At 35.9% G+C, this 144,179-nt stretch overlaps 5 protein-coding genes across 6 annotated transcripts; 2 read left to right on the forward strand and 3 right to left on the reverse strand.

The window, feature by feature from the left end:
- Positions 1 to 16,502: 16,502 nt before the first annotated feature.
- Positions 16,503 to 25,513, reverse strand: LOC140137785 (uncharacterized). The gene is made up of 3 exons (XM_072159552.1): positions 25,363 to 25,513; positions 23,801 to 23,965; positions 16,503 to 20,970 (listed from the first exon to the last, which is right to left on the reverse strand). Exons 1-3 carry the CDS (start codon positions 25,423 to 25,425, stop codon positions 20,956 to 20,958), a joined length of 243 nt encoding a protein of 80 aa, XP_072015653.1. The 5' UTR covers positions 25,426 to 25,513; the 3' UTR covers positions 16,503 to 20,955.
- Positions 25,514 to 25,795: 282 nt separating this feature from the next.
- On the forward strand, positions 25,796 to 85,574 carry LOC140138435 (PIH1 domain-containing protein 1-like). The gene is made up of 7 exons (XM_072160330.1): positions 25,796 to 25,946; positions 27,676 to 27,822; positions 30,153 to 30,267; positions 32,324 to 32,467; positions 35,504 to 35,793; positions 84,085 to 84,228; positions 84,823 to 85,574. Exons 1-7 carry the CDS (start codon positions 25,821 to 25,823, stop codon positions 84,856 to 84,858), a joined length of 1,002 nt encoding a protein of 333 aa, XP_072016431.1. The 5' UTR covers positions 25,796 to 25,820; the 3' UTR covers positions 84,859 to 85,574.
- On the reverse strand, positions 65,019 to 79,132 carry LOC140138252 (uncharacterized). The gene is made up of 5 exons (XM_072160166.1): positions 78,641 to 79,132; positions 72,887 to 73,855; positions 71,462 to 71,657; positions 70,394 to 70,576; positions 65,019 to 65,296 (listed from the first exon to the last, which is right to left on the reverse strand). The coding sequence occupies exons 1-5, from the start codon at positions 79,130 to 79,132 to the stop codon at positions 65,061 to 65,063; spliced, it is 2,076 nt and encodes a 691-aa protein (XP_072016267.1). The 3' UTR covers positions 65,019 to 65,060.
- Positions 85,575 to 100,234: 14,660 nt separating the features above from the next.
- Positions 100,235 to 116,804, reverse strand: LOC140137786 (protein AMN1 homolog). Of its 2 annotated transcripts, XM_072159553.1 has the most exons (6): positions 116,731 to 116,804; positions 112,027 to 112,159; positions 110,594 to 110,738; positions 105,037 to 105,254; positions 103,328 to 103,496; positions 100,235 to 101,796 (listed from the first exon to the last, which is right to left on the reverse strand). In XM_072159553.1, the coding sequence occupies exons 1-6, from the start codon at positions 116,778 to 116,780 to the stop codon at positions 101,720 to 101,722; spliced, it is 792 nt and encodes a 263-aa protein (XP_072015654.1). In that variant the 5' UTR covers positions 116,781 to 116,804; the 3' UTR covers positions 100,235 to 101,719. The 2 variants fall into 2 exon arrangements, with proteins under 2 accessions (XP_072015654.1, XP_072015655.1); XM_072159554.1 differs by lacking the exons at positions 112,027 to 112,159; positions 116,731 to 116,804 and adding an exon at positions 111,572 to 111,648.
- A 19,608-nt stretch (positions 116,805 to 136,412) lies between these two features.
- On the forward strand, positions 136,413 to 138,617 carry LOC140138436 (methyl farnesoate epoxidase-like). The gene is made up of 2 exons (XM_072160331.1): positions 136,413 to 137,150; positions 137,746 to 138,617. Exons 1-2 carry the CDS (start codon positions 136,589 to 136,591, stop codon positions 137,928 to 137,930), a joined length of 747 nt encoding a protein of 248 aa, XP_072016432.1. The 5' UTR covers positions 136,413 to 136,588; the 3' UTR covers positions 137,931 to 138,617.
- The last annotated feature ends 5,562 nt before the right edge of the window (positions 138,618 to 144,179 follow it).

Below are 144,179 nucleotides of genomic sequence, written 5' to 3' on the forward strand. Positions count from 1 at the left end.
AAAATACAAAGAAATTGAGAAAGGTTGAATATATTTTGTTATGCCTATATCTACTGATGATAGCATTTTAAACCTAATGAAATAATACAAAAAGAAGGAAATCATAAGACTTAGCATGAGACGAGTCAGAAAGATCATTTGGTATATTTTTTATATTTCATGTTTGTTTGTCTGTCTGTCTGTTTTTTTTTGTTTTTTTGTTTTGGTTTTTTTATCTACCCAAGATACCATTTACGGTGCAATTTGCAAATCACCCGTTGCGACATCCATCATCTTCTGTGAACACGCGCGAGCCCACTTACGACCTGCATCATTTACGATCTGCATCATTTTCTCGCAACTCGCTCGCAAACGGGTATCTTCTGAAGATAGCACTGCGGGCCTAATAAAACAACAGAAAATATTTCACAAATTTTGAAAACGTCTGTTAGGAAAGTTTGTTTTGATGTTTTTTGTTTGTCTGTTTACCTGTTTGCTTGTTAGTTTTTCCGCTATCTACTCAAGATAGTATTTATTTGTAAAATACAAAGAAATTGAGAAAGGTTGAATATATTATATCTACTGATGATAGCATTTTTAAACCTAATGAAATAATACAAAAAAAAGAAGGAAATCATAAGACTTAGCATGAGACGAGTCAGAAAGATCATTTGGTATATTTATTTATATTTCTTGTTTGTCTGTCTGTCTGTCTGTCTGTTTGTTTGTTTTTATCTACTCAAGATACCATTTACGGTGCAATTTGCAAATCACTCGTTACGACGTCCATCATCTTCTGTGAACACGCACGAGCCCACTTACGACCTGCATCATTTACGATCTGCATCATTTTCTCGCAACGCGCTCGCAAACGGCTATCTTCTGAAGATAGCATTGCGGGCCTAATAAAACAACAGAAAATTTAGAAAACGTCTGTTAGGAAAGTTTGTTTTGATGTTTTTGTTTGTCTGTTTATCTGTTTGCTTGTTAGTTTTTCCGCTATCTACTCAAGATAGTATTTATGTGTGAAATACAAAGAAATTGAGAAAGGTTAATATATTTTGTTAGGCCTATATACTGATGATAGCATTTTTAAACCTAATGAAATAATACAAAAAGAAGGAAATCATAAGACTTAGCATGAGACGAGTCAGAAAGATCATTTGGTATATTTTTTATATTTCATGTTTGTTTGTCTCTCTGTCTGTTTTTTTTTTTGTCTACTCAAGATACCATTTACGGTGCAATTTGCAAATCACCCGTTGCGACATCCATCTTCTGTGAATACTCGCGTGCCCACTTACGACCTGCATCATTTACGATCTGCATCATTTTCTCGCAACGCGCTCGCAAACGGGTATCTTCTGAAGATAGCATTGCGGGCCTAATAAAACAACAGAAAATTTAGAAAACGTCTGTTAGGAAAGTTTGTTTGTCTGTCTGTCTGGCTGTTTGTTTGTTTGTTTTTATCTACTCAAGATACCATTTACGGTGCAATTTGCAAATCACTCATTGCGACGTCCATCATCTTCTGTGAACACGCGCGAGCCCACTTACGACCTGCATCATTTACGATCTGCATCATTTTCTCGCAACGCGCTCGCAATCGGCTATCTTCTGAAGATAGCATTGCGGGCCTAATAAAACAACAGAAAATATTTCAGAAATTTAGAAAACGTCTGTTAGGAAAGTTTGTTTTGATGTTTTTGTTTGTCTGTTTATCTGATTGTTTGTGTGTTTTTCCGCCATGTACTCAAGATAGTATTTATTTGTAAAATACAAAGAAATTGAGAAAGGTTGAATATATTTTGTTAGGCCTATCTACTGATGATAGCATTTTTAAACATAATGAAACAATACAAAAAAAGAAGGAAATCATAAGACTTAGCATGAGACGAGTCAGAAAGATCATTTGGTATATTTTTATATTTCATGTTCGTTTGTCTGTCTGTCTGGGTTTTTATCTACTCAAGATACCATTTACGGTGCAATTTGCAAATCACCCGTTGCGACATCCATCATCTTCTGTGAACACGCGCGAGCCCACTTACGACCTGCATCATTTACGATCTGCATCATTTTCTCGCAACGCGCTCGCAAACGGCTATCTTCTGAAGATAGCATTGTGGGCCTACTAAAACAACATAATTTAAAAAACGTCTGTTAGGAAAGTTTGTTTTGCTGTTTTTTGTTTGTCTGTTTATCTGTTTGCTTGTAAGTTTTTCCGCTATCTACTCAAGATAGTATTTATTTGTAAAATACAAAGAAATTGAGAAAGGTTGAATATATTTTGTTATGCCTATATCTACTGATGATAGCATTTTTAAACCTAATGAAATAATACAAAAAAGAAGGAAATCATAAGACTTAGCATGAGACGAGTCAGAAAGATCATTTGGTATATTTTTTATATTTCATGTTTGTTTGTCTGTCTGTCTGTTTTTTTGGTTTTTTGTTTTTTGGTTTTTTATCTACCCAAGATACCATTTACGGTGCAATTTGCAAATCACCCGTTGCGACATCCATCATCTTCTGTGAACACGCGCGAGCCCACTTACGACCTGCATCATTTACGATCTGCATCATTTTCTCGCAACTCGCTCGCAAACGGGTATCTTCTGAAGATAGCACTGCGGGCCTAATAAAACAACAGAAAATATTACACAAATTTTGAAAACGTCTGTTAGGAAAGTTTGTTTTGATGTTTTTTGTTTGTCTGTTTACCTGTTTGCTTGTTAGTTTTTCCGCTATCTACTCAAGATAGTATTTATTTGTAAAATACAAAGAAATTGAGAAAGGTTGAATATATTATATCTACTGATGATAGCATTTTTAAACCTAATGAAATAATACAAAAAAGAAGGAAATCATAAGACTTAGCATGAGACGAGTCAGAAAGATCATTTGGTATATTTATTTATATTTCTTGTTTGTCTGTCTGTCTGTCTGTCTGTTTGTTTGTTTTTATCTACTCAAGATACCATTTACGGTGCAATTTGCAAATCACTCGTTGCGACGTCCATCATCTTCTGTGAACACGCACGAGCCCACTTACGACCTGCATCATTTACGATCTGCATCATTTTCTCGCAACGCGCTCGCAAACGGCTATCTTCTGAAGATAGCATTGCGGGCCTAATAAAACAACAGAAAATTTAGAAAACGTCTGTTAGGAAAGTTTGTTTTGATGTTTTTGTTTGTCTGTTTATCTGTTTGCTTGTTAGTTTTTCCGCTATCTACTCAAGATAGTATTTATTTGTAAAATACAAAGAAATTGAGAAAGGTTAATATATTTTGTTAGGCCTATCTATACTGATGATAGCATTTTTAAACCTAATGAAATAATACAAAAAGAAGGAAATCATAAGACTTAGCATGAGACGAGTCAGAAAGATCATTTGGTATATTTTTTATATTTCATGTTTGTTTGTCTCTCTGTCTGTTTTTTTTTTTTTGTCTACTCAAGATACCATTTACGGTGCAATTTGCAAATCACCCGTTGCGACATCCATCTTCTGTGAATACTCGCGTGCCCACTTACGACCTGCATCATTTACGATCTGCATCATTTTCTCGCAACGCGCTCGCAAACGGGTATCTTCTGAAGATAGCACTGCGGGCCTAATAAAACAACAGAAAATTTAGAAAACGTCTGTTAGGAAAGTTTGTTTGTCTGTCTGTCTGTCTGTCTGTTTGTTTGTTTTTATCTACTCAAGATACCATTTACGGTGCAATTTGCAAATCACTCGTTGTGACGTCCATCATCTTCTGTGAACACGCGCGAGCCCACTTACGACCTGCATCATTTACGATCTGCATCATTTTCTCGCAACGCGCTCGCAAACGGGTATCTTCTGAAGATAGCATTGCGGGCCTAATAAAACAACAGAAAATTTTGAAAACGTCTGTTAGGAAAGTTTGTTTGTTTGTCTGTCTGTCTGTCTGTCTGTCTGTTTGTTTGTTTATATCTACTCAAGATACCATTTACGGTGCAATTTGCAAATCACTCGTTGCGACGTCCATCATCTTTTGTGAACACGCGCGAGCCCACTTACGACCTGCATCATTTACGCGTACGATCTGCATCATTTTCACGCAACGCGCTCGCAATCGGCTATCTTCTGAAGGTAGCATTGCGGGCCTAATAAAACAACAAAATATTTCAGAAATTTAGAAAACGTCTGTTAGGAAAGTTTGTTTTGATGTTTTTTGTTTGTCTGTTTATCTGATTGCTTGTTAGTTTTTCCGCTATCTACTCAAGATAGTATTTATTTGTAAAATACAAAGAAATTGAGAAAGGTTGAATATATTTTGTTAGGCCTATCTACTGATGATAGCATTTTTAAACCTAATGAAATAATACAAAAAGAAGGAAATCATTAGACTTAGCATGACGAGAGAAGGAATGACCATTTGGTATATTTTTTATATTTCATGTTCGTTTGTCTGTCTGTGTGGGGTTTTTTTATCTACTCAAGATACCATTTACGGTGCAATTTGCAAATCACCCGTTGCGACATCCATCATCTACTGTGAACACGCGCGAGCCCACTTACGACCTGCATCATTTACGATCTGCATCATTTTCTCGCAACGCGCTCGCAAACGGCTATCTTCTGAAGATAGCATTGTGGGCCTACTAAAACAACATAATTTAGAAAACGTCTGTTAGGAAAGTTTGTTTTGCTGTTTTTGTTTGTCTGTTTATCTGTTTGCTTGTAAGTTTTTCCGCTATCTACTCAAGATAGTATTTATTTGTAAAATACAAAGAATTTGAGAAAGGTTGAATATATTTTGTTATGCCTATATCTACTGATGATAGCATGAGTTTCCCTACACGACGTCTGACCGATCTGAATGGAAAGATAAAAAGAAGGAAATCATAAGACTTAGCATGAGACGAGTCAGAAAGATCATTTGGTATATTTTTTTATATTTCATGTTTGTTTGTCTGTCTGTCTGTCTGGTTTTTTTTGTTTTGTTTTTTTGTCTACTCAAGATACCATTTACGGTGCAATTTGCAAATCACCCGTTGCGAAATCCATCTTCTGTGAATACGCGCGTGCCCACTTACGACCTGCATCATTTACGATCTGCATCATTTTCTCGCAACACGCTCGCAAACGGGTATCTTCTGAAGATAGCACTGCGGGCCTAATAAAACAACAGAAAGTATTTCACAAATTTTGAAAACGTCTGTTAGGAAAGTTTGTTTTGATGTTTTTTGTTTGTCTGTTTATCTGTTTGCTTGTTAGTTTTTCCGCTATCTACTCAAGATGGTATTTATTTGTAAAATACAAAGAAATTGAGAAAGGTTGAATATATTATATCTACTGATGATAGCATTTTTAAACCTAATGAAATAATACAAAAAAGAAGGAAATCATAAGACTTAGCATGAGACGAGTCAGAAAGATTATTTGGTATATTTATTTATATTTCTTGTTTGTCTGTCTGTCTGTCTGTTTGTGTTTTATCTACTCAAGATACCATTTACGGTACAATTGGCAAATCACTCGTTGCGATGTACATCATCTTCTGTGAACACGCGCGAGCCCACTTACGACCTGCATCATTTACGATCTGCATCATTTTCTCGCAACGCGCTCGCAAACGGCTATCTTCTGAAGATAGCATTGCGGGCCTAATAAAACAACAGAAAATATTTCACAAATTTAGAAAACATCTGTTAGGAAAGTTTGTTTTGATGTTTTTGTTTGTCTGTTTATCTGATTGCTTGTTAGTTTTTCCGCTATCTACTCAAGATAGTATTTATTTGTAAAATACAAAGAAATTGAGAAAGGTTGAATATATTTTGTTAGGTCTATCTACTGATGACAGCATTTTTAAACCTAATGAAACAATACAAAAAAGAAGGAAATCATAAGACTTAGCATGAGACGAGTCAGAAAGATCATTTGGTATATTTTTTTATATTTCATGTTCGTTTGCCTGTCTGTCTGGTTTTTTTTTATCTACTCAAGATACCATTTACGGTGCAATTTGCAAATCACCCGTTGCGACATCCATCATCTTCTGTGAACACGCGCGAGCCCACTTACGACCTGCATCATTTACGATCTGCATCATTTTCTCGCAACGCGCTCGCAAACGGCTATCTTCTGAAGATAGCATTGTGGGCCTAATAAAACAACAGATAATTTAGAAAACGTCTGTTAGGAAAGTTTGTTTTGATTTTTCTTGTTTGTCTGTTTATCTGTTTGCTTTGCATGCTTTGCAAATCACCCGTTGCGACATCCATCATCTTCTGTGAACACGCGCGAGCCCACTTACGAACTGCATCATTTACGATCTGCATCATTTTCTCGCAACGCGCTCGCAAACGGCTATCTTTTGAAGATAGCATTGTGGGCCTAATAAAACAACAGAAAATATTTCACAAATTTAGAAAACGTCAGTTAGGAAAGTTTGTTTTGATGTTTTTGTTTGTCCGTTTGCTTGTTAGTTTTTCCGCTATCTACTCAAGATAGTATTTATTTGTAAAATACAAAGAAATTAAGAAAGGTTGAATATATTTTGTTAGGCCTATCTTCTGATGATAGCATTTTTAAAACTAATGAAATAAAACAAAAAAGAAGGAAATCATAAGACTTAGCATAAGACGAGTCAGAAAGATCATTTGGTATATTTTTTTTATATTTCATGTTTGTTTGTCTGTCTGTCTGTCTGTTTTTTCGTTTGTTTGGTTTTTTGTTTGTTTTTTATCTACTCAAGATACCATTTACGGTGCAATTTGCAAATCACCCGTTGCGACAGCCACCATCTTCTGTGAACACGCGCGAGCCCACTTACGACCTGCATCATTTACGATCTGCATCATATTCTCGCAACGCGCTCGCAAACGGCTATCTTCTGAAGATAGCATTGGGGGCCAAATAAAAGAACAGGAAATATTTCACAAATTAAGAAAACGTCTGTTAGGAAAGTTTGTTTTGATGTTTCTTGTTTGTCTGTTTATCTGTTTGCTTGTTAGTTTTTTCCGCTATCTACTCAAGATAGTATTTATTTGTAAAATACAAAGAAATTGAGAAAGGTTGAATATATTTTGTTAGGCCTATCTACTGATGATAGCATTTTTTAAGCTAATGAAAAAATACAAAAATTAAGGAAATCATAAGACGTAGCATGAGACGAGTCAGAAAGATCATTTGGTATATTTTTTTTTACATTTCATGTTTGTTTGTCTGTCTCTCTGTTTTTTGTATGTACTTTTTTGTTTGTTTTTTATCTTCTCAAGATGCCATTTACGGTGCAATTTGCAAATCACCCGTTGCGACATCCATCATCTTCTGTGAACACGCGCGAGCCCATTTACGACCTGCATCATTTACGATCTGCATCATTTTCTCGCAACGCGCTCGCAAACGGCTATCTTCTGAAGATAGCAATGCGGGCCTAATAAAACAACAGAAAATATTTCACAAATTTAGAATACGTCTGTTAGGAAAGTTTGTTTTGATGTTTTTGTTTGTCCGTTTGCTTGTTAGTTTTTCCGCTATCTACTCAAGATAATATTTATTTGTAAAATACAAAGAAATTGAGAAAGGTTGAATATATTTTGTTAGGCCAAATATTGGCACTGTATAAAATGTAATGATCTAATTGCTCTCCCGTTTAATCATTTTGTAGATGAAAGAGAATATCTATTAGAATTGTATAATATGTCACTAAATAGCGATGTGAAATCGACAGATTTTATAGAGAAAAAATATGAACATCTTGTATTTAATCCATTAAAGGATATACCAAGTGATATTTACAATACCCTATGTAATAGCAATTCCGATTACTATTTAGAAGATAATATTGATGAAGTAAACAAGAAAATCAATGGTAATAATCTTTCTATGTTAAATGCAAATATAAGGAGCATGAACAAAAACTTCGACAAATTCAAAGACTTCTTACATAGTTGTAATATTCATTTTAATATTATAGGCCTTGTCGAAACGTGGTTGAAAGATAAACCTCTTGAGTATTATCAATTAGATGGTTTTAATTTGGAACTCACAAATCGACAAAACAATCGACATGAACGAGGTGGTGGTGTAGGCCTATACATTGAAGATGGTTTAAAATATACTGTAAGAACTGATCTGAGCCAGGTAAAGCACCCTATAAATACTGAAACCTTGTTTATTGAAATAGAGCGTAACAAATCAAAAATGTAATTATTGGCATTGTATATAGATCGCCAGATCAAGATATAAATGAGTTTAATCAATTTGCTGATAACATATTAGCCAATGTTACTAAACATGAAAACAAACTTCTGTATATAATGGGTGACTTTAATATTAATTTGTTGAATGAGGACATCCATACACCTACTTCTGACTTCATTAGTGTAATGACAAGTCACTCTTTGTATCCTAGCATTACTAAAAAGTCGTCATATTTCCTTAATTACATGACCGATCAAGCTGTTATTGGGATATGTGATGCACCGTTGAAAATTAATTATTAAAAGATTTGGTGACCTCAGTTGACCTTTGACCTTGTATGTGACCTTTGACCTCATGAAAATCTAATCAGTTCGAGTACCTCTGGCCACGCAACTCCCCACCAAGTTACGTCACTGTACCCCATACGGATCTCCAGATAATCTGTTCACAAGGTATTTTGCTTATTAAGCATATATTATGCAAATTAGGTACTTAATTACCATATTTTACGCTCAAAATCTAATCAGGTCGAGAACCTCTGGCCCCGCTACTCCTCACCAAGTTACATCACTGTACCCCATACGGATCTCCAGATAAGCTGTTCACAAGGGTTTTTTGCTTGATACGCATCAAATACGCATAAATTATGCAAATTAGGTACTTAATTAGCATATTTTGCGCTGAAAATCTAATCAGGTCGAGAACATCTGGCCACGCTACTCCCCACCAAGTTACGTCACTGTACCCCATACGGATCTCCAGATAATCTGTTCACAAGGTATTTTGCTTATTACGCATAAATTATGCAAATTAATCAGGTCGACACCCTTTGGTCATGCTACCCCCTATAAAGTTTCATCATTATAGCACTTACGGTTCTCAAGATAACGCGTTCACAAGCTTTTTCCGAACACACACACGCACACACCCCCGCACCCCCACACACACACACACACGGACACACACACACCATAGTGATTACTAAGTCTCTCCCTGAACATTCAGGCGAGACAAAAACTGGTTTACTTCCTCAATCATTTGATAATTTATTTACGGAATTGGAAAGTATTCACAAATATGATACGAGAAACAAAACTGATTACAGACTCGAAATACACAAAATTAAATCTGTATTAACTTTGGGACCGAAACTTTGGAACTCGTTCCCCCGTGATATTAAAGTGGCTCGAAATTTAAATTCTTTTAAAAAGCGTTTGTCGTCTTTTCTCATGGAGAAAAATCTAAGCATATAATATATCTTTGTTGTAAATTATGTATCAGTATGTGGTACATGTATATAATTGGTTTAGGATTTGTTGAAACTATTTTTCTTATCACATCCGAAATTCTGACTTATTGATCAAATGATTTATTTTTGTGAGTTATTTTCCTACATTACCTTGCTTTTGTTGCTTGAGACATCTGTTTGTGTGTGTGTAAATGTATTTGAGTGTAATTCTTAATTTCTGTAATTCTAGTATTATATTAATTAGCCTAATATTTCTTTTAAGGTGGTGTAACGCTCAATTCAGGCTTTTGCCTTTTGTTACATCTCCGCCATCTTTTTTTAAATTCTATTTTGCCGTTTTGTTAAATTTGCTTGCATGTATTTTGATATGATGGAAATAAATAAAATATGTATGTATCTACTGATGATGGCATTTTTAAACCTAATGAAATAATACAAAAATAAGGAAATCACAAGACTTAGCATGAGACGAGTCAGAAAGATATTTTGGTATATTTTTTATATTTCATGTTTGTTTGTCTGTCTGTCTGTTTTTTCGTTTGTTTGGGTTTTTTGTTTGTTTTTTATCTACTCAAGATACCATTTATGGTGCAATTTGCAAATCACCCGTTGCGACATCCATCATCTTCTGTGAACACGCGCGAGCCCACTTACGAACTGCATCATTTACGATCTGCATCATTTTCTCGCAACGCGCTCGCAAACGGCTATCTTTTGAAGATAGCATTGTGGGCCTAATAAAACAACAGAAAATATTTCACAAATTTAGAAAACGTCAGTTAGGAAAGTTTGTTTTGATGTTTTTGTTTGTCCGTTTGCTTGTTAGTTTTTCCGCTATCTACTCAAGATAGTATTTATTTGTAAAATACAAAGAAATTGAGAAAGGTTGAATATATTTTGTTAGGCCTATCTACTGATGATAGCATTTTTTAAAGCTAATGAAATAATACAAAAATTAAGGAAATCATAAGACGTAGCATGAGACGAGTCAGAAAGATCATTTGGTATATTTTTTTTTACTTTTCATGTTTGTTTGTCTGTCTCTCTGTTTTTTGTATGTACTTTTTTGTTTGTTTTTTATCTTCTCAAGATGCCATTTACGGTGCAATTTGCAAATCACCCGTTGCGACATCCATCATCTTCTGTGAACACGCGCGAGCCCATTTACGACCTGCATCATTTACGATCTGCATCATTTTCTCGCAACGCGCTCGCAAACGGCTATCTTCTGAAGATAGCAATGCGGGCCTAATAAAACAACAGAAAATATTTCACAAATTTAGAAATTGTCTGTTAGGAAAGTTTGTTTTGATGTTTTTTGTTTGTCCGTTTGCTTGTTAGTTTTTCCGCTATCTACTCAAGATAGTATTTATTTGTAAAATACAAAGAAATTGAGAAAGGTTGAATATATTTTGTTAGGCCTATCTACTGATGATGGCATTTTTAAACCTAATGAAATAATACAAAAATAAGGAAATCACAAGACTTAGCATGAGACGAGTCAGAAAGATATTTTGGTATATTTCTTATATTTCATGTTTGTTTGTCTGTCTGTCTGTCTGTTTTTTCGTTTGGTTGGTTTTTTTTTGTTGGTTTTTTATCTACTTAAGATACCATTTATGGTGCAATTTGCAAATCACCCGTTGCGACATCCACCATCTTCTGTGAACACGCGCGAGCCCACTTACGAACTGCATCATTTACGATCTGCATCATTTTCTCGCAACGCGCTCGCAAACGGCTATCTTTTGAAGATAGCATTGTGGGCCTAATAAAACAACAGAAAATATTTCACAAATTTAGAAAACGTCAGTTAGGAAAGTTTGTTTTGATGTTTTTGTTTGTCCGTTTGCTTGTTAGTTTTTCCGCTATCTACTCAAGATAGTAGGCTATTTATTTGTAAAATACAAAGAAATTGAGAAATGTTAAATATATTTTGTTAGGCCTATCTAACTGATGATAGCATTTTAAACCTAATGAAATAATACAAAAAAGAAGGAAATCATAAGACTTAGCATGAGACGAGTCAGAAAGATCATTTGGTATATATTTTTTTATATTTCATGTTTGTTTGTTTGTCTGTCTGTCTGTCTGTCTGTCTGTCTGTCTGTCTGTCTGTCTGTTTGTTTGTTTGTTTGTTTTTATCTACTCAAGATGCCATTTACGGTGCAATTTGCAAATCACCCGTTGCGACATCCATCATCTTCTGTGAACACGCGCGAGCACACTTACGACCTGCATCATTTACGATCTGCATCATTTTTTCGCAACTCGCTCGCAACGGCTATCTTCTGAAGATAGCATTGCGGGCCTAATAAAACAACAGAAAATATTTCACAAATTTAGAAAACGTCAGTTAGGAAAGTTTGTTTTGATGTTTTTTGTTTGTCCGTTTGCTTGTTAGTTTTTCCGCTATCTACTCAAGATAGTATTTATTTGTAAAATACAAAGAAATTAAGAAAGGTTGAATATATTTTGTTAGGCCTATCTACTGATGATAGCATTTTTAAACCTAATGAAATAATACAAAAAGAAGGAAATCATAAGACTTAGCATGAGACGAGTCAGAAAGATCATTTGGTATATTTTTTTTATATTTCATGTTTGTTTGTCTGTCTGTCTGTCTGTTTTTTCGTTTGTTTGGTTTTTTGTTTGTTTTTTATCTACTCAAGATACCATTTACGGTGCAATTTGCAAATCACCCGTTGCGACAGCCATCATCTTCTGTGAACACGCGCGAGCCCACTTACGACCTGCATCATTTACGATCTGCATCATATTCTCGCAACGCGCTCGCAAACGGCTATCTTCTGAAGATAGCATTGGGGGCCAAATAAAAGAACAGGAAATATTTCACAAATTAAGAAAACGTCTGTTAGGAAAGTTTGTTTTGATGTTTCTTGTTTGTCTGTTTATCTGTTTGCTTGTTAGTTTTTTCCGCTATCTACTCAAGATAGTATTTATTTGTAAAATACAAAGAAATTGAGAAAGGTTGAATATATTTTGTTAGGCCTATCTACTGATGATAGCATTTTTTAAAGCTAATGAAATAATACAAAAATTAAGGAAATCATAAGACGTAGCATGAGACGAGTCAGAAAGATCATTTGGTATATTTTTTTTTACATTTCATGTTTGTTTGTCTGTCTCTCTGTTTTTTGTATGTACTTTTTGTTTGTTTTTATCTTCTCAAGATGCCATTTACGGTGCAATTTGCAAATCACCCGTTGCGACATCCATCATCTTCTGTGAACACGCGCGAGCCCATTTACGACCTGCATCATTTACGATCTGCATCATTTTCTCGCAACGCGCTCGCAAACGGCTATCTTCTGAAGATAGCAATGCGGGCCTAATAAAACAACAGAAAATATTTCACAAATTTAGAAATTGTCTGTTAGGAAAGTTTGTTTTGATGTTTTTGTTTGTCCGTTTGCTTGTTAGTTTTTCCGCTATCTACTCAAGATAATATTTATTTGTAAAATACAAAGAAATTGAGAAAGGTTGAATATATTTTGTTAGGCCTATCTACTGATGATGGCATTTTTAAACCTAATGAAATAATACAAAAATAAGGAAATCACAAGACTTAGCATGAGACGAGTCAGAAAGATATTTTGGTATATTTTTTATATTTCATGTTTGTTTGTCTGTCTGTCTGTCTGTCTGTTTTTTCGTTTGTTTGGGTTTTTTGTTGGTTTTTTATCTACTCAAGATACCATTTATGGTGCAATTTGCAAATCACCCGTTGCGACATCCATCATCTTCTGTGAACACGCGCGAGCCCACTTACGAACTGCATCATTTACGATCTGCATCATTTTCTCGCAACGCGCTTCGCAAACGGCTATCTTTTGAAGATAGCATTGTGGGCCTAATAAAACAACAGAAAATATTTCACAAATTTAGAAAACGTCAGTTAGGAAAGTTTGTTTTGATGTTTTTGTTTGTCCGTTTGCTTGTTAGTTTTTCCGCTATCTACTCAAGATAGTATTTATTTGTAAAATACAAAGAAATTGAGAAAGGTTAAATATATTTTGTTAGGCCTATCTACTGATGATAGCATTTTTAAACCTAATGAAATAATACAAAAAAGAAGGAAATCATAAGACTTAGCATGAGACGAGTCAGAAAGATCATTTGGTATATATTTTTTTATATTTCATGTTTGTTTGTTTGTCTGTCTGTTTGTTTGTTTGTTTGTTTGTTTGTTTTTATCTACTCAAGATGCCATTTACGGTGCAATTTGCAAATCACCCGTTGCGACATCCATCATCTTCTGTGAACACGCGCGAGCACACTTACGACCTGCATCATTTACGATCTGCATCATTTTTTCGCAACTCGCTCGCAACGGCTATCTTCTGAAGATAGCATTGCGGGCCTAATAAAACAACAGAAAATATTTCACAAATTTAGAAAACGTCAGTTAGGAAAGTTTGTTTTGATGTTTTTGTTTGTCCGTTTGCTTGTTAGTTTTTCCGCTATCTACTCAAGATAGTATTTATTTGTAAAATACAAAGAAATTAAGAAAGGTTGAATATATTTTGTTAGGCCTACCTACTGATGATAGCATTTTTAAACCTAATGAAATAATACAAAAAGAAGGAAATCATAAGACTTAGCATGAGACGAGTCAGAAAGATCATTTGGTATATTTTTTTTATATTTCATGTTTGTTTGTTTGTTGTCTGTCTGTTTGTTTGTTTGTTTGTTTTTATCTACTCAAGATGCCATTTACGGTGCAATTTGCAAATCACCCGTTGCGACATCCATCATCTTCTGTGAACACGCGCGAGCCCACTTACTTACGACCTGCATCATTTACGATCTGCATCATTTTCTCGCAACTCGCTCGCAAACGGCTATGTTATTCTGAAGATAGCATTGCGGGCCTAATAAAACAACAGAAAATATTTCACAAATTTAGAAATTGTCTGTTAGGAAAGTTTGTTTTGATGTTTTTTGTTTGTCCGTTTGCTTGTTAGTTTTTCCGCTATCTACTGAAGATAGTATTTATTTGTAAAATACAAAGAAATTAAGAAAGGTTGAATATATTTTGTTAGGCCTAATTACTGATGATATCATTTTTGAACCTAATGAAATAATACAAAAAAAAGAAGGAAATCACAAGACTTAGCATGAGACGAGTCAGAAAGATCATTTGGTATATTTTTTTTTATATTTCATGTTTGTTTGTTTGTTTGTCTGTCTGTCTGTCTGTTTGTTTGTTTGTTTGTTTGTTTTTATCTACTCAAGATGCCATTTACGGTGCAATTTGCAAATCACCCGTTGCGACATCCATCATCTTCTGTGAACACGCGCGAGCCCTCTTACGACCTGCATCATATTTACGATCTGCATTATTTTCTCGCAACGCTCTCGCAAACGGCTATCTTCTGAAGATAGTATTGCGGGCCTAATAAAACAACAGAAAATATTTCACAAACGTCTGTTAGGAAAAATTGTTGTGATGTTTTTTGTTTGTCCGTTTGCTTGTTAGTTTTTCCGCTATCTACTCAAGATAGTATTTATTTGTAAAATACAAAGAAATTGAGAAAGGTTGAATATATTTTGTTTGGCCTATCTACTGATGATGGCATTTTTAAACCTAACGAAATAATACAAAAAAGAAGGAAATCATAAGACTTAGCATGAGACGAGTCAGAAAGATCATTTGGTATATATTTTTATATTTCATGTTTGTTTGTCTGTCTGGTTTTAAAAAAAAAATTTTTTATCTACTCAAGATACCATTTACGGTGCAATTTGCAAATCACCCGTTGCGACATCCATCATCATCTGTGAACACGCGCGAGCCTATACGACCTGCATCAAAACAAACTTTCCTAACAGATGTTTTCTAAATTTGTGAAATATTTTCTGTTGTTTTATTAAGCCCGCAGTGCTATCTTCAGAAGATAGCCGTTTGCGAGCGTGTTTTGTTGAAGCATTCGTTAAGGAGCATTCATTCGTGATCCTTGCATTGTATTTGTATGACAGTTTTCAATAGGGGGGGGGGGGGTGAGGCCGGCAGTGGCGTAACTAGGGGGGCGGGCAACGTGCCCCGGGCGCCACCCTTAGGGGAGCGCCAAATTGACCAATTCAGCATCGATTCTGTGCCCATCCAAGCGATGAAAGACAACATTTTCGCTCGTTTTAAGAATGGGGGGGGGGGGGTATTATGTAGATATTCTCGGGTGGGGGGGGGGGGGGAGGGGCGCCAATTTTGTTTCTTGCCCCGGGCGCGGGCGCTTCCAACCCTAGTTACGCCACTGGAGGCCGGCTGTGGATCACGAAATGCTAAGGTAAGTCTTTTGTTTGTTGTTTGTGTTTTTGAAAAGCCTACCGCTTCCAAACGCCCCACTGGATCCACCTAAAAGAGCATATTTTATACTTTATATATAAAGGTCTGGTCATTTCAAGTTGATCCAGAGGTGCGTTTGAAAACCCGTTGAAAACACCCAAAATAGACGGAGAACAGATGAAGAAAAATCATTTCATAATGAGCTCCACAAAATGGGTCCCAGTTTTACGGTAGAATATCCTAAAAATGAATTGAATTCCCTATATGCCCGAACACAATATCGTCAGCCTGCTACGCTAATTGCCTAGTCATTTTTTGTAATTTTGAGAACAAAGAACAAAATGTGGTTCAAGCATGCATTCGTTAATACGTAATCACCCTAATTATTTCGGATTATTCCCTTTCATTTGTATCAGTATCATTTTATTCTTGGGCAAAGATTGGTGAATAAATATTTTTAAATGCATGCTTGAACCATATTTTGTCCTTCCCGTTCTCAAAATTGCAAAACTTGATGACTTAGGCAATTAGCTTCGCAGGCTGTCGATATCTTGATAGATTATTGTGACTAAATTGCGGGTAAAATAAATATTTTTGGCTCTCGGATTTGACCCAATTGGCCCTATAAGGCTAATGAAAGTTGATTTCAAGTTTCCCGTTACCCGCCTGCAACACTTTTTCATTTTGGCTAAAACTCATTATTTGCATGAAAAAGTAAATTATCTGACAATTGATATGTTTTTCTTAGGGTAGAGGATGATAAAAATAAAGGATTCCTTCATCACTGTTCCTGATGATTGCAAAAATTGCAAATTTATTTTAGTCAAAACAAACTCCAATCTTTTCTCAATCTCAGTGTGCAACATGCATGTAAGGATGATCTATGCATTCCTTCATGTTTTGACATGGTCTTACATCAACATTACAGGTAATAATGACATACATTCAAATAATAAATAATGAAAGAGTCACTTCATCAGTCAATACAAAAGTGACCGGATTAACTAACTGTCATCAGCCTATAGGCATAGGGCCCTACTCATGTAGGACACACAGCTGAGAGTCTGGCCTTCTCGTCATTTCGGAGTCTCTATAATCATAATCTGTAATTTTGCCAAATCAAGACAATAAAATATTTTGAATGAGGATTGAGGTAATTTTTAAGTGAACCATGACTATAAACAATACTACGGTACCTTATACAGAAAAGTATATAGCAAGGTTCTTGAGACATATAGCCTATGTGCAACCTACATTATCTCAAAAAAAAAAATTGAACACTTTAAAGCCTAATTGGAAATGGTCCCCCTTCTGCCCCTGAACAATGTTGAAATGCAGTGTGCTCATTTTCACCATCTCCCAACATTGTATTGATTGGTGGGGAATGGTATGGGGTAAGCAGAAGATGAACACTGAGGCAATATACTACTATATAATTCTGTTTCCAGTGACTCATATAGTGCGTATGGTACGAAGAAAATGGGAATTGGAGTATGTGTTTGAAAACATTTTTTCTGAGATTGTAGCTCAATTTAGCACCATGTGAAGACTTGATTTTTTGCTGTGAGCAGCTAGGACCTACCCATTGGCTATCATCATCATCCTTATCACAAAATGTCAAACATTGCACACAAGATGACAAAACATAAACATAAAAATACATCTGGTATCAAGAACAATAATCATTATCATATTGACCTCTTTTCCAAAACACACTTGGTAGCACTTTCTTTAATTCTGTGGTCTACAACCACATATTCCCACTGAATGATTGAAACATTTAAAATGATCCAATATCTTCCTATTCAATCCCAGAACAATGTCCCAAAATGAAAAGTAAGATCTTTGACTTTGGCATTACTGCAGCAAGTGATCGTGGTAATCTAATGGGATACTGCACTGTGAAGAGCTCTGTGAAAGTTTCATGAAAGCCCCAACCGCTGCAGTAAAGGATGTGGTACATATACCTTGGAATTTTTGGTCCAGTCAAACTGATCAAGTTTCTACATGTGAGATTGAGATTAACCCTGTACAGCCATTGTTCTGTATTATTATAATGCAATACACATATTCCATATTTGCCCCCGACTGCTATCAGGGAGAGATGCAGGTGAAAATTTGTAGATTCTGACAAATCTTTTTATTGCAACTAAATTTACTTTCCTGCAAATTTTATGATGAAAGAATATATTTATTTACTATAAAATGTTAATGGGTTACCCAAATGCACGAATAATGTAACATGAGTAACATAAATATATACATGTGGTATAGGGCAGTGGCCTGAATGAGTTTTGGAAAAGCACTTTCATTTATCATCAAATCCCATATGCCATCATACAGTAAATTTGGTTGTTTTATGGAACACATAGTTTTATCTGGAATAATTATGATTTGTACATACATATATACTCTGTATAGGGATATTTACAAGAACTAAATACAAATTAATGAGATGCATTATGTAATTGCATTTACAACTAAAAGTTGTATAAAACTGGCAAGCTTCAAATCCAGTTGACAAACATGGAACTTCTACATGTACATTGTAACAGTCATATAATGTATTTCACATATCTATCACTAAGACAGGAAGCAGCTAAAAAAGAAAAAGAAAAATGCTAAACATTGTGCTTAGAAACAGGTTTAGATATATTACACTGTATGTTGTAGATGAGTATAAAATGTGTGAAATCTGTGGATTCATCCAAAAATTGTTTCCAACTATTCCACACATAGGACCCTGCACAGGACATGAGATTTTAGACAGCAGTATTATACTTGTATTACTTCTGTTATACTTCTGTACACTTATGTTTCTGTGGATACTTATGGACAGGAAGGTATTCCGGGGAAGGTATGAAATTTTCATAAAACTGGTTTCAACATGAGATAATATTTTAATTTCATATAAAAATCTGTAATATTAAAGTGTAGATTCTTCATTGTTTTTTAGCAACATTTGCAAATTTAACATAATTTTGAACAGTAATTATATTTTTTTATATTTTTGGGTCTCTAATCATCAAATTTGGCATGTTTGGGGGATATGAAAATATAACCCCCCTCCCCCAGACAATCTATATATCCTGTTTCCAGCTTTTAACCACAATGTTAAGCAAAATCTCTACAGGAGCACGCAATGGAGTACTGCTCCCTGTCTACATCAAAATAAGGGACACAGCTTTGATGCACATTGCTACTATATAAAGCTGCTGTTCTAAGTAAATTGATGTATTTATGTGTCCAAGGCACATGTTATTGTAATTAACTTTAATGTGTTCACTTCTGGTTACTGTACATGGGGTGGGTGGGGGTCTGTTGGATTTTGGTTTATGCTCATGTCAAAAAGTTGAAAGCCTGAAAATTACACTACATATGATTAAAAACTGATGAAAATATCTAAATACCCGGCAGACATCAATTTTTGGTTCTCTTTTCCAAAGTTTTTATTTCAACATATAAATGTCAGGATATAAATTGATCATCAAAACATTTTGTGTAAAGAATACTACCAATGTTTATATCCACAACAAAATGTTACTCTAAACTATATTTTACAAAACATTTTGAAAGAAAATGGTTTGTCAACATTTTGAAAATGTTATCACAAAAGCAATCCTTTTTCTTTTCACCTAGACTTTCACTGTGATTTTGATCCTTAAATGGAATTCCTTTGAGACATATAGTAATTTTGATACCTTTTCCAGGATTTAAGTCCAAGTCTTGATTTTGATTGTAATACCTTATCCACGACTCCTGTAATTCTGCACGAGACCTCAACCAAAATCCAACACACAATGACCAAGTGAAATATTAGTTTTATAGATAAAATAATTAAGTATCTAGGTAGAGTGATTTACATGGTAATAATATAAATATCTATGTAATACTGTTTAATTTTTAATATTTTGTTTCAAAATTGGATGACATCAAGAATTCATTATAAAAGCTTAACAACTGCTGAATAAGAATTTAACCTTCAAATTATATTAGTTATTACCATAATTATAAATATTATACAACATGTATTTCTTAAGATTTTTTTAAAAAGCTAAGTTATATAATGTGACTGAATTGGGTTTTCTGTAAAAAACATTAAGTGAAAAAAACCCAACAAAAAACAGGTGGTCTAACTGTTGGGAGTTAACTTATGCTATGTGATGCTTTTGTTATCTCTACTTGCCCATCAGTATTCTTAACTTTAAAATCTTGTTAAGTGACACAAATTTGATACCCTTTAGGAAATTACATTTTGAAGTTGATACTCTTTTCAAAGTTTTCGAAGTTAAATGAGGATAATGTAATTCCATTGGTCAGGGTTCTTATACTGGGCTATCCATAGACCCCCAGATGGAAACCATGACCTTAATCTTCCACACAGGGAGTGTGAATTTCAAATGGGGTTACCTGTATGGGTGACTCCATTTGAAATCTACAACTCCTTTAGACTTGTGAGATTAAGGTCATGACTTCCATAGGGTGTATGTAGTTCAACTGGAATAGCACCCCAGCCCACCTGCTTAATTTCAACTAATGAATTTCATTTCACTTCTGATAAGAGAGATTAAAAATGTGCATAATTAGAATTTCTTGCAACATAAATAATATTAATACTGATTACTGTTAGTTAATAGATTAACCCTTGTAACTAGTCGCATTTTGTCCAAGTCAATTTTTTTCCATGTTTTTTAAATTCCAATGGTAACAAAATGGTACCAAAAGGGGCTTTTCCGGTTGAAATCCATACACCCCTATGGAAGATATGACCTTAATATCCTGAATCCAATTTGAAATATACACCCCTGTGTGAGAGATTACATTCATGACTTCCTCAGGAGATGTATGGATTTCAACTGGAATAGCCCAATATTGGAACATACTCCTTCAGGTTTTAAAATAGTTTGAATTTGAAAAGTGAATTGTATATATTTCAAATTCTGAAGCATCACAATCACAACACGATACTATTTTGTGGCTATTTTATTTGACCAATTGCTGGACTATTTCTGTAACTAGTTCAACTCTTTTCCAATAATACATATACACTGCTGTAATTATGACATTAATTATACAAAATTTCTATCAATAGATGATCTAAATGCTCAGCACTGTTATCACAACGATACAAAACAATCAAATTATTATTATACACAAAGAAATTGATTCTAATAAATAGCTGACAAATATCTGAATGCATTAAGTGGTTCCCTTCTTCAGTTTAACAACTTGCATCATCCAACTTGCCACTGAAATATAAAAACAAAGAACCACACAATATCATATTAGCCTTTAATTATGGGTATGGTAGATAACTTTAAGGGATCCAAAATGAGCGTTTATTGCGTTTCGACAGTATTTTTTGTGGGACATGAGACCACCTCAGACCTATCGAATTGCATTCTGAATATGAAGCATGTCTTTCTGATATCAAATAATTTTCATTTTTTAAAATCACAATAAAATACAAATTTTAATGACAAATTATAAAAATTTAATATTTTTAAAATTTTTGATATATAACAGTCCTCAAAGTAAATTATATAAATCTAATGTTATATTCTTAAAGAGTATGTAGCAGGGAGGAAAAGCCGGCGGTCAATTGAAAATTTTGACCTTTCATATTGAAGATATGGATTTTTTTCCCAAAAGACCTAATTTTTGTTGGTGTTTTGGGGAAAAAAATCCATATCTTCAATACGAAAGGTCAAAATTTTCAATTGATCGTCGGCTTTTCATCCCACCTACATATACACTTTAAGTATAAATCATCAGATTTATAAAGTTTACTTCAAGTACTGTTAAATATCAAAAATATCAATTTTAATGATTTGCCATAAAATGTGTATTAAATTGCGAATTTCAAAAATCTAAATTATTTGATATCAGAAAGACATTCTTCGATTCAGAATGCAATTCGATATGTCTGATGTGCTCTAATGTCCCAAAATAAATACTGTCCAAACGCTCATACCCCAGCCCTTAATCCACTTGAAAATATAGTTATGTTCAGGAGAAGGGTTTTACACCCAGCGAAATGTCAGAGTGATGGATGGAGGAAGAATGGGTTGGCAGTACATGGGTTGGCAGTACATAGGTTGTGTGTAATGTTGTAGTGTCAATGTGAAATTGTGAAAGCCAGTTGTGTTAAGGGATCCAAAATGAGCGTTTATTATGTTTCGACAGTATTTTTTGTGGGACATGAGAGCACCTCAGACCTATCGATTGCATTCTGAATCTGAAGCATGTCTTTCTGATATCAAATAATTTTCATTTTTAAAAATCACAATATAATACAAATTTTATGACAAATTATAAAAGTTTGATATTTTTCAAATTTTGATATATAACAGTCCTCGAAGTAAATTATATAAATCTAATGATATATTCTTAAAGTGTATGTAGCAGGAGGAAAAGCCGACGGTCAATTGAAAATTTTGACCTTTCATATTGAAGATATGGATTTTTTCCCAAAAGACCTAATTTTTTTGGTGTTTTGGGAAAAAAATCCATATCTTCAATACTGAAAGGTCAAAATTTTCAATTGATCGTCGGCTTTTCATCCCACCTACATACACTTTAAGTATAAATCATCAGATTTATAAAGTTTACTTCAAGTACTGTTAAATATCAAAAATATCAATTTTAATGATTTGCCATAAAATGTGTATTGAATTGCGAATTTCAAAAATCAAAATTATTTGATATCAGAATGACATTCTTCGTATTCAGAATGCAATTCGATATGTCTGATGTGCTCTAATGTCCCAAAATAAATACTGTCCAAACGTTCATACCCCAGCCCTTAAGGGGTACTACACCCTCAATAAATTTGTGTCTATTTTTGCATTTTTCTCAAAAACTAATAACACAGTGATAACAAAAGTTATGTATATTATAGGGGCAAGGAATACAATCACTACACTGTAATTTCAGTGACCCAGACAAGCGGTTTGTTATTTATGATAAGAAATAAGGTACCACTAGGATGTACCTCGCTTCCTATCATATATACTGAACCGCTTGTCTTGAGTCACTGAAATTTCAGTGTAGTAATTGATTCCTTGCCCCAATAATATACATAACTTTATTACCAGTGTGTTATTATTTTTGAGAAAAATGCAAAACTAGTCACAAATTTACCACAGGGGTGTAGTACCCCCTTAAGCTACTCTGAATTTGCCACGGCTAATTTACTCCTGACTTAAATCAAAAGTTCAAAAAAAGCTGGTGGCTTTATTTTGTTTTTTTTTGGAGGGGGATATCACTATTAAGCAGAAGGGCTCTACTTCATATTTCTTCGCCATTCTCTTTGCCACTGAGCTCCGCTGTTGATGGGCAAACAAACTTGTTGTGAAGATGCAAGCCCAGAATGCAAGGGGATAAAATCTGACGTGGTGAAATAGTAGTTCAAAATGGGTTAATGTTGATTTAATAAAAGCGTTGCTTTGGAAGCAACAGGTCAACATGTATGCGGCACTGGCATGTCTGGAAATTAACTTGAATATTCAATGGTCCCTTGTGAAGGTTGTGTTAAATTTGGATGTGAGGCTGTGGCAATTAGTTGGAATAAGCATGTGTGCATGTTTAGTACTGTAGTTGAGTAAATTCTTTGGTATGCAGGACTTACACCCGACTAGTCCCCACATTTAGCTGCACATTCAAGGCTGCACATTCAAGCCTTGATTCTAAAGCTATCAAAATCGAGCAGAAATCAATCAAGCATGACACCACGTAAGGCAATGGAAGATCAGAAGTAACCACAGCTGATCAAGACGGGGTGATCACATCAAAATGTTGCACTTACACTCAATTTTAGACTGTTCAAAATAGGAACCTTTGCTGTAAAAGATACAGTTGACTCATCAAAATAGCTATCATCCAAATTTAAACACAATATTCAATGTCAATAGAATATTTAATGTGTGCTGCAAAAACTGACAAAGCTGATCTACTGCAAAATGATAGCAAATGACTCTAGCCTCCAATGCATACCTATTGTGTGCAAATTCTCAGCTAGAGGTCTCGAGCACTCTAGTACTGACATTGGGGGAAACTCCAGATCACAGGTTTACGTACCGATAATTTGTCTCCTCCCTCCTGATTCATTTGTTCAGCTTTCTTTTCTGCTTCTTCTTTTTGTTGTTGCCTTTTCTTTACACCTTCAGGATCTTTTAAACCACGACCTTCAGCCTCTTTTTGCCGCTTTTCAGCAGCTTCTGCTTGTTGCTGTCGCTTGGCTTCCTGTAAGACAATGTTCATTATGAATATTAAATAATTACAAAATTAATGGAATTGGTGTATTGTTATGATATTAAAATACATGTATAATGAGCCTATAAATTATATTCCATCACCGCACCCTGGCACACTCGGCAAGTTCGAGGCAGGCCTACCAACAAAAACATTTACATATAATAACAATTAGAGGCCCATTCAGTGATTTGCTCATCCAGACAATTGTAAAATTATCAGATTTTGGTACCTATTTCATTGTCATAGATGAGCTAACATAGCCTGCTAGTAGTAGTAGTTCACCCAAAAGCCTTGTATTTATTAAAGACAAATTAAGGCATTTTAGTTTTCATGAATCTGTAATTTCAAATTTATATACTGACAGTATATAAATTAGCTACATGTACATATGTATTTGAATGGGGCTTCAACAAAATATCAAATGACAATTTCAAAGACTTATCCTTCACTTTTAAGCAATTTATAAACAATTTTAATTTTTTTTTTTCGCTTGCGCTGGGATCACTGAATGGGACTTTAACCTTGGTTGGAGATGCAGGACTCATATATCTACGATTATACGTTTTCAATATTACATTCGCATGGACGGTAATTTTTGCGCGCTCGCAACGATTCTGGCGAGTAGATTTCTTGCAATATTTGGCTTATTTACCTTCCAATTTATATCCTTCAATGTACGGTACCTGTATATCTTTAGCATATATCCAGCACGGTCAAAAAAAGTTTTTTGAGGTTTCTGATCGTCATGATGAAACACTATTTAAGGGCACGATTTTCTCAGTTTTCCCAGCCATTTTGTCTACTTGTTGTTATCGACATGACCCGGAAGTAACTGATTAGTCTTGACCTCAGAGTGCAACATGGCTGTATCCCGTACATGACCTGACGACAGAAACCGACTGTAAATGAGGTGGGTTATGTTGTGACTTGCATTGTTTCATCACCGAACACGCTTGGAGATCAGATATGTGAGTACCAATTTCATATGAATTGACTGAATTACAAAAAAAATTGTTGACATGTTTGAGCTGCGCAAAACGTTAAGTGTGTAAATCCCATTGACACACAAAATGGCATAGCCAGTCTTTGTGTACAAACGGCATACACGAGACTGGCAAGCGAATCTAGACTCATCTCATGTGTGGTAAGTCGACATACTGATGCAATAAAAATGCACAGGCAATTTATAAATGTATCCCATCTGTCAAAGTAATTATTGCGGCTATGGCCCAATGACTGTAAGCCAATTGACAATCAAACAAGCATTGCAAGTTGAACTTGAAGCTGTCGCTTCGAAAAAGAAATTACCAAAAATGTTGCATTCATAACAAAAATCTACATATTTTTCTTCACTATGCAAATGTCATAACTGATTGAAACCTTACCTGGTCTTCTTCGTCCTCATAATCTTCACTAGAACCAAATAGACACGGCATAATAGCACCCATTTTGGCTAAAATATGGTATTTTCTTACGCCCACACCTCCGTGTTTCAGATCTTTCAAGGATTTTCACAGGTTGGTTTGTTTTTGTCGAGTTTCTAGAGCTTGTCTACCACTCCCAAAAATTCTTAAAAGTTAACAGCACTGATTCTAACATTTTTAGGCTCTCAATATATTGTTTAATTTATATTTCATGTACATTAGAACATTATTCGGCTCAAAAGAGGTAGAAAATAGAAAAATAAATACATAAATTTTAGGCAATTATTTGTTTTTTCTTTTAAAAACACATAATTGATTGAACTTTGACCGTAAAATGTAAATATTACAGTTCATTACGTCAACGTTTCATCCCTTTCGCACAAGAGGAGAATTTCGACCCGGTAGATGAGGCTATTTATATGGCGGCCTACATGAATGTGTCAACCATGTCAACAAACAGTAAATCTGATAAAAGTTTGTTGGTCCCTGACGAAGAAATTGAAGGAGGTTTACAGGATGCATTGTACAAGCAACTATTGCTACAGGTAATTTAGGTTGGGTTCTTGGTTACATACATGACATGCGGAACTCAGTTCTCAAAATGAAAAATGTTTTTCATTTCAAATTTTTAAGCTTACCAACAATCCCCAACAACAAACAAAACGTTCAAACCTGACTTGTAGCCTATTGTTATTATAATGTCATCCTTTCATATTATAATCCCTTCAAGAGGTGAGCTCTTACTAATTACAGGAAGTTTTAAAGGACTGCCGACTCTACGATTTACCGTTAATATATTGATCGTATCGATAGACGACTGACATGTACGAGCCGGGCGTCGAGTCAGGCAGGAGCGAAATTGTTTATTTACTTGACAAACTTGTTTTATCTCTGCTTGACATCGGACGGGCGTCGAGTCAGGCAGGAGCGAAATAAAATTGCCCGTAAAATTGTTTACTTATATTTATTTACTTGATTTACTTGATTTATTTACTTGACATGTTTTATAAATATATGGTTGTTGTTTGCTTATTTATTTATTTCATTATTTCATTATTTATTTATATTTATTTACTTGATTTACTTTATTTATTTACTTGACATGTTTTATAAATAAACAGTCATAAAACAGCAAATGTCTAGGATGTGGTGAGCTCTAAAAACAAGCATTTTTCTAAAACGTATCAACAACAAGACACCTAGACTCGCTGGCAGTCCTATTATATGCCGTACCTATACACTATTTAGGAGTGGCTCACACCGGGGGGCACTTCAATATGAAATGGATATAGGTGTAGGGCTGGCACTTTCGCACTAAGGGGCATTCGGTGAGAGCAAAATGTAAAAAATATGGGGTCATTGGGTGAGGGCATGATTTTTGGCATTCGGTGAGAGCAAATAGTAAAAAATATGGGGTCATTGGGTGAGAGCATGACCTTTTTTTAAAATGGAATCTTTGGGTGAGAGCCGAAACAGCGCCACAAAAACCTCGAAAATCGAATTTCTGGCTTCAAATTTCTTTGTTTTTTCAAAATAAGTAACAAAATCAGTGATAAATGAAAGTTGCTGTTCAAGACTTGTAAGGGTCTTTGGGTGACAGATAAAATGGAAAAATATGGGGTCTTCGGGTGACAGAGCAAGTGTTCGTAAAAAAATATGGGGTCTTTGGGTGACAGCGACGCTGAAAAGGGGGGTCTTAACAGCCCTACATACGCGTCTCCTCCAAAGTTGGAGTGCCCCCCCCCGGGCTCACACCATGGGAAATACACACTTAACGATTTGCGCAGGTCAGAGATTTGAAAAATTTCTTTAAAATGTTGTCAATGTAAATTGGTACCCACCTTATTGTGCTTGCTAATTTAAGACAAGGTTGAAACAAAATTAAGGATTGAATGCATTTTAGTGTCCAAAAAGGCAAAATTCAAAGTTATGCCAAACTCTACACCCTTGCGAAGGGCCCGTGCAGAATTGGATTCGGGAATAAAAATATCTGATCTTTGCAATCAAATACACAAAAGTACAACTTTCGACGTACTGTTGACAAAAGACATTATTGCCAAACAATAAAGAGTAGAACATTCATCATCAACTTGTCAAGTATTGAAGAAAATGTGTTCCCCAAACATGTGGAAAGTACGCAAAACAATTCTCATTCAAACATGTGGGAAACTAAAAGTGCATAATCCAGGCTAAGACAACTAGACTTTAAGCTTTTAATTTATTCTGATGCATATGGCATAGCATTCATGATACATACATTTTATTGTTCTCTAGGCTGCTGAAGCTGGGCATTTGGATCTACCAGGGAATGAAGGACAAGAACCAATTAGCAAGCTAGTCACACCTGAACCAGGTTTCTGTGTGAAAACCAAAGATGATCAAGGAAACAAAATATTTGTTAATATCTGCAAGACAGAACATGTAAGAATTAATTTAAGTAAATGAATAAATAAAAATATAAATCCCCATCTTTTAGAATACCCTACCATTTTTTACATTCACAGTGTATGTGTATATGGGTCATTCATAAAAGACACCATTGAAAATCTACATGGTAGGGTAGTCCGAATAATCAGACCCAGAACAAACTAGAGTCAACAGACGCTGAGTACAAGCCGCAATTTGACCCCTATAACTTGACCCCTGGGTTACGGATGGGGTCAACTGCTCTTGCATTGTGCTTAGGATGTCATAAGAAATATTCCTGGTGAATTTCAGCTTAATCGAACTTATACATGGATTTTGATTTTTTAAAATTTTTGATTGACCTTTTGACCCCCTTAATGACCTTTGACCTCAATGGAAAAAAAAACCTTACGTACACCGACAAAATGCATTGTTCCAATTTTAATATAAAAATTCTATCATGTTCAGTTGTTGAGATAAAAATTCTTGAAGTTATTTAGCTAAAAACAGGAAGTGACCCCTTAATGACCTTTGACCCCCAAAATAAAAATACCATGCATACATCAAGTAGCACTGATTCATGTATGATGGTTATATTACTCTGGTCTGTTTACATTTTGAGATAAAAATCTTTTGAACATTTTGGTTTTTGACCGGAAGTAACCCCTTAATGACCTTTGACCCCAAAACTGTAGGCATCCTAAAGACCCTGGCTAGTAGAGATGCATGTGTGCTAATGGCGACTCTCTGCTATGTAATTTGTAAAGACAGTGATTTTTTGAATATTTTTTAGACTTTGACCGGAAATGACCCCTTAATGACCTTTGACCCCTTATCTGAGCACACCCTATAGACACCGACTTAAGTCGAGTCACATGATATAACCATGTCCTCATCGCATGAAATTTGTGGAAGGAGTAGCATTTTTTGTGAAATCAACATTTTGGCCATAAGGTCAAGGTCAAAGGTCACAGTCAGGTCAAAGTCAAATGTAAGGTTTGGCCTAGTCCAGTGGTCATTTGGCTCAAGTATGGTTGAAATCTGTCGAAGCATAAAAGAGCTAGGGTGAAACGTGGCAAGTCACGCAAAATGTCACGAGGTTGCCAGAGGAAAGAAAGAAAGAAGAATTGGGAAGAGACAGAACAAGCCGACGTTCGTCGTCGGCTTGTAAATATTAATTTCTGACATGATCGTGTACTGGGTCTGAACTGTTTCCATATGAAATCTTGATGGCAAATTGGACAATAGAAGCACATGGTTCTACGTGACAGCTTTTTAATCCCTATTCATGTTACGTGAATCACACTATTGTGGACCATCCTTCTGATACCTGAGTGTTTGGACAAGCGGAACGGTCTTTTATCTACCTCTCTGTTTGTAAACAAACCAGGAGGTCGAAATCGCCCTCCTCGCCGAATCTGAAAGTCAGCGTAATAGTCACGGCACTGATGGAAGGGTATTCCAAAAGAAATCCATAAATGAATACCCAGTCCCAAATAATTACTTGTCATGGGAGAAAGAAAGAATGAACTGGAAAAGAAAAGAGAGCAAGAAGGAATGATGCAATGCTTTTACCCAAGTGAAATGTGAATGAATTTAATGGTTAAATTATTTATGGTTTGACAATATTGAAGGGATACAGTATGAAAATTAATTGGAAAGAAAACCCTCAATGCGCAGATTTAGGATTTCTCTACCAGAATTCCTCCCTACAATTGCATAACAAAGGAGATTGATTAACCTCCGAACTGTGTTTATTGTTATGCCATATGTGACATGATCAAGGGGAATGAGTCACATGTCGACCCTGGTCGAAAATGAGTTTTACATGTATTTCTAAAGAGAACATTTAGAGCATTCAGAAACTGAAATCCCATGTTAATAAGACTTTCCTTTGCGAAGTTGCTTCAAATTATCAATCGCTGAAAACAATAGAAAATAAAAGAAATTTCATGCTTTCTTTGCCAATATCTCAAAATCAATATTAGCGACATCCGACTCATTTCCTCTGATCGTGTCACATATGCCTATTGCATCATAGGGAGGAATTTCGGCACAAATCAATTTCCGGTAGAGAAACCCTAAGTCCGCGTAATTATAGACCCAAAGAGAGCAGACCTATGCTGTATTTGTATGTCGCTCATGAATGGTATAATAGTGTACCTCCAGATTATTTTGCAATGCCCCTGGCAAATTTCAATTTAAAGTGCATGTAATGCGTTGTGATGTTAATGCATGTTAAGTAGTAATAAGTACCAGTCCAAACCTTTGTAACACTCAAGTTCGAAGACGGAACTTTTTATCTCTATTCTTTCATTTTGTAACAATCCAATGCCATTTTGTAGATGCCTGCACCTAAAGACATCAGTGATGAAGACCTGGTCAAACTATTACAATCGGATGAACCTGACTTCAGGGTTCCGCTAAGTATTGGAGAACCACATGCAGAGGTTGATAAAGGTTAGTTACCATATCTTAATTTGGTTAACAAAGTTCTTTGTATCTGATCCAGAATGTTCACTTATTTGTGTACGTTTCAACAACACCTGTTGTCTTTATTAACACTTGATGGGTAGTGACTGCTATTGGATGGGGAGAAGCTGAGGTTATCGGCATGGAGCAAAATTGATACACTCACTGGATAAAGGAGGCTATGGAAATAAGAAAGAGGAGGGGCACCACCATGAACAGAAATGAAGGACAGTACCAACTATCTCACATATTTGATGAGTTTGTGAAACAGGGATCTAAAAAATCCCTTGGAGGAAAACCAACTGGCAACTCCAAGATCAACGCTGGAACTACTTCTAGCAACCCAAAGTAAGTAGTCCATCAAGTGTTGATAAAGACAACAGGTGTTGTTGAAATGTACACAAGTAAGTGAACATTCTGGATCATATACAAAGAACTTTGTTAACCAGGTTACTATACCGATCCTGATGAATCTGTTCAATCATATCTTAATTTGTTTCAATTAACATGCATCATGTACTTCTGTTATGGTTTGTCTTGGTTGCACCTCTATGAAATTAAAAAGCCCACCTGCCCAAAAAATGCTGTTTTAGGGTGTAAATATTATCTTTCTGAAACTAGTGATTTGAATGCACTAGTATTATAATTAATTGATTGATTGATTGATTGATTGATTGATTGATTGATTATAGAAGTAATGTAGCCAGCGGAGGAGCAGGGGAAAGAGTGCCCCCCCCCCCAACAAAAAAATGAAAAAGAAAAGTGTCCCCCTGACAAAAAAATGAAAGAGAAAATCAGAAAGGGGAAGGCAAAGAAAAGGGGCAAGGAGCCTATTTTCTACCAAAATTCATGGGCAAAATTGGTGTTTTAAAAATACCACATTTTCCCCAATAAAACCCTTTTTGGAAGCTCAAAAATGTTAGATGTACAGTCTCTCTTAGAAAAAAATGTACATTGTACCTCCTCATATGATGGCAAATAAGTTTTGTAACTTAGGTTAGTAGGAGAAAGCTGCTTTCTGTTCACTAATGAGGCAGCTGTTTGGATGTTGATGTTAGTGACAGCTGATCAAAGATAGCTGCTTTGTAAGGAAACTGAATCTATCAATAAGCTTGTATGGCATGTTGCAACTTGATCAGTACTCACCAGTATTTTGTAAGAAATGAGGTTAATGTTTGTCATCAAGATATGATCATGCCAGTATTCAGGGCATATGTGAATAAACTGTTGATTGTGTGGTGCAGTTGTGTAGCTTGCAATTGTGGGGATTTCCCAGCCAATATTGCACAATCCCATTAGTTTGCAACATTGCATAAGTCACTAAGTGTGACAGGCTAGCTAAAGTGTATTATAATTGATATGATTTATATCTCAAATTTTTGACTTGTTCAGAGTAAAATGCATTTTCAAGTTGTGGATGTTAAATTCAGGCAAGATTGACAGCAGCATAACTGCTTTTGTTATGATTATCATCATACTGCCCTCTATTCTAGCTTGTACCACAGATTCATCAGAGTGCACACTGAAATATTTTCAATCCGCTGTGCTGTGGTAAACAATAAGCAATCTTCACCTACCCCCCCATACTGGTGTTACCTTTCACTGTCTGCTGCCACCGATATGTTAATTAGCCTAGCACACATTTTGTTTCAAAGGAGAAAAAGTTTTGTACTGCCCCCACTTATGGCATGATATTTTAGACACATAAAATGAAAATTATAATATGGGTAAAAAATAAAACTGGCTATGTCTAAATAGATGTGTTTGTTGAGTTTATTTCTGAGAAAATCAGAATCCAAGCAAAAACAATTATTTCCCTACTCCTTGATACATGTTCCAGCTAAAATGATGGACCAAATCTAAATACCCATAAAGTAGACATAAGGGATGGTGCAATAATTATGTGTACCTCCCACCCCATTCTCAAAATGGTCTGCCAAAAACCTTGATTTACAATAAAATCATTTTATCACAATATCCTTGTGTTTATAGTTTGCAAATATCAATAACAATTGTGATATTTCTTACCGATTTGTCTCCATAGGTGGTAAAGGATGCACAGCATATGATATAGCCATCAATTCTGAATTCTATAACAAGATTGGAACCAGTGACCTCTTCAAAGGGTTCTTTATGTCAGTGGTAATTGAAGGGCTGGAAAATAAATACAATATCTTGTTGGATAAAAGTAAGTGTATTAGAAATTATTTAAATACTCACAGATGGTGAAGATGAAGACCATTTTCCGGGTTTAAAAGAAAAGACGCCCAAAGATTCTGGCACTTTTCGTAACTCAGTAGAAGAAGTTACCCACGTACAGGGACTGCCTTTTGAGGAGAGCGAGAGCAATTACTCTCTACCGCTCTCCTTGAATCTGATATTGGAGAGTGATTTTAACTTTCCTTAGTTGACCATTCTCTCCTTAGAGTAAATGCTCTAAACAGCTCTCCTTGAAGGCTCCAGAAGAGCTATTTAATGCTCTCCTGCTAATTCCAAAAGGCAGTCTCTGCACAGGTACCCATCAGAGGGATGACCATTTAATTTAAAGCAATAATGTGTGATTTGCATAAAAAATAGATTCCTATTTAAATGTTAGTTTTCACTGATAGCTACTGATCGCATTGCCCCCTTTGAATTTCGAGCCAAGCAAATGAGGTAAAATGAAGAAAATTGGTACTTCATTCAAGCTCCTGAAAAGCGTGTATTTAGCTCGCCGATTATTATTTAATGTGTATTATCGGGAGTTTCATGCAGCTGATGGGATTCAAACAAGACGTATAAGACGATTAGCGATATACACACAGTTTATGCATCAAGTCGATGTACAGCGCCTATAATGCGTGTATAATCTCGCCAATCGTATTATTTATCATGATTGGCGGAGCTACACTCGCAGCTGATGGGATGTACAAACAAGACGTACTACGAATAGCGATATGCATACAGTTTATACGGTACGTCACTGATTATGATGATTCAATACACAAGCAGGCGATGTATTTATTCAGCTCGGATCGGTGATCACAGAATAAAACCGGGGCGACCCGGTTTTATTATAAATGTTAAATGTTACTGTAATTAAAGCACTTCAGGCTTAGTCTTTCAAAGGGCATTTATGTACATCAATGGCCATTACAATGGTGCAAAAAGTAGAAATTCAAAAAAAAGGGGAGGGATGGTTAGATAGACTTTCGTTTGCCAGTTGGGGATTTGGTCCCAGTTGGGGAATCATTTGCTATCCAATTTTGTCTCATTAGTCAGGAATTCCCTCCCCATCTCCCCACATCCAGCATCCTGTGCACATATGAGATAGTATAAATTGATAAGTTTACAACACACTTATTCTTAAAGTCATAATGTACGATTTTATAATATGACATTTTTCAAACCGGATTTTTTGGCATATTTGAAATGTTTACACATGTGACATGTCCCAACTTCCACCTACATGGAATCAGCCAAATTTGTTGTGTTTGTAAGTCAATTGAGCAAAGTTTGACATAAAGTCATAAATTTATACCAGTTTAATTTAAACCAGTAGGGTTTCTCTCACTTTACCTTGTTATTTCAGCTCAAAATGAACAGAAACCCTTCTCTACAATGACTCGTATTATTTCAGCATTATAAGTATTTATAATTTGATTAATTTCTCTCTTTATTCCTTCCTTCTTTTCCTTCCGTCGCCAAAAAGCCTTTAGGCGGTTAGGGTTAAGGCTTTAAGCAATGTAGCATCTCTAGTCTACAGACTGATAACCTGAGAATATAGAGGAATAATTACCCAGGCTATTCACATTTGTCATGCTATAGCCAGTCAGGCCTGAATTCTAAACAGTTACTGACCTGACTACAACAATGACCAGTCCAACTCACTGAAACTAATAGTTTGCCTGAAATCCCAATTATCCACTCTGCATTGTACAATCAATGACTGATCACCTTCATTAACTTCTAACCTTGACCTTTGAAGTGGGGGCCCCTTAATTACAAACAGCATAATTCTAGTTTTCACAGGTAAGATAGGCCATAGCCCTAGTGCGTGCATGTCAGGTACTTTATGGTAACAATCCTGTAATCAGGTCACCCAAATTTGTGGGCAAGGCACATGTTACAACCTTGTGTACAGGTAGTACTTGACCCAGTTATTCTTAATCTAGTCTCATAATTATTTTTTCCATTCTACACTTGTCATCACTGTCACATCAGGGTGAAAATGGTATTGTTGATTCTGACCTTGATTGCTGACAACTGGAATGGTGCTAAAATCACCTGCTTGAATCAGGGATATAATGTGTAACATTCTAGAAAATAAAGCAAAAAAAAAAAGCGCAGTGATTTATAGTGTGCTACGCACATGCACAACACCTAGACATTGATCCACAAGCCTCAACACACTTTCCTCTTATGAATTGGTCCTATCCTGCAATTGGGGGATCTAGAACCCCAACATTTTGTGACAAACCCCCAATTTTTGGACTTTGTGTTAGCTAAGGCCAAAAAAATAAATTGTTTGCTTGTCCATAAATCACTTTCAGAAGTTGGCTCGGTCGGTTGGGAAAAGTTTTTTTTTTTTTTTTTTTAATTACATCTTTTTTTTTTCAAGTACCAAAAGTATAATACAATGTGAAGTGCTTGTTTGTATGTAAAACACTCAATGGCCACAAAACTTCCACCAAAGACAAATTCAAGGTAAACTCTACTTTATTTGGCATTGTAAATATCTGGCAGACTTAAAATACTGCATTTTTAAGTTCAACAATGTTTTATTTATGTAGACGCTGAGGATGATAAAACAACAATAATACGGGGACGACTGGTCAGGGAAAACATTTCTGTTATATTTTCAGTTTTTCAGACAAAAAGTTCATGACTTTTTGGGATAAATGGAAAAAAAAACAGGTTTATTTATGTTTTTTATTTATTTTGAAATGTATTAATAATTGTTTAAAGAGTACATCCGGGATGACTTTGCATATCTTGTGTTTTGATTTTAATATAGATAAAAGTAGTACTGTTTGAAAACATCAAAAAAGATAGAGGTTTTCATTCCAGTTTTGTTCTTGACTTTGTAAAAGTGGGAGCATACATTTTAGGAACATTTTATGAAAATATTTTGAAAAATTCAAAAATCTTCAATGATATCTAGTTTTTATCTACTAGAATTTGGAGTCGCCACCAGGTTGTCAGTCTACTGTATACCATAGTTTTCACTTAATTTTTCATACAGATTGGATCCAGCTAAAAAATAAGAAATGCCATGGCGTAATCACAGAACACAACATCCGTACTAAATCAAAACCAAGAATAAGTGAAGTAGGCGAAGGGAGCATAGAGCCAGAAAACCCATCATTGTCTTCCAGTACCACTATACCAGCATCGTCTAAGCCTCTCATAACAGAACTTGAGAGTTCTAGTGTCGTCACCAGTAAAGCACCTCAGCCGGAATATGTTATCATGAGGGAACCACTTGAAGGGCATCCAGAGTTTCTGGTAGCAGAAATAAAATTACCTAAAGTGGTAAGTATAATATGCATTTGTTTACTAAGATCAGCGCTGCAAATCCATGTAGCGTTGGTTGCCAGTAGCAGTCACTTTTCATCAAGTGTTGATGAAGGCAACAGTAGTTGCTGAAACATACACAAGTAAGTGTAAGTTTTGGATCAGATATAAAGAACCTTGTGTACCCAATTTGGGTTATTCCTTCATGTAATTTTACATGAAATTAGGGTTGGGTTAAGGTTAGTTTAGGGTTAGGATTAGGGTTATAATTAGGATTATGCTTTGGGTTAGGATTAGGGTTAGCATTAGGATTAGCTTACACAAAATAATTACATGAAGGATCGACCCAAACTTGAATGAACAATTGAACATACATTTTTACAGAGCAGCACATGCATACCCCTATGGTGGTACATTATCATGAAAAGGTACATAATGCAAAATGACACATAAATCTATGCAAAGTGCTGATTACCTCAAGATCTTTTATAGATACAAGAACTGTGTGAAGAAATATATACATTCAGATTCAGATTTGCAAGTAATCAGTAGCGTAGCCACCGGGGGTGGGGCAGACTGCCCCCACCCCACCCTGGGCACCTAAAATGGGGGCGGAAAAGTGGGACTAGAAGAAGGGGAGAAAAAGAAGGAGAGGGAGAAAGAGAAGAGATAGGTGGATGAGAGGAAGAAAGAGAAGGGAAAGGGGAAGGAGAGGGAAAAGAGAAGGGAAAGGGGAGGAAAAACGAAAGGGGAAGGGAGAGAAAATAGGGACAATACTGACATTTGCCCCCCCCCTGGACTGACAATGCTGGCTACGCACCTGCAAGTAATACAAACTCACAGTTCCCACATGCCTCTCAACTACACTACACAAAAGTTCATTCTACAAATCATATACTTGCTTGATTTTTTGTTGGTAATGAGTTATGTACATTTTACAAAGGTGGTGTTGTTCCAGCCCTCTTTATAACATAACTCAAGAACCACAGAACCTACAAAAGTATATCTGTGATATTTGAATTCTTCTTCTACACGCTCATTATGAAATGAGCAATGCAGTTGTTTTTGCCAAAGCTCACTACCATTCACAAGATGCTGTGAACTACCAAATCACACACAACAGTTTAAAATAGTTACTAACCTTAAGCATATACATTGTAGTGTAGCAGAGGCAAAAAGGGGAATTTGTTTATCCATACACAAGCGGTTGGGAAATTGTGCAAAATGAAGGTCCAATTGAAGCCATTTGATGTATCATTTTTATACTTTTTTTTCAGGATCTAGAATAGACAAAGTGTTGATTATTTATGTTCATCCAGACTAGGAACACACAGCATATTATGGGTTTGATTAAAGTGAGTGGCCACCCTCCCTCTGGTCCAAAAAGTGGGCCACTGATCCCCCAGGCCTCCCCCGCCCGGTTCCACCACCAATGCCCAACGCCACTTACCCTAAAAAGATACTGCATACATACTGCAGTACAAAATATTGCTTGGTGGCTCCCCTTCAATAGAGCAGGTTTAGGGCAGATCCAACCAAACCTCCTGAGAGTGTTAGGGTTATGTGTTAAGATAAGTGTCCATATATTTAGGGTTAGGGTTTAGGCAAGAACCGATAAGGTTAGATAAGTGGCTGAAAAGTTCATGGGTTAAGGCGAGCGCCATCGGAATATTGTCACCATGCTGCATAATTGCCTTTTTTCAAGCAGGCATCAATTATGTAATTACCCTATTATTCATTTCTGGTTATCCCGTTTAATTTCAATTTGTCTCATTATCATTTGTTCTTGTGCAAAGATTGGTGAATAAATATGTACTTGTTCTCAAAATTTCATAATAATTGTAGCAGGTGACGATATATAAAAAGTATTATTCTTCCGTATGTGTATGAACTTGGTCAACTTTTTTCAAACCTTTTTTTTTTTGGGGGGGAGGGCATATTTGTAATATTTACAAATGTCCTGACTTCATCTAATTGGAGTCAGCCAAAGTTATTAATTGTGCCTGTACTAAACAGAGCAATTTAGGAATTGGGGGTTCTTTTCATTAGTTTGGCTCAGAGGAGGCTTAAAGGCATTCCAACAATGCACTATGATTGGGAAATTTGATCAATATAACCTAATTTTAAAGGCAAAGTCCCCATTGCCACACACACAAAATGGTAATTTTAAAACTGCAATCAACGAGCTAATAGTTGAGACTTAGGACTGATATTTGATTTTCTTACAGGAAACATTCATATTGTCCCACTGCATTAATTTTATTCCTAAGTCTCGATGTTATGAATGTTAAATAATAGGATGAAAACACCAGATATTTGCACACAATTCCAATGCAAGGCATAATCAACTATACCACATGTGTACAAAAGCCTGACATACAAGGTCAGAAACCCCATTGGGTTGTGGGAATGTCTTTAAACATCCTCTGAGTTTGGCTTAACATGACCAGAAAACCTTCCTGACATGCAGTTGTTATTAACAATATTGTATAATTTTTAGCAAAGAATACAAAATTAAAATTTGACTGAAATCATTATTATGGCTTTATTCTTATTTAAATAAACGCTCAAGGTCGTGATGTCATAAAAATTACCTTGTCTGCAAGGTGAACTGTATTGTTATGTCAGTTTTCAAAAAATATTGTTGTCAAAGTTTTTACTGTTGAATGTTGATTATAACAATGGTTTTGTTCTTCAATGAATAAAACAGATATGATTATTAAATATTTGGCCTTGACACTTTGGATATTGGTGTATGTGTACATTCTTTAAAAAGTTAACTTGGCTTTGAACTACAGCTCCATTCAGTGATTTGCTCATCCGGATGATCGTAAAATCATCAAAATTCAGGTTTTGTTACCTTTGTCATTGTCATAGATGTGCTAACATGGTTCAGCCGAAAGACAAAATAAGGCATCTTACATGAATGATTTATATACTGACAGTATATAAATTAGCTTCATGTATTTGAATGGGGCTTCAACTTTGTCAATACTGCTGGTTTCTTCCAGTGGAAAGTGGACATTTTGGCGGAACATACATTTTCACACTTTTTTTTGTGCTCCACACAGTTCCTTCCTGAAATGAAAATATGCAAATATTATTTGATGTGTAGGTAGGTCCATGTATGAAGACTTAAAATTGCAAGTTAAGATTAAGCAAAGAAGCTAAAATCAGCAAATCACACACAAAAAATTACACACTTGAAAATGATCACTCTACAGTACACCATAACATGGCAGTAGATGAGTGCAAAACTTGCCTTATAGGAAAACAGCATTTTGTCTCTAATCTTTCTGACTAGCAAAAACAATAGCTTGACTGGCATCAGTGGCGTAACTAGGGTTGGTAGCACCTGGGACAAAAATTGGCACCCCTACCCCCCATCCGAGAATATCTTGAAACAATTGCGCACGCACACTCTGTGCAAAATTAAGCAAGATTTTCTTGACAGAATTAAACACTAAGAAATTGGATGCTAAAGTCATTCAAGATTGCTTGATCTATCCAAAGTATTCTTTGATCTATCACGTCTGTGGTAGACTTGAACACTAATGTTGAATCCAAATTTGAGCCAAAATCATCATCTCAGTTTAATATGTGACACGATCTGGTCCATGGGGCCAAAGGCAGCAAATTTGAAACTGAGATAAAGGTAAAAATATGGAGCTAAAAAACAGTAAAATACATAAGAAAATAGACATCAAAAAACGTCATAACTTTAGAACCAAGTATGCTAGATCTTTGGTGTTTTCAGTAAATGATAGCCTATTGTATAATGTAGTAAGTACAGTAACTCAATTTTTAAAAATGCCTACTTTGGCCCCCATGGACCAGATTGTGTCACACATTTAATTAATTGTATAACCTTTTTTCTACAAAGCAATACAGGCATTGATATAGATCATACTCTGCCAGGTTTAAATTTGGTGGTAAATTCATGTTCCCAATTGAAAAAAAAGTCATTAAAATCTGTAAAAAATATGCTCATTTTTTCACTGACTTTTGTTCATAAGTTTTCAAGATTATTATATTTTCCTGCTGAAAGCGTAGCTTAAAGGAGTATTTCCTGATCCTAGCATCCTCTTTTTATGACATTTTTCAGTAGATACAAAAAATGTATCCACGAAAAAAGCTTATTCCGAAAATTTCAGTTGATTATGATTTTGCGTTTGCGAGTTATGCATGATTATGTGTATTACACTGCTCCATAGGCCACTGTTGTAATTTCGTTCTGACATACCAGAACGAAGTTCAAATTTGACGATATTTTTGCTAAACGAATGAATCTGCAAGAAATTTTTGGTACATAAACATTATGTAGCCAGAGGCTTCCAGTGGTATAAAAATCTCAACTTTTTGTGAGATTGTTTTTTGTCTTTTCTGTTGTCAAGCAGAGCATAGATAATGAAGTCACTCAGCTATTTCTGATCTTATGATACATATATCTTTTAATACCATTGTTATTTATTTGTCCATTCAGATGAATACTTATTTTATAGCTTGGGAGATAATCGATGTTTGAGAAGTAGAAATTTGACAGCTTATGAATACAGGTATTGTTTCCCTTTACCTAGGCGGCAAAATTTAATACCCTGTCTTACACACCGAACTAACCCAGATTTTGCATTTTGTGAGAATTTTTTTAAAATTTTGTTTAAATTATGTAATTTGGCCTAAATTTATTTCTTTTGACTGAAAGTCTTTTATGAAAATGCAGACCATGTTCAAAATATGTTTTCAAAAAAATCATCAAATTTGTCAGATTTTTCAAGCTATCAGTCAGTAGCGCTGGTATCGGCAAGCATTTTCATTGTCGACAATCGATAAAAATTAAAAAGCCGACGTCGACAATCAGGCCTAAAAAAATCGGCAACCTACTACAGTCAGAGTCCACATTTACAGTCAACACACTGCAGGGACTATGAAAACGATACATACTGGCAACGCTATAGTCATGGTATAGTTGCTTATATTATTTGCATGTGGGGTGAGAAGAACTAAGAAAATAAAGCATATTTTTCACGTAAAAAAAAACATAAATAAACAAATACTCAACCAAGTAAACACACAAAATAAATTTCGTCATCCCAAGTGTACACACGGCACGCTAAGAACGACCTTGACATTTGGCCAATCAACGATCATTATTCAGCCAAGCCCCCCAGACGTCACATGGCGGCCGTTCTAAAAATAAACCAAGATGGCTGAAGCCAAATCAACGAAAATGGGAAAGCATGGAAAGGGGTCACAATTTTGCTGGATTTGACCATTTTGGATGCTATATTATGAACTATCCTTTGATACTTAGATAAAAAAGATTCATAACTTTCTTGTCGCATGAGATCTTTTGGGTTGCTGGTAAAAAAGAAGGAAATTAGCAAAGTTTCTGCCAATCAATTTTTCAATTACGATCGCAAAATTTCTGATATTTTTTGTCGATACATGCAAAGCTCTTGTCGCCCAATCGGCAAAAGTGCTCTTGTCGACAATTTTGTCGACAACGCCTAATTGTCGATACCAACACTATATCAGTGATATTTTAGTGTCATTTTAATCTCTAGAAAGGAATTACATGTAATTAAAAAATCCCAACCGTCTGACCCTACATGTACTTAAAAAGTCTGTCTTCTTGTTAAACATGGGTTTATTTGCTGCCTTAACAATTTGTTGCTGTGAGATGAAACAATTTTTAAGAAAAAGATTTAATTACATTTTTACTGTCTATATGTGGGTGTAAATGATATGGTATTGCCCTTTACTTCTTAAATACTAACTGATATGTGCAGCTAGGTTTGACATCAACAAAGGTAGCTAATTATCTTTGATAATGTAGCTATATACTGTTGACACCAACATCAATCCTGCTTTTGTGGTGGGACTAACCAGGCATGAAAGTTTGAAAAGTGAAGCCTGTGTGGATCAATTTCAAAGTAACTTTGGTTGCCGTAAAACCAGCTTCAAGCAAACGAAACATAACTTTTGCATTTTTATTTCTACAAATTGCTGTATAAAATCTTTATCATGTACAATCCCGCGCGAAATGCTTGGGACAGTTTGTTTATTTTACGCTCCAACATTGTTTCCAGGGTGGAGGGGATGGGGAGCAAGCAAGTACATAACATGAGCTATGAAACCTATCATGTATTTTCAGCCGTATGTTCAATTCACAGGAATTTGATCTATAAAACATCATCTGCCCCAACGATTTTCGCACAAGATTGTAGACTTGCAAACGCAGAAACCTCAATCTCGGTCTACTCCCCTAAATCTTTATCACATAATTAATACGGAATAAATCACAATTTTTTAGGGGAGTAGACCAAGATTGAGGTTATTGCCATGCAAACATTGCACAAATAAATATATACTGAATATAATTACAGACAAAATGTAAACTGATGTATGGCATAATTTTGACAAAGTTTGGAATTGGTAACCATTTGTCTTTCAAAGTTTCTTGAATTCTTCACAAATTTAAATGAATAATTCCTTTTTCAGAAGCTGAAAATATTTATGTAAAGTAAAGGTTGCAAAGTGAAAAATTGAAAATGTTAACCATTGCTTTTCATTACTTTTCTATATTTTGAAAATTTGTTCCTGGAAAGAAAATGACGATGTAAGAAAACTGGGTTGGAAAATCTGCAAATTAATATTCTCCTACAAAGATTTGCAAAAATAAATGTTTGTTGTTGTAAATTTCCTGTCAATAAAAATTTAAATTTCATCAAATTACAGCTGTATGTACATGTATGAAGTTGAAGTTCTTTTAGCACATTATGCATGAACCAAACATTAACATTTTATTATCACTTTTAAATTTTTGAATAAATAAAGCAATTTTTTAATGTTTATGTTATAGTTTGTTTTATTTTATTTATTCAAATTTTATCCAAATCTTATTACCCCGGTACCATAAAGCAAAGGAATTTGCATTGGTTGTTTTCCGGGTTGTTTTCCCCCATCATAGAGCAGCAAGAGACTTTAGGATGAAATTTAATGCAATGTATAATAGAGGCCAATGTATTGGCAATGTTATAGAATCTGTTTATTTTTGTTTGCTTTTTGTTTTCCTGTTTAATTTAATTTTTTTATTATCTAAATAAAATCAGAGACAAAAGTGGAGCTGGCTTGGAATGAGAAACAATGGAGAATTAAACTGTCAGCATGTTGAGCATGTCGATGTGTACAAAGGTTTTATAAATGTATATTTTATTTATGACATCTTTATGGAGGTTAGACCAAAAAAAAACATGTTTGTTTCCTGTAGCAGGTCAAAAAAGTCAATGGGAAATGCGGTTTACACCTTTTTTGCTGCAAATTGGAATGGGAATTTACAGTGGGTCTCTCAGACACACAAAAAAATCATATTTCTTCATATTCAAAAATATTTATGATCCCCTTTCAACCTGTAGATTAAAAAAGGTATTAAAAACAATGTGTGATATTTTCTCCAGTAGTTTTTCACTATGCTCATTTGTTGTGTGATGTGTAAATGTTTACTCCAGTAGTGTTTTATATTATTTTTTGTAATTTTTTTCCATTTTGGGTTTTTTTTCCTTTGCAAGTGAAAAACAAATTTAATGTGCAAAATAAGCCGTCAAAAACCTAATGCGTGCGCTACAGGAAACAAACTTGGTTTTTTTGGCCTTACTCAATGTTTTTGAGGGTTAAAAGCTATAATGAACAAAGATTGATATTTTTTAAACATATGACGTGATAATACAAACAGTGGCATGTTACTACATGTTTATAGTAAATATAATAAAATCTACCAAACCATGACAAATAGCCAGGTTTGTAGGTAGCCACATTTTAGTGCCCGCTAAATAGAATCAGAATGCCAATTACTTGACAGTAATGGCATTTGACAGCTGTTTTGAGGACAATTTCAGTGCTGGTCGGCAAGACCTATAATTCCTTTGAGTGCCAGTTGGTCAGGCTGAGTACTGGTTACTGCCGACCAGTGCTGACCACGGTGACTACAACTGTGCAAATACCCCATATTTGTAATTGTTTTGTTTTATTTTAAATGCTATTGTTTTCCCAGATCAGATCGTAATACTATTGTTACTGAATTCCTTTATGACCAATTAGTTATTATAGGTATACCAAACACCTGTTTTGTATAACTATTTTTTGTTGTTGTTGTTGTTTGGTGGTTTTTTTTCATGTTAAGACTTATCCAGGCATTAACAGTTGTTATCATTATGGTAAAGCTGATGGGTTGGTGCCTAGATAGCTGTTAACTTTTGAAGATGGCCCAATTTTACCCAAAGAGCAAAAACTAAAAATTGCCCTGTGCATAATGCTATGGCAAATCTGCCATTTGGGTTTCTCGCGAATGGAGGGCAATTTGTGTAACTCCAGCAAAATTGGTGTCTTTTTAATTTGATCTTCAATTGCATACTGCATTTGACTTTGGGAGCACAATACACCAACCCGCCTCCAAAACTGTGATGTAGCTGGAATTCTTGTTGGGGGGTCTATGTCAAGGGGCAGGAGCACAACTTAGTCCCATAGGCTTAGGAACCGGGGGGGCTTGGGGCTCAGCCCCTCAATAATTTTGGTGCGGGCTGTAATACCTTTCAGCCCCTCCCCCCCAATAATCCTAGGTGAAGTTAAAAAATTGTGATAAAATAGAGGGAAAATGGGTGTTTGTGACCTATATTTTGCAAAATTTTCTGACACCATGGGGGAAAAACCCCTCGGGCACCCCAGGGTGGCCCACCAAAATTTGTTCAGGTTTCAGTCCCCCCCCCCCATGTTGAAAATCTTCCTAAGCCAATGACTGTCCTGAAACTGACAAGCCCCCCCAAAAAAAAAAAAAAGGTCACCCATATTATATAGAATAATTATAGGCTGTAACAAAATAAATTCAAATTTTGCAAAAAATATTAGAAATATATGTCACATGTTTGTTGTTCTGATGACTACATCAGGTAGAGGTAAATAGGCTACTACAAGGGAAATGACCCACTTTGTTTTCTACACGATTTAGTAATCGAGCAAAACTTTTGAACCTGAGTGATGATATAATCCATTTTTAAATGGATTTTACCGGTACCAGAAGCATTTAAAAAAATGCTTCTGGTACCGGTAATCAACCACAACCTTGGCGAAAAAGGTTGCCACACCTGAGCGTTAATTGGCCAACATCTTTCCCCGCTCCCCTATTGCAATGTTGATTTGGACAAAATCGTCATCATTTCTACATTACAGTCTCCCAACATTGGAAAATGGGGGTGGGGAAGGGCAAGTGTAATCTGAATGTGCATTTGCAACTATTATACAAAATAATACGGAACTATCACATATTTAGCTTCGATTAAGTGCTTTTAACACCAGAACGTGCTGGTGTGGCAACGAATTTCCGCCAGAGTTGTCTCTAATAACATATAAAAAATCATCTGAAATTACGTTTTTACGTTCATATCTTTAGAACGGAATGCCGGATTCACGTGCAATTTTCACAAAGTCTTAGCCTGTTTATGTACTCTGTACTAAATATAATTATTTTCATGTAATTTATACATGGCTTGGGCTATGTGTCCTATTATTTATAAAGATGCCAAAATAATGCAGAATATGTGAAAAACATCAATCGCCATTACATGCTGTCTACTGAAGATAGTACACGCAAAATTTTAAAACTATTTTAATGATGACGAAATAGCGTGAAGTTTAAGTATTAGACCTAATAATAATAATAGCAAGGATCAGAAGAGGAAAATTATAAAATTATTATCAGAGGGATTCGAACCCCTGATCTCACTGATCTATAGATTTCAAGGCGGCGACTTAACCGCTGAGCCAAGAAGAAGTCGTTGAATTCGTGAGCATTTCTAATGTATTAATGTTAATTTAAAATTATGCAATGCGTATATGTACAGTAAAACAGGTGATTTAATTCTCATTCACCTACAATTTCAATTGTTATGCCGTTCTGGTTGGTTTAACCTAATACAGAGATGTTATAACCTCATAGTAGAATTAACATGTCATACAAATGCATTTAAGATCAGTAACCCATTGCACATATGGAGATGAGGTTGATGACGGTCGACGGTCGACACAAACAAATTAAAAGAAATTTAGATTATTTTCTTTTATTTAAGATTTGTCCATCGTGGAGAAAGGTGGTGAATCGAAATTCCAACTTTATTTTTATAACCCTAAATACATTGCCAACATATACAATCGTTGTAAATCGATGAAATTATGTGTATTGGAGACGTTTCAGGTCAATTTGATACCATATGCATTGCATAATTTTAAACTAACATTAATATATTAGATATGGCTTGGAATTCATTCACTTCTCCGTGGCTCGGCGGTAAAGGCGCCGACTTCTAAACTACAGGCCACGGGTTCGAACCCCGCTGTTAGTTTTGTTAAAATTAATATTTTTCCTCTCTTAATCCTTCGTATTATTGTTGGTCTAATAGTTAAACTTCGAGCTATATAATCATCATTCAAAAATGATGAAAATTTAGGAGTAATATATTCAGTAGATAGCATGTAATGGCAAATGAGAAGGTTTTTTGACACATTTTGCATTATTTTGGCATCTTAATAATTAATAATATACATAGGCCGGTCCGCGTGAAAATGATATGAAAAAAGTTATTTACGCTTAATTGTAACATGGATAACACGGACAGTATCCACTAAAAACCTGTGTGTAGCAGCAACTTAAAACGATTTTCCGTTACTGATATTTAACAGAAAATCATGCAGTTTAGAGCCCTAATGACGAAATGTGTGTAATTTAGCATAAATGGTGATTTGAGGGACCACTCCCTAAATAAACCAAGACCTTTGTCAAAAATTTTATTATCATTCAAAAGAATATTATCTACTCCCAAATCGTGTGCAAGATGAAGATCATACGACATTCCGCTTTTTGAGTTATGAGACAAAAACGAAATTTAGATGAAATATTTTGCATTCGCAGAGACAACCTTGGCGAAAAAGGTTGCCACACCTGAGCGTTAATTGGCCAACATCCTTCCCCGCTCCCCTATTGCAATGTTGATTTGGACAAAATCGTCATCATTTCTACATTACAGTCTCCCAACATTGGAAAATGGGGGTGGGGAAGGGCAAGTGTAATCTGAATGTGCATTTGCAACTATTATACAAAATAATACGGAACTATCACATATTTAGCTTCGATTGCGTGCTTTTAACACCAGAACGTGCTGGTGTGGCAACGAATTTCCGCCAGAGTTGCAGTTCTCCTTTCTGGAGACATAACATTTACCTCCCCCCCAAAAAAAACAGCAAGGAAGGGCAGGGGGACGGCCAATTTGGTCAGGGGACTGCCCCTGCCCTCGGGCTACGCAACTACTCAACACTGTATTTTAACAGATACCTCTGTAAATTGACTTTTGATTAGTTATTTATTTAGTTATTGATCAAGAACTAAACAACACTGCAGCACAATACATAACATATGGCTTGCGTTTTATTAATTAATTAATTAATTAATTAATTAATTATTTAATTTATTTATTTATTTATTTATTTATTTATTTATTTATTTATTTATTTATTTATTTATTTATTTATTTATTTTTCATTTATTATTTATTCATTTATTAATTTCTTTTTTTTTTTTTTGCATTTATTTTATTTTTTATTTCAGCTATTTTTTATTTATTTATTTTTTATTTATTTATCTACATATAGAACAGCTCATTGAATTTAAAATTCACTGACTAAAGAATATTTAATAGGCAAATGTCAGTCATTTATTGATCAATAAATTTAATATAAAAAGAACAATAAAAGTGCTTTCTTACTATTTATGATCTTTCTATCAAATGAAATATGTAATTAAATAAGTTAATTCCAATTTAATACAAAAACAGGAGATGATACGTTTTAATAGATGAATAAATTGAGTATTATCAGTCCATTTATTGAATAAGTAACAATAACATAAATTGAGTAGAATGTATTTAAATTTGGTTTTCAAAACAAAAGGGCAACAGGTGGACACAGTTGAACAAAAGACTAAATTTCCACGGGGACAGGAATTACACTGTTTCCTATTCACATGGATTTTCCGACAAATTGTGGGGTTAGTGTTGGGTGGGAGAGTAGGGGGAAAATTTTCAAATAACATCATCAATACCAGTGTCAGCAGTAGCAGTGTTTCAATATTTATATAATATTGAATGGCTTTGAGTGTGATGCAAGAATATATTGCACGAGATAGAAAATATTGCACGAGTCGAAGACGAGTGCAATATTTTTCTATTGAGTGCAATATATTCTTGTATCACACGTAAATAAGCCATTCAATATTATTATTATTATTAGGCTTTCCCTCTGCGGTAAAATGAAAATGTAAGCTTACCTAGCCACCGGTTTTAACCAATGTGTATTGTAATGTAAGCTTACCTTTTGACCCTCTTGTTTTCTGCTCTTTACTCTCCAAAGATAATTTCGGAATAATTATATATATAGGTTTATTTGTAGATGTGGATTATATTTCCTAAGGTTATCATCATCCAGAATTGCCACGAATTAAGTTTGTAATTTTACTTGTTTATACAGTACGAAATCTCCTGTGAGCCGTTACAATGTCTGTAGTGTATTGTTGTGCTGTTGTATCATGACGCGTGTTGGTGCCATCACCATGGTAACGCGCGCGTCTGCGATCTGCGTACAATATTCAAGAAATATTGTATTGCATCCGGGTATTTTGCAAATATTGTACAATATACAGTTTTATTGTATCAATATCAATATTAGCAGTAGATAGCTACTTCATCAATACCAATATTAGCAGGAGATGGCTACTTCATCAATACCAATATTAACAGTATTGATAACTACTTCATCAATATCAGCAGTAGGTAGCTGTTTTATCAATACCATTGTCACTCAACAGTAGATTGCTACTTTATCAATAAAACTTAAAAGTATCAGCAGTAGATAGCTACTTCATCAATACCATTGTCAGCAGTAGATAGCTACTCCATCAATATCAGCAGTATATAGTTACTTCATCAATACCAATATCAGCAGTAGGTTTATTAATACCAATGTCACTCAGCAGTAGATTGCTACTTCATCAATATCAGTATCAGCAGAATATAGCTACTTCATCACTGCAATTGTCAGCACTACTTTACACACACATGACTAAATAGACATCTACTTCATAAATATCAATATCAGGAGTATAGCTACTTCATAAGTACCAATATCAGCAGTAGACAGCTACTTCATCAGTACCAATATCAGCAGTAGATAGCTACTTCATCAATACCAATATCAGCAGTAGATAGCTACTTCATCAATACCAATATCAGTAGTAGACAGCTACTTCATCAATACCAATATCAGTAGTAGATAGCTACTTCATCAATACCAGTATCAGCAGTAGATAGCTACTTCATCAATATCAGCAGTAGATAGCTACTTCATCATTGCCATTGTCAGCAGTAGATAGCTACTTCATCAATATTAGCAGTAGATAGCTTCTTCATCAATATCAGCAGTAGATAGCTACTTCATCAATATCAGCAGTAGCTAGCTACTTCATCACTGCAATTGTCAGCACTACTTTACAAACACATGACTAAATAGACATCTACTTCATAAATATCAATATCAGGAGTATAGCTACTTCATCAGTACCAATATCAGCAGTAGACAGCTACTTCATCAGTACCAATATCAGCAGTAGATAGCTACTTCATCAATACCAATATCAGTAGTAGACAGCTACTTCATCAATACCAATATCAGTAGTAGATAGCTACTTCATCAATACCGGTATCAGCAGTAGATAGCTACTTCATCAAAATCAGTATCAGCAGTAGATAACTACTTCATCATTGCCATTGTCAGCAGTAGATAGCTACTTCATCAATATCAGCAGTAGATAGCTTCTTCATCAATATCAGCAGTAGATAGCTACTTCATCAATATCAGCAGTAGATACTAGATAGCTACTTCATCAATATCAGCAGTAGATAGCTACTTCATCAATATCACCAGTAGATAGCTACTTCATCAATATCAGCAGTAGATAGCTACTTCATCACTGCAATTGTCAGCACTACTTTCTTCATTAACTGGTACACACGCATGACTAAATAGACATCTACTTCATAAATATCAATATCAGGAGTATAGCTACTTCATCAGTCCCAATATCAGCAGTAGATAGCTACTTCATCAATATCAGCAGTAGATAGCTACTTCATCAATATCAGCAGTAGATAGCTACTTCATCACTGCAATTGTCAGCACTACTTTACACACACATGACTAAATAGACATCTACTTCATAATAGACATCTACTTCATAAATATCAATATCAGGAGTATAGCTACTTCATCAGTCCCAATATCAGCAGTAGATAGCTACTTCATCAATACCAATATCAACAGTAGATAGCTACTTCATCAGTACCAATATCACCAGTAGATAGCTACTTCATCAATATCAGCAGTAGATAGCTACTTCATCAATATCAGCAGTAGATAGCTACTTCATCACTGCAATTGTCAGCACTACTTTACACACACATGACTAAATAGACATCTACTTCATAAATATCAATATCAGGAGTATAGCTACTTCATCAGTACCAATATCAGCAGTAGACAGCTACTTCATCAGTACCAATATCAGCAGTATATAGCTACTTCATCAATACCAATATCAGTAGTAGACAGCTACTTCATCAATACCAATATCAGTAGTAGATAGCTACTTCATCAATACCAGTATCAGCAGTAGATAGCTACTTCATCAAAATCAGTATCAGCAGTAGATAACTACTTCATCATTGCCATTGTCAGCAGTAGATAGCTACTTCATCAATATCAGCAGTAGATAGCTTCTTCATCAATATCAGCAGTAGATAGCTACTTCATCAATATCAGCAGTAGATACTATATGGTCATTTTCACGGTAAAGGGTGTAACTTTGGATTTTTAACATTTTAATCCGTAGTGTTCTAATAAAGCCACAGAATTCCATAATTTTTGGCCACATAAGTCATCTAGTTAGCAGCTACCTTGGGTAGCATAATCAGCTTTGGGAGTTACTGCGTTCAGTTTTAGCAGGCTTAAATGTACTTAATATTGCCATTTTGAAAAACTATAAAAAACAGTAACATTTTTGTAAAACCCTGTGTTTTCTTCAGTTAGTTCATGGATAATTTTTCTTATCCTGAAAGTACAGTCATATGTTCAGTAAACACTGCCACATTAGATTTAATTGTGAACGGCCCTGTATTTTTGAGAACCGGACTTCGATATTTGTCGTTTGGAGGCTTCATTTTCCGTTAACAATTGTTAACAAATTTTGTGGGTGTAGCTTTGGTTCATAATTCTTGGTTATTTCTTCACTTCTTCTTGATTTATAACAGTTGTTATCTTAACTTGAAATGGGTAACAAAAATTAGCCGATTTGCAAGCTTTTAAAATTTTTATAAAATCTTGACTTCAAATAGCCGTTTTTCCGTTAACTTTTTGAAGCCTCGAAACAAACTGTTCAGCAAGCTTGTGCAAATATAAATAAAAGAGCTCATCCAATCTATTTATCAAAATGTAGCAAAGTAGATCCTCAAGTCACATGTTTTTAAATCGTGGAGATATATACCACCGTTTGAAAATGGGACCCAATACACACTTTCCGTTAACAATTGAAGCCTCCGAAACAAATGAAGCCTCCGAAACAACAGTAAACTTAATTATCATCTATGCATATCTAAATTGGTGTGTTTCATAATGATATCTGCATTGTAATTATTACTTGATATGTGCAGAATGTCATAAATTTTTAAAAAAATTGACATTATGGTTAATGTTTGAAAAATATACTGATACCTTAAAAAAGCCTGTTTCGGAGGCTTCACATGCAAAAAACACCATACTTAACAAATGGGTGAAAAAATTAATGTGTGATAAATCTACAATATCTGCCGCATAGAATCATTGATTCAATACACACAAGAAAATAACAGCTTAGATGATCCCAACACTGTTGTTTTCAAAAAAACTACTTCTGCAATGTTTAACAATTGTTAACATGAAGCCTCCGAAACAAAAAAAATGACTTGCTGTGATAATTTATTTTTTGTCACAACTGAAATTCAATACTTAGAAGCAAAGCATGAAAATTGGTAATTGTGATATTTTTTACCTATTTTTTTATGTCAACTTGTAGTAGTTAGCTAAATATTTTACTTTTATGATCACCTGTGTTGTTAACTGAAGCCTCCGAAACACAAATCGCTTGAATTGCCAATTCTAAAAAATAACTCCAATTTCTGTGAAACTTGGCTGGGAGGTTCCTTTCATCAAGTAGTATTTGTACATGAAGTTAGACATTCAAATTATTTTAGGAACCCAATTAAAACTTAAAAAATATGTTTAAGGTTTGGAAATTTCCATTGTAAATGACACTTGATGTTAAAAATTTTCAAAACTGCAATTACAAACATAGCAAAACATGGTATAAAATTTAACTTATATCTGTTGACTTACTTTGGAATGGAATTTCACATGTATTCCAGCTTTCATGTCAAAATTTTCTGAGGTTATGTAAAATACATTTTTCTTAGATTTTAACCAAAATGTTATGCAAATGTCAATTTTTTATTAGAAATCAAAAGGTTTAAGCCTTGAAACATTATTTTACTTGAATTTAAGTTGCTTCTATGCATGATTTCAGTAAACAGAAACATATTTAAGTGGTTTGAAATTTTGACCCTAAAAATCAAAAGTTACACCCTTTACCGTGAAAATGACCATATAGCTACTTCATCAATATCACCAGTAGATAGCTACTTCATCAATATCACCAGTAGATAGCTACTTCATCAATATCAGCAGTAGATAGCTACTTCATCACTGCAATTGTCAGCACTACTTTCTTCATTAACTGGTACACATGCATGACTAAATAACTACTTCATCAATATCAGCAGTAGGTAGCTGTTTTATCAATACCATTGTCACTCAACAGTAGATTGCTACTTTATCAATAGAACTTAGAAGTATCAGCAGTAGATAGCTACTTCATCAATACCATTGTCATCAGTAGATAGCTACTCCATCAATATCAGCAGTATATAGTTACTTCATCAATACCAATATCAGCAGTAGGTAGCTGCTTTATTAATACCAATGTCACTCAGCAGTAGATTGCTACTTCATCAATATCAGTATCAGCAGAAGATAGCTACTTCATCACTGCAATTGTCAGCACTACTTTACACACACATGACTAAATAGACATCTACTTCATAAATATCAATATCAGGAGTATAGCTACTTCATAAGTACCAATATCAGCAGTAGACAGCTACTTCATCAGTACCAATATCAGCAGTAGATAGCTACTTCATCAATACCAATATCAGCAGTAGATAGCTACTTCATCAATACCAATATCAGTAGTAGACAGCTACTTCATCAATACCAATATCAGTAGTAGATAGCTACTTCATCAATACCAGTATCAGCAGTAGATAGCTACTTCATCAATATCAGCAGTAGATAGCTACTTCATCATTGCCATTGTCAGCAGTAGATAGCTACTTCATCAATATTAGCAGTAGATAGCTTCTTCATCAATATCAGCAGTAGATAGCTACTTCATCAATATCAGCAGTAGCTAGCTACTTCATCACTGCAATTGTCAGCACTACTTTACAAACACATGACTAAATAGACATCTACTTCATAAATATCAATATCAGGAGTATAGCTACTTCATCAGTACCAATATCAGCAGTAGACAGCTACTTCATCAGTACCAATATCAGCAGTAGATAGCTACTTCATCAATACCAATATCAGTAGTAGACAGCTACTTCATCAATACCAATATCAGTAGTAGATAGCTACTTCATCAATACCAGTATCAGCAGTAGATAGCTACTTCATCAAAATCAGTATCAGCAGTAGATAACTACTTCATCATTGCCATTGTCAGCAGTAGATAGCTACTTCATCAATATCAGCAGTAGATAGCTTCTTCATCAATATCAGCAGTAGATAGCTACTTCATCAATATCAGCAGTAGATACTAGATAGCTACTTCATCAATATCAGCAGTAGATAGCTACTTCATCAATATCACCAGTAGATAGCTACTTCATCAATATCAGCAGTAGATAGCTACTTCATCACTGCAATTGTCAGCACTACTTTCTTCATTAACTGGTACACACGCATGACTAAATAGACATCTACTTCATAAATATCAATATCAGGAGTATAGCTACTTCATCAGTCCCAATATCAGCAGTAGATAGCTACTTCATCAATACCAATATCAACAGTAGATAGCTACTTCATCAGTACCAATATCACCAGTAGATAGCTACTTCATCAATATCAGCAGTAGATAGCTACTTCATCAATATCAGCAGTAGATAGCTACTTCATCACTGCAATTGTCAGCACTACTTTACACACACATGACTAAATAGACATCTACTTCATAAATATCAATATCAGGAGTATAGCTACTTCATCAGTACCAATATCAGCAGTAGACAGCTACTTCATCAGTACCAATATCAGCAGTATATAGCTACTTCATCAATACCAATATCAGTAGTAGACAGCTACTTCATCAATACCAATATCAGTAGTAGATAGCTACTTCATCAATACCAGTATCAGCAGTAGATAGCTACTTCATCAAAATCAGTATCAGCAGTAGATAACTACTTCATCATTGCCATTGTCAGCAGTAGATAGCTACTTCATCAATATCAGCAGTAGATAGCTTCTTCATCAATATCAGCAGTAGATAGCTACTTCATCAGTATCAGCAGTAGATACTATATAGCTACTTCATCAATATCACCAGTAGATAGCTACTTCATCAATATCAGCAGTAGATAGCTACTTCATCACTGCAATTGTCAGCACTACTTTCTTCATTAACTGGTACACATGCATGACTAAATAGACATCTACTTCATAAATATCAATATCAGGAGTATAGCTACTTCATCAGTACCAATATCAGCAGTAGATAGCTACTTCATCAATACCAATATCAGCAGTAGATAGCTACTTCATCAGTACCAATATCAGCAGTAGATAGCTACTTCATCAATACCAATATCAGTAGTAAATAGCTACTTCATCAATACCAATATCAGTAGTAGATAGCTACTTCATCAATACTAGTATCAGCAGTAGATAGCTACTTCATCAAAATCAGTATCAGCAGTAGATAGCTACTTCATCATTGCCATTGTCAGCAGTAGATTGCTACTTCATCAATATCAGCAGTAGATAGCTACTTCATCAATACCAATATCAGCAGTAGGTAGCTGCTTTATTAATACCAATGTCACTCAGCAGTAGATTGTTACTTCATCAATGTCAGTATCAGCAGAAGATAGCTACTTCATCACTGCAATTGTCAGCACTACTTTACACACACATGACTAAATAGACATCTACTTCATAAATATCAATATCAGGAGTATAGCTACTTCATCAGTACCAATATCAGCAGTAGATGGCTACTTCATCAATACCAATATCAGATGTAGATAGCTACTTCACCAATACCAATATCAGTAGTAGATAGCTACTTCATCAATACCAGTATCAGCAGTAGATAGCTACTTCATCAAAATCAGTATCAGCAGCAGATAGCTACTTCATCATTGCCATTGTCAGCAGTAGATAGCTACTTCATCATTGCCATTGTCAGCAGTAGATAGCTACTTCATCAATATCAGCAGTAGATAGCTACTTCATCAATATCAGCAGTAGATAGCTACTTCATCAATATCAGCAGTAGATAGCTACTTCATCAATATCAGCAGTAGGTAGCTGCTTTATTAATACCAATGTCACTCAGCAGTAGATTGTTACTTCATCAATGTCAGTATCAGCAGAAGATAACTACTTCATCACTGCAATTGTCAGCACTACTTTACACACACATGACTAAATAGACATCTACTTCATAAATATCAATATCAGGAGTATAGCTACTTCATCAGTACCAATATCAGCAGTAGACAGCTACTTCATCAGTACCAATATCAGCAGTATATAGCTACTTCATCAATACCAATATCAGTAGTAGACAGCTACTTCATCAATACCAATATCAGTAGTAGATAGCTACTTCATCAATACCAGTATCAGCAGTAGATAGCTACTTCATCAAAATCAGTATCAGCAGTAGATAACTACTTCATCATTGCCATTGTCAGCAGTAGATAGCTACTTCATCAATATCAGCAGTAGATAGCTTCTTCATCAATATCAGCAGTAGATAGCTACTTCATCAATATCAGCAGTAGATACTAGATAGCTACTTCATCAATATCACCAGTAGATAGCTACTTCATCAATATCACCAGTAGATAGCTACTTCATCAATATCACCAGTAGATAGCTACTTCATCAATATCACCAGTAGATAGCTACTTCATCACTGCAATTGTCAGCACTACTTTCTTCATTAACTGGTACACATGCATGACTAAATAGACATCTACTTCATAAATATCAATATCAGGAGTATAGCTACTTCATCAGTACCAATATCAGCAGTAGATAGCTACTTCATCAATACCAATATCAGCAGTAGATAGCTACTTCATCAATACCAATATCAGCAGTAGATAGCTACTTCATCAATACCAATATCAGTAGTAAATAGCTACTTCATCAATACCAATATCAGTAGTAGATAGCTACTTCATCAATACTAGTATCAGCCAGCAGTAGATAGCTACTTCATCAAAATCAGTATCAGCAGTAGATAGCTACTTCATCATTGCCATTGTCAGCAGTAGATTGCTACTTCATCAATATCAGCAGTAGATAGCTACTTCATCAATACCAATATCAGCAGTAGGTAGCTGCTTTATTAATACCAATGTCACTCAGCAGTAGATTGTTACTTCATCAATGTCAGTATCAGCAGAAGATAGCTACTTCATCACTGCAATTGTCAGCACTACTTTACACACACATGACTAAATAGACATCTACTTCATAAATATCAATATCAGGAGTATAGCTACTTCATCAGTACCAATATCAGCAGTAGATGGCTACTTCATCAATACCAATATCAGATGTAGATAGCTACTTCATCAATACCAATATCAGTAGTAGATAGCTACTTCATCAATACCAGTATCAGCAGTAGATAGCTACTTCATCAAAATCAGTATCAGCAGTAGATAGCTACTTCATCATTGCCATTGTCAGCAGAAGATAGCTACTTCATCATTGCCATTGTCAGCAGTAGATAGCTACTTCATCAATATCAGCAGTAGATAGCTACTTCATCAATATCAGCAGTAGATAGCTACTTCATCAATATCAGCAGTAGATAGCTACTTCATCACTGCAATTGTCAGCACTACTTTCTTCATTAACTGGTACACACGCATGACTAAATAGACATCTACTTCATAAATATCAATATCAGGAGTATAGCTACTTCATCAGTACCAATATTAGCAGTAGATAGCTACTTCATCAATACCAATATCAGTAGTAGATAGCTACTTCATCAATACCAATATCAGCAGTAGATAGCTACTTCATCAATATCAGTATCAGCAGTAGATAGCTACTTCATGAATACAAATACATATATTAGCAGCAGTAGATAGCTACTTCATCAATATTAGTATCATCAGTAGATAGCTACAGCAGTAGATAGCTACTTCATCAATATCAGAATCAGCAGTAGATAGCTACTTCATCAATTCAAATATCAGCAGTAGATAGCTACTTCATCAATGCCAATATCAGCAGTAGATAGCTACTTCATCAATACCAATATCAGCAGTAGATAGCTTCATCAATACAAAATGAAAGAGTCAAATGAAAGAGGACAAAAATAAAAATAAAGAACCATATTTGCATGATTTGGGTATTTTTCAAAATTAATATCTCAAAACTTAAAATAAATGTGGGACTGGGTGGTGTTAAATGAATAATAATAATGAATACATTGAAATAACTCCGGGGTTGCTACTCCTAATAGTTAAAAAAAAACCTTCCTATTATAACAAAGTTGTCACCCCCTGGGTGGTGTTAAATGAAAGAGAACAAAAGAAGGAATACAATAAAGGAACTCTGGGGTACTACTCCTACTAGTTTTTTTTTTACTAAAATTCAATATTGTGAGACCCTGGGGTACTACTCCCTATAATTGGGTATTTTTCAAAACAACTGCATAAACAGGCATTCGCGAAAGCAGGCAAGACTTGTGGTTTGAGAACTGCATTGTTTCCTGAACTAGGGTCAGTATACTTTTGTGTAATAAAATCACGGTTGGTCATGAGAGGACAAGCAAACATTTGCTTTGCCTTAGCCAAGTGAAGATATTGAAGATATAACAAAATGTGGTATATCCATTTTTGCCAATTTGAGATATATGCAAATTAAGCTGCTAAAATATAAAGAAAATAATATGAAAATATGTGATACTTTTGACCATATCTCAAATGAGGTAAAAAAACACACAATTTTTGTATTGTATGATGGTGATCTTAACTCAAAAATGGCTTTTATAACATTTTGTGGTGAAACTCTTCAAATGATGTTCTTGACATCCAAGTGTACTTTTATCTTTTAGAAAGTTTTAGAAATTTAAGGCTAATTACTCATAGCAAGAGCTGTCTAATTTAACGTCTACATTATCATCAAAACTGATATAAAATTGTTATTTTGAGGACAGCTACCAGAACACAACATAAACCCCTTTGAAAATTGCCGAAAAAGTGTACATTTATGATTTTATACAGGATAATGAACGGTCGTTAATTTTATTGCATGTTTTGATGTAAGGCTATTAATTAGGTTTGACATTTTTTTTAAAGAAGGCAACAATTGGAATTAAATTGATGAGTGTATTTATTCACTTATAGTGCCTCGAGGCTATAAGAATGAATGTGTATCTGTGACTAATATTCGAATACCATTGTAAGTAACCAGCTGACAGCTGATTTCTGTGCTGTTTTTAACCATTAAATCAGCAGTGTATTCATCTCACATGCATCACGAAAGGTGACTGCCCCCTTTTTTTTTTTTTTTTTGACTTAAACCAGTGCAGTTATGTTTCAAACGTCGCTATCAGTGATTTGAAGGGATGTCCAAAATACACTTAAATTCATAAAAATTTGATTTTGGTATTGTTGGAACAAGGACTGTGCTAATGAAATTGTACATCAAGTTTCAAGCTTTAAAGGAAGTCTCCGGCAATCACAACAGTATGGTTTTATTTAAAACAAACTCATAGTGACCATAAAAAACGAATAAAAACATCCGTCTCTCAACACGCAGTATTCAAAATTCCCCGGCACTGAAATTGTTGAGTGCAAATACAATGACGTCCCAGTAATACAATGAAGGCTGATTATTTCATTGCACTTATACAATTTCGGCGCGGGAATTTTGAATATCGTGTGTTGAGAGCCAACTGTTTTTATAGTCAATATGAGTTTGTTTTAAATAAAATCATGTGATTCATGCTTGATAATTATTTTCTAACATATGAGGCATAATGTTATGATTGCCGGAGACTCCCTTTAATTTGCCTGTACTTTCTAGCAAGTGAGGCAGTTGAATTCGGAAACCATACATAACCTTTGATGTCCATAGAAATAAAAGTGCTTAAGTCATGTTTTGGCAAAATTGAGTTCTTGTTAGTTTTGAAGTGGCTGGTGGTCCAGGAGTCTTTTGACTAAATTCAGACCAACAACATTTCTTTTAAATAATCAAAATCTTGTCTCATTAAGGGTTACAAAATGACATATAGACATGTAACAGAGATATAAACATGTAATAAGCATAAATTACTATTTAAAAAAAGGTCAAATGAGGTCAACTGTTCAACAATATTCAATTTTAAAAGCTAGTGAAAATAAATATATCTGATCCATAGGCATTTTACAGCATTCCATACAAATTTGTTAATAAGCATTTGTGTCTATTAAAGAGTTGCACACATTTTTACGGTAGTTTGTTAAACATTTGTATTATTTTTCTTGTAATTTGCAAATATCTGTGTTAAAGATATTTGTAAATTTACAAAAAGATGAAACAGTTGAACAAACTACCCTAAAAATTTGATCTCGTCCAGGCCACTTCCTAACCCTAACACCAGTAAAAACCACAAACTAGACTTAGCTGTGGTCTAAGACCACGAACACAGCCGTGTTGTAACCCCCAATGACCTTTGACCCCAAAATATATGAAAACCCCATAGACATTGGCTAATGTCAATGCATGTGTGCACGTGGCATCACTTTGCTATGTTATTTGTGGCAGAAGGGCATTTTGAAGGTTTTTCGTCTCAGGCGGAAATGACCCCTTAATGACCTTTGACCCGAAATAAAAAAATACCACATATGAATTGGGTAACCACAATTCATGGGTGAACATACCGTTACTGTCCTATGTTTTTCTTAGCAAATAAAAATTTTTGAAGGTTTTTCGTTTTATACCGGAAGTGACCCCTTAATGACCTTTGACCCCAAATCTGTGAGGACCCCATAGACACTGGGTAATAACAATGCATGTGTGCAAGTGGTGTCACTGTCCCACGTAATTTGTGGGAGAAGAAGCATTTTAAAGGTATTTCGTTTTATACGGAAGTGGCCCTTAATGACCTTTGACCTAAATAAAAAAATACCACATATACACAGGGTAACTACAATTTATGTGTGAACATACCGTTACTGTCCTATGTTTTTCTTAGCAAATAAAAAAATTTGATGGTTTTTCGTTTTTTTTTTTAAGTGACCCCTTAATGACCTTTGACCTCAAATCTTGGAGGACCCCATAGACACTGGATAATAACAATGCATGTGTGCAAGTGGTGTCACTGTCTTACGTAATCTATGAGAGAAGAAGCATTTTGAGTGAAATCACGTTTTTGACCCCTCTGTCCCCTCCGTGACCTTTGACCCCACGAGTTTCATATGACATGTAGGGGCATGGTCAATGATGGTTGTGACCAAGTTAGGTCAAAATCGGTGTAAGCATGTAAGTGCTAGAGCAAATGTAGTGGTCGGCAGAAGAAGAAGAAAGAAGAAAGAACCTGTACGAAAAAAGACACAGCCGTGACTAACGTCACGGCTGTGTAAATACCACGATGAAAAATTCATAACATGCATGCATCCCAGGGTCTGCGATGGCGCGCAATCACCCGAAGTGTGATAATTATGCTTACGGAATTGCTGGCGGGCAGCAATAACCCGTGCAGCTACCGGTCCGCGATCGTTCGCTTGGCATGCGGGGGGTCAAAGGTTCGAATCCCGGGGGTGCCAAGTCAAAAATTCTTCTTCTTCTTGAAAAATTCGGATCTTCTCTGACTTCCGATACCAAAAAGCATGGGTCAGTGTTAGGGTTTGGTAAGTTGTATTTTCCAGATTAGAGTGTCCTCTAACCCTAACACCAGTAAAAACCACAAAATACCACAATGAAAAATTCATAACATGCATGCATCCCAGGGTCTGCGATGACGCAATCACCCAAAGTGTGATATGCTCACGGAATTGCTGGCCGGGCAGCAATAACCCGGCAGCTACCGTCCGCGATCGTTCGCTTGGCATGCAGGGGTCAAAGGTTCGAATCCAAAAGTGCCAAGCCAAAATTCTTCTTCTTCTTGAAAAATTCGGATCTTCTCTGACTTCCGATACCAAAAAGCATGGGTCAGTGTTAGGGTTAATAGGCATATAAAGAATTTTTTTACGGTATATGCAAGAAAATTTATTCAAAAAAATAATTTATACTTTTCTAAGATATTTTGAAACCCGAACTTTGGCAAATGATACATCTTTCCATGACTGTTCTCATTATTCTTTATTTGTGTTCTGTTTTTGAAACAAATGTGGGACTTACACATCTGCTGTTTACATCATGTTTTAAAAAACGACCAACCGACCCTCCTGATTTTTTTCATGAAAGGGCAAACAAACAAGATCTAATATTAATTGAAGGAGTTTCAAAAAGAAAAGAATAAAAACAACCAATCTGAAAACAACACAAGCAATAAATAAAGTAAGATATCCTCTTCTGAAATTCAAATTTCCTCTTGACCCCTCTTTATTTTACCTTACTTACTTTTACAAATTAGTTTTTGATCTCATGTGCTTTATAGCGCATTTTGCTTCCTCGAGAGTGTGACGTCAGTGCCGGGGTACTCAAGTTTGGTTTTGGTAGGGACGTGCATGAGATTTTGGAAGTAGACCCATAAATATACCAATTTTTCAAGAAATTTGGACCCATTGATATACCAAAAGTCAAAATTTTCAGCCGAATTTACCCAAAATTGTCTTAGTTTTTACAAATTTTCCCAAAATGTTGGGGAAATTTTGAAAATTTTGGCTAGATTAAGGAAAAATTGGGCTGTTTTCCGAAAAAATTGAGAAAATTTTGAAAAAAGGACCCATTCATATACCAAAATAGGCTTTGAAAAAGGAGTCATTGATATACCAGAAGGCTGAAAATGCTACCCATATTTGCGGCACGTCCCCGTATGGTCATTTGTACTGAGTACCCCCCCCCCGGGCGTCAGTGTATTCAGTTTACATGATATTAAATCGCATGTATTGACTCAGTGAATTGGCATGTTTACATGTACATGCATGATCAAAAGTGGTTCATCTGTACATGCGTGAAGTAACTGAAAAAGTACTGATATTATTCTTTCAATGAAGCCAAATGGATTACAGCAGGTATAGCCTGGAACATTTTATATGAGCATAGTCAGTTTGGAAAGATAAGGGTAGGAATAGTCCAGTGGGTTTTGTGTTGCATGTTTTTGATGAAACAATTCATTAATGCTGCAGTAGCGTAGCCAGGAATTTTGTGTGAGGAAGCAAAGCCAAATTTTTGTCACCATTTGTCCCATTTTTAGTCATTTTAAGGACTCTTTGCCGTCCCCATTTTATCCCTGAAAATTTTCTGTGGGGTGGCACCCTCTGGCTACACAACTGAAAAGCTGAATTCTTCCTTCGATTTCCGGTTTAAATGATTTACTTTCTTTGGGCTCTGTTCATCTCATTGTTTTGTTCTGTCATGTGTCATTTTGCTCATGTGGAATTAAAATAATTGCCTTTTTTTTTAAAGAAGAAAGAAGGAAGAAAAAAGGTAGAAAGAAGGAATGAAAGAAACAAACAAAGAAAGGGAGAGACAGAAAAAAAGACAAGAAAGAAGGCAAAAAAGTAAGCAAACTACTGAAAATGAAAGAAAAAAGATGCCCAAGTTACTGACTTCCAATAATTCATCATGTACACACCATTTCCAGTTTGTCTTACCCCACCAGGGGTGTTGAACTGTGTCAGGAAGAAGAAAGAAGAAATGGTCTTTGTGGGGATCTTGTAGAATGTGACTAGGTCATTGACAGAAAATCCACTCAACACCAATATTAAACATGGCAAAAACACACCAAAATGTAATTATATATAGCAAAACCAGAACAAATTTATAGAAATTGGTTGTAAACTAAATAATTACAATAAACAATACATAACAATGACCCTTTCTTTGCTGTATGTGATATTAAAGATGGGAGCTGCCACCAGACCATTTACCAGAAAGCCTTTTTTAGTCCAGTCTTATTAAGTTATTTAGCATATAAGCATATTGCTGTACGTAGTGCACGTAATCTACCTTAAAAATCCCGACTCACACAGTCATAATTTTGTTCATAAAATTAGTCCTGGTAAGCTGAACTTCTGTTCTGGTTTTGAAAAATTTAGGTGAAGTGAGTCCTGCATGGACACCACTTACACATACGAAAAATCACAATTGAATACCTGAGTGGAAGAAGGGCCCAACTCCCAATTTTTTACAAAAATGAGTTAGACCCAGCATTTTATTGCCAGCAGACTGTTCTTCCTTGTGTGTGAAAGATGAACCAAAATGCACTCTCTAAATAGTCTTCCACATACATTTAATCATGGTTTTCATGGAAGAAAGGCCCAACTCCATGGAGTTGGGCCCTTTTTCCACAAATATAGGGATAAAGAGGAATTTTGTTCATCCATGAAATCTGCTTTTCACTACGATAAATTTTCTTGCTAATATATTACATGAGTTCTACTTGTGCAATTAATGGTGTTTACCTATTTATAACAGAGAACTGGCACTTGCGGTATATTAGTGGAAGAAGGGCCCAACTCCAGCTCGTATTAAGACCTGTACCGTTGCTATGGAAACATCAGGTATAATTTCGAATGTATGTACTATTGTATGTTCATGTATTAAAGGTCCCCTGAAGAAGAAAACGTTCTGTCTATAAAACTTTTCCAAATATTAAGTTTTTTCTTAATATCTCAAAAACAGTTTTGATGGAGTTGGGCCCTTCTTCCACTCAGGTATTCAATTCTATTTCAACTTATATCCTATAACCGTAGTAGAATCCAATACCAAGTATAGTGCAAACAGGTACAGTCACTATTCGTTTACAACTTCCAAAAGTTGCTATCAAATCGTCGGTCGCAACACATAGTGGCGTAGAGCGAGTTTCCAAATTTTCCGTTTCACATAGTGGCGTATAGGTTTAGACCTAGCTATTATCCAATAATAGTTCTTCCTTGTTAACTAGTAAAGATAGTTTAATAGTTTGAACCTTAAACTTCAATTTCAAATGGAATCGGGCCACTGAGAGATAACAGTGGAGGAGTATTGCCCGGGAGTATTGACTCCTTTATCCTTCAAAAACGTTTTGCTTGGAGACGTATTTTGTCCTTCACGTACGCCACTATGTGTAGCGGCCGAAGAAATGTTGCTAAGGAAAAAGTTGAATTCAAGTCAAATTGTTGCTGTCAAATTTGCGTACGTATGTGTATCCACAGTGCAAGTGATGTACAGTGTGTAACCTCGTGTAATGTTCTGTGAAGCATGTGCAAACTTTAATGCATTCCAGACACAATCAAGGCACATTATTTCAATTATATAGAACACTCATGTCACATGTCAGGACAAATCACAGTGTGTAATTTTGAATAATGGACGGTGAAAGTAAGCGACCTTTTTCGTAATTGACCACTTCGTTGGGCGTATGTAATTTACATCTTTGGCCTCACTTTCAGTTTTCTGCTTCGCTAACTCTGGCCTAATTGAAGTTAGCAGAGCCATATGCCACCAACGGCAGCAAAGTGGTCAATTACGGAAAAGGTGGATATAATTTATGTTTATCATCTGTCACAATCAAATTTTATATTTCAGGTGAAATTTTATCTTCAAGTTTTTCCAAGTGTAAACTAAGTCCTGGTTTAGGAAAAGGTATTTCATTCATTACAAATGCATTCCAAATTAGGCATCTGTTTATCACTGGTATTTTCATCTTCCTCTTCAGTTTGCGATGACATGTCCTTTTCTTTGCTTTTATTGCCATTATTCTTGGTTGCCGTACACCGCCTGCGTAATCGTTTGCATAGTTGTGATATACTTTCACGAGATTGCTTCCAAATCATCTCAAATTCCATCTCACTGCATCGAGGACCATACTTTTGTCTCAGACAATCTGAAAAAAAAAAGATTTGTTATGCAATTAATCTGTATTTAGAAAGTAAGCAGAGAGGCTTACTGTTTTTTTTGCGAAATGAATCAAAGTAGATTTTTAAAGTGGTGACATACTCAAATAGATATTTTGCAAAATGGTGAACTTGCCATTTGAAATACACTCAAGGAGGGACTTAAACATAAGTGAAGGTGTATCATTGTGATGAAAGATTAATTTATAGACGAGTAAAGGCTTAAAATGTATGAAACTGATGATTAACTGTCCACTGAACAATATTTATTGCTACTTTTCATATCCCCCTGCATATTACAAAACAATTAGTGTTCAAGAATTGAGTGGATTATTTTTTTTTAAACAAACCAGATTTATTACTCATGGACTGATGATGATACTTCCAACTTTAGAAGTGACGGGTATGTGCCTACCGGCGCCGCAAAGTAGGGGCCTATCGGGTACAAAGCGTTATTTTAAAATAGGGGTCATTGGGTACAAACAAAATAAAAAGGGGTCATTGGGTATAATATTTTGAAAAAAGGGGGTCATTGAGTGTAAGATTTCCAAAAAAGGGTCATCGGTACGGGTAGAAAATTTTGAAAAATTGGAGCAAAATTGTGAAAATTTTGGCATAATTTTGAAAAAATTGAGCAAAACTTTAAAGTTTCAGCATTATTTTTTGGCATTTTGATGATGCTATTCTAGAAATTTTAGAAAAAAAGGGGGTCATTGGGTAACCGCAACCAAAAAAAGGGGGTCATTTGATAGCCGCAACTAAAAAAAAGGGGGTCATCGGGTATGACTTTAAAAAAAGGGGGTCATAGAGTATAGTCTACTTCAAAAGAGGGGGGCCTATTGACAGGCACATACTGTCACTTCCAAAATTGAGTGCCCCCCCCCCTCCCTGGGACGAGTGTATTGATTTCTGGTCCGGCATTCCAAAACAACACTGTATGCTGTATTCCCGTTCATGTTTCGACGTTTTGCCGTATACTATGCCCAAATATCATTCTTAACAAGATATCTTATATCTTGTCTTTATTCGAGTCCTGTCTGCCCTGACTGCAATAAATTGCTGCTAGCACCCTCAATTTTGTAGCAGCTTATGTCACAAACTCGCAATCAAAATCATGCAGCTTACAACATTCAAGTTAGAGCTAGCCTGTTCACAAACCGCGATGCCTCTCAAACAGCAAGCAAAGCGAGCAGCAAGCGTAGAAAATCTTTAGATCATCATGCAGGTATCAGAGCACAGCCCAGAATGGAAGTCAATGCTATATTCAAATAAGTGAAGTGAGCCTGTTTCACATTTTGTGTATTTTGTGAAGTGAAAGGTGATGGTGAATTTAAATGAGCAGCCAAATGGGTCAAAAAGGTCTGAAACAGGAGAAAGGTCTCAAAATCATAACAGCTCTCTAACCATTTTGAACAATTACATTTGTTTGAGAAGATCTTTCAGTACCATTTGAATTGACCCTGCAAAAGATTTCAACCGTAAAATTTCAGAAAAGGACTGTTTCAGAAAAAGGACACAAAAAAGTTCAACTAGACTACAAACAACCATAAACTGGTTCCCTATTCTTTTCAATAGGGCCACTTGATACCAGTTTTTCACAATGACTGATGGTTTCAGTGGGTTATTCCATTTAAAACATGTGGAAAATTCAGCTATATCCTTCCACAGAGGGAGTACAAGTTTCAAATAGAATAGACAATTGGGTAACTTTCAGTTGAAATACTGAATACAATTGTGGAAGCTATAATACAGGGGGAGTATGGGTTTCAAAATGATGGACCCTGACCAATTACATTTGAAAAAAAAACCTCCCCCTGTGGAAGATATTTCCAAAATTTTCCACAGGGGTAGTGTGGACTTCAACTGGAATATCCCAATGGTATGCATTTTTAAAAATACATTATTTTCTGTCAGAAAAAAATATAATTTTCTAACATGTGTTTTTTTCCTGGACCCTCAAAACTGATAAATGTAGGAGGTCACAAATGGCCCACCGAAATACACAATAATGTGAGCTAGACAGTGGTTAGAAACCACTAAAATTAACACTGTTCCATCTTAGCTTAACCCAGGTGCCTAGTCTCTAAACAAAATGAAACTTTTTTAGTCTGTGGCAAGTTACAGGACTGTGCAAGAATTATGTTGAAATAAGAAGGAAATTAAAAACGGTGAGACACTTCTTGGCATATGAATTGTATTTGGGGCAGTTTTAATTTCATTCACTGAAATGGGATATAAAAATTAAAAACACCATGACAAATTTCAAATAAGCAAAATATTCTGCTGCAAGAACTGACCATACCATAAAAGATGGAAGCAATTTCTGGCAGACCAAGATAGGAGGGGAAAGCAATATTTAGCATGTATTTTGGAAATATTACCTCAACCACCCGCCCCCTCATATAAATTATTTCACACCCATAAAGGAGTCCCTATAGAAAAGTTCAATTAAACTGTGTTTTTTTTTTAACTGTCTGTTCAGTGGCCTCACACAATCAAATGCCCTGGTAGTTGAATGGAATTTCAATGGATTGTAAGCACCTGTTGTGATGGTAACAATAAGTGACTTAATTTAGTTGTTGGTAGGGAACAATTAGGAAATGAACCCTATATTTCCATGGTTGGATAAATTAGACAAAAATTTGTGCACTGTCATAAAATGGAAACTTAACAAATATTAGTCCTGCTGTATTTCATCAGTTATATTGAGGAGTTGGATATTGGAATACTAATTGACACAATACATATTGGGGAAGCCAGGGGTGGATCCCAGGATTTGATGAGAGTGAGAAGTGTGTTTCCTTCTCTTCCTTCTTTTCTGTTTTTGTAGTTTTATTGGGGGAAGGGCATCCATTGCATTAATGGATCCATGGAACTGAGTACAACTTGTTAGACTTGAGTCCAGTCTTCATAGGGTCTATAGTTTAGGGTTAGGGTTTGTGGTTGGGCTAGGGCAGTCTTGTATTCACTCTGATCCATGTACCCCTGGAAGCATTCTATTCTCTGCAGGTCCTGTGGTCCAGTGTGAGAGGTGCACTACTTTACTATTACTGTATTTGTTCCATTAACCTCCCAGGGCGCTATTAACAAAGTCATTTTGGTTGGGCGCTTATTTTTTACTTTGTTTAGGCCTGAAATACGTAAATAAGACCCATCATCATCAGTGTCATAGGTTTCAGACCATGATTCATATTTGCATGGGCAGTTAATAAACTAATATCACAGTTTTTTGTGAAGTCATTGGGTTGGTGCTTACAGGGGCATGGGCGGATATATTCATACAAAAATAAACTTAAAAAGTTCGTCCCATTATTTTGCGAATTTTGATATACCATAGGCTTTGTGTTGTGATCATTTCGATCCGGTGGTTCGTAACAAAGAAAGCGTGATCCAGTTGACCTAGTAACGGTTACTGCTCCAAGCCTGGGCTCATACACCTGTTCCGAATTTTGATATACCATAGGCTTTGTGTTGTGATCATTTCGATCCGGTGGTTCGTAACAAAGAAAGCGTGATCCAGTTGACCTAGCAACGGTCATATTCTAACATGCACTACGACAGCGAATTGATTTATAATACCAGTATAAAAATAATTACCGGTACCCTAAACAAATATGGAGCATAATTATTATATTGCAGCGTGGTTCACAAGCAGACCATTGACCCACAGTAACCCATTTAGAGACTGAACTTGCATACTAATAATAGTATTACTAATTGTATTGCATATGTGGCTTTTGGGTTAATGGAAGTCAGTATGTACCAAATCCTTCCCACAAGGTACAAGGTACAAACCTTGTTGGGGGAGGGGTCTATCTTTTCTTTGTCATTGCAATACGCATATTGTATTGTGGAAAGGAATTTTGGTCTATTCACAAACCCAGGATCCATGCATAGAAGCCTGTGTATAAGGTTATTAATTATTTTAAACTGTTGTGATTTGGTAGTTCACAGCATCTTACGAATGGTAGTGAGCTTTGGCAAAAAGTGCATTGCTCAATTCATAGCGAGTGTGTAGAAGAATGAAAATATCACAGATATACTTTTATAGGTGCTGCGGTTCTTTAGTTACATTGTAAAGAGGGCTGAAACAACAACACTTTCGTAAAACGTACATTTAACTCATTTACAACAATAAATTAAGCAAGTTTGCAAAGTATACGATTTGTAGAATGAACTTTTGCAAAACATCAAGGTGTTGTTTTTCAATAATATATTGAACTAGATAATGAAAATCAATTTTTAGGTTGCTTCGACCAACAATACCTTGTCTACCCTTAAGCTATGCAAATTCATATCAAGCTTGTGGACTCTTTCATAATGTAGCCTACATAATTTATTTATAGAAACATAGATGATTTTAATATAGCTAGTGCACAATACACCAACCCTATGATTTCTCATCGAACACAAGTAAATAAAACATTTATACCCATATGACACCAGTTCCACAGTTACAATACAGGATAAGTTGCATGTTGTTCTTTTTCAATTATCATAATGTGTTCTTTCCTATTTCATAAACGATAGAATATGTTCTTACTATTGAGCGCTTTTGAAAACGTGAAATTGTACCAAAGTCTGGCGTTTTTCCAACTGAGCTAATGGGGTTGAGACACACATTTGCAGGTTTACTTGTTCGTATACCATAGAAAACTTGATAGTTAGCATATGTGCTTACTATCAAGCGCTTTTAAAACATGCAAACACGAAGAGCCCCATCCACAAAAGTGTAAAGGGTTTTGAGCAAATCATTGATACATATAGGCCTAGTTATATACGAACAAGTAAACCTGCAAATGTGTGTCTCAAGTCCATTAGCTCAGTTGGTAAAGCGTTGAACATTGTAATTGATATTTGAATAAAATTACAAAATTCCGGTCCTTAAAGACAAAAGAGGGTCATTCAGTAAGAGCTTACCTAAAATCCATTAAGAAATATTTAAGAAGGGGGTCAGTGGGTGTCAGCAAAACAAAAAAATAGGTATTTGTGTGAGACTCAGAGTCAGTCTACCCATTTTCAGTGAGTGCCCGCTCCCCCTCTCTCCCCTCCCTCCCCCTCCCCCTGTTCAAAACTACACAACCTACCTCTTATTTTATCCAAGCCCTTTTTATCCAGAGGGTTCATATTTCTTCCAGTGACAGTAGACTCAAGGAGGACTTTGGTTCCAAACACACACTCCTTGGCTAATTTGATTGCAAGACGAGGTGCTCCTGCAAATGGCCTCCATTGATCCCAGTGGCAGTCATTCACTACTTCACTTATCAAGGCTGTTTACAATGAAAAACAATGGAAATGTTGGCACTGTTGGTTTTTTTTTTTCAATTTTCAATTAATCAGTACTTTAAAGAATTTGCTGGTGATTTCAGTAAAACATTAATGTTATTCATCCCGTCACTGAATATGGACCCAAAACCATTCTTTCTCACAACAAGTATTGTGTGTTTGACCTATAGCAATAGTGCCTTAGATGCTCAGATCAGTAATTTTAATGATAAGTACAATTATTGTAGAATAAATGTTGCCGCCATTGGAACTAGATGCCAAGATCATAGATTATAGAAGGAATGGTTGTCCTCTGATTAAATGTTAGGGTTTGATGATCCAAGTTCATGCAGAAAAATGCATTGAGTTCCCTACCAATTTATAAGTCAAGTACTACCTGCCCCTCCCTTCTTGCCTTTTCTGGCAGGGGGTCAGAGTGCCCCCTGACAAAAAATTTAAGAAAAAGTGCCCCTTTGACACAAAATTAAAGAAAATCTGGAGAGCAAAGGAAAAGAAAAAGAGCAAAGAGCCCCTTTTCCACCAAAATTCACCCCGATCATGGGCCAAAATATTGTAAAATACAACATTTGTGTGTGCGCGCACATTGTCACAATAAAGCCTTTTCATCCCAATCATGGGTGAAAATAGTGTAAAATACAACATTGCCGAAAAACGACTTGTGGCCCCCCCCCCATCAGATCCGGTGCCCCCCAATCATGGTCGGTGCCCCCCCATGTGATGACCCATGCTACGCCACTGTGCTACATGTGCACATTGTCCCAGTAAAGCCTTTTTCGCCCCCTCCCCCGACAAAGAAAGCTGACTACGCCCCTGATTCTTGCCAGGAAATCGTTTTCAAAAAGTAGATAAGGTAAGTACAAGTAGCTTACCCTCACTCTCTGGACTGTTCAGTGGTGGTACAACCGAGTTCTGCTTATCGGATTTTGAATCAATGTCATCCACATTGGAATAACCAGATGAGCTTGGCTGATTGGAGGTATATGTGTATCCTTTGCTGTGTGTATTGTCTATAAAATACTGGACTTGGTGTTCCAGAGCCTCCATACGCTGAGAAATATTCTGCATCTGAATAAAACAGGAAAAACAAACACAAAACATATAAATAAATTATTGTATGCCAGTCTGTTATAGAACATGCTTTTACATAAACTTCTCTGGGCAAAACTTCAATAATACTGGCCCACAGTGGCATAGCCAGCACTTTTTCAGAAGGTGGGCACTGGGCAAAGGGGTGGACAAATACAAGGCAAATTTCAATTAGCAAATTTTGACGAAAATGGACAAAAATGGCCTAAAAGTACAAATAAAAGCCTAAAATTTTGAAAATATCAGGGTGGCCAGCATCCCAAGGGGGCAAGGCTTCTCACAAGGAGGCTGCTGGCCCACCCCAAGATATTAAGGATTAGGTCAAAAGGTTGGGGTTAGGATTTTTAAAAAGCATTAGGGTTAGGACAGTAGTGTAGCTGGGGGCCAAAGGGCTACCCTAATATATTTAAGACTTTTAAGCCTTTGCATGTACCTTTTAGCCCATTTTTGACCACTTTTGTAAAAATTGCCTGCCCGTCTGAAAAAGTCTTGGCTACACTACTGTAAGGATAAAGGTTGGTGTGGCAACAACTATTCTAATGGGCTATCCCAGTTGAACTCCATACACCCTTCTATGGAAGACATGACCTTAATCTTCCACACAGGGAGTGTGAATTTCAATTGGGCTTACCTGAATCAGAATGGGTGACTCCATTTGAATTATACACCCCTGTGTGGAGATTAAGGGCCCTGCTGTGTGGAGATTAAGGGCATGTCTTTCATAAGGGGTGTATGGATTTTGGAAACAAAATATTTATGAGGATTTGTGTGTAAGAATCGGATATGCTCATCAAAACAACAAGAAACTCATCAAATTTGAAAAGATTACATTGTCATTTTAAAAAATGAATAGGTTCTTGTCAAAAATGAATAGGTTCTTGTCAAAATTGACCACAAAAATGAAATTTGAATAGTTTTTCTTATCAGAGGGGGACTTAACAGAATCGTGTCAAAATGAAATGAGTAATCTTGTCAAGTAACGAGCTGGAGATCTTGTCAATTTATATAGTTACTTGCTAAAATAAACGGAAACTATTCATTTTGATAAGATTGTACTAATCAAAATGAACAGTATATCTCATCAAAACGAATAGTTACAGGATTGAAAAGACGAAAATAAATGAGTAGGGATTCTATTGAAAATAATGAATAGTGTGACATTTGAGTGTATGTAAGAATTATATCATGTGATTGTGTAATGGACTTACCCATTCCTGTAAAACGATGCTTAGGCTGTTGTCTCTGTCACTGCGGTCGACTGGCTGAGGCCCAGCTTGAGTTGCATCATGGGTTGCATTACTGCCTTGTGGCCATACCGGGTTGCTCTTGCTTCGTACTTCATATGGTGTGAATCTTGTGGATTGCTGGAATGCAGGTTTTGCCTTAGGAGAAGTAGGCGTACGCGGCGGACTATGGGGAGACAATCTTGAATCGTGGGAAGTGGAGGATGAAATATGACTGTTTGTGTTTTGCATATTGCCGATGTTTGGGTACATAGGTGACTGAAGTGGTCTTGAACTGATAGGCATTCCTAATAAAGACCTCTCATACATATCAAAGTCAAACTCGCTCAAACGTCGGTGTTTTACTGCTAGTGTTGATTTGTCGTTAGTCGGCAAAAGACTTGGTAATAACGTGTTCAATTTTCCATCTCGCATTGTGGGTATTCTTTTGACGAATGTATCCTGATGGAGCCATAAATCGTGATCTTCAGACCTTGGGATGAAATCATTTGGTTTTCCCACCACTGCTTGCTTGATCCACTCCGTATAGTTTGTAATTGCAACATTACGATGTAAAAGTTCATCGTTTGGATGATATTGACTGGGCAATTGTGTCTCGCGAGATTCCATGTTTCGTATTGCGGAACTTTGTTGAACGTCAGGAAACTGAGGAGGAGAATGTGCTAAATCATTTCGGTGCGGAGGAGAAAGGGTAGAATCAGCTGCTACTGTCAAGTGCTCTTCTTTCATGGCGACTCTGTGATCATCAGTTGCATGATGTTTCTTAAGAAGCGCTAGAGGGAGATTGCTACTTTGGACTCTGAGTTGGTTACAGTTTCCCACATCTTTGTGGATTCCTGGAGATACAATGCTTGTTTGGCTTCTGTTGGGATCGTCATTGGTTTCCGATGGTGGTGCTCTGTTCAGTGAAAAATGTCGTGTAGGAAAGCCTTCCTGAAATTCAATTGCATGCAAAAAAGAGGTTTTAAAGATGGCTAGTTGGCATTAACGATTTACAATATTCAGTGACAAGTAGGGTTGGAGTATTTAGTATGCTGCTGTCTCCTGTAGATAGCAAATTATAACTATAGTAAATCAAAACAATATGCTATCTTCAGTAGATAGCAATCTATAGTAAATCAAAACAATATGCTATCTTCAGTAGATAGTAGCAAATTAATATTAGGTGACGTGCTGTCTTCAGTAAATTAAATATAATAAATCAACAATTGGAACAATGTGCTATCTTCAATAGATAGTATTCTATAGTAAATTAGAACAATATGCTATCTTCAATAGATCTATAGTAAATCAGAAAAATATGCCATCTTCAGTAGATAGCAAACTAGCAAATCAGTATTAGGTGTAATGCTATCTTTAGTATATTAACTATAGTAAATCACAAAAATTGGAATGGTATTCTAACTCCAGTAGATAGCAAGCTATAGTAAATCAGAACAATCAAGTTATAGTAACTCGGAACAATATGCCATCTTCAGTATGTAACAAACTAGCAAATCAGTATTAGGCGTAATTCTATCTTCAGTAAGTTAAATCACAAAATTCAGAACAATATACTATCTTTAGTAGTGACACACTAGGAAATCAGACCAATATGCTATCTTTAGTAGATAAATCAGTAGCAAATCAGTATAGGTGTGAATGTGTGATGCTATCTTCAGTATATTAACTATAGTAAAAAAATAGAATGGTATGCTATCTTCAGTAGTAGTAAATCAGAATAATATGCCATCTTCAGTAGATAGCAAACTAGCAAATCGGTATTAGATGTAATGCTATCTTCAGTAAGTTAACTATAGTAGACCTAAATTACAACTACCAGAACAATGTTATCTTCACTATATAGCAATCTACAGTAAATTACAACAATATGCTATCTTCAGTAGATAACACACTATAGTAAACCAGAACAATATGCTATCTTCAGTAGATAGTAATCTACAGTAAATTCGAACAATATGCTATCTTCAGTAGATATAGCAATCTACAGTAAATTCGAACAATATGCTATCTTCAGTAGATAGCAATGTACAGTCATGACAGTAAATTCTAACAATATTTTATCTTCTCCGTATATAGATATAAACACACCTTAGTAAACCAGAACAATATGCTATCTTCAGTAGATATAGTAATTTGAACAATATGCTATCTTCAGTAGATAGCACACTATAGTGAACCAGAACAATATGCCATCTTCAGTAGATATAGTAATTCGAACAATATGCTATCTTCAGTAGATAGTAATCTACAGTAAATTCGAACAATATGCTATCTTCAGTAGATATAGCAATCTACAGTAAATTCGAACAATATGCTATCTTCAGTAGATAGCAATCTACAGTCATGACAGTAAATTCGAACAATATTTTATCTTCTCCGTATATAGATATAAACACACCTTATAGTAAACCAGAACAATATGCTATCTTCAGTAAATAGTAGCAAATTAGTAGTATGTGCCACGTTTTCTTCAGTAAATTAACTATAGTAAATCACATCAGAACAATATGATATCTTCAGTAGATAGCAAAATATGGTATATTAGAACAGTATGCCATCTTCAGTAGATAACCCAGCAAACACAACGTTTTCGACATTATTTGCAAAAGGTTAGAAAAGGTTGCCAGAAAACGTTTTAAACGTCATTTAAAAATGTCAGGTTATAAGGTATAAAACATTTTAATAACATTAAAAAAAATGTAGAGTGTATTCATACAAAAAATGTCATTCAAAAATGTCAGGTTATAAGGTATAAAACATAACATGAAAAAAATGTAGAGTGTTTTCATAACCTAACATTTTAATGTTATTAACACGTTTTTACCAAAACAAATATAGTCTGTTTAAAACGTTTTAAAAACATTTTTGTGTTTGCTGGGAAAGCACTACAACATGCTATCTTCAGTAGATAGTAATCTACAGTAAATTCGAATAATATGCTATCTTCAGTATAGATATAAACACATTATAGTAAACCAGAACAATATGCTATCTTCAGTAGATAGTAGCAACTTAGTATTAGGTGCCACGTTTTCTTCAGTAAATTAACTATAGTAAATCACATATCAGAACAATATGCTATCTTCAGTAGATAGCAAACTATGGTAAATTAGAACAATGTGCCATCTTCAGTAGATAACCCAGCAAACACAAAACGTTTCGACATTATTCGCAAAAGGTTAGCAAAGATTGCCAGAAAACGTTTAAATGTCAGGTTATAGAGGTATAAAACATTTTCATAACATTAAACAATGTTGTAGAGTGTTTTCATACAAAATGTTTTAAAACGTTTTCATAACCTAATATTTTAATGTTATTAACATGTTTTTACCAAAACCCAAAATGTAATCTGTTTAAAACGTTTTAAAAACATGTTTGTGTTTGCTGGAAACGCACTACAACATGCTATCTTCAGTAGATAGCAATCTACAGTAAATTCGAGCAATGTGCTATCTTCAGTATAGCTATAAACATGCTATAGTGAACTATCTTCAGTAGATAGTAGCAAATCAGTATTAGGTGCCACACTTTCTTCAGACAAGTCAGAACAATATACTATCTTCAGTAGATCGCAATCTATCATATGGTAAAATATGCCACCTTCAGTAGATAACGCACTGCAGGAAATCAGAAATTAAAATGTTATAAAAACGTTTTGACCAAAATTAAAATACGTTTAGGTGACGAAAAATTGAAACCCTGTTCTCTGTGGACCGACCCAGATTTTCCGGGGTTTTTTTTGGTGGGGGGGGGGGATTTTTTAAAATAATATATGCTGTCTGCATGTAAAATCTGGCGTGTTTTGGCCAAAAGTGGGCTGAGTTTGAATGGAAATTGTTGTATGCATGTAAAATCAGCTGCTTTGGGCAAAAAGTATCCGTTTTATCCAATGTTTACAGATTTTGGTGAATTTAGAGTCATTTGGCTAAAAAAACCAACAACGCCCGACCGACCCTATACTTCAAAGGTCTATCTACCCGCGGTTTATTTTTTGTCATGACCTTATATTACAGGGAGGTAAATAGTAAGTGAAATTCTTTTCATCAGGGTGGGCGAAAAGATCTCAAGTTCTATTTACCTGCCTGCCTTATAACACGGTTTTAACGTTTTAATATTGTGTGTATGTCATCTTCAGTAGATGTTGCTGCTTTCAATAGATAGCAAGCTATATATATAAATCAGGACAATGCATTCGTTTTGTTTTTACTTGCCGGGAATAATAGGCCTATGTGAATAACTATATATCACTCTGTCAGTGAACTCAGTTGCCATGCCACTTCGTTCAAAACGCGGTATGTTGGCATGACGGGAATATAGTGAAGTCTTTAGTCAATTCCAGTCATGGGCATCCTACCATCAACAGTTTTAAAGCCAGCTCAAATCTCACCTGACCGTAGTATATTTTTTGGTTCTTATTTCAAAATAGTGTTATGTTTCAGATGTGTATTTATATATTTTTCTTGCTTGTTTGTGATTTTCCTCTTTTGTTTTTTGCTTAATGGCGTTTTGTAACTTTTTGGAATTTCGTCAAGTGTATATAATAGGCTAATTAAGTTGATGATTGTTATACACATGACATTTTTGTTTGTCAGGCCGTAAATCAACCGGACTTCGTTTACAGAATTGACCCAGTCCTTGCCCTTTTTTAATACACGTTTTGTTAAAAGGCAATGAGCGTTACACGTTTTGCTACTTTTGTCAAAGACACCACCCAACCGGTAAAATTTCTTGAAAATAATTGTTTCAATCTGCCATACTGAACTGATGCTGCGGGATTGCTGCCGAATGCGTTTTACCGTTATATAGGCATACATTACAAGATTTGGTTTTTTTTGTCGTAGATTGTCATGATTGTGTTCTGCAGCACTTGAAATTAGTTCTAACCGGGCGAAATTATTATGTTGTGTGAATGTGTGATTAATGCAAAATGATCTGCACATCGCTAATACGCCGGAAGTAAATTGTAGGGGGAAGGGTATAATGTCCCGCTCCCAGAACATTATGATACTTATCTGCGTATTCTTATACGCTAGTAGTAGTACTATAAGGTCCGCTCCAGTGGCGTAGCCAGGACTTTTTTAGAGGGGTGCAAGGCAAATTTCCAGGGGGCGGGGCAAACTTTGATGAAAATGGTCAAAAATGGGCTGAAAATTACAACAAAACTAAAAGCCTCACAGAGGGGGCAAGAGGGGAAGACTTCTCACAGCCGGCCTACGCCACTGGTCCGCTCCCGGGGTCCGTTAGTCCTTGAGGGTCGCTCATAGGCCTACCTATAACGCTCCCTCAAATCCACTAGCCATAACTTCAAACTAACGAACCTTTTTATTTTTCCGACTAATGAACTTTTTTCGGACCCGAACCTTAATTTTATAAGCACGTAGAAAGGCACCGTTTTCCCCGAAAGATCCTATGTTCTCTGTCATGTATGTTATCGATTCTTAACTACAATAATTTCCGCGTTTTTGCAGCCGCTAGCATGCAATAACGGTATATTATTCCGATTTAGTTCACATTTCTGTAGCTAAATTATGGTAAGATGTCGTCGGAAAAGAGGCAAGGTCATGCTGCTGATTCCGGATCGTTCGTGAGTACAACTTATATAGGCCTACTTCATCTGTTTATTGGGATCGTAACCTTGTTACTAGATTTTTGTATAAATGAAATCAAGATTTTGGACAAAATTTACAGCACAAAACAAGAAATAGGCCTACTCACTGAATTGTCCTCATCCGTTGTAATCTTCTCGTTTCCCCGGTAGTTTGATGTAGGCTTTTGAGTTGATGGTCGGTTACAGAAGCTGGACGCAGTCCGCAAATCCAAAACGCCATTATCAGCAAAGACGTATTTTTCCAATGATGAGATACCAGCTTCCCGTCCAACTACTTGGCCAATTCTATCACAACTCTCGGTGTCCGCATCGTTGTGAAGTGGTAACCCGTAGTAATTTTTTCGCCATTTCCATTTGATGTTACCATAATTACGTCCGAGTTTATCAATTGCTTTAAAAACTGTTGGGCGCGACATTTGTACCCCTCTATCGGAGAGAAGTTTTAACAGATGGGTTGGGCTTTCTGGAACACCCGAATCTAAAAGTTCAGCTAAAGTACTTAAAACTTCTGGCGTAAGCTTTGTTGGTCTTCCCCCGGGTCTTCCAGATGCGGGTTTAAGGAAACTGTCTGGACTAGGTAGTCCAGAAAACAAGGACATAGTGTAGTCAACTTTAAATCAAGTGGATAGAAGAGAATTTATGTCAAAATTGCCGCGTAAGCCGCTACTGCGCCAAGTACCAAATCAGGTAGTACATAATGTAGGACCAAGCAATTAGATCATTACGGAAAAAACAAAACGCGTTCACATGCACGCTGGTAAAAAAGAAATCAGAGTTGCATGCACTGCTTTCATATCAAGTTGATAATGCTGATGCGGCAATCAAATTTTAGTAGGCATAATTTTATCATCACCAGCCGGTCTGGTATGATTCGTCGATTGTCAGTTATGACCAAATCTGGACTTCAAGTAATGGCACGCTCTTTTTATATCAGAATATCACTTGTATAGCTATAATAATAGGTTGCAGTAGGCATTGGCCCCTAGTAAATTAAAAACTGCAGATCGTCACGTACGCCAGTTTGAAAGAAGGGCCTGTGAACCCGTTTTAAAAGTTCTAACGCCAATAGGGCTTGTGACCCGTTTTATTACTTAGCTTACAGATCAATGATTTCTAAATATTTTTTGGTTGCAAATAATTTTACGGTAATTAATATTAGCTAAAATATTAAAGATGAAATGATCATTACTTTAATCGTGCGATAGGCCTATATGCTTTTGATGATGAAGCACTGCATGCAGTATTAGGCCCTATATGTCTTATGGAGATTATCCAAAGCTACGATATGATAGCCTACTTACTAAACTTTTGGCTTCAGTTTTTCACCGTTTCCGACGTACCAAAACTATCTATATTCGCTTTAACCAACATATCTAAGCAACCAAGAACTTTTATTTTGTAGCCGAGATCTGAGAGTATAATCACAAGTAATTTCAATATTCTGCACGTAAGATAACAGAGATGTGATGATGGAGGTAGAACTTTTTGAATGACCTTCGTATATATCGTTATATGAAAACGAAACTTCGGAGCGTTTCACTCTAAAACTTTTACAAGTTCAATTGAATGATCAGCAATGCCGTGAACCGTTCAAAAAACGGTGTTCTATTTAGGCACAGGGTCTTAAATAGGAAAAAGTAGGCCTACTATGAAACAGTTTCGAATCAAATATAGGGCGACGAAGAAAGCCAACCTTTATTGTCATTGGTTCCATACAAAGCTTTCCACAATTATAGGCCTAATTATATAGTGTGAATTGGAAGTTTAGACTTCTCGTTAAGTTTCACCGAAAATCAAGAATTGGCATTTTATTTTTGATGCAGTTAATTTTACTTGTATTTTAACAAATTATGGTGCTGTCATCATGCTCATTGCCATCTGAAAGGTAGACGTCACTACATACAGCTATACTGTAAGACATTCATTGCCGAAAAGGCGACGAAAAAAACCCGTTGTACGGGCGAACGGACCTTTCAAGTAGGGTCGGTCGGACCTACCAAACAAGGCAGTTGTACCGTGCTTCGCACCCGTCCTCTCTTATTAATTTGGGAGAGTATGCCATTGTCCTAGCCAAGATTTAATTAGAAATGAAAATGGTGTTGCATCAATCTATATTAAAATAAATACATTTAAAATAGACTTGGTGATTTATTAAAGCATTATTTACAATATTGTTTCATGCAAGCCAGCCGAAGCCGACCACTTTACTGCCGAAGCCGAAGTTGAGCCACTTTACAGCCGAAGTCGAAGCCGAAGTCGAAGTCGAAGCCACTTTACAGCCGAAGTCGAAGCCACTTTACAGCCGAAGTTGAGCACTTTACTGTGGATGATTTACCTTACTTGGATTTATTTATTAAAATAAATAGACATTTTGAATTTTGATCAAAATTGTAGTTTAGGAAATATACACTTCCGATTCATTGTTAGGCCTTTGAATATGGTTGTATTTAGTCGGTTCTTAGCGCATGCATTCTTACCTTTAAAAATATGGACCAATATTTATCAGAAATATAATGTTGTCCCTATTTTGGCAAAATTATCCTTAGAATTTTTCGGGAAATCTCCTGCGTTTGTTTTGATTTGGTCCTTTTCGGGCATTTTCATGCATTTCACAGGCGTTTTTTCGCTATTATTAGTAAATTCCTCTAACCGCTTTTCCTGGGGCCTAACGTTTGCCAATTATTGGCCTTTGGATCATCAAGCACTATATTTCCTTTTTATTATTATTCTTGGGTGGGGGGGGGGGTTCCTATAGTGTTTTGACAGTTATTTATTGTCAGTAGAATTCTATGAATAAAACTGATTTTGTGGCAATAGTTACTTACTCCAAAACAACTATTTTTGTTGTCATACACAGCAGGCGCACAAGGCGTACTTGAACTAGTTCCACACTTCAGCAGACATAAATGATAATTATATATAAAGAAAAACGCATTTGAACTGTTGCTTAACACAATGTCGCTTTGTAATTTAATTGATGACAAACCTTGCCAATGAGATCAGCCGTGTTAATTTCAAAGATCATATACATTCCGTTGAAAATTTTAGGCTCATCACGCTCAAATGCCCGGCTGAGAAGTTCAACATGTGCAGTACATGTGAGATTCAAAACGGTCATAGAAGGTTCATTTTGATCTTACGATCCGAATCATCCGAGTGACTTATTTAAATATTTGCGTAATTTATGCAGTTAAAAAAACCATGTTATGATAACGTTTTTAGCGCAAAATATGCACATGAAGTGGTACATTTGCCTAATTTATGCAAGGCTCTCTAATTACTTTTAATAGCCTACGACGTTATACTGTTGGCAATTTCTTATTCACATCGTAAATACACATTGATCAAATTGAAATTCCCATATATTTCCATAAAAGGGTCTGACCCTTGAAACTATTTATTTATTTATATATTTATTTTATTCATATTTATCCAGGGTAGCCCAATTCAGCAGATAGCTGGTCTTACATGGGGCCCTGCAATATATTTATATAACATTAAAAGGCAACAATTTAACATTCAATTTATAAAAAATATACAACTATTAGATACTAAGTATAGGCCTAATCATATTTTGTTGTTGCTGGTAGGGGCTGCCACCTCAACTTGAGGGACGTCATGGTGCAGGTGGGTCAACCTGAGGCAAAGGGTGTCAAGGTGCATCAAACGGTGGGTCAAGGGTGTCAGGGGGATGGTGGGTCAAATGTGTCATGGTGGGTTAAGGGGTGTCATGGTGGATTATATAAGGGGTGTCATGGTGAGTCAAGTGATGTCAATGTGGGTCAAGGCATGTCAGGGTGGTCAAGGGGTTATGGTGGGTCAAGTAGATATGAAAGGTTAAGGGGTGTCGGTTAGTCAAGGGTGTCATGGTGAATAAGGCATGTTATTGTGGGATGTGTAGGTGGGTCAAGTGTTGTCTGGGTGGGTGGGTCAAGTGTTGTCAGGGTGGGTCAAGTTGTATCAAGGGTGGGTCAAGGGGTGTCAGGGTAGGTCAAGGGGCATCAGGGTGGGTCAAGTGGCATCAGGATGGGTTAAGGTAGGTCAAGTGGTGTTAGGATGGGTCAAGGGGTGTCAGGGGGCTTTAGGGAGGGTCACTGGGGTTTTAGGGTGGGCCATGCAGTGTCAAGTTAGGTCAATGTGTGTCAAGGGTCATTGGGTCAAGGGGTGTCACTGTCAGTGTGGGTCAAGGGCAAGGGGTGTAGGGTGTGTCAGGATAGTCATGGGGCATCAGTGGGTCAAGTGGTGCCAGGGTGGGTCATATGGCATCAGGGTGGGTCAAGTTGTCTTAGGCATCAAGGTATTAAAGGCGGTGTCAATGTGGGTCAATATGGGTGTCAGGGTGGATCAAGGAGTGTCAGGATGGGTCAAGTGTTGTTGGGGTGGTTCAAGTACATATCATTATATTTATAAAGTTTACTTCGAGGACTGTTAAATGTCCAAAATAACATTTTATGTTATCGCCCAGATGTTTGTTTGCTTCTTTCTTTGTATGTTTGTTTATCCAGGCGGAAGCAAATTCATTAATCCACTGTGCAGCTCCAACGCAATTAATGGCCTATCAACTTAAAATTTGGTACAGTGATAGGGTATGGTGGCCTCATGTGCTGTATAGTTTTGTGTCACTTTATTTGCATATTTATGAATATTAATGAGCTCATTTGCATATTTTGCCTACTTTTCTGTTCATCCATTCTGCAGCTCAAACGCAACCACCGATCAACTTCATTATTATGTCTTCAGAATCTTGCATCCTATACTTTGTGCATAAACTAGCTGTCCGATAAATTTGTGTATCGGTTGCCTGGAGCTACAGGCTTTTTTCATATCTGTAACCTCTTCATAGAGTGCATAGTTCATATACTTTATGTGCACAAGTCGCCATGTATGTCTCTTTTGGTATGATTTGTACATTTTTTTATGTAAATTGTGACATGCCACATTTTTGACCAAAAATCCCATTTTTGACCAAATATCACATTTGAGACCAAAAATCACATTTTAACCAAAACTCACATTTTTGAGCAGAAATCACATTTTAAAGCAAAATCACATTTTTGACCAAAAATCTTTGTTTTTTTACTAAAAATCATGTTTTTGACCAAAAAAAGATTCTGAAAAGATTCTGAAGACATAATAATGATAAAATTGGACGGATACTTTCGCATGATACCTGAATTTATCGATCTTGCCAGAGTTTTCAAATATCACGCATTCACGCTCGACTTCGTCTCGCATGATATTTGAAAACTCTAGCTCGACCGATAAATTCAGGTATCACGCTCAATCCGTCCAATTTTATATCAAACTTGGTCTTGTGATAGCATTCTTTATATTTACCAACCTTTGTTGTGGGGGGCACCTTAATTATGAACCACAAAATTCTAGCTTATAACTTTGTCATAAAATTTGTATTACTACTAGTATATCGCCATTCAGAATGCAATTTGGTGTGTCTTATGTGCTCTCAGGTTCCACAAAAATACTACAAACATCGCTACCAGAGCCTGGCCTTAAGTATATCACACAATGTTGTTGTTTTTTCTTTACACAGAAATCAGCCAAGCTGTTAACCTTGGATTTGGGAGAAGATCGAATAGTTTTACATGCTCACCCAAGTGCATATTATCTGGATATATACCTGCCTTTCTACATTATGCAAGAAGATAGTGGAGCACAATTTAATAGAGATACAAAAGTAAGTTCTTCCTTCACCAAATTCAAATGACCTTTTCTAGTTTTACTATAAGCAAATGGAAAAGAGTGTGACATATTGTTTTCCACCTCTTGACATAGTGGCACAGAACTTTTTTAAGGGGGGGGGCCGGGGAGAAAGGCAACTGTCAAGGGGGAGAGGGAATTTACATTCAAAGTACAAGACGACCAAGAAATCTTAAATATTAGGATGGCCAGCATCGGGGAGGGGGGGGGGCAAGAGTTCTCAGGGGGCTGCTGCCCCACTTCCCCTGGCTACGCCACTTCTTGACATGCTTGAAACACTTAAGAAAAAAATACTGGAGTGAATAATGACTCATCAAAAATTGTCTTCTTGATCACTTAATTGACTGTTTCAAGCTGAGAGTGCATCCAAGATTTGTCACATAAACCAGGGGGATACAGTGCATCATATGCCCCTTCACTTGTCAAGCAAATTTTTAGTTGCAAAACATGCCAATATATTACCTTGATGCAAAATTTAAAATTATTTGTCGTTTGTGGGACCTCTGCAGGGCCTTGATCCCATCATGGCTAAACCAATCTGTTCATATTTTTGTCTGTTCGTTTGTTTCAGGTTTTAACACTCACACTACCAGTCAAACCATTATGATAGGAATGGAAGAAATACATCATTAAAACAAGTTAAACGATGTGAAAATCACTGTGGATGATCCTGCTGACTGGGCCTGTGATAGTTTGTTACTAAAGTCAACAAGATGGACGCAAAGCTGACGAAGTTCAAGATTGAGTCTTACAAAGTGTCACAAAATGTGGACCAGGATAACATTTTCGTTTGGGCCTGTTAAAATTGATGCTGGCCATTGAAGATTTTGTCTAATTTCCAACACAATGACAATTTTGTGTGTGCAAAGAATAACTGCATCATCTAGTAAACTTTACAATTTCCGACAAAATGATGAGATACAGAATAGGTCAAGGTAAATAGACGGTTCCTATTATCTTGATTAGATGTATATAATCTCTCATCTCCAGTTAGGAATGGAGTAAAACAGTTTATATCACTCATACATAAATTCTAGACAGTTCATTGGTTGATTACCATTTGCCATTTTTACCATCACCCACTCCGTGTGATAGTATTTCCCATCATGTGCTTTGCCGTAGTGCGCCTGCGCCAAGCCATGCGCTGACTCTTGGACTCGCCGATTTAGTTATGGGATGGGTCCCAAAATGTGAAGTATATCACCGCAAAACATGGTGTTATGTTGATGAAAAAATGTATTTCCTACCTTAAATAGTATTTTAGTAATAGAATTTATGCATGAGTGATATAAAACAAATATTAACTGTCTTAAATTTGTGTAATGGTCGAATATAATCACTGGGTGAAAGATGTATTGTTCCATTCCACTCGCCGCCCGGCTCGTGGAATGGAACAATCCATCTTTCACCTCGTGATTATATTTCACCATCACACTCATAGACAGTTAATATTTGTATACTATTTAATGAAGATATCAACTTAAACTTTTCAAAAATGGTACAAATTGAAAAAGTTGATTTCAATAAGTGACATATTTTAGAAAATCATTTGATTTAAATTGTGATTTAAATCACACTGTTCCACTGCCAGCTCATAATTGGTTCTTTCACGTTATGAATATTAATGAATTCAAGATAATAATTCTCTTTTGTCTCTCTGGCCTGTTGGGACAGATCCGATCATCCGAACAAGATTGTTTTCACATGTGTGATCCAGAATGGTCACTGATTAGTTTTGTTATATTTTTTATTATTACTTCAATAACTTTTGTGTACCACAAAGGGCAGGGCTGTCAACTCTCACGCATTGGCCGTGAGTCTCACGCATTGAGTCACTTTCTCACGGTCACGCCTAGATAGTAAATCTCACACAAAAAGCTGGAAAATGAGTAAAATCTCACGCATCGTCATGAATAATTTGTTGCTCTTACCCCGCTTTTCACATTCGGCGCTACCGTGGCTCAAATAATCATGGTACAAAATGAACATTGGAGTCGACAAATCCCGGTACGCCTCTGTCTCACGCCAAGCAATTCCAAAAAAGTTGACAGCTCTGCAAAGGGCCGTAATGTCAGCGTAACTAGTTCTGACCCTTTCAATGAAAATAAAAAACAAAGGATTTTTCAACTTGCTGATTTTTTACTACCTTCCTAACAAACAATATGGACATAATAACTATGGACATTATGTAATAATAATATAATAACTATGGACATGCAATAAATCATTGTCAAGCTCATTTTGAGAAGAACTTGTGTGTCCAATACCTCAAAGTGAAAGTGCCGACTCTACAGCCCATCTGTTTGTGGTGGATGGTCACATAATAGTTATGAATCACTATGAAATACAGTCCAACATCCCTTAGCCGGACCACTTTTATACGGATAGTTCTGTTAATCAACTGTGTGATTTTCATAGGGAGACATGTTATTAATGCTTTCACACCTTAAGGTGATGAAAAAACCCTGTTCTATGAGCGATAAGGTCGTTCAGTCTGGCGGTTTTTTTCCTTTCTTTTTTTCTTCTTCTCATGTTTCTAGAGGCTATGACCTACCCAAATTGGCCAAATCTGGGTCCGGCCTTTTAAAAAAAATATTTTTTTAGTTTTTAGTTTATAATTTTAATGGTTTTATAACTACTTTTTGCATGTCTTAATTTCATTTCAAAGCTAAATTTGGCCAACAACATTTTTCTTAAGAAGAAAATCATAACTGTAAACTCATTATAACATAACTACCCATTCATGCATCAATGTTTCTAATAAACTTGGCATCTTATGCCTGTAAGTATGCAGTCATTCTAATTGAATCAATTTCTATAGCCTATCTTGCCTATTGAAGGTCTGAAATGAAGTATGTATCTTTCCACATGACCAATGTTTATTGGCCTAGTGAGTCATTAAAAAATTTAAAAAAAAAAAAAAATTCCGACCGACCACAAAAATCCCACTGGAGGGCAAGCAAGCATTTTTTTTTCTTGGCATCATTGAATAATCTTTTGTTGTCCCAGATTGAGCCATCTGGACATTCAATTTATAATTATCAGGATTGTTCACTTTGGCCAATGCTTGGTCCTGTCATGGCCGGAAAAAAAGAGGATTTCTCTAATTGATTGGTCAAGTTGTATTTTAGGAGGTAAATCATAAGAATATAATGTTAGGAAAGAAAGAGCCAGTGCTTATTCACCGTCGAAGTGATGTAATAATCAGATTAACTACTATAGCAATTTAGATGAATACAATTTTGAATATATCGCCTTTCACTACAACGTTCATGCAATACCTATGCATTGACCCATAGATGTAAAAGAAATGTTGATCACTCGCACCTAGAAGATAAGCATCTTTGAAAAGAGCGGTATTGTATTCTATCTATGATTGCAGACATACAGAGGTGATGAGTGCAACCTGCTTGTAGTGCAGGGCGATCAATTCAAAAATTGTATTAAGCTATTGCTTTGGTAGTTAATCCGATTAATACGTCACTTCTATGGCGAATAATGATAGAAAAGAAAGAGCCAGTGCTTTTTCGCCGTCAAAGTGATGTAATAATCGGATTAACTACCATAGCAATAGGGTAAAACAATTTTTGAATGGCATTGAACCATATCAAGCTGATCACTCGCACCTGTATGATTAGTGATTTGAAAGGAGCGGTATTGTATTCAGTCTATGATTGCAGACATCATAGATCAGGTGATGAGTACATACACAGGTGATGAGTACAAGCTACTTGTAGTGCAGCACCATATATTAAAAAATTGTTTTACCCTATTGCTATGGTAGTTAATCCGATTATTACATCACTTCGACTGCGAATTGTCATTTATTTTGTTGACAAAGGACTTCCCAAAGAGAGATGTTTGTTTTTGTGAATGATTTATGATACAGTTGTATTTGGTCAGTGGTGGCATGGTGGCACATCGTGCGTGTCAGATAGGGCACAATTCTGAATTATACGACCACTTAATTATTATATTGTATATTTCAATTGTATTACTAAGCCAGAAGAGAAGGAAAAGATTACACAAAGGTAATTAATATGCCATTAAGATAATGGCATGCGGGAGGATACTGATTGTTTTCTTTCAAAATACTTGTAAATTGACTCCAGTGGTGGTATAGTCTGTATATCTACCGCGAGTCACTGGCACTAGCTTTGAAGTTTAGCGTGTGCTGAGTTGGCTTAACATGGTTTCTTGTGTGTACATTATGTGGCACGTTGATCCCGCGCGTACATGCACCAAGTAACGCTAAGCTAATGCAGAACAAGCTGAACTTCAAAGCTGGTACCGGTGACTCGAGGTAGATTATAAACTATAGGATGAATTTGAGTCAGGGGCCAGGGAAGGAAACACAAGTAAAGGAGATTTTGGTTGTGGACTCAAAATCTACACCACTCAAGTTATTACTGTAAATCCAATTTGTGCATAAAAGAGCATATGCAGTGGTGGCACCAGTGGAATCCCCCAAAACTTGGGATTTGGGCCCACCACAGGCTAAATAAGAAATCAAAACAATGTGGGGAGAGGAAATGTACAATGTACAATTTTAGGCAAATTTGTGGACCCCCTCCCCAAAGTCACTTTGCCACCCTGGTGCCGCCACTGTTCATCTACTTATATGTGCTTTAATAAACTTGTATTCATACAATATGTGTTATCTAATGGCACATGTGATTGGTCGAGAGCGCTGCTTTAAATAGCGTGACGATTTGGGTGCAGCAAAATCACATTTTTAAGGTTGTTATATAAATGTTTTGTTATAATTTGATGAAATTCAAATGTCAATCACCGAATGTTGGGGAATGTATGAACGGGTTCTTTAATAGAATTGAGGGCATGGTCATTATTTATGCCCTCAATTATATTAATGAACCCCTAAATGATGCCTTCTGTGTTGATGTTTTTATTGTTCACAATGTATTCTATGAATTCTATGTAATAAATAGGCTACATGTACTGATGGGGTAGTCAGTACTTTATGATACATTGACCTTTTTTGTGTCCTCTCTTTCATTTGGACAATGGTATCAAAGGCGCTCACTGACTGTGACACAGACCAGAAATAATTTTAATAGACCCTAGTATAAATAAGGCTAAAAAAACAAGTTTGTTTCCTGTCTGAAAACCTACATGAGAAATGTGGTTTTCTTATTTTTTATTATGCCTCAAATTATCAAATCAGTAAGATATGAACATTGATAGTTTTAGGAGAATTATAGATTGATTTTTATTGCTTGTAAATAAAATAGGCCTATATGAGAACAAATCTTGTACAAAAATTTCATCCTTTCTTTAGCTTTTTTCTTTCTTTTTTCTTTGGTATTTCTTAAATGAAACCAAAATGTGGTAAAATTGCTCCCAAAAATGAAATGTGCCTACAGGAAACATACTTTTTTTAGCCTAATTAAAATATTTCAAATTTGATTTGGTAACCCAAGAGGAAGTATAAAACTTTATTTTGCCAAAACAAACATGCAACATTAAACAAGAAATGTCTTTTAAAAAGACAACACAGTTTACATTAAATTAATATTTAATTAAAGCCTTAATTTTTCAAAATGATAGTATGGAACTCATCATAATCAGTTTTATGGTTAAGGGATCAGATAGCAATGTTTGCACAGTATTTTTTGTGGGACCTGAGAGCACATCAGACACATCATTGCATTCTTAATATGACCAATGTCCTTCTGATATCACAAAATTTTTATTTTTTTAATTTTAATTTGCGATAAATTTTATGGCAAATTATTTTAAAAAAATGTATTTACAGTCCTCAAAGTAAACTATATATATCTATGATATAAATAAATCCAAGTAAGGTAAATCATCCACAGTAAAGTGCTCAACCAAGAAGGGAGCTGGAATATATTTAAAATAGACTTTTTTCCCCTTCCTTGTATTCAGAATACAATTGGTGTTTCCGATCCTTTGAAGAAATATTCTGCTTTCCTCTATTCTATTATTACAAAGCAAAATAAAATAACAAAATTAATGCATTTTAATATTTATAGAACAAGTGACAACAGATGTGAGGTGTACATAAAGTCATAAAATTGTTATAATCTTGTGTCAAAGTTTTATAGTCATTGTAAAATTGGCATAAACTCATTCACAGTGACTAACTGGCTGGCTCACGTTAAGTATTTTGTTTATTAAAGCCACAATGTGTGATTTGCTCCACAGCGATGCCCTCAACTTTTCTTGAATTTCTACTTTATGCATGCTTGTAATGCCCAGTGTACTAAAAATACCAAAATACTAAAATTTTTCTTTGTTTTACCTCATTTTTGGCACAAAATTAATAGGGGACAATGTGATCAGTGAAAACTTACACTGTTCTCTTTCCAAATCACATATTATTGCTTTAAAGCAAGTGGGATAACAGGGGCAATATTTGTCCAGTTTCAGCCATATAAAGCCATATTATAACATTTGGTGAGGAGAACGCCCTCAAAAAAATTTAAATTTTGGTTTTTACAAGATTGTAATGTACTTTAGTCAATAAAGATACTCTGCAAAAATCAAGACTTTTAGGTGCTGTAGTTTTGTTAAAATCCGAGATTTTGAATAAAACGATGGAACCGGCGTTTTATTATTACGATGGAAATATTAGTTGAACACGTATGCACAGTACATACACGGCGTGCGGGATACACATACACACACACCCCGTATTACAACCGCGGGAGTAACATACATGGGCGCTAGTAGTAAATTCCAATTTTCTATGCTTTACCTCACTTGTTCGGCTCAAAATTAAAAGGGACATATCTGACAGTAAAAGCTAACATTTTATGGAAAATAAATACTAATCTATTTTTACAGAAATGTTATAATATGGCTTTAACTAAAAACTGCAGTGTACTTCTTCATATTAATACATTGATCTTATAGGAAATGAATCTAGATCAAAGAAGCCACTAATCGCATTTATATTTCCTTGCAAAGAGTGAAAGGCTATACTTTTGTGTGGTGGAGCGCACAACGTCGGGTACCTGACATCGCGGAGTGTGGTAATGGCGACGAGTGCCAGCACGCCTAACGATATATAAATAGCTATTTATAAATTCGGAATACAGGACTGTTGTGGCTCATGAGTTAAGGCCAATAATATATCAAAACAAAAGTCTTGGGCATTTTCCACCTCGCAAACAAAATCATGCACATCCGTGGGAAATTACACCCCTTATTTGATCAAATCAAGCCTTGATATCTCCTTTACAGAACCAGTACACCATTCCTCTTGTTTGTCAGCTTTATTTGTTTCCATATCCGAGTACAAACACTGCTTGGCATGCTCCCTTCCAACCCACCTTAAAATGAAACAAATTGCTGTGTTAAAAATAATTCAATTGAAGTGTTGCCAAGTGTAGTATCACAGGTGACTTATTATTTTTATTTGGATGCTGCTTTAAAATCCATTTATAAAACAAACTGATAGCAGGGTTGGCAATTGTTTTGATTTTTTTTTTTAATTTAATCGATTTATTTGATTTAAATCAGATTTTTTTATTTAAATTGATTTGTTTTTTATTTTATTGATTCCATGATAAAGTCATGGTGCATGGAGACCAGTGAAATGCTAGACATATGGTCGAATCCAACCAAAAGTGTCCACGGGCCAAAAATAAAAGTCCGAAATAAAAATGTCTCCACAGTTTTTTCCTTTTGCCCATTGATTGATGACATATTGGCCTTATAGGAACCAAAAGTGCCATTACTAATCTTGAAAAATAAATCCAGGACGTGTGATAGTAAATGTGATATCAAAACCCAATGTTACCTACGGATACCACTAGGATGCTTTCACTATCGCAATACTAATCAACCTAAAACAAATGGAATATTCCCATTAACGCTTTTTTCGTGTAATGTAGACCACAGGGTGTCAGGAAAATGCTAGCTCAACCAGAAAATATTTGTTTTATTTTTATAACACGATCAATATGATCTTAGTCAATTTATGCTAGTTTGTTTTTGAAAATGAAGTTTAGGTCAGTTTCTGTATTTTATTTATCAAATGAGTATGAATCAATTTACATATTGTATAAGAACGAGTAGGATATATGTTTTCAAGAATAATAGGAATTATATGCATATACCTAACGCTTTATACAATGAAAAGGTGAAGAAACCCGGGTATTCGTAGGTAACATGAGCGATTTAACAATATCTATATTGAGTTTAGAGGTTTAAATTTTGCTATTATGGTAGTGCATTAATAAAATGGTAGTTTTTAGATCTCTTTCAGATGGTACGTCCAAATGAATAAATGCTATTACCTTAGATCAAATTTTTTTTGATGCTTTTAGCAAGATTTTGACCACTTCATTTTGATATACAAGTAGTTAATCAGCAATTTTACATAATAAATAATTGTTGAATGAATCCGTATATGGGTAATAATAGTGTCCTGTGGTATCGCTTAAAGTTTTTGACAATTAATTTCCATTGGTAGGGACACTTCATTACACATGTCATGTATTATGCTGTATTCGTAAGTAACATTTCAGTATTTGTAGGTAAGAATTAGACTTTTGGTGGATATCGCAATCAAAACTTCATTTTATAAAGCACTTTGAATGTATTATTTTCTTTTATGTAATGCGTTTATTGATACTTTAGACCCTATCATGTATTAATAATGTCGGTTCACAGGGGTTGAAAGAGGATTGAAGTAAGAAACAAAGGCACTAAAGTGACTTTAATTTGCTTAATTGCACACAAATCGCTGAAAACCGTTATTGCAGACTTGTGAAGTCCATCTTGGAGTCAGTTACGTCTTGTGGCCTTTTGTTTGAGGGCAACTACAATTAGCTTTATACCAGGGTCCATCACTGTGTTGTCTAGATCATGAGACAATGAGAACAGTCGTTTTTTCCATGGTATTCGTAGGTAACCTTAGCGAAAAACGTCAAAAGTTACCTTCGAATAAATCAATTTGGACACAAATTACTCAGAAACCAGAAGGTCGGTAAACATTTAAAATGAAGCACACATGACAGTTGACAAATCCAAGTATGTATCCCCTTCTAATCTTCTTTGAATCTGATTTTTCTTTCAAATGAGCAGACCGTCGTCTATTTCAGTACATATTTTTCAACAATTAAGCCGTATTCAGTTTTGCATGGTGGGCATGTATGTGAATTCGCAACTTTCATTGACATATGATTTGATAGCAAACATACAGGCCTTCGTTATGTACCAATATGGGCATTGGCATGAATGGCGGTGTTTCACAATACTGTCATGATGTCAAATTGTATTCAGTAGGTAACATTCGGTTACCGAAATTTACCTATGAATACTTTTATTGTTGACATCTCAGAAATATTTAAACGCAGGCTATTGAACCTTGGTAGAAATAAAGAGTGTATTACCCTGCACCTATGGCTTAACTATTGTTTACTATTCTCTCACTTTGTGGAAATGACACAGCTTTTAACATGTATTCAGAGGCAAGGCATATTTTTTACCAAACCTACCTTTGTGCCATTTAGAATTTCTGGCAGCTTAATACAATAATAAAGATGTCCTAATGCAATGCATTTCAGTATTGGACATATCAAAGCTTGTATCAATTAAGCATTTATTAGTGATTTCCATTTTTTAAGATATATCTAGTGCTATGAAAAATTGTATTCGTATGTAATGTAAAAAATACCATTCAAAAAATTATCACAAAAAATTCATAATTATGTACAAATATGTGACAAATTGAACAGGCAATCTTTATATACACACCTTTCAGGAAATCAATTTAGATTCAATTCAATGACTTCTTTTCATAACTGATTTAGATGTTTTTAAAAATACTGTAAGAAATATTTTGAAAAATGGGTAAAAATAGCATGTTTTGGGGTCTCTGTGTCTAAGTTTTTCACAGAAGGGGTCTTATTATATATGGCGCCGGCGTATGATCAAGGCGAATAAACACAATACAAAAACGAATGGCAATTGATTAATACTTTTAAGTTATGGCCCTGAACATGCCGTGTACACTTTTCGTTGGATTCGACCATATGTGCAATCCTATCAGGTATTTACAAAAAATCAAAACATGTTTTTACATGTGAAAATTTCAAAGAAAAAATTTGGTAAAATCTTGGGGAAAATCTGTTGAATTCTGCACCTTGAAGATGAATTTTTAGGAATAGACAAAATGACATCATAGAGGTATTTTATTGTATCCAAAAGTTGCAGATGCATTAGGAATGAAGTAAAACAGTCAATATAAGAAAGAAATCAACTAAAAATGCATCAAAAATGGTAAAAAATTAAAAAGTTGAAGTGATTTTTAACAAAATCATTTGTGCCAACCCTGACTGATAGTATTGATCTTCTCTGTATCGATGAACATGGATGGATCATGTTTGAACAAGTTCAATTGGAATGTTAGTTTCAATTTTGAATCTAGTTCATTTTGAGCAATTCCAAAGAAAAACTTTTCAATCAAAAGTCACTGATTGTGAAGCTGACAATACAGGCTCAAAGAAGCCATTTGGATCCGCATAAAAGGACATGACACTTCAAACAAGGATGAGGGGCCTACGCACTCAGCATCAATCATTGCCATGTCAACTTGTTCACGCTATCTGTGTTAGGAACCACTATCAAAATGCTCACAACATCAGTGGGTTGCTAAGGCCAAGTCAGTGGGTTGCTAATTGTCTGCTTACCCTCCAGTGCGATTTTTGGGGTGGGTCGGTAGGTGGGAAAATTTTTATTTTTAATGATGCACTACTGTATAGGCCTAGGCAATGAGCATTTATATTGGTCATGTGGAAAGATAAATCAAGACCGTCAATATGCATGACACAACATAGAAATAGATTAAATTAGTGTGACTAAATACTTATTATTGTAAACATGGATGCAAGAATGGCCAGTTATGAAATGTTTTATGAGTTTACAGCAATGATTTTCTTAACAAAATGTTGTTGGCCAAATTTAGCTTTGAAATGAAAAAGTAACAAAAAAACCGATTTTGAAAAGGGCAGACCCTGATTTTGGCCAAATTTGGGACGGTCGTGAGGGCAAGCAAACAAATTGTTTTTGGGCCTAATAGGTGTGCAAACCAAGTGTGAACCAGAAACTCTCTTAGGTTATGAAGTATTTACTATGACAGCGAATAGACATATTATTCATTTTGACTCTTTTGATGGTACATACATCCAGTACAGCACATCCCTCTGTGGCTACGGGCCAGTGCAGAATAGTTGACTAAAGGCTGATACAGACTCTGAGTATTCGACGTAGAATATTTGATGTAACATATCAATGTTATTAAATCTATTCCCATTCTATTTCCAGTAATGTTAAAGTTTTAACGAATGTTTGATGATGTAAAATCTGTATATAGAATATCTGATAGAAATATATTATCAATTTTACGTCATCAAACAGTGTTGGCCACACCCAGTATCACGGAGCAAAATGCTACTGAATTTTGATTACTTTACTACACAATTTTGGAAATGTGTAGCAATTTCATACCATAGACTTATACAGTGAAGTGTGCAAATGTAAAAATCAATTAGTGCAAGCTGATAATGCTACAAATAAAAATGTCTTACGTCTAACACTGTCATCAAACATTTGTTAGAACTTAAAATTACAGGAAATAGAATGGGAATAGATTAAATCATGTAGATACCGTATTTCGTCAAATAAACGCCCCCGGGGGCGTTACATTTTCCCAAGGGGGGGCGTTTATTCAAGGTCAATTTTAGAACGATAAAAAACGCTAAAATGGCGAAATATGAAGTAGGAACACCAACTTCTGGCTCACTTCCGGGTTTCCAATCCAGATTTTCGCCAATTATTGACGCTATTATCGACCACAAGATGGCATGGAAATATCGGCATTTTTGAAACATCTTGGTTGAAAAAAGTGGTGGGGCGTTTATTTGAAGGGGGCGACTATTTGACGAAATACGGTATATTACATCAAATATTCTACATCCACTAAAAAATCAGTATGATCCTTTAAAGTCACAGATTTATGTAGCACAATTAGGGGGCTTGGCACTTTACAGATCATTAGACTTGAATGTGGAAGAAAAGATAGACTTTGAATACATTAGTTCCACATTGCACCCACAGTGATTTAGGACAAACATGTCATCAGGTGCCAGGTATATTGGATTCACTGACCTTATTTTTACCTATTTCTTATTTTATTTTCTAATTCACCCATATAATTATTGTTATGAAGGGTTCTATTTTTACTGCACAAAAACACATAACAAAGTATTTTGGTAAAAATAGAAACAAACATAATATAAACATTGAAAAGCTTATTGTGCCGTATCAAGTCACCATGACTGCGTTCATGGTCCAACAACTACCAACCAAAATCGCATCATTTACACAATTCATGTCCACTGCATGAACTATATAAAAATATGCCAATTAAACTTTGGAGTTGACTACATATATCTATTTATAGAGTCGGATATGGATACAGAAGTCGTCTTTTATCATGCAGCTCCCTCTATAGGTATACCAGCCTCCGAGTTGGTCTATAACTGGTAAACAGAGCCATCAACACCAGTTTTCTGAAAGCTTTTTATAGGTTAGCACATAAAGTAAAGTATCTTAATTTTTGAAGACATGACTTGAAATCTGTGCATTAATGTTTAAACTGAAAGAAGCAAATTATATTCTGCATGTACTGATACCCGGGGGAATGGTAACAATGGCCCCCTTTTCAGTCAAATTTGGTATACATTTTTCAAATTTGGTACAAATTTTTCAAAAAAAATACCCATTTTCACCAAACTGGAACCTACATTTCATTGAAAATTAGTTGCCACGGGACCCTTTGGTCTGAAAAAGATAGAGATTCCAAATTTGCCACTCAAACCCAATGTGTTGCCATCAGGGTCTTAGCCAGAAATTGAGGGTTGCCCGTCATTTGAATAAAATTGCCTGTCCTAATTTGACCTTTAAAAACATTTACCAGACATCTATAGCCCATTGGGGGTTCAAAGAGTTCAAATATGTGCTGATATGGCCTTGTTCTACAAATTGGGTCTACCAAAAAGGTCAATTAGCTTCTCAAAACATACAATTTATAATATAGCATATGTCAAAGGCATTAATTTTGCCAGTCCCAGGAGCAAACTGGCCGTCTAAAATGAAGGCCAGACGGGTGGCTAGCTAAGATCCTGGTTGCCATCCTCAAGCAGAGATCAAGTAGGAAATAGTAAGGATTTCACCCAACATCACCCCCACTCCACCCCTGTTTTACCTCGCAAATATATAAGGCACTATATATCCAGAAGCTAATATGCAGATATGCTGAAAATAATTGGGCATCATTTTGTTGTTATATCAGTTTAAACTTTTAATATACAGTTTTTGACAACAAAAAAGAGATGTGTTATGATGCATTATGAAATCTTTATTGTTGTACGATTTCATTCATATTTTTACAGTAGTAAAATAATGGAAAGGCCAAAAACAAAGGTTTGTCTCACAGCTTGCGCGCGCATTTGTAAAATCGCACAATTTGAAAAAAAAGAAAATGCAGAAATTTTTTTATTTAAAAAAGAAACTTTTTATAGTTTTTTCCAGAAAAATTTGGCAAAAATCACCTTTTTTTCTCAAAATACCATAAAAATACCAAGTCGGGAATAAAAAAAAATCACATTTCGAATTTGTTTTCAAACCACTCGTGAGCTTTGAGACAAACCATTTTTTTTTTGGCCTAAGGTAAAACAAAAGTATGTCTCAGAGCTGTCGCACATTCTTTTTTTTCCCAACAGAAATATCAGTAAAAATAAGGTGTTTATTTTACAAGTATTATTTTACAAGTAGTGTTGGAAGAAGTGTGTGATTTCATTATGTGCATAAGAACTTATGCCTTATTTAGAATTATTTAGAATTCAGTTTGAGTCAAAAAAAAGTGAAATCACCACATACCGCAGTTAAATCATTGCAAACTCAGAGACAAACTTTTTTTGCCTAATAAGGCCCCCAAAAAGTTGTTTGCTTGTCCATAGGTCACTTTCAGAAGTCGGTCAGTCGGGAAAACTTTTTTTTTCTTATATCTTTTTTTTTCATGTACCGGTATGTGAAGTACTTGTTTTTATGTAAAACATTCACTGACCACAATATTTCCACCAAAGACAAATTCAAGGTAAATCCTACTTTATTTGACATGCAGACTTCAAATACTGCATTTTTAAGTTCACTTTCAGAAGTCGGTCAGTCGGGAAAACTTTTTTTTTCTTATATCTTTTTTTTTCATGTACCGGTATGTGAAGTACTTGTTTTTATGTAAAACATTCACTGACCACAATATTATTTGACATGCAGACTTCAAATACTGCATTTTTAAGTTCAACAGTGTTTAACTTGTGTAGACGCTGAGAATGATAATACAAAATATTGAAACTCTCAGCCAGGTACAACTGGACTGAGGAAACATGCAGGAAATGGTTTTTTGCAACATATCTTTTAAATCTTCACTTCAGTTCAAATGAAAAGTTCATGACATTTTTGGGAAACTTGTAAAAAAAAACTTTTTTCAAAAAAAGTTCTATGGTCAGGGCTGCTGAGACGGTCGGACAAGGACAAGGACAAGCAAACATCTTTTTTTTTGGCCTAATATCAATGGAAAATTAACACAAATATTAAAATAGTTAATATAAACATTACAACGATACATACATTATACAATATTTAAAGAATATAAATCTATTATATACATAAATTTATGTTGTATTATGGAAATATAGAAAGCACACTATGATAGATTTAAAACTTACAATTCAATAATGCAAATTCAATTCATTTATACCTTTTTTAAACACCAAACCAACTTTTGAATGGATAGAGTTCATTGTATGAATTATAAACCCATCATCCCAAAAAGAAAGTATCCAGTTTGATTATGATCCATAAGTCAATGACAGGGTCTTAAATCAAGCCTACCAATTTGTATGTTACAGATAAATTCATTCCATACAGTTTGATACCTCATTTGACCAAATCGATGACACAATGACCTTTCGAATGCACCTACCCAGGATGTTGAAGTTGCAGTAATTCCTATTAATGTGGTTTTTTTTTTGCTTCTAAAGATTCTTCATAAAGGTACACCATAACAGACGAAGACTGTTTGACTTCACTCCGTCCTCAATGTTTTACCTTTCACTCTTCACAGTCAATATCTGGTATGTCTTCCTGCTGCATAAATGACTGTCAGACATCTGCGCCGCATGCTCTCAGTGAAACAAAATGCAGGCGGCGGATGACATGATCGAGCTGGCAACTTGTGAAACCACCCGGCCGTATGGCATTTTCCAATATACTCGGTTAGTTTTGTGGTGTTCATTATCGAACCCCAACGGTTTTAGCTTGTATTTATATTATTTATCAACATAGGCCTATTTGTTTGTGATAATTCAAGCGTTTTAAAATGTCAAAATAATCCCATTCAATTACACGGTTGACGATGAAAATTTACTGAATTTAGAGAATGCAATGCGGCCACCACCTGACAAAATGAATATTGAGCAGCAGGACCAAATCAATCTAGCAATTACTGCAACTTTTTAAATTGAGGTGATTGCATTTAAATGGTCATTTTTGTCATCAATTCTGCCTAGATTTGGACAAATGATGTTTCAAACTATGCAGAATAAATTCAACTATAACATACTTTTGGTAGGTCTTGATTTAACACCCCTCCTTTGACTTACGGACCAAAATTAAACTGGATACTTCTTTTTGGGATGTGTTTAGATATTTAGACTTGAATAGTATATGCCCATGCTTCAGACTATAAATAAATCAACCACATAGGATTGTCATGCAAGGGACCAAAATGTGTAATGTGTACCTTAGGCATTCTTTGGTAAAGAGCTAAAGGCCATACTGGAATGACAATTTTCGTCAACAATTTTCTTTACCCACTTCCAAGTGCCAGAAGTGAATAAGTGCTATAGCTGGCATGTGTAGCTACTGAGTCTATACTATATGCATCATGAAAACATATCTTATTACCAAATTAACATGGATGACAGTCCGGGATGACAGTATGAACGAGAGCCATAAAAACTAATCACTCACTATAGAATACAGGAGACGCTAGATGCTAATAACCTGCTGCCCCAGTTACTGCTCATAAACTGCAAGATTGAGAAAATTGAGGCAAGCAGCATTATTAAGATCCTGCATTTGAAGGGTTGCAGTGCCTAGAAAATCTGCATGATGAAATGAAAGTTATCTTCAGCGGTGATTGTGATATTGTCACTGTTGCTTTTTGGAGAATGAATTTTTATTTCATCACAGATTTTTTGGGCACTGTAACCCTTAAAATGGAACTTAATCATGCTACATGCCTCAATTTTCTCCATTTTGCTGGTTATGCGGATACATAGGCAGGTACTGACATCTAGCGCCTGTAAAAAAAGTAAACATTCTTATGAGACCATTTTTGCATCATAGTGTACATAAGGACCAATGATTACACTGACAAAATTTAATTGATATAGCTCTTTCACTTCTGGGTGATTTCTAAAACTTTTTGATACCCCCTCGTATCTTGCACTACATCAAAACCCAAACTTTCATTAGAATGAAGAATTGCATATAAAATTGGCGCAAAAATATTCAATACAAATATAAATGGCTATGTCGTCTGTCAATTCAATTGTTATACCGTTCTGGTTGAGTTTATTCAATAGGGTCTATTCAAAAAATCTCCTCCATCATCATCATGGGTTTGTTTGCCCCAAAATGTGGGGTTTTTTTCAGTTGCTGTCAACATTGGTTAGTGACTTTGCATTTATCTGTTAACAATACTACCTTTCCTATAGAATGGAATGGAAAACACAACAGGCAAAAATTAGAAGGTTCAAATCCATACACACTTACCTTTGTGGGAGTGTGAAATTAAAATGGGGTTATACCTGAATGAGTGACTCCATTTGAAATCTACACCCCCTATGTGGGCAATTAAGGTCATATCTTTCACATGGGGTGTATAGATTTCAAATGGAATAGCCCATTTGTAATTTGTTTTCAATATAATGAGGCAAGAGAAGCAACAACTGATAGCACTGCAAGTTTGAAACAAAGAAAATGTTTGAATGTTGCAAGCATGCAAGGTTATCTACTCCCACAGGTGGCTTTTCCCTTAGAACCTCAATTCTAAGACCATTCAAAACCATTTGAGGAATGTTATCTGGTAACCCACAACATACATACAGTGTGTGAAATTGAAGTTGAGGGCTGTAAAAATTTACGCAGGCCCTTGGAATTTCAAATCCAAATGATGGTTTATTTCGCACATTGCATACATATACATTGCAGAAAAATAGTTTTGACACCCTGTATTTTTGCTATATAAACAAAATGTTATAATAATAATAACAAATAAATTGGTCCTGACAAGAAAATAACTACAACGATGCATCTGCTGTAGCCAATTAGCGACACAAGTTACCTTAGTATATTGTCCATGTTACTTGCTTCATAGGTGATTGGGGATCCCGTAAATCTTCCAAGGCTTGACGAGATCGCTCTACAGGGATATAAATGATACAAACAATATCAAATTAAAAGCAATGAATTGAAACTATTCAATTAACTCAAGTGCCGCTCAATTGTAATTATCAATGGGGAAGGGCAGGAGAGCTTGATCTCCCTCAGTCTAAACACCATTGAGTCCTCCACCAATACAGACTGATTTATGTGTGTGAATCAGGGGCCGCATCTGACGCGTATGCACGTCCAGGGACTCCTTATTTTTTTATTTTGGCCATTTTGGACTCCTTAATCATAAGTTGAAAGTGACCAAAGGGTCCAATAAAAACTGTACGGGTGTATGGACTCCTTAATTTTACAATGCACGGAGGCGTAAATCAGTATAAGAATCATTGCTTAAAAAAAGAAAAAGAATAAGTCAAAGTGAAGTCTTGCGGGTACATCAATTTTCAAGTTTCATCGTTCAAACGCCACAAAGGGGGTCCCAAGTCGGATAATGTAAAATTGCTCAGTTCCGAAGTTTCAAATTTCGGACAGATGGACTCCTTATATTCTCTTTAGACCCCTTAAATGTTGGTTTTTTAGGTACCAAAGGGTCCAAAAAATTAAATTGGCCCCTTTGATTTTTTGTGCTCGCGCTACCCCTGGCCTGGTGTGAATATATGTGTGTGTCAGTAGATGCCTTGAACTAAGGAGGTCCTCAGTTTCTTTACCCACAAAGCGTATTGCAAACAATGTAAAAATAAACAATGTAAGATTATGTCTCGTTAGCAGTTATAAGTCAGGTCTCAGTTGGATTCCAAAACTTCAAGTGGGTCCAACTTCCTCATTTAGATTGGACCAAGTGAGAGGTCCTTAGTTGGAAAATCCTAGTCCTCATTTGCCATTTGTTACAGGTATATGTGAATGTTTATAAACATGTAGTTATTGGTGACCTAGACTTTGCGTTATTTTCTTACCACATGGGGACTTCATGACTTGTTCAAAATGCGATCACTACAGGACCCACCATAGAAGAGAGAGTGTCCCTGATTGGCTAGAAAACACACAAAATATTTGAGAATGTCCTTGGTTGGCAGAAAAACTTTTAAATTAAAATATGTTTTCTATAAATGTGCAGATATCCGGATGCATTTAGCATTATCTGCTTTCATTTATAGACTTTATCATATGATTGTACCCATCAGTTGTGATGTTTATTCAAAAGTCTGTTTTGTCCAAATGCAACATTGGATAATCTTGAGATGACCAGAAGTTTTATGACCTATTATAACATTAATCTAAAAATGAGATGGATCTTATGTTGCATTTTGATGTGAAAGTCTTCTACAGTGGTGGCATCAGGAATTTTTTTCTTCAGGGGAGGGGGGATTTCAGAAGGGGGGCAAAATCTCAAAAAAAAATGTGCATAAAATTGCTGTACAAAAAGTGACCAATTTCATAATTATGGTTAAAAGTGTGGGGGGGGCAAGAAAAATATTGGGGGATGTCCCGCTTTCCCCACTAGTCATCTATAATCCAAGGAAACTAATGGGTACTATCATTTGATACAGATTGTATATACGTACCAGTGATACAAGGGCATCCATGGAACAACAGAATGGCGATACGTGGACAGAAATTAACGATGGCTTCCACTGCTTCATCAGACAAATGGATGCAATGGTTCATGTGAAGTTCAGACAATGTCTGTTTGCAGACACCCATTGCAATGCTGATAATACCATTATCTGTAATCTACAGTAAGAAAACATGGAAAACACATTTAATCAACAACAAAATGGTACATTTTGGAAAATATGTACATGGGTATGTCCACTGAAGGCATTTTGCTAGACATACTCGTATGTAGCAGATTGTAGTTTACCATCACAAAAATCCAGACCGCATTTGTAAGTTCTTAAGAGTAGACTAGCAGAATAGTCAACTGCAGATCTGTCGGATAATGCTTTTCAATGGGAAATGAACTTTGCTGCTTGGATGATGTCACAATGAGGTTAGCATTTATTCCGTATTGAAAAGCGTGTTCCGACGGATCTGCACTCGACCAGCCTCCTAGGTATTGTTGGTTGAAGCAAACCAATGAAAAAATAAAAATAACACTTTGATGTTTTGCAAAAGTTCATTCTACAAATCATATACTTTGAAAACTTGCTTGATTTATTGTTGTGAATGAGTTATGTATGTTTTCCAAAAGCGTTGTTGTTTCAGCCCTCTTTACAACATAACTCAAGAACCACAGGACCTACAAAAGTTGGTGAAGTTATGAAAGGAACCCAGGAAAGGAACCCCAAACCAGTGGTGCAGCAACGGGGGAAGCCCCCCCCCCCCAGACATCTTGTCCCCTCTGATATCGTCCCCTTGAAAGTTACCTTGTCCCCTTATGAATTCAATGCTACTGACTGATATTTCAGTGCAAAATATAACCTATTCTATTACCCCCACGACCCATTATTCAAAATCGTGCACTGTGATTTGTTGAAACGCGTCATGTGAAAGACCATTAATTAGCAATGAAGTGGCCAGGGCAACAAACTTTATGTTCTTCTCGCATCACAGCGCACAGCAAAGAGCGATACAGTATATTAGCGTCGTTACGCATTCTATGCAAAGCATTACGCTTGGTTACGCGTTCTGCAATACTCGCTATCACTTACGCTTTGGCTAGCTACGCGTAGACGCTCCACCTTGAGGTAAACAACATGAAATATTCGGGCAAAAAATGTGATATTTCTCTTTATATCATGATTACAGTGACTTTAGCCGTGCGATAGTTTTTATTATATCACTCATACATAAATTCTAGACAGTATCATTTTTACTATCAGCCTCTCCGTGTGATAGTTTTTACCATCATAGTGCTGCGCCGTAGTGCGCCTGCGCTAAGCCATGCGCTGACTCTTAGAATCGCCGATTTAGTTATGGGGTGGATCCCAAAATGTGAAGTATATCACTGCAAAACATGGTGTTATGTTGATGAAAAAATGTATTTCCTACCTTAAATAGTATTTTAGTAATAGAATTTATGTACGAGTGATATACAACAAATATTAACTGTCTTAAATTTGTGTAATGGTCGAAATATAATCACTCGGTGAAAGATGTATTATTCCATTCCACTCGCCGTTCCGGCAGTAAAAAGCGTTTAAATAATGGGTTCGGCTGTGCCTCACCCATTATTTACGTTTTTACTGCCTCGGACACATTATTTGCGTGTAAAGGATAATGCATTAACCTTTATTTCTTAAATACAAACCATACACAGTACAGGACTTACCCTAGTTTTTGATATATTCAAGCTGCGTAACATACGGCAATTCTGTCCAATAGCAATGAGTGACGCATCTGTGATCTGCTGACAGCCTCCAATATTGAGTTCAACCAGGTTACGGCAAGACTGTGCTAAGGCTATGACGGCGGTGTCTGTGAGGTTCACACAGCGACGTAGGTATACAATGTTTAACAGTGGGCAGCAAGATGCAAATGCCTGAACACCTGAACAACAAAATGGTATTCATAACCAGTTAGGTGATGAAAAATAATAACCCTGTTCTATGGGGGACAGACCTTTCAAGTATGGTCAAACGGTCGGGCATTGTTTTGGTTTTTTTTCTTTCTTTCTTTTTTTCCCTGAGAGGCTAAAATTACCCTAAAATTTCACAAAAATCTGAAAAAAAAAGCTGAATATTTTTGAAAACATATTAATCAATTTTGGCCCCAAAACAGCTGATTTTACGATTAGCAACAACATTTTCTCCAAAACTCAAATTTTGGGTTGGTCAGGCCCATAGCTGCCCGTAGGACAGGGTTTTTTTCATCGACTTATTAATCTATTTGTAATTACAGTCCATCTTCTTCTATTAAGTCATGATGGTGCCAAGTATTGGCTAAATATGTGTAATTCTCTGCATTATATGTCTGAAGTGCTAATATTGGGACACACCCAGGTCTGATTATGGTCCTAAAAAAAATCTGATTTTGTTTAAGTTGGCGAACGGAGGGAGTGGAGCGACCGTAGGGGAGGTCCAGGGGCCCGCTTAAGGGCCCCGGTGGGGTCCAGGGGCCCAGAAGCTCCTGGGTTTTAGCCATATCAGAGGGTAAAAATTGGGTTTCTGAGGCATATAATTGTATGGGTTTTTTCTAAAATTGTTTTTCATTTTTAATGCATGCAACCCCTAAAAAGTTTATAATTAACACTTTCTTAATTTCCCCACTAACAAAAATTGTCTTGCTCTTTTTATGATGAAATATCATCATTCACTTCCGGAAATGTAAAAAAAAAAAATAATAATAATAATAATTTTTTTTTTTAGTAGAAAAAATCGAAACCGATTTAAATCGGGAATAATCAGGCCTGGACACACCTAAAGATTATGCAATATGGGGTAATAACACTGAAAGATGGTATTTGACACCGAGTGCTGTATACATCAATGCAAGCATTGTTATGAAAATGAAATCTTTCCTTAAACACTAGGGACAATTCATTTTAATAATTCTACTGTGAGCATGTCATCTATTCTTGAAATATTCATCATAGGAACTCTAAGGACAATAAAAGACATGATGTTATTGTTTTAACCAAATTTACATCATTCAAATTGACCTTAACTGCCCATGTCCCAAAAAGGCATGTCCAAATTGACATAGTATTGCCCATAAAGCTGTGTACATCTATTTTTCCATTTTTTTTCACCAAAATGCCAAAAAAAAACCCTTAAGCCTGATTACCAGTTCTATTCTGAAGCCACACTGACCTGTAATGCTTTTTTACATGGTCAGTAAGCAAGAAGACTATCACTTCAAACAAAACGGTTTTTTTTTAATGCTGTGCATTAGTCTGTGACCATGTGGACGACTAACAACTTGATAACAGTGGCCAAACAATAAAAGTTATTTACTGGAATAAAGTCTCCGCCAGGTTCCCCTTGTATAAAACTGACAATTTTGACCTTCTGCATGCCTTGATGACCATCACATTGAAGGTCAATGCCGATCGCTTTGATCAGACGATCACGGCCCGCACGTAGACCAGAAAAGGACAAAGGGTGACTGAAATACTGACCCTGTGATTAGGCCTTGAGAATCCAATTGGACAATCAAGTTATAAAATAGGTAGAAATATTTACTTTTTTTTATTTATTTATATTTTTAATAATCTCAAGTTATATGAATGAGGGGCCCTGCAGGCAAAATGCCAGCCACTGGGATCAACTTGACATCTTGGTATATTTACTAGTCGGTTTTGGAAACAAACAATAAAGAAATAAAAAAAAAATAAAAAAATAAGGCATGTTGATGTTCAGACCAAAATTATTTATCAGAGATGTGTGTTAATGCAGGCTAGGCTACTCTGGATCAATAATTGTTCACTGCAAGCAAATTAAAACTTTATATCCATATCAATCCGATTGAAAATAGCTAACACAACAAAACTTATCACAATGATGCCATTGAACTGTGGCATAAATGCTTTCAAGATGGCGAGAATAAATGAATAGGTACGGAAGTTGCAAATCATTGAATTTCCCTGCAAAAATTGCCAAGATTAAGAGCTCAAAGTTGCAGAAAATTAGCTACAATTCATAAACATCAGCAGGACAGGATATTGTATTTGCTAGATATCAGCAGCTCATGATGGCTTTACTGATCTGTTCTTATCACGAGCTGCTGATATCTAGATTATCTGTTGAGGGGGGGGGGGGTTTAACCAAACCCACACAACATGGCTTTTGCAATTTGAATCTCCTGAGCAAATTTGCTTGTCACATAAACTGCACTAGTCAATCAATGGGTACCAAATTTCTCCATTATCGCTCATTACAAGTGATGCATCGCAATCATCCTGCGATCTGGTGCAAATTCAGCTTTCACTAGGATCCATAACATGCTCATCTATAAGGGTGCAGTTCTTTAGTCCCAATACATTTGCACATTCATTGAATGACCTTTGAAAATTTGGGTACAAAAACTCATACCGTACTCTGCAACTTGAGGTCAAATTTTACACTATGATTGTTTAATTGAGGTTATTGAACTATGCTTTTTGGGATGAGGCCATTGTGGTCCATAGTGTTTACACATGGACGAAGAATATAGAGCATGTAGTGCGATGGACTTGAGACTTTGTTCAGCGACGTGAGGCCAGTGACAAAAAATAAGTCCTATAAACACACGATTTACGTAGCCTATATCGCTAGCTATCATTGGTGGTGGCAGCAGCATTTTTCTGCAATTATATATTCATATATTCATTATGTATCAAGATGGCAGTTAAGTCCCGGTTCTCTGTCTCTAATTCTGTGGTGCAGCAGCATTTTTCTTCAGGCACATGATAATGGCACCGGCGGAAAATACATGGGGAAGCCGACGGTGTACACACCTTTTTGTATTGTACTGGTATATATGAGTTGCAACGGCCTGGTTTACAGTGTTCTGAACATCACTGGACCATTTTGGCAAAATGGTCCACTTTATATGACAGGAGTGAAAAAAAATTAAATGCCTTAGGGGCAAATGACAGGTGGATTGGTAGCCAGAGGATGATTTAAGGAAGCCCCATCATGCACTGTAAAAGTGTTATCACTAGAGTTTCAACTGCCACTTTACTTTTCAAATCCCATTGAATTCTGTGCAAAAGATGTTGTTTTAGAATTGTGTGTGTGTCATTATTACTTGGTCAATTTCAGATCTAAAGTGATGTATCATGTATGCATGAAGGATGATTCACACCTTCTGTAGATAACATAAAATGTGAAATCGACCAGTATTTTGAAGGTGTTTTTATTGTAAATATTTTTTGATTTTTAGGGTCAAAATTTCAAACCACTTAAATATGTTTCTGTTTACTGAAATCATGCATAGAAGCAACTTAAATTCCAGTAAAATAATGTTTCAAGGCTTAAACCTTTTGATTTCTAATAAAAATTTGACATTTCCATAACATTTTGGTTAAAATCTAAGAAAAAATGTATTTTACATAACCTCATAAAATTATGACATGAAAGCTGGAATACATGTGAAATCCCATTCCAAAGTAAGTCAACAGATATAAGTTAAATTTTATACCATGTTTTGCTATGTTTGTAATTGCAGTTTTGAAAATTTTTAACATCAAGTGTCATTTACAATGGAAATTTCCAAACCTTAAACATATTTTTAAGTTTTAATTGGGTTCCTAAAATAATTTGAATGTCTAACTTCATGTACAAATACTACTTGATGAAAGGAACCTCCCAGCCAAGTTTCACAGAAATTGGAGTTATTTTTTAGAAATGGCAATTCAAGCGATTTGTGTTTCGGAGGCTTCAGTTAACAACACAGGTGATCATAAAAGTAAAATATTTGGCTAACTACTACAAGTTGACATAAAAAAAATAGGTAAAAAATATCACAATTACCAATTTTCATGCTTTGCTTCTAAGTATTGAATTTCAGTTGTGACAAAAATTAAATTATCACAGCAAGTCATTTTTTTTGTTTCGAGGCTTCATGTTAACAATTGTTAAACATTGCAGAAGTAGTTTTTTGAAAACAACAGTGTTGGGATCATCTAAGCTGTTATTTTCTTGTGTGTATTGAATCAATGATTCTATGCGGCAGATATTGTAGATTTATCACATGTTAATTTTTTCACCCATTTGTTAAGTATGGTGTTTTTTGCATGTGAAGCCTCCGAAACAGGCTTATTTAGGTATCAGTATATTTTTCAAACATTAACCATAATGTCAAATTTTTTTTTAATTTATGACATTCTGCACATATCAAGTAATAATTACAATGCAGATATCAGTATGAAACACACCAATTTAGATATGCATAGATGATAATTAATCTTATTGTTGTTTCGGAGGCTTCATTTGTTTCGGAGGCTTCAATTGTTAACGGAAAGTTTGTATTGGGTCCCATTTTCAAACGGTGATATATATCTCCACGATTTAAAAACATGTGACTTGAGGATCTACTTTGCTACATTTTGATAAATAGATTGGATGAGCTCTTTTATTTATATTTGCACAAGCTTGCTGAACAGTTTGTTTCGGAGGCTTCAAAAAGTTAACGGAAAAAACAGCTCTTTGAAGTCAAGATTTTATAAAAATTTTAAAAGCTTGCAAATCGACTAATTTTTGTTACCCATTTCAAGTTAAGATAACAACTGTTATGAATCAAGAAGAAGTGAAGAAATAACCAAGAATTATGAACCAAAGCTACACCCACAAAGTTTGTTAACAATTGTTAACGGAAAATGAAGCCTCCGAAACAACAAATATCGAAGTCCAGTTCTCAAAAATACAGGGCTGTTCACAATTAAATCTAATGTGGCAGTGTTTACTGAACATATGACTGTACTTTCAGGATAAGAAAAATTATCCATGAACTAACTGAAGAAAACACAGGGTTTTACAAAAATGTTACTGTTTTTTATAGTTTTTCAAAATGGCAATATTAAGTACATTTAAGCCTGCTAAAACTGAACGCAGTAACTCCCAAAGCTGATTATGCTACCCAAGGTAGCTGCTAACTAGATGACTTATGTGGCCAAAAATCATGGAATTCTGTGGCTTTATTAGAACACTACGGATTAAAATGTTAAAAATCCAAAGTTACACCCTTTACCATGAAAATGACCATATCTGTCCAAATTCAAATTTAACCATGCATGTGTATGCAGTGGGCGGGCAGTGGTGTCATGTTCACTCACACAGCTATGCTAACCACAAGACTTGCTGGGTAGTGCTTAAATCATCCTCTGATTGGTAGCTAACTAAGATACTGCTTGAAGCTAAATCTGATATACATACAAGCTAACCCCACCCCATGTTGAAATTACCAACCTGCTGACGTTATTGTAGTTCTGTTATCCTTGGCAGAGTTGAGATCAATTTTCCTCAGATTTCTACATACTGCCAACCTCTGCAAGCCAGCGTCTGTGACATCACACTCCGACAGATCAAGGATCTTGGTTCTACCATGGACTACCTGTAAATAAATGCACACACAAAACTCTTGTATGTCATATTTTATGATTTGCAATTACCTGATTGATTGTTTCTACCTAACTCTCTTACCTTGTGAATGTTGTCATCTGTCTCATAAGATGCAAGAATTTGATTATCGATTGGATAATTCTACTTAATTTTCATGAATTCGACGGGTGCATTACATAGTGACGAATGTCAAACCCAGGGTGTTTTACATAGTGACGGATGTTGATCGCAAATTTATCAAAAAATGCGCATCGGGAAAAAATTGAGTAGGTAAATTGTATTGGGTATAGATTTAATATAAACTTGCCATTAATGTTCAGCAATTCATGTGTTTATTAAAAGTAGACCCTTGAAAGATATTTTCAAAACGTTAAAATGTAGTAATATCGTACATCTCACATATAGATTGCCGAAGTTATCCGTCACTATGTCAGTTATGTCTTGCACATTTTTTTGAGAGCTCAACATCCATCACTATGGATTTTCCTGTAAAGTGTAGATCCGTCACTATGTAACGCACCTGAAGAAATTGTGTATGTTGTCACCTGTAGTCTTCATTCACTCATAAGATGTAAGAATTTATCCTTAAGTCTTCCAGGGAAGAGTTCAACTTCAGACACCACCATTTGTTATAGCGGTTTGAATCACCATTTGTAGCGGTTTGGTTGATTCTCTTACCTTGTGAATGTTGTCATCCGTAACAAGTCCCCTTTTGCTCATAAGATAGAAGAATTTATCTTAAAGTCCTCCATGTATCCATATGAACTTCAAACATCAAGCTTTGTAATAGTTAGTTGGTTGATTGATTCTACCTAATTCTCTTACCTTGTGAATGTTGTCATCCGTAACAAGTCCCCTTTTACTCATAAGATGCAAGAATTTATCTTAAAGTCCTCCATGTATACATATGAACTTCAAACATCAAGCTTTGTAATAGTTAGTTGGTTGATTGATTCTACCTGATTCTCTTACCTTGTGAATGTTGTCATCTGTAACAAGTCCCCTTTTACTCATAAGATGCAAGAATTTATCTGCAAGAATTTATCTTAAAGTCCTCCATGTATACATATGAACTTCAAACATCAAGCTTTGTAATAGTTAGTTGGTTGATTGATTCTACCTGATTCTCTTACCTTGTGAATGTTGTCATCTGTAACAAGTCCCCTTTTGCTCATAAGATGCAAGAATTTATCTTAAAGTCCTCCATGTATACATATGAACTTCAAACATCAAGCTTTGTAATAGTTAGTTGGTTGATTGATTCTACCTGAATCTCTTACCTTGTGAATGTTGTCATCTGTAACAAGTCCCCTTTTACTCATAAGATGCAAGAATTTATCTTTGAGGCCCCCAGGTAATCGTTCAACTTCAGACATCACACTTGGTAGTACACTAACAACAACACGTAGGCTTCTGCAAGATCAAGGACAAAAATACACTGTGAACAACACACTTGGTAGAATACTAACAACAACGCGTAGGCTTCTGCAAGATCAAGGACAAAAATACACTGTGAACAACACACTTGGTAGAATACTAACAACAACCCGTAGGCTTCTGCAAGATCAAGGACAAAAATACCCTGTAAAGATCACACTTTGTAGTACAAGTACCTTTAAGGGGTACTACACCTGTGGCCAATTTTGTGCCTATTTTTGCATTTAATTATTGACAGCAATGGATGTTCTAAAAATGTATTTTGTGGCATTTAGAATATTTTAATTGCCGTCTGCAATTTCTATCGATCCAAAGTATAAATGCAAAGGCGACGACCAATGCGGCGATTGCCCATCGCTTTTCAAAAGCGGTGCATCGCAATCGCTTGGCGATCGAGTATAAACTCAGCTTTAGGCTTCTGCAAGATCAAGGACAAAAATAAACTGTGGCTGTGCAGTCTTTCTGTGCACATAACACTTTGTTTGCTAATCTTGTTCATAACCTATTATCAAAAATAACACACAATTTGGAGCTAACGCTTAGCCTATACAAACAATTTTGAATTCTTTGAATTTTGTGACTACAATTGTAAGAAAACATGAAAGTTACATGTTTTTGCTCCATTTCCACTCAAATTGCAAATGTTTTTCAATTTTACTTTTAGGCCTAAAAAAATATTGTTTGACTGGCGTAACCGGACCGACCCTAAAATTAGGCCCGACCCTAGACTATTTTCTTATTTTTTTGAGAAAAAATTTAAAAAATAAATAAATAAAAAATTTTTAAAAGGAACAAAAAAGTTCTACGGTCTTTATCATACGCAATTTACCGCTTAAAATGTGTGTAAAAAAAATGGTTTTTTTTTAAATGCCGAACGACCTACCCTAATTTTTTTTATGTTACACCAATCAAACAATTTTTTCTAGGCCTTATTGCCAGTTAGAACTAAAGGATTATTTAGCTATATTTCTTTTGGCAAATCAGGATAATATTTTTTAATCCGAAATTTCTCTAGAATAGGGAGTAGTGCAATACACTAAAAACAACCTGTATGTTTTCTGCAAGATGAGGGACATAATAAATTTATTGCAACTGGGAGAATCAACTTTGATTCTCTTCACCAAATTTGTCGAAAAGCCAATTGATTCTCACAAAAATATTTGTGCACATCGTGAGCATGAATTCCTTCAGCTGAGATCCAGAGCTATCCAGGGTGAGATTAAGGTTGGTATTAATAGTGACCCTGGAATTATGGTAAACATTTTGGCTCCAATATCGCTAAATTGTTGGTCTAAGGCTAATGAAATTAAATTTTTAGTCACCTGTCACTTCTTTTTTTTGGTCAGGCATGAGGTGACAATTTCATTAATACTATGTGATTGAAGAATATTCAATCACACAGATATCAATTATTTCTGAAACTTTCATTATTCTCAAAACTCACTATTCTTGAACATTTGGGGCATATTTGCCAAATACCAGGGCCTAGATTTCAATGAGAATCACAGAATTGATTCTCGTAATGATTCTCGCAAGATTCGGTTGCGAGAATCAACTTCTCATTGTATCATAGTAAGTGCAGCAACTATGATGGATTTTGATTCTCGCAAACCCAAGATGAAATTGAGGCCCTGAATACATTGTGTACCGGTACTCTGTTTTATAAAGGTTTTTGAATGCTGAGATAAATTTTAATACTGCCTCCTATAATCATAAATATTACTCTAGTTTGTGTGCTTGCTTTCTTTTCTAATTTTTAACAATCACATTCACAAGTTCTTGTTAAAACAACATTTTCAAAATATTTGTGCAAAGTTGGCACTATTATAGGTATGATAAACTTTTAGCAGAAGCTGCTTCACATTGATCGAGAGGTCTATCTACAATCCAAATAACAAAACCCTGCCATGGATAGTGGAATTGCCCGCTACCTTATTGGTCAAATATTAATCGCTCCTCACTCAGCGATGGCGCATAAATTATAAATTCAGCTTAAGTCTCCATTCGCGTCTGAGTCAGTGAGGTGTGACACCATGTAAAGCAATGGAAATTTGGGAGTATGTCAAAGCCGATAACGGCGGGGTAGTCCCAAAAAAGTTGCTCAAATGGCACATTGGGGGATTGGAGAATAGTTGGAGGTACTCACACCTCCTTTCCACTAAGTTTCATGCCCATATGACAGTTTTGCTCATTTGACCTGATTGACCTTTGACCTCAACTCAGATGACCCCTGGGTGACATGAAAAAAAATTGGCTCTTAATGTTGACTGTTCCCACCAAGTTTCATGCCCATATGACCAATTGTATTAATTTGACCTTATAGATGACCCCCGACCCCAAAATGACCTTCAAAATATTTGGCTCTAAATGTTGACTGTACCCACCAAATTTCATGCCCATACGACAGTTTTTAGTAATTTGACCTCAGATGACCCCTGGATGACCTTGGATGACCCTTAAATGACCATCCAAAAATTTGGCTCTAAATGTCACCAAGTTTCATGCCCATATCATGACAGTTTTTGCTCATTTGACCTCAGATTGACCTTTGACCTAAGTATATGACCTTGAACCCCACCCAAAAAAAGTAGCCAGAGTTTTTGATCATGACCCAGACTAGACGTTAGCTTTTCGTATCTCTTTCCTTGTTGGAAAGGTATAACGTTGAGGAGATAGGAACATGTACCGAACATTTGGGACCTACTCTGCCTTGTTTGGCCGAGTAACAGTACATGAACACTGTCTTTTGTGCCTATGTAAATTAGTCATTGTGTAAAGACTGAATCATTGTCGTTAACTGCACAAGTTACATGTATGTGTGCAATTCTAAAGAACGTTGACCGACAGAGGGTGGCAATATTCTGGCCTACGTGTCGCTTTTGAAAAACAGCGAATCATGCGCATGCTCAGCAGGCAAATACGACGGCGATTTAGTCCCGGTGGGGTCACTCCCTGGCAGGGGGGACACGTAGGACCGTTACCACAAGTACAAATTACCCCCTTTCGCAGTCGATTTCAAGGACAACTAGGACAAGTCATGAAATTGTACCCCCTTTTTTACTCCAAAACAAGGACAAAATGGTACTCTGAAACACCCCTATTTTTTAGATTCCGAGGACACATTTGCTATTTGGCCCTATTTCAACATTTCAAGGACGAGGCGTTTATGAATGTGGTTTTTTCAGTAATTAACAGGGCATCACAGAATTCAAGTACATGTAGTACCCCTTGCATATAAATTGGCTATTGCAAAATTTCTGCGAATCTATGCTAAGGCTACGCACGAAATAGAACCGAGAACAATATTGATCATGGGATGAGTACGAAGTAGGAAACCAAATTTATTCCTTATTTATCTGGCCAGCTATCCTCGGGATCGGGAGAAAATAATAAGAGGCCCAGTTTTTTTCAATTTCGTGGACATTTGTGCGATAAAACACCCCTATTTTTCCAATTTCACGGACAATTTTATCCGCGGACAAGCCCTAAAAATGACCTCTTTTTCCGCGATTTTGGTAACGATCGTGCGGTCAGTATTGCAAGTTGAGTGACCCCACCTGGGATTTAGTACACTGATCATGCGTGCGATTCAGGTTTCTGCAAAAGCGATTGAGTATAAATGCATCTTTAGAAATGACCGGCGATTGTGTGCTCTCAAGTGGGTTTTATCATGTTAATTAGTGACCTGACACACGTTTGTATTGGTTCGATCAAGCATTGAAATGCTTTCATTTTTTGTACTGGATCGTTCAAGTATGTCCAACAAATTTTTCAATGTAAGTGCCTCTGGCCCTAGTGGAAGTAAAAACGGATACTATGGCCAGAGTTCTAGGGCTAACCCAGACCCACCTATCCTGAAAATCTGAAGTCAATCCGCCCATCATCCATACCCGAGATACAGCACCCGGACGGAAACACAGAAGGATGGACATTGCAAAAACAGTATGTAGGTATGCCAGGCAAACCTTAGGCCACTAACAGTCAATTTTGAGTTGCCCGTCACATAATTTCTGAAAACAAGTGAGGTAACTTTTTCATTATTCATTATTTTCTGCCTTTCATTATGACCAACACGCATGTAAAATGTGTTCTTATTTGCCGCTCAAATCACTTGAAGATGACTGTTTAGCCCAAATGAGATTCAAAAGTATATTAAAAAGAGTGCTGTCATGCTGTTTTGGGGAATTTTGCTAGCAGAATCTTTTTGATGAAAGTCGATCTTTGAAAGATGTAACTTTGCCACGGAAAGTGCTATGACAAAAAAGGTTTTCAGTTTTGGCTTTCTTTACTCAAGGGCTTTAATTTGATATATAAAATGATGCAGTTTGATGGCAAATTTAAATTCACCTGGCATACCTACAGTATGCTGTGTAGCTGGCAAGCGTGTCATGACTGTTGAATTTGGCAAGCTTAAATCTTTGCGCCGTCGATGACCCACACAAGGCTGTCATTTACATTATAAATCATATCAACGCATTTTATTCTAAACTGTGAACACTTAGGTTAACATGAAACATAAACAATCTATCGATAATTTGCCCACATACGTTGTTAGTAAACTTGGAACACCAACTGCTTCCTTCATATCATCCGCCATATCAACAAGTTGCCAGTTCCTGTGTACAACGAAACCGTTGCTCGAATTTCACTCACTCAAATTAACTTTTGAAAATCCACATCAAGAGGCTATCATTTTCTTTGGAATGGCCGCGGGGGCACTTCAATATGAAATGGATATAGGTGTAGGCAAGCGCGGATCCAGGGGGGAGCTTTGGTGGCTGCAGCACCCCGGGGTATGAATCGCAACAAAAAAAAAAGAAAGAAAGAAAAAAAAGAAAGAAAGAAAGAAAGAAAGAAGAAAGAAAGAAAGAAAGGAAGGAAGGAAGGAAAAAGTATGCAGTTCAGAAATGCCAAATTTCCCTAGGCAAGGGGACGCTGCCCCTGCCAACACCCTAGACCCCTAACTTTACAGCAGGCGCGGTTTATGCTCTCTACAAAGGCGAACCACTCTACAAGTTTAAGCTTGGTAACAAGTAGTACGGACAAGTATTTTCATTCAAAGCACTTGGAATGCCTATCGTGGTTTTGAATGAAAACCAAGCAATAGGCCTACGCGAGGCTTTTCAAGATATGAAACTAAGTGATAGAGGCGAAAATAAAATGCAAGCAAAGGTCTTCAGTAGAACTTGTAAGTATATACATGTAGTGAAAACAACGATTGTAAGTTTTGAAATTGATTACCAGTTCTATATAGGCCTACTTGATATAAAAAAAAATCCAGAATTTGAAAAAAAAAAATGTGGTGCCAGTTTTAAATTTTAAGTCCAAGATAAAAAGTGCCGAATTTAGTTCGTCCACACGTTAAGCCTATGGGATGTCATCGGGTGCAATCAAAAGTAGTTCTCATAAACCAGGGTTGCTGATTGTTTTAATCTTTTTTTAAATTAAAAAAAAATCAGATTTTTAAAACCTTAAACCACATACAGATAATAAAGGCAACCAAACTAGCTCACATAATGCCTACGAGTTGGCAATTCAATTTAGGGAGGGCATGGGAGTTTGGGTCGGGCGGAATTTTTTGCTCATAAGATAGTAAAATTTTGTAAAATATTGTTGAAATAAAATCTTGAATAAATCATGTGAAAATTAGAGGTAAATCAAGGCGATTTCCATTTGATCAAATCTAACTGGTAAAAGACCTAGGCCTACATAATTCAGTTGACTAGTATTAGTAGGCCTACATACCTATTTTGTAGAAAATGACAAATAGAAAATTCTACATTGCACCGTCCGTCGCACTTGACTTCAGTTTTTTTAATTAGAGGGGTCAATTACATTAAAGGGGCATTTCGTGATCCACAGCCTCATCCCCCCACTTTTCTCAAAAAAAGTTGAGATTTTTATATCACTGGAAACCTCTGGCTACATAATGTTTATGTACAAAATATTTCTTGCAGATTAATTCGGTTTGCAAAGATATCGTGAAATTTGAATTTCGTTCTGGTGCACCAGAACGAAATTACAACGCATTGTCTATGGAGCAGTGTAATACACATAATCACGCATAACTCACAAACGCAAAATCGGAATCAACTGAAATTTTGGGAATAGGCTTTTTTTTCGTGGATATGTACTGAAAAATGTCATAAAAAGAGGATGCTAGGATCACGAAATCCTCCTTTAATGATTGATAGTTTGGAAAGTTTCACTTAATTAAAAAAATCCCTCAGTTAAAATAACTGTTTACGCTAATATACGAGACAGGACGTAAATGTAAGAGAATAGTATAGCAAAATTCCACCAAAATATTAAACTATGAAAAATATTAAACTATGCGTTTATAAATCTCATATAGTTGTTATTATTCAAATTTTCTTAAATATTTTATGGAAAATAACGAAGGTTTCCGGAAATCAATAATTTGAATACCTCAGCAACGACCAAAATATTAATTTTTTGTGTTTAATAGATTCATACAAAAAACCTTTGATCTTAGGCGGACTTAAGGTGCATCTATGCTCTTCAATTTAGGAACACTTTTATGAAATTTTTTTATATTTGAATTATCTTGATGAAAGGACATTCAAATTAATATATTTTATATCTGAATTATCTTGATGAAAGGACATTCAAATTAATAATACATCACAGTTTCAAATTCCGCCTGTGATAATCGGCTGAGCACCGCTGCAACATAGTGCAGCAATGGATTTTTGTTTTATTCCTAGCATTGAGAGGAAAGGTTTGAGATATGTTACAGCATGATAGAACAAAATTTAAATGTTGGCCCCATTATAACCTTCGACCCCACATGGGAAGAGTAGGGGACATGAGAAGGTAATGGAACTAGTCCAATTTTACCATTAAGCTTTTAATAATTATTGTGGCCAAAATAGACAAAAATGCCGCTAAAGAACGTCTGCTAAATATTCCCGGGCCTGTCAGTGCAGCAGGACCTTCCTTACGTTTTGAGTGATAGTAACAAGACGTACTTCGCCAAATCGTGGATACGCTCTTGGTTGTTGTGGGACCCCGTTTTTTAGTCCAATGGAAATATAAAAAGCGGAGACCTAAAACGGGATTCTCAAAACAAACAACATTAGTAGTATAGATATTAGCGTGGGCCGACCCTTGACCCTTGACCTTTGACCCTCTAAAACAGAAAAAAAAATTCAAAATACAACCCTTATACCCAAATGCAATAAAAAAAAAGTTAGAAATCCTTCAAAAATGTCATTCAGCATGGCTTGACCTTATGCCCTTTGACCTATGACCTCTTAAAACAGAAATAATTAAAAAAAATTTAAATATAGCACTTGATTTTAGAATGCAATAAAAAAAAAGTTGCGAATTTTTTAAAATGTGTGTTTTAACTGCTTTTGGTTTTTATTTTTTTATATTGTTTTGAATTTAAAATAAGGTAAGAGATTTAAAATCTAATAAGACTTGATTTAAGTGTGATGATGAATAATAATAAATGAAAAATTAACTAACCTTATTTTTTCACATCTTGCAGGCTATAGAGCGACAATGTAATTGATCCAATATCGTAGTTGTATAAAAAAGGACTTCCCACGCAATAATTAACAGACGTAAGACATTAATTTCACATTACGTCTGAAAACTAATACGAAGTGGGTCCTTCGAGACATCAAAGCACGCCGAGAACCGGGAGCTCCATTTTTCTTGTCGTATCTTAACTTTAATCAAATGCATTTTGGTTTCAATATATTGAAATATTTACTCACGTGGTTTACCAGCGGGGAGGTAATGCACTTAATAAGAGCCTTAAAAAATATTCAACGACCCAAAATTTCAACGAAGACATTTCTTCAAAATCCCATATTTTTTCTCATCATTTTTTAAACCCAACATTTTTACCATTTTGCTTTTCATCATTTCCCAAACCCAACATTTTTCACCATTTTATTTCATCATCATAAAACCCACACTTTTCACCATTTGTCATTTTATTTACCTTCAAGCACCCCCTTTTACTATTTTTCTTTGAAATATATATATATATATATATATATATTTTGTATATATATACCATGAACCAACTTTCAACGAAAACAAATTCAACGAACCAATATTCAGAAAACCAACAAACTGCAGTATGCACCACATTCAAAGAGATAGGATTGCGGTCTGAGAAAAGACTTTCTTACCATCTCCTACTTGAAAATACTTTTGAAAATAACTTATTATCAGATATTTCTAATGTCGATTACACCAAAGGCAACCTAGGTCCTACTGATTTAGAACCTTTAGAAGGTGTGCAAATGTTTATAGATGACATTTACGTATATGGCTACCTTTCAAACTCAAACCTTGTGGATAAAGGTGGAAAAACACTCTTATCAACAGGTGAAACAGGACATGCAAAGAGAGTAGTAGCTGCCATTCAAGTGTGTATTGGTGCTTCATTTGGTGTTGGAGAAGCATTCATTCCTGTACAAATAATTCAAACAATGCTTACAGGCACACATGGGATAGTAGGGAAAACGATAGAATCAATAGAAAGAAAAACAACTAACCAATGCATAGACCAATGGACATATATCACAAATGAAAAACCTGCCGCATGTTTTGTAGCCAAACTAGATGTTTCAAAAGTCCCAATACAAAAACTGCACCAACACTTAGACACCTTTCAAAGACATCTTTTAGCCATTGGATACAACCTATATTGCGTCGATTACACACAGGACTTTTGAGGCACACTCCACCGTCCCACCCTTGTAAACTTCCTCATGAGCATGGGCTATAACAACCAAGGTGATTTTATATCCGCATTTAACAATGACACCCCAACAATTCTAGAAAACACATCATCCGTAGGCAACAACGTATGTACATGGATTTCTTCCAAAAATGATAAAACAATTCGCGTCAAACTTTATAACAAAATAGTATCTAATTTCGAAGCAGGTGAAGTACAATCCCAATTTGGTGGCCATCTTGCAGACTATGCTGACTGCAGCAATGAACACATGAAGCAAACATTTACACACCACAAAGTACAAGAACGAGGCTGCACAAGAGTTGAAATTTCCTTGTATGCTTTTGAAAGAGGTGAAGAAACAGTAGCCCATAACATTATACAAGAAGCACTTGAAATGTTTAGAGGCACAAATTTATTGTTTATCCAACCAGCACCAAACCAATGGCGTTGTCTAGCAGAACAAATTGACAGATGCTGCGTAATTGCACAAACCAACCAACCAAAACAATCAATGTCGGATGGTATGCAAACACCAAAACAGGAAAAATTGCAGGAATACAGTTTGATGTAAAAAACATAGACAACTGGGAGAAAGCAGTGCAGTGGTTCATTTCAGAATTTGGCTTCAAAAATTGCCCAATCTTTCGTATAGACATTCTTGACATCCAGAAGAACAACATTATATCTGAAGACGGAATAACTATTGATAAACTCAGATGCTATGTTAAGAATGCACCAACCATATTAGCCCGCTCTAAAAAGCCAACTGAAGTTCATAAAGATCCTCCTTGTTTACAGAAGCTTCTTCCACTAACAAACTTTGTAGAATGGGAATGGCGTACTAAGAAAACAAAGAACAGCATAGGTATAGAAAAAATAAGGCATGAAATTCTTGAAGTTCCAACAAACAGAGAAATATCTACTCTTTCAGTGAATAAAAGGAAACTTAGATTATTAGACCTTATAGAAAGTGGAAAAGTTGCAAACTGGAAATTAGAAAAGGAAAGACAGCTTCAAGAGAACATCAATAAAAGAATCAAAGAATTTGAAATTGTTCAACAAGCGGTACTAAGAAAAACTCATGCCGAGGACATAAAGAGACAAATGCATAATCTAGTCTTGAATGCATTCAAAAACTACCCACCTCTAAAACTTGTCGAAATACCACTTCAAATTACAAACATAATTGTACTAGGTTTTAGACTGTCCAATGGTAAATTCACCAGTGCCAGAATGGTAGTAAGTTTTACAGAAGAAACAGTAGATGAAGTATATTGGGCTTCGTCATCTATAGTACGGTATTTGAAAGTTATTGTAGATAATAACTATTGCTGTACTGAAGAAACTACTCATTATTTTCCATCGTTGTCTTCCTGTCCACAATTTAGCTTAGAAGGAATCAAAACATTCTATAATAGTGAGGGCAAGCAAATTTCATATAGACCCTCACAACCAGTATACTCTTCCTAGGTTAGTAGTCTAAAGAGTTTGATTGACAACATAGAAGAAACTGTACCTCCTAAGTCCTCATATCTCCTTAGAATTGATCCAAACGAACCTAAGAACACAATCCAAACATCAAAAATGAAAAAAGGTGAATATACATGCTACCAGTATGCTTTCACCACATACAGAGGCAAACCGAAAACAATTCTATTGCTTATTGCATCAGGAACTACAGAAGAAATACCTGCATACGGCCCATTCCTACAGGAAGAAGTAGACAAGTTAAATCTATCAAATTGTATGGCACCAATTTACTGTAAAATAGGCGAATTGAAACACACCAAATCCAGGAACAAAGACAGAACAGTTTCTCTTGTTGCAAGCCACATGCAATCACAACCTATGCAATCACAGTCTATGTCTCCAGTACAAGAACCAATTCCACTGGACCACAATGTTGCACCTGAGGTAGTTAGAACAAGAAATGTGCAAAGCATAAAGCCTGCGAAAGAAAACCCGAAACCTGTTTCAAGGAAAATACGGGCGGATGTTGTAGGTGCAAGTTATACCCCAAAACTAGCGTGAATGAAATACTACAAGGCAAGTATGTATTCGATACATTTCATACACAAACAATAGACAAGAAAGGAAGCGTACGTACTTATCTACATCTACAAAGTATATATAGATGCTACTGGAAAGAGAGCTGGTTTCTTATATGGATATTCTACATACGGCCCATCCATAGAACAAGAAATAGCCAAGATAGATTTCGAAAATACCATAGCGCCTATATACTGCACAATATCAGACATACCTGGTCGTGGTAGAGAATTTCACATATTATGAAATAGAAGTCCATTTCCACTTTCCCGCGTTGATAACATAGGTGTGTAGATTGAGTTGCAAAGTATGAAGAGATTACCCATAGCCTATACTAGGCATAGAATTGGGATCATTCTCATATAAAAAGCATGTGTTGTACTACAGCATTTCGAAATTATCTGGTTTTGTGGGGAACAAGTCAAAAGACTTTCTAGGGTTTGTATTTGCAACAGGTTTCTGTTTCGGCTCTGGGTCAAAGGAGTCTTTCTTTCTCCAATGTACATACTTCCAAGTTGTTGCAAGCACACCCAAAATGGATATGGCAATAGTACCAAAATACACAACTTGTTGTACCATTTTTGTAGCTTCATATATTTGTTGAGATATGTCTTCTATTGTATTTGTGTTGATTTCCAAATCCTCTACTTTCTCGTCTATATCCTCTACATCACTTGCAACACTCTCTACCTCATCTTGTGTCTCACCCAATCTACTAGCCATATTTTGTACAGTCTTGTCTATATTCTGTAGCCTATTGTGTATGGCAACCAAGAGACTATTGTGAAGTTTGGAATTAAATCAAAATACTGGACTTACTATTTTTAGCAAAGCTACGTTGCGTGTGATACCATCACACTTCATCAGGCAACTGACCCGCTGGACTGGTCATGTGACAGACGGCTAGGGATCGGCTTGATGGCTCTGTCCCATGCGTGAGATAGGTTGTATCGTAGGCCTCCCCTTTTATTGAGTGGTGGTGATTCTACTCTTTCCCAAATAGCCTCTTTGATGCCACGGCGGTGCCACTGTTCCTCCTTGTCTAAAATGGTTGCATCCTCAATGTTTATGGAGTGACCACTTTCTTTGAGATGTAAATAGACAGCGGAGTTTTGGGCTTCGTTGGTGCTCGGCCGCCTATGTTGGTTTACTCTGGATTTTAGGGCTTGTTTGGTTTCACCCACATAGGATTCAGTACAGTCTTTACCAGCACACACAAGTCCATACACAAGATTAGAGGATTTCTCTTTGGGTTGTTTGTCCTTGACATGAACAAGTTTTCCACGGAGGGTATTTCCAGGTTTAAACGAGGCTGCAATCCCGTACGCTTTCAGGTGTTTCTTGACGCGTTCCGAGGTTCCCGAGATGAACGGTAGCGTAGCCCGCGCTTTAGTAGGTCTACCACTCCCGTTGGTTTGTTGGTTATCCTGGCTTTTCTTCTTGTTGGCTTTCAAGAATGCCCAGTCCAGCGGGTCAGTTGCCTGATGAAGTGTGATGGTATCACACGCAACGTAGCTTTGCTAAAAATAGTAAGTCCAGTATTTTGATTTAATTCCAAACTTCATATACTACAACTGGATGACTGAAAACATTCATCAATAAGAGACTATTGTGTTCTACAAGGCTTGTAGACATGTCAAGGTATTCTCCATTAAATTGTAGAGGGATATTGGGTTCGGTACCTATTGCATCTTCTTGGGCTTTTGGTAGTTCCATAAGCATTGGGGCTGTTGGGGGCTCTTCCGCTTCTTTCCATATTTTATATAATCTTGGGGACCCGATTCCATACTTTTTTTGAATTTCTTTGGCAGGCATCTGCCCACGCAAATTAATGGATGTCTTTGATGTCTTCTTCGAAAGTTGTTTTCTTGGCAGGCATTTTTAGAAATGTATATATACCCTAGATATTTTCTGGAGCTCTCCAGTGCTAATCTGAAAAACCCAGAATTTGTTGGTTTGCTATTAGCTAATTGCAAAACTAGTTGCTATTTGCTAATATTTAGCTGTATAAGTAGCTACAATTTGCTGTGTAGCTAGCTAACAAATTCTGGGTTTTTTTCAGATTAGCACTGGAGAGCTCCAGAAAATATCTAGGGTATATATATACATTTCTAAAAATGCCGCCAAGAAAACAACTTTCGGAAGAAGACATCAAAGACATCCACACAACTTCATCTACTGTTTCTCCTGTAAAACTTACTACCATTCTGGCACTGGTGAATTTACCATTGGACAGTCTAAAACCTAGTACAATTATGTTTGTAATTTGAAGTGGTATTTCGACAAGTTTTAGAGGTGGGTAGTTTTTGAATGCATTCAAGACTAGATTATGCATTTGTCTCTTTATGTCCTCGGCATGAGTTTTTCTTAGTACCGCTTGTTGAACAATTTCAAATTCTTTGATTCTTTTATTGATGTTCTCTTGAAGCTGTCTTTCCTTTTCTAATTTCCAGTTTGCAACTTTTCCACTTTCTATAAGGTCTAATAATCTAAGTTTCCTTTTATTCACTGAAAGAGTAGATATTTCTCTGTTTGTTGGAACTTCAAGAATTTCATGCCTTATTTTTTCTATACCTATGCTGTTCTTTGTTTTCTTAGTACGCCATTCCTATTCTACAAAGTTTGTTAGTGGAAGAAGCTTCTGTAAACAAGGAGGATCTTTATGAACTTCAGTTGGCTTTTTAGAGCGGGCTAATATGGTTGGTGCATTCTTAACATAGCATCTGAGTTTATCAATAGCTAGACAAAGCCATTGGTTTGGTGCTGGTTGGATAAAAAATAAATTTGTGCCTCTAAACATTTCAAGTGCTTCTTGTATAATGTTATGGGCTACTGTTTCTTCACCTCTTTCAAAAGCATACAAGGAAATTTCAACTCTTGTGCAGCCTCGTTCTTGTACTTTGTGGTGTGTAAATGTTTGCTTCATGTGTTCATTGCTGCAGTCAGCATAGTCTGCAAGATGGCCACCAAATTGGGATTGTACTTCACCTGCTTCGAAATTAGATACTATTTTGTTACAAAGTTTGACGCGAATTGTTTTATCATTTTTGGAAGAAATCCATGTACATACGTTGTTGCCTACGGATGATGTGTTTTCTAGAATTGTTGGGGTGTCATTGTTAAATGCGGATATAAAATCACCTTGGTTGTTATAGCCCATGCTCATGAGGAAGTTTACAAGGGTGGGACGGTGGAGTGTGCCTGAAAAGTCCTGTGTGTAATCGACGCAATATAGGTTGTATCCAATGGCTAAAAGATGTCTTTGAAAGGTGTCTAAGTGTTGGTGCAGTTTTTGTATTGGGACTTTTGAAACATCTAGTTTGGCTACAAAACATGCGGCAGGTTTTTCATTTGTGATATATGTCCATTGGTCTATGCATTGGTTAGTTGTTTTTCTTTCTATTGATTCTATCGTTTTCCCTACTATCCCATGTGTGCCTGTAAGCATTGTTTGAATTATTTGTACAGGAATGAATGCTTCTCCAACACCAAATAAAGCACCAATACACACTTGAATGGCAGCTACTACTCTCTTTGCATGTCCTGTTTCGCCTGTTGATAAGAGTGTTTTTCCACCTTTATCCACAAGGTTTGAGTTTGAAAGGTAGCCATATACGTAAATGTCATCTATAAACATTTGCACACCTTCTAAAGGTTCTAAATCAGTAGGACCTAGGTTGCCTTTGGTGTAATCGACATTAGAAATATCTGATAATAAGTTATTTTCAAAAGTATTTTCAAGTAGGAGATGGTAAGAAAGTCTTTTCTCAGACCGCAATCCTATCTCTTTGAATGTGGTGCATACTGCAGTTTGTTGGTTTTCTGAATATTGGTTCGTTGAATTTGTTTTCGTTGAAAGTTGGTTCATGGTATATATATACAAAAAATATATATATATATATATATTTCAAAGAAAAATAGTAAAAAGGGGGTGCTTGAAGGTAAATAAAATGACAAATGGTGAAAAAGTGTGGGTTTTATGATGATGAAATAAAAATGGTGAAAAATGTTGGGTTTGGGAAATGATGAAAAGCAAAATGGTAAAAATGTTGGGTTTAAAAAATGATGAGAAAAAATATGGGATTTTGAAGAAATGTCTTCGTTGAAATTTTGGGTCGTTGAATATTTTTTAAGGCTCTTATTAAGTGCATTACCTCCCCGCTGGTAAACCACGTGAGTAAATATTTCAATATATTGAAACCAAAATGCATTTGATTAAAGTTAAGATACGACAAGAAAAATGGAGCTCCCGGTTCTCGGCGTGCTTTGACGTCTCGAAGGACCCACTTCGTATTAGTTTTGAGACGTAATGTGAAATTAATGTCTTACGTCTGTTAATTATTGCGTGGGAAGTCCTTTTTTATACAACTACGATATTGGATCAATTACATTGTCGCTCTATAGCCTGCAAGATGTGAAAAAATAAGGTTAGTTAATTTTTCATTTATTATTATTCATCATCACACTTAAATCAAGTCTTATTATATTTTAAATCTCTTACCTTATTTTAAATTTTAAAACAATATAAAAAAATAAAAACCAAATGCAGTTAAAACACACATTTTAAAAAATTCGCAACTTTTTTTTATTGCATTCTAAAATCAAGTGCTATATTTAAATTTTTTTTAATTATTTCTGTTTTATTAGGTCATAGGTCAAAGGTCATAAGGTCAAGCCATGCTGAATGACATTTTTGAAGGATTTCTAACTTTTTTTATTGCATTTGGGGATAAGGCCCGGGGGGGGGTACTCCGTACAAATGACCATACAGGGACGTGCCGCAAATATGGGTAGCATTTTCAGCCTCTTGGTATATCAATGACCCCTTTTTCAAAGCCTATTTTGGTATATGAATGGGTCCTTTTTTCAAAATTTTCTCAATTTTTTTCGGAAAATAGCCCAATTTTTCCAAAATTTTCAAAACTTTCCCAAAATTTTGGGAAAATTTGTAAAAACTAAGACAATTTGGGTTAAATTCGGCCGAAAATTTTGACTTTTGGTATATCAATGGGTCCAAATTTCTTGAAAAAGTGGTATATTTATGGGTCCACTTTCAAATTCTCAGCGGCACGTCCCTACCAAAACCAAACTTGAGTACCCCCCCCGGGGGATAAGGGTTGTATTTTGAATTTTGGTTTGTTTTTTCTGTTTTAGAGGGTCATGGGTCGGCCCACGCTAATATCTATACTACTACATTCCTATAAGGCGCTTTAGGTGTCCGTTTTTTGTGTCAGTTCCTGCAGAACTGACACCTTTAGTACAGGTTTGACGATCACGTGACAATTCGAATCATCATATCGAAATATCACGTGCTCTGTAAAAATATCAATATCGATATCGATACTATTCGTCAATTCAGCCCCAAACCAAATCGCCCACATGCCAATTCGAACCCTGTATATTGATGTACAAAAAAAGTTGGCCAAATTTAACTATTTCGTGATTTTCTCCATAACCGTTGTTTTTACACCAAATCTGTATATTTAGATGAATTGATGTCTTGCATTCGGTCACAAACCAATTCGTTGTACTTTGTGCAATAACCCTCTATCTTTTAAACCAAATATCCTAAAGAGTCGTGCGATGTCGAACTTTTCCTCTGGTCATAAAGAACAAAACATGTCAGCGGCGTATCTGTACGTAGCCGCAGTTTGTAACCCCCACAACACGGGCTTCCGGTCCTAGGAAATGGAATATTACTGATAAATATATAAAGATGGCAAAATCAGTAAACCAGTTTAAGTTACAAATAAAGAAAAGTCTAATAAAAATTACATCTAATATTTAGGGATTATTTAATGACCTCACCCATCCCCCCATCTCCACTCCAACTATCAATTTCTTGTGTGGACTGTGGAATATCTATATGAAATGTTATAAATATTTATATATTGGAGTATTTCTTTGCATGTTCTTCTCCTCTTTCTTTTTTCTTTTATTTGTTAACTTTGTGTTATTGTATGTTGTAACTTAAGGCAGTGTAAGGGGGTGCTCGCTTCAGGCCTTTGGGCCTTTTGAGCATCTCCTCATTCAAATGTTGTGTCTTTTATATTTTGTATGTTGATTTGAATGAAAATAAAATGATGATGTATGATGATGATGATGATGATGTACATCATTTCCTACAGAGTCGTGAGATATGTCAAACTTTTCCCTTGGTCATAAGGAACAAAAAAGTCAGTGGTCGCATATCTGTAGGATCAGTGAGATATAGGCCTAGTCACTTTTTTTTTTTTAATTTTGTGCACTTAACCCTCTATCTTTTTAACCAAATATCCTCGAGTCGTGCCAAATGTCGAATTTTCCCTCTGGTCATAAGGGGAAAAAAGTCAGTGGTCGCATATCTGTAGGATCATCGGTTAATGAGATATAGTCACTTTTTTGTACGTTGTGCACTTAACCCTCTTTTTTTTTTTTACTTCTGGATATCGTTTGGAGTCAAATGATTTTTCATTTTAAAGCTTATGATATATTTTCTAAACACGAAATAAAACAAAATTGACCGCGAGCCGACTTTACAGCTGTTTCGAGATGGACGGTCACATTATATTCATTAACATATTAAGGGCTGGGGTATGAACGTTTGGACAGTGTTTATTTTGGGACATTAGAGCAGCTCAGACATATCGAATTGCATTCTGAATACGAAGAATGTCATTTTGATATCAAATAATTTTGATTTTTTGAAATTCGCAATTTAATACACATTTTAAAAATTGATATTTTTGATATTTAAAAGTACTTGAAGTAAACTTTATAAATCTGATGATTTATACTTAAAGTGTATGTAGGTGGGATGAAAAGCCGATGATCAATTGAAAATTTTGACCTTTCGTATAGAAGATATGGATTTTTTTTCCCAAAACACCAAAAAAATTAGGTCTTTTTGGGAAAAAATCCATATCTTCAATATGAAAGGTAAAATTTTTCAATTGACCGTCGGCTTTTCCTCCTGCTACATACACTTTAAGAATATATCATTAGATTTATATAATTTACTTCGAGGACTGTTATATATCAAAATTTGAAAAATATCAAATTTTTATAATTTGTCATAAAATTTGTATTATATTATGATTTTCAAAAATGAAAATTATTTGATATCAGAAAGACATGCTTCGTATTCAGAATGCAATTCGATAGGTCTGAGGTGCTCTCATGTCCCACAAAAATACTGTCGAAAAGCAATAAACGCTCATTTTAAATCCCTTAAATCGTTTATCCCTTTTGGTCAATATCGAATTGGTTTGTGGCTGACTTAGCTTGGGGCCAAATGCATGAATTGGCATATGGCCAAGTCAACTGTGGACGAATTGATTTGGCCGAATCGATCTGCTTCCATGCTGACCAGGAAGTGCCGAAAAATTACGTACTTTTACAAGGCAAAAAGCAACTTTTCTAGGCATTGTTGACATGGTGCCTTCGCCCAAAAAGGTTTCCTACTATAAAGACCTAACTTTTGAGATGGTTTGTATGTTTGAAGGTGCAAAATTAACAATAAGCTTAAAATCATGGTCCGGTTTACCGCCGAGTTTTGCAAGTCATCATCAACCACTTTCTTGATAGTAATACGCTGTTTTACTTAGCCTATATCTGGTGGCAGCAGCATTTTTCTGATAATACACGGGGGGAACTGACGGTGTCCACATCTTTTTTTTTTTCTTTCTTTCTTTTCAGTTTTTGTATTTTATCAGTAGGCCTACTTAGAGCTGGTGGGGAGAGAAAGCATTAAAATACATTCAGGAAAAAATACAACTCGAACCAAAGATGAAGGCTCCATTTCAAAATCAAAATTACAAAAAACAAAAAAACACCAGACAATGAGCAGGTTCAAAGACCCACAGAAGGAAGATGACAAAACAGAGTCCTGACCCTATCCGAATCCTATTTTGACCTTTACACAAATAAACCACCAGCCCCCTTCTTCATCACATACAATATTTTTATAAAAACATCCAGCAGGTCCAGTGTTAATTAAACAAAAATCTTTTTGTATTGCGCTGGTATAGGAGTTGCAAGGGCCTGATACTTTGCTGATATCGAATGATGAAATTCGCCATCTTCCTCCTGTGAAAAAATTTGAAGAATAGAAGGCTGACGTTGCGCCAAGTGTATAATTAGGCCTATTTAATGATAAAATGAACTACCACTAAATGTTCTTGTCAGTGCTGCAGTGCAAAACTTCTCTTTAACATTACATTAAAATAATAGTTACATTGTAAATTGGAACTGACACCAATTTTTTTCAGGAATACTTGTTATATTTCCATTGGACTAAAAAACGGGGTCCCACAACAACCAAGAGCGTATCCACGATTTGGCGAAGTACGTCTTGTTACTATCGTTCAAACCGTAAGGAAGGTCCTGCTGCACTGACAGGCCCGGGAATATTTAGCAGACGTTCTTTAATTTCTTTAGTTTCAAATTTTCTGTGGTTTTAAGTTCTTAATTTTTTTAGATTTTGGTGTCATATCTAAGAACGTTGAAAATTCCTATAAAATATAATCAAATATACTCCATTGTACAGAATTGTATAGTTTAAGGTATTGTATAATGACCAGATCGCGTGAGATATATCTCACGGGTCATTAGATCCCCAGATTTGATTTGATCATTATAACAATAATGAACATATTTTGTATTATTGTTCCTAAAACCAATGACCGTGAAACCAGGACAAATGAATAGGGCCTACGGCCAAAAGTTTGCAGTATTTTGGACCCTTGATTTTGGAGGTCAATTCAAAACTTAATGGTCAGCAAGTTGGGAAAGCAAACCATTGTGTTTGGAAGATGATTCAGCAGATATTAAGGGGATGTGCAATAATATTGAGCCTCTGGAGGGCAAAATTTCCAAACAACGTGCCAAAAATGTTGCGTTCCCCGGACCCTGCACATGCCAATTTTTGGGATCCCAATTTGCAAACCTTTAATGGTCTAGATAATCATAGGCCTATTGCAAGTACAACAAGCATAACAAGCAGGTAAATTTGCATATTTAAGCGTTTCCCTACTGAATTCCTAAGCCTTTATAAAGCGCTCTATTTTAAAGACGCCCATGAATGTATATCAAAAATCGATTGCTCTCCCTCTCAGCTTGTCAAAATTTCTTGCAGCCCCACTTTCGGATGACCAAACATTTCTTGCCCCCAGTTTACCCTCCACCATGGCTCACAATTATTGCATATCCCCGAAAATCTGTCAAACTTTTGTTCCTATTCACCTCCTGTCCCTATTTACACCGGTTTGCGGTACCCATGGTTACTTTTGTTACTGATTATACAAGTCATATTAATCATTCCTTTGAATATTTAGCATTATGAAATTCAGATAAGCTTGCTGCTTTGTGTCTTACATGTATATCCATTGACTTTTCTGTAGAACTGGTTTGCGTGAGTGATATCTAGGGGCGCACCAAGCCAGAGGTGCAAAATTTCCCAATCGTCCCGCTGACACGCTGCTAAAATTATGGTACGCCCGCTGTTCATCGGGTTTTAAAAAACGCATCGAGTTTAAATAAAACGCACCGAGTTTAAAAAACACCTATCGAGTTAAAAACACACATATCAAGTTTAAAAAAAAACGCTCGTCGAGTTTAAAAAACACATGTCGAGTTAAAAAAAACACACACCGAGAAGCGCCACCTAGAGTTTATGTTAGACCATTATATCTTGGGATGGGCTTCTTCTACAAACAAAATCAGACATTAATCCTAACCGTACCGTATACTACAAAATACTACTTGATATATGCCCGGGATATATGCGCTGTTCGTGCATGCATCCCACGTGGTGTGATGACGCAATCGCCCTAAGTGATATATAGGCACGGATTCGCTGGCCAGCGAAGCCCAAGACCCGTGGCAAGGTGTCGCCGACCGTGTGCTTGGCATGCGAGGGGTCTCGGGTTCGAATCCCACCCAGAGCAAACAACTTCTTTCCTTCTTTTCTCTCTTTATTCCTTCCTTCTTAAACTTGGTGCAAATCATCCTTGCTATAAGGGGAGCATGAAAATGTCAACCTGAGGTTACCCAAGGTCAAAGATCAAATGAGGTCACATGGTAAACTTGACCCGATTGGGCTTAAACTTGGTGCAAAGCATCGAAGGAATCATGAAAGTCAACCCGATGTCACCGGAGGTCAAAGGTCACATGAGGTCAAATGTTAAAATGGGCCCGATTGGGCCCGATTGATATGCGGGCGCATGATCAAAATGATCAAAGGTCAAATGAGGTCAATCAGAAGCCACTACCTGATATTTGTGACTCTTGAGCTACAGTTGTTCTAGTTAATATTATTATCACCATTGTCCCTAACCCTCTAGTACAGTGTCAACTGTTTCGCCATAGATTATTGTTATTAAGATTTCTTTTGTTATTCGCGCTAATCTTTATAAATAATTGAGAGCCCTATAAATGTTGGCACTCTCTCACGGGGGAGGGGGACGGGAGGGGGAGGATACTGGTCATTGACAAGGGGGTATCATGCGTGGCCATGGAGTTTCAAAAAGCACCCTAAACAAGTATTTGCAAGGACTGAAAATACACCCCTAAAGAAGTATAACAAGCGTAATTTCCTATCCTAATCAAGTACTGGTCTTCTGACCCCTAAACAAGTAAAAAACACCCTATGCAAGCATTTCTTTTGATACTACTTAACTAAGCCCCATTTTCATTGCTTTCTTTAATAGTAACTCCGAATGGCTCCTTGGAGATTGAGATGGTGATGCTTCCAGAGCAGAATGTTTTGACAGCATTTTTGTTGGCCCTATTAAAGTTTTACGATTTATTATTCTCCTCTCTTAATATTATTATATACCTACAAATCATGGTTCAAAGTGAAACAAAAATCATGAAATAATGTTCCGATTTTTTTATTTTTTAAGGCCGGCCTACCTTGCGAAAAGGTGAGAAGTGCATACAAATTTTAATTCAGTAAAAAAATTTTAAATGTCAGTAAAATATAATGACTGATGCAAGGTGCTCTTTCAAATTCAGCCAAGATTTGCAGGATTCATAAATGAATATGAGACTATGACTGTAGAATTTTGATACTGATCCAAAAACGCATTTTGTGTCAATTCTGCACCACATTCATCTTACCTTTATCCATTTGATGTTTTCATAATTGATTTAAATGTTTAAATTGTGTTTTTAAAATAAAATCAAGATCACATATTGGGTCAAAAATCTGATGTTTTTGGCGATAATGCATCTATTTATATGGGCACAGTCACGACAGCCATTTTGGATACACGGTCACAGGCCAGATCGATCCTCTTCCGTAGATTTGTGGTGAAATAATTGTATACAACATTAAAATTAGCTTGAAAAATCTGTATTTTTAAGTTAGAAAATTCAAATAATAGTAACCATTTTAAAATGTAATAATAAACTCTTCTTAGGGATTTATAAAGGATAATTGAAACTCTTCCATTAAAATCAGAGTGTCCACGTGCATATACATTTAATATGTACTGCATGTGTACATTACCATTCGAGTCCCCGCCCGCCACCGTGTGTTGCGCCCTTGGGCAAGGCGCCTTGCCTCATCCCACCCAGGTGCAATGGGAAGCTGTTAGGGGTAGTCACAGTCATTGTACTGATGAACCCTGCGCCATTTGTAGGCAGCAAACGTGGTTCCGACATATTCTAATAACGGCGGAATAAATGTAAAGCACTTTGAGGCTGTTTACGACATAAAGCGCTATATAAATATCTACATTTTTACATTTGAATGTTGTAGGGTTGTAGCATTCAATGGGTTAATGGAAAAATATTACCAGAGCAAAGCCCGGGAGCAAAGCTGGCCAAGTCGGCAATCTTTTAGGATTTAAAGAGACAAAACAGAGAACTACACAGTCGAATCTGAGGATAAATATGAAGGCCGTGAAACTAATGAAGAACTGGAGTCTGGACGGACCCTAAATACGTAAATCTGTTATGTAAAAGATGCCTTCTCTGATTTCCGTGTTTTCACGATACGTACGTACAGTGCCTGGTCGTGAAAATAGACCCTTTTACGTGATTTTTTGGCCACGCATGATACCCCCTTGTCAATGACCACTCGGGCCCCCGGGTACTCTCTCCGACTAAAATCGCGCAATTATGCAACTACAAGTACTTTTTTCATTGTATCTTAATATGACTTAAACAATAGCATACTTGAAAATGATTAATTTAGACTTCAACACTACTTGTTTATTTCGCTTACCGGGATTGCACAAAACCAAGATTTACACAGTGAGAGTGGTCAAATTACATTTGGTCACAAATGGATTGCAATCATTACATAAATCATTTCTGAAGGTACATGTAGTATTCACAGGTATTTATTTATATTAAGATTTTTGATATGTGAGTCTGTCTCTTCGCCCTTATTCTCGGAACTGACAGGTCGCATATGGCCCTCAAATTTGGTTTGTATGTAAAAATTGGTCTGCCATAACAACGCATTTGTTAGTTCATCCAAGGTCAAAGGTCAGGTCAAATTTAAAGTAGCTCTAATCGGCTGTATCTCGGGAAAAACAATCCCCGGCGCAAAGGTCATATGAGGTCAAAGGTCAGGTCAAATTCACAGTTACTCCCATTAGGCTGTAACTTGGGGAATATAATTATAATCCCTGACACTTGGGGAGTTTAAAACCATAAAGGTCATCCGAGGTTAAAGGTCAGGTTTTAATAATTATCATCACCGTTTGCCATATTTACTAACCACTCCGCGGTTTACTAACCGCTCCCGTTTACTCAACTATCGGGGACCCGCGCGAAGCCAAGCGCGGGACTCCCGCTAGTTGAAAAAAATAGAAATGTAAAATCATAATTTATTTTTGTCCATTCTACATTTTATCATTTTCTTGTAGTTAACAAATTGGATGACATGGGACCTTTCCGGATTTTTGCGCTAGCCTGCTTCCGTCAATTTGGAGTCGGTGCATCTCGTTTTGAGGAGCCCATTAGTAAGGAAAGCACATATCTGATCGAGGAATTAGCCAACCTTAAAGGCAAAGCTGTCGACCTTACTTGGTATTTCAATAATGCCGTATTGAACATCATCGCTAAAGTCGTTTTTGGAACCCGATTTGAACTTTCCGACGAGCGCATGCATCGGCTTACGAGTCTTTTGAATCGTCTAAATGAACTGTTAGGGGCCCGGGGGGGGGGTACTCAAGTTTGGTTTTGGTAGGGACGTGCCGCTGAGAATTTGAAAGTGGACCCATAAATATACCAATTTTTCAAGAAATTTGGACCCATTGATATACCAAAAGTCAAAATTTTCGGCCGAATTTAACCCAAATTGTCCTAGTTTTTACCAATTTTCCGAAAATTTTGAAAATTTGTGCTAAATTAACGAAAAATTGGGCTATTTTCCGAAAAAATTGAGAAAATTTTGAAAAAGGACCCATTCATATACCAAAATAGGCTTTGAAAAAGGGTCATTGATATACCAAGAGGCTGAAAATGCTACCCATATTTGCGGCACGTCCCCGTATGGTCATTTGTACTGAGACCCCCCCCCCCCGGGGTTAGGGGCAGGTGGCTTGGAAATATTTATCCCAATCAACATCCCAAGTAAAGCGAAGCAAGAATTGAACAAAGTTGTTGATGAGCTACTGGCATTCATAAACGGCATGATTGAAAGTCATCGTAAAAACTTTGACACGGATAACTTGAATGACTTGATAGATTTGTGGTTGAATGAGATAAGACTTCACAAATCCGATGCCGATGGTCCTAATTCTTTCCGAAATCCAGATAATATGGCCGGACAAATGTTACTTCTCTTCTTAGGGGGGACAGACCCAACTTCAAATACACTTCGATGGGGCAGTCAATACCTTGTCCGATACCCGAAGGTACAGGATCGCATACATCGCGAAATCGATACGGTAGTCGGTCGTAACCGGTTACCAAAGCTGGATGATAAATTGAATCTCCCTTACACACAAGCCGTCATTGAAGAGCTTCATCGAATCATTTCACTTTTCCCTTTGGCTGCGTTTCATGTAGCAGGGGACACGACAACTTTCCGTGGCTACACCATTCCGAAGAATAGCGTGGTGATTTCTAACTTGTATGCAGTGATGCACAGCCCTGAAATATGGGGAGACCCAGAAGAGTTCAGACCAGAACGCTTTTTGGACGATAAGGGTAACTGTCGAGGAACTGATGAAGTAATTCCATTTGGAATAGGTATGTAGGCCTATAGTAAGGGGGCTGTCATTTTCTTTAGAATTTTCTTTAGAAAATTTCTTTTGAATATACTGGGGGGTAATTGAATTTATATACGAAAAATGGGGGGTAGGGTCGGGGGGGTTATAAAATATTAAGGGCTGATGACATCAAGATACATTAACCAAGAGGGAATGCTATGATGTTCATTAACTCTTACAAGACCACAGTAACGTAGCCAGAGGATGGCAGATTATGATAATATATTAAATGAGACATTTCGTTATTCCCCCTCCATCCGGGACAAATGCACGACCGAGCCTGTGCCCTGTCTGAACAATCAGTCTAACAGTAAATGTTTCCAAATATGAAAAGTGTGGACCTTCTTGATAAGTGTCAGCTCATTTAGTCATTGTCCACACATTCAGTGAACAAGTGTCATATTCCTTTATTTGGCTACACCCTACGTATAGTGTCCTCACTTCAGATGTGACATAAGATGTGAAAAGATGTGGGGATATACAAAACACACCCATTATATAACATTATGGAGTAATATTTATAATATACCATAATGTACCATAATATAACATTATATTAACATTTTCGATTATAGGTCGCCGTATGTGTCTTGGAGAAGCTCTCGCGACACAAGAACTCTTCATCTTCTTTACCCATCTTCTGCATCAGTTCAAGTTTGAGAAGACATCTGAGGACGCACCGATGCCTACCTTGAAACCAATTGACGGAGTTGTCACTCATCCTGAAAAGTACAAACTTAGGGCCATTAAACGTGATTAAATAAATATGGTATCTTCTCTCTGGGTCCATTATCAAAGACAGGCTTTGTGGAATATTTCTTATTTCCTAAATAGCCGCTATCCTTGTTACTCCAGTACACTTTCTGTAATCATAACATGAATCGTGAAGGATTTGACAAACAAAACTTTACCAAGGGAGTGTTCAGAAATAATACCTTGGTGGGGGGGGGGGGGGGAAAATATTTTTAACGCCACTTAGTGAACCCAAAACTTTGACCCCACCTAAAGGAGGATTTCGTGATGCTAGCATCCTCTTTTTATGACATTTTCCAGTAGATATCCACGATAAAAGCTTATTCCCAAAATTCCAGTTGATTCCGATTTTGCGGTTGCGAGTTATGCATGATTATGTACACTGCTCCATAGGCCACTGTTGTTATTTTGTTCTGATATACCAGAACGAAATTCAAATTTGGCGATATTTTTGCTAAAAGATTTAATCTGCAAGAAGTTTTGGGTACATAAACATTTTGTAGCAAGAGGTCTCTTTTTGTGTGGAGAAAAATGGGGGATGAGGCTGTGGATCACGAAATGCCCTTTAAATGGACCAAAAACTTTTTGACCACCACCATTATTAGGAACAAAACTATTTTGATCCCCCCATTATAATGTACCATTCTACATCAAAGGACAGAGGAAACACACGAACTCTCTCCACGGGGGTGTCGAGTGCAGACGACCGAGTTTCAATTTTTTTTAATTCAAAAAATGTCAGAATTGTGAATTTTCATGACCATGGCATCTGCATAATTGCATTAAAATGAGTACAAATAAGCCTAGTATTGGTTCCGTGGTTCTTAAGGGGGAATATGCCTTTGCAAGGGCTTAAATAAGAAATGATATATTTATAGAAAGGGAAACATTGCCTTTCTTTTGCTTTTTGTTTAACATCAATCGGAGCTTCTGTTCAAAAGTTATGGTCAAAAATGTAACTTCGTAAATTAGAATCTCTTATGTATTTCATTGTTTTTCAACCTGCGATATTTCTTATGTATTCTATTGTTTTCTCAAGCTGCGATATTTGATTTTTCCACTTTAAAAATGTATATCTCAAAAACTAATCAAGCTTTTAGTTTCAAATTTCAGAAATATTTGTGAACATTCAAGTACTTATTTTTCACCAAATATTTAAATAAAATAGTGTTTCTAAACTATGGAGATAATTAAAAAATGGTGTTTCTATACATAATTGCCGATATCTCAGAAGTGAATTTTAACGACGCGTCATCGCTACGCGCAGGATTTCTCAAAAACGATATGCCCTATGGAGATGGGATAAAAAGCAAATTAAAACATATTAATTAGGCTATAAAATGAACTAAAAACTTTCCATTAGTCCCATAGGAACCCATTTGAGGGGGGTTCATTGGTCCACAGGTGGCAAAAATAATTATTTTTTTACTTTTTAGGACAATGACCACCCAAAAAATAGGTTCCTATAGGACTAATGGAAAGTTTTTAGTGTAAATGTTCCAGTATTAAACCAGAACAAAAGTACATTTGAGCCAGTGTTAAAATTGTCTTGTCTATAACTTAATTTTGAGGTTTGTGTCAGTTCTTTCTGGTCAGCTCTTTAAATCTCTAAAAGCTGCAATCTTCTTTAGTGTTGGCAATTTTTACAATAATGTTTCATGTAGTACAGATTATTAATTTATTATCACTGATATATAGTAACTAAATTATGTTGCATTACAATTATAGGCGGAGGAAGCTTGGAGAACCGGGGTACACGTCCCCCCCTAATTTTTCCATGGAGGACATCCACTGAAAATCCTAATAGAAGAAAAAATAAAGCAATAATAAAAAAATTGCCACATTCAACTTTTCTTAGCACATCGAAAAGCACCATATTTTGGGCCCAAATGGGGTAAAATTACAAAATTTTGCACTTCGCGATCATGCGAACTGGTCCCTCAATTAGCAAAACACACCATTTCGGCAGCCCTTGAATTAACCCACAGCACCCATGGCATTTTACCGTGGGTGCCCGACCCCACTGCCGTAATGCCCTCTAAATATGTCCTTTAGGCTAATGAAAGTCTATTCCTTGTTTCCCGTTACCCTACTCCGCTCAAAACCAAATGCTGGCAAAATATTTCATTATTTTGAATAAAATGTTGATTTCTAAGAAACTTTAACATATCAATAAATAATTGTGGTTTTAATTATATCATAAATCTCTTTCTGTTGATTTTCAGGGATTTTCTTTGCAGTAGGAGCATGGTATATGGTTAATAATGAATTAATAATGAATACCTACTCAATTCTCTGGCCCGCACTTTTTGATCTGCTCTGATTTCATCCCGTAAAAAATATTGTGAAACTTCTGAAAATAGTTGCACAATCACCTTCATGTGCTTGTAAACTACATTCGTAAACTACAAACTATGATTTATCACATCTATACATGGGTAGTTATTGGTATGGGTAGTTATTGGTTTACACCTGTAACAGATGCAATAATGAAATAGTATAAAATAATGAATAATGAAAAATGAAATGGTCACCTACACAGTCATGAAAAAGTGTGTAACGGGAAACAATGAATTGACTATCATTGGCCTTACCCAAGGCAGTCACTTGCCGTCCCCTCTAATGAAGTTGCTGTCTTTGCCCCAGCCCTGCCCCTTCATTTTAAAATCATCTATCTATGTTTGTTTGTGTGTGTTTTCTTCCCTTTTGAGCAATTGCCTTGGTGCCCTTCTCAAATTTTCAACAGTTGCCATGATGCCCTCTTGAAATATTACAAAATGCTGTGCTGCCTTGCCTTTTCAGTGAAAATCCAAGGCAAATTAATAATTGCAACATGCCCTAAAAAGTTGCCGTGCCCCTTCAGATCCTTCATTCGAGGGCTGAATGCCATGGGTACAATTTCATTGCACATGAATACAAATGTTAGTATCATTAATGTTTCCTCTGCTATTTAATTTAGAATGGTACATTATGATGGGGGGGGTCAAAATAGTTTTGAACCTATATGAGGGGGGGGTCAAAAAGTTTTAGGTCCATTAAGAGGGGGGGTCGAAAAAGGTTTTGGTTCGCGAAGAGGGGGGGGGGGGTTAAAAATAATTTCGACATGAAAAAAATATTTTCCAGCCCCCCACCAAAGTATTTCTGAACACTCCCTTAGGGATTTTGCCCGTTCAAAATTCCGTTTAAAATTGAAAGTCCATAGTCGATTTTTAACCTGGAATTTCGCGATTAATAAACTGGCAGATTCTAAAATCAGAATTGTTCAGTATTGAAGTGCCAATACAATTATGACATTATGATATGTTGCATTCATAATATAAGCCTACGTACACTTTACTTTTACTGTCACTAATATAATTATATAAATTTTTTCATAACAATTTTATACTAGTATTTTGATGTAATAAATATCAGTATAATTTCGAGTTCAACTGAATGCTTTCATCATGATTAACATTAATAACATGCTTTTATTTATCAAAAATCGACTATGGCATAGTCTAGTCGCGCATATATTCCCCTACTATCAAGGATTCCACTCTCCAAGATTGAGCCCAATCGGACAAAGTTTGAAATTTGACACCCTCCGTGATGACCTTTAACCCTTAACCTCGGTTGACCTCAATTTTAATTCGCGCATATATTCCCCTCGTATCAAGGATTCCACCCACCAAGTTTGAACCCGATCGGACAAAGTTTGAAATTTGAACCCTCCGTAATGACCTTTGACCTCGGTTGACCTCAATTTTATTTCGCGCATATATTCCCCTCCTATCAAGGATTCCACCCACCAAGTTTGAGCCCGATCGGGCAAAGTTTGAAATTTGAACCCTCCGTAATGACCTTTGATCTCGGTTGACCTCAATTTTAATTCGCGCATATATTCCCCTCGTATCAAGGATTCCACCCACCAAGTTTGAACCCGATCGGACAAAGTTTGAAATTTGAACCCTCCGTAATGACCTTTGACCTCGGTTGACCTCAATTTTATTTCGCGCATATATTCCCTCCTATCAAGGATTCCACCCACCAAGTTTGAGTCCGATCGGGCAAAGTTTGAAATTTGAACCCTCCGTAATGACCTTTGATCTCGGTTGACCTCAATTTTATTTCGCGCATATATTCCCTCCTATCAAGGATTCCACCCACCAAGTTTGAGCCCAATCGGACAAAGTTTGAAATTTGAACCCTCCGTAATGACCTTTGACCTTGGTTGACCTCAATGTTATTTCGCGCATTTATTCCCCTCGTATCAAGGATTCCACCCACCAAGTTTGAGCCCGATTGGACAAAGTTTGAAATCTGACCACTCCGTAATGACCTTTGACCTCGGTTGACATCGATTTTATTTCGCCCATATATTCTTCTTGTATTATTAAAGGACTCCACTCACCAAGTTTGGGCCCGATCGGACAAAGTTTGAAATTTTGACCTTTGACCTTGACCTCCGATGACCTTCAAAACCACCCGGTCAACATGCTTTTCCCGATACCTATCCACATCCGAAATATCGGATCGATGCGTCGAAGCACGGCGAAACGCATAGCCGGAAAGGCAAACAACAGGACACACTTCGCTCAATATTTTAGTATAGTAGATAGATAGATTATTAGTATTTTATTATTATTATCATCAAAATATGTTAAACATACGTAATATACCCAAGATTCAATTTATATCGGGATATAAAACTTAATTCTTGGGTCATTTTTGATAGATAGATAGATAGATAGATAGCCTATAATATAGTATTGATAATTGTGCTTGATCTTTCATTACATCACTTGTTCCCTCAGCTGCAGACAAAATTCATTCATTAAAAATATCCGCCATCACCCACATCGTGAGGGGAGGGAAGAAAATGGAGGACAAAATTTTGATTTTGAAGCCATTTTTCAAACGTCACCACGGTCAAGGTCAAGTCACATATTGGGGTGGGTTTGTGTATGTGACGTGTGTGTGGGTCTATACGTCACATTATTTCCTCTATGTATCCCCGGGGGTGGGGAAAGTCATTAATGTAACCGTACAAAAGATGACTACCCGGTCCCCTTCTCGTTTCTCTGAGGGTGGGGCTCTTAATCGTCATTAAATGGTACAGAACGACAGATCATATAGAGTACTCATTTATGCATTACGTTGCACTATTAAGGGAGCTCAATTATGACCCTACCCTCAGATATGTGAGGAGGGGGGCCGGGAGATCATCTTTTGTGCGGTTACATTAATGACTTTCCCCACCCCGGGGATACATTGAGGGCATCTTATACCCACATCACATACACAAACCCATCTCAATGTGACTTGACCTTGACCGTGGTGACGTTTGAAAAATGGCTCCAAAATCGAAATTTTAGCCTCTATTTCCCCCCTCCCCTCAAGATGTGGGTGATAGCGGATATTTGTAATGAGTGAATTTTGTTTACAACCTGGGGAACAAGTTATGTTATGAAAGATCAAGCACAATTATCAATAATATTATCATCATATCCAATGTTTTCAAAAATGCTGATTATATTCAACTGATCTTTTAATTCTTTTGCGGAGTGTATATCTAATATCCGTTTTTCAAATTTCTGAACAATTGATGTATCAGCTTTAAATTATAACTTTTTATATTACTTTACTTATATATACTTTACATATTATATTTACATTTCCAACAAACCATAGACAATATCCACAAAGAAACATATCCATTCCTTATAATCAATTCAAAATGTAATATACCTTATTATTGGATATGACTATAAAATACACATTCCGGTACATGTACTTAAACATTTATATGTCACCTTCATAACCAACGCTCTGCAGGGTCCATTGTTCTATTGTTTCCGATTAGAGCGCTGACATATTGGAAAAGGTTGCCAATCAATATTCATGAGAGTGTACAATATACACTGTACATTCAACGTCCAGTTTTCGAAATTGGGTGACTTGTGTTTGGCAGGTGTGAAATACATCTGACTGGACGTTTTAATTAGGTAACGAATAAAGGCATTGACATCATCAAATGGCTGCCCAGTGCTGTTTATGTGTTTAGTTATTATATAGGCCTACTGTCTGTTCAATTAGCTTAGATTCTTGAATTTTTAAGATATTTGAAAAAATTAAAAAATGCTGCCAAAGTCATCAAAGAAAAGTGTTAGCACAGCCTTAGACCCAACGTGATTTATACTTTTCAAATTCCCAAGTTCAATTTAAAACACGATTTCTTTTCAATTTTGCTTCATTTTAGGCAGTTACTTGGGTC

The sequence above is a fragment of the Amphiura filiformis genome, chromosome 17 (genome assembly GCF_039555335.1).
Source record: "Amphiura filiformis chromosome 17, Afil_fr2py, whole genome shotgun sequence".
In the NCBI taxonomy this organism is placed as follows: domain Eukaryota; kingdom Metazoa; phylum Echinodermata; class Ophiuroidea; order Amphilepidida; family Amphiuridae; genus Amphiura; species Amphiura filiformis.

Coding starts and splice junctions, on each gene's coding strand:
- LOC140137786 (XM_072159553.1), bottom strand. CDS start 116,780: ATGGCGGATGATATGAAGGAAGCAGTTGGTGTTCCAAGTTTACTAACA. Junction 105,255..110,593: donor AACTACAATAACGTCAGCAG/GTTGGTAATTTC, acceptor TTTGTTGTTCAG/GTGTTCAGGCATTTGCATCT. Junction 101,797..103,327: donor TGGATGCCCTTGTATCACTG/GTACGTATATAC, acceptor ATATCCCTGTAG/AGCGATCTCGTCAAGCCTTG.
- LOC140137785 (XM_072159552.1), bottom strand. CDS start 25,425: ATGGGTGCTATTATGCCGTGTCTATTTGGTTCTAGTGAAGATTATGAG. Junction 23,966..25,362: donor ATGAGGACGAAGAAGACCAG/GTAAGGTTTCAA, acceptor ATTGTCTTACAG/GAAGCCAAGCGACAGCAACA.
- LOC140138436 (XM_072160331.1), top strand. CDS start 136,589: ATGATTGAAAGTCATCGTAAAAACTTTGACACGGATAACTTGAATGAC. Junction 137,151..137,745: donor AGTAATTCCATTTGGAATAG/GTATGTAGGCCT, acceptor TTTCGATTATAG/GTCGCCGTATGTGTCTTGGA.
- LOC140138435 (XM_072160330.1), top strand. CDS start 25,821: ATGGCGGCCTACATGAATGTGTCAACCATGTCAACAAACAGTAAATCT. Junction 32,468..35,503: donor CAATATCTTGTTGGATAAAA/GTAAGTGTATTA, acceptor TTTTTCATACAG/ATTGGATCCAGCTAAAAAAT. Junction 35,794..84,084: donor AAATAAAATTACCTAAAGTG/GTAAGTATAATA, acceptor TTCTTTACACAG/AAATCAGCCAAGCTGTTAAC.
- LOC140138252 (XM_072160166.1), bottom strand. CDS start 79,132: ATGTCCTTGTTTTCTGGACTACCTAGTCCAGACAGTTTCCTTAAACCC. Junction 73,856..78,640: donor CAACGGATGAGGACAATTCA/GTGAGTAGGCCT, acceptor ATTGAATTTCAG/GAAGGCTTTCCTACACGACA. Junction 65,297..70,393: donor GGGCTTGGATAAAATAAGAG/GTAGGTTGTGTA, acceptor TTTTTTTTTCAG/ATTGTCTGAGACAAAAGTAT.